The sequence below is a fragment of the Myotis yumanensis genome, unplaced genomic scaffold (genome assembly GCF_028538775.1).
Source record: "Myotis yumanensis isolate MYYU_CA2020_CCGP unplaced genomic scaffold, mMyoYum1.0.hap1 SCAF_19, whole genome shotgun sequence".
NCBI classification, from domain to species: Eukaryota; Metazoa; Chordata; class Mammalia; order Chiroptera; family Vespertilionidae; genus Myotis; species Myotis yumanensis.
In genome coordinates this window covers 4,188,415-4,302,799 of record NW_027223770.1, presented here as the reverse complement: position 1 = coordinate 4,302,799, position 114,385 = coordinate 4,188,415, and the positions used below count along the sequence as shown (strand labels likewise).

General features: G+C 50.1%; 3 protein-coding genes, 2 non-coding genes and 1 pseudogene across 9 annotated transcripts; 2 read left to right on the top strand and 4 right to left on the bottom strand.

The window, feature by feature from the left end:
* Positions 1-7,871: 7,871 nt before the first annotated feature.
* On the bottom strand, positions 7,872-8,012 carry LOC138998200 (U4 spliceosomal RNA). Its single transcript, XR_011469074.1, has one exon. It is a non-coding gene; the product is annotated as a U4 spliceosomal RNA (small nuclear RNA).
* A 554-nt stretch (positions 8,013-8,566) lies between these two features.
* LOC138998242 (U4 spliceosomal RNA) lies at positions 8,567-8,707 on the bottom strand. The gene has a single exon (XR_011469109.1). It is a non-coding gene; the product is annotated as a U4 spliceosomal RNA (small nuclear RNA).
* Positions 8,708-14,502: 5,795 nt separating this feature from the next.
* On the top strand, positions 14,503-25,284 carry SIRT4 (sirtuin 4). Its single transcript, XM_070399875.1, has 5 exons — positions 14,503-14,549; positions 18,980-19,477; positions 22,277-22,571; positions 22,668-22,880; positions 24,797-25,284. The coding sequence occupies exons 2-4, from the start codon at positions 18,981-18,983 to the stop codon at positions 22,818-22,820; spliced, it is 945 nt and encodes a 314-aa protein (XP_070255976.1). The 5' UTR covers positions 14,503-14,549; position 18,980; the 3' UTR covers positions 22,821-22,880; positions 24,797-25,284.
* A 6,344-nt stretch (positions 25,285-31,628) lies between these two features.
* PLA2G1B (phospholipase A2 group IB) lies at positions 31,629-37,104 on the bottom strand. Its single transcript, XM_070399876.1, has 4 exons — positions 36,997-37,104; positions 33,289-33,448; positions 32,683-32,810; positions 31,629-31,839 (listed from the first exon to the last, which is right to left on the bottom strand). Exons 1-4 carry the CDS (start codon positions 37,028-37,030, stop codon positions 31,715-31,717), a joined length of 447 nt encoding a protein of 148 aa, XP_070255977.1. The 5' UTR covers positions 37,031-37,104; the 3' UTR covers positions 31,629-31,714.
* Positions 37,105-45,343: 8,239 nt separating this feature from the next.
* On the bottom strand, positions 45,344-74,572 carry MSI1 (musashi RNA binding protein 1). Of its 5 annotated transcripts, none has more exons than XM_070399868.1 (15): positions 74,557-74,572; positions 67,797-67,837; positions 67,192-67,273; positions 67,028-67,112; positions 64,173-64,214; positions 62,345-62,437; positions 58,701-58,749; positions 57,528-57,610; positions 56,848-56,965; positions 54,092-54,172; positions 52,646-52,702; positions 49,425-49,493; positions 48,527-48,714; positions 48,030-48,093; positions 45,344-46,650 (listed from the first exon to the last, which is right to left on the bottom strand). In XM_070399868.1, exons 2-14 carry the CDS (start codon positions 67,831-67,833, stop codon positions 48,052-48,054), a joined length of 1,026 nt encoding a protein of 341 aa, XP_070255969.1. In that variant the 5' UTR covers positions 67,834-67,837; positions 74,557-74,572; the 3' UTR covers positions 45,344-46,650; positions 48,030-48,051. The 5 variants fall into 5 exon arrangements, with proteins under 5 accessions (XP_070255969.1, XP_070255966.1, XP_070255967.1 ...); XM_070399865.1 differs by lacking the exon at positions 74,557-74,572 and adding an exon at positions 68,006-68,187; XM_070399866.1 differs by lacking the exon at positions 74,557-74,572 and adding an exon at positions 68,006-68,187 and having other exon boundaries at positions 48,527-48,681.
* A 31,013-nt stretch (positions 74,573-105,585) lies between these two features.
* On the top strand, positions 105,586-105,671 carry LOC138998240 (small nucleolar RNA U13; annotated as a pseudogene).
* Positions 105,672-114,385: the final 8,714 nt, after the last annotated feature.

Here is a 114,385-nt window from a genome sequence, read left to right as displayed (position 1 = left end):
CCTGAGCTGCCTGCTGTGGCCCTGAACAAAGAAGCAGCAGCAGCAGCGAAACAATAGAGAACAGCAGAAATTTACCTGACACTAGAGCTGCCTCACTGCTGCTGCCCAGTGAGAAATGAGTGTTTTACAACAAGCAGTACAAGACTTAGGCCTTTGGCTTGCAGGCTACAGCAGTTAAGCCAGAAGCCAGTGACTGGTACTAGCCTTCCTACAGCCCCAGGAATAGAGCAGCAAGCCTGAGATCTATGAAAGCTGCAGATAGAGTTAGTACAAGCTCCCTGCTTGCAAATGTACTGAAAGGGTTTAGTACCTGTTGCTGCTGGAAGAGGAGGGGCTGATATCTCCTTCCAGTACACTCCCTTCAAAGAGGCCTGGTCGCTGCTCTGCCATAAAGGGGACTGGTGGGAAGACAAGGAAAGCAGGGCCCTGTAACTAATAAACAGAGTTAAGAAAAGGGCACTCTCCCTGGACCTGGGAGCCATCAGGACTTTGAAATTCTCCAAGAGAGGAGAAGTCTGACTCAGAGACTAGCCGAAACCTCGTTGGGTTAGGAGGACCAGAGGCTGCATATTGAACTTATAGACTGCAATTTGCTAGGCAGAGGTCCAAGCCCAGTTGTATAGGGATTAAGCTACCTATGTACAGCAAAACAACTTTCTCCTGTGCCAGAATACATTCTAAGGAAATTGGACAAACTGTATTTGTGGCTAGAAAGAACTGGCCTATGTGTAAACTGTCCTGGAAAAAGGCTATGTGGAATGAACCCAAAAAGTAAAGGATGTCTAGCTGCCGAGAGGGCAGTTGCCCAGGTGGGCAAAGAAGAATACCCATTAAATTTTGGTCTCTATTGAGAGACAGTTGACAGTTAGCAACCTGTATACTGTCTTACAGGCCTGTGTGACCATGCCCATGTCAGGGGTGGCACAAAACCTCAACTGTAGGAAACTGGGGAAGGCCTGTCTAGAACAGAGGGGGTTAATAAAGTGGTGAATACTAGCCCTCTGTTACAGGAATTACAGACCCTGTGAGGCCCTGTGACATATAAGACCCTGTAGGGAAATAAAGCTCCTTTAGTCCATTCTGAAAGAACAAATAAAAGACAGATTAAAGGCTGTGTTTCCCTCCAGGCAACCAAACTGGAACCCCTATAGTGACAGGGGAAAGGAGGCTCTCGATCGGTATCACCAGACTCTATTGGGGGCCATCCGAGCTGCTGCTTGGAGACCCACAAACCTCTCTAAGGTGACAGAGACAGTCCAGGGGCCTAACCCTGATGCCCTGGAAAGTCGGAGGGCTGTCAATGTTGCATTTGCTTCCAAGTCGGCCCCAAATATTAGGGAAAAAATGACAGAAGTTAGAAGGCTTTGAGGGGAAATCAATCTCAGTTGGTTGAGGTGGCCCAGAAGGTTTCTGACAATTGGGAGGACCCGACGGCAGGTTTAAACACCCAAATGGTGAAGATCCTCCTGGCCCTAAACGAGGAAAAAGGCCCAAGGGGCCGGAGAGACAACAAGGGCCAAGAAAAGCCTCGCAGGAGAAAAGGAGTCCAACCCAGGCTTGGGAAAAATCAATGTGCATTTTGCAGAAAGGAAGGACATTGGAAAAGGGAGGGCCCTGAACGTGCGGGGGAACCGACTCCCTCCCATGCTGGTGGAGGAGGTGGATTGGGGTTGTTGGGGAGCTTGGCTGGCCCCCAGGAGCCCAGAATAACCCTGACAGTGGGGGGCCAAAAGGTGGACTTCCTTGTGGAACTCATAGCACTCACTCAGGCCCTCTGGTAGGGAAAGAGAAAAAGAGTAAACATTTCAGCTTCCTGAAAACAGCTGCCTTGAACCCTGCCACACTCCTCCCTGACGAGAAGGCAGAGGCCCCTTTGCCTGACTGCGAGGAGACACTGACTACCCTCACTTCCCTCCGTGAGGACCTCGTGGACCAGCCCTGCAGGATCCGGATGAGACTCTCTACACGGACGACGGGAGCAGCTTCGCAGAGGAAGGTACCTGGTAGCGGGGGGCACATGAGGAAGAGCCAGGGGAGATCTAAGAAGCCCTGGTAAGCGCCCCGGCACTGGCCCTGCCAGACCTACCCAGGGACTACAGGGATATATCTCCTCACACTGCCCTTACAGGAGGACACGGGAGCCACCTTAAAGAAGTCTCCTGACCTCAGGAGGAAAGGAAAAAGCTCCTGAGATACTTAACCACCTGGCAGCCATATAGGGGCCAGGGAATTGACTAAAAGACCAGTAGGGCCCCTAGAAGTTCTCGTAGCCCTGCCAGCACGAAGGCTCCCAGAGAAGCCTACTCATCTGCCAGAGAAGCAGAGGCTAGCTGAGAAACTAAGGGCCCAGGAAGGAGAGGCTGGATGGCTAATTCTGCCAGATGGGAGGCCTATAATGCCAGAAACCCTGGGGCGGACCATCGCTTCCCAGACCCACCAGAGCACCCACCTGGGGGAATGAAGCTATCAGAACTACTGGGAAGAGAATTTTACATCCCAGGGCGCCAGAAAATATCTTAAGAGTTGGCTAGAAGGTGCCAAGTGTGTGCCCGGGTGAATCAAGGGCCCCCTGTTGTGGCTGCGCCGGGACAGCGATTCCGAGGTCAGAACCCCGGAGAACACTGGGAAGTGGACTTCACCGAGATACCAGGAGGACAAGGAGGGTATAAATACTTTCTGGTTTTCATTGATACCTTCTCTGGCTGGCCTGAGGCATACCCAACCAAGGCAGAGACAGCACAGGTAGTAGTTAGAAAACTCACTGAAATTGTCCCCCGGTTTAGCCTGCCACTATACATGGGGTCCGACGATGGCCTGGCGTTTATCGCCAAAGTTACAATCCATAGTTAAGGCCCTAAGAGTTACTTGAAAATTGCATTGTGTTTGTAGACCACAGAGTTCTGGACAGGTAGAGAGGATGAATCGGACCTTAAAGGAAACATTAACTAAGTTAAAATTAGAGACTGGCGAAAACTGGGTAAGTCTCCTTCCTTTTGCCCTCCTCAGAGCTAGGTGCACCCCGTATATAAAAGGACTCACCCCTTTTGAAATTATGTTTGGTAGGCCACCACCTCTTCTTCCCTGCCTAAGGGAGGAAGAAATTGCCCGGCTGTCTACCCGAAATTTGCTTAAGTCCTTACAGGCTTTGCAGAGCAGCGCCACGTCAGCACAACGGGTGGTGAGAGCCGCACGGGAGGAGGACGCACCGAGAACCAGTCCAACGCAGCCTGCCTTCTCTCCGGGTGACCTCGTCTGGGTGAAATGTCACGACCCTGGCAGCCTAGAACCTAGATGGGATGGACCCTACCAGGTGGTGCTGAGCACTCCAACCACCATCAAAGTCGCAGGAAAGAGACACTGGAAATTGTAACCCCGTCCTCCTCATGCCTCTCGCCTGGTGGACTAACCAATGGGAAGGAGAAAGACATGGGAACTAAGACTCTATGTCAGTGGCCGAGACCCTGGCCAATTCTTCACCATCAAATGCCGGACTCTTCCCCGGCGGCTTGACCCCTACATTGCCAAATGCCTCCTCAATTTCATATCGTAGAGGAGGGCCCTGAATCAAAGATTTGATTCGGACATAAGACCAGTAGGGAATGTGCTAGGGGGAGGACTGCGGCATGGAAGGGTTACAGAATGTTACAGAATGTCCTAAGGGGAGGAAATCAGACATGAGAAATTGAATGTGCTCGGAGGGAGGGGGATGTAGGAGGAAGAATTGTGTTGCCAGGATATGAAGAAGGATTGTGTACGTGCTGGGAGGAGGGACTGACGTATGGAAGGGGGTTGCAGGGTTAGGAACCATGGAAGAAAAATTGCTAGATTGTCTTAGACCAGTCAGGTGTGACTCTGTTTACCCCCGCTTTTGTGCTTATGAACTTTCTGTGAACTTCTAAGGTAACACTGTTTTGCTATAAAGGATCATACTGCACCCTTGGTCTCTGCCACATGCTGCGAGGCTTCCCAGAGGGGGAAGGTACGGGCTGTGGTCAGCTGGCCAGCTTAATAAAAGGCTTTCAAATTTAAATTCTGAGTCGGTGGTCTATCTCGTTGAGCCAACCCATAACAGGAGGGCATCTGGAGAGTGCTCGCTGTGTACGTTTGGACGTGCTCTGCAGTTTTCACAGGATTCTCCCGCGTACGGGAGGGGGAGGGGGACTCATATCCAGGTCTCACACTTGTTTGTTCTGTCGCTCCTTCCCGGGCAGACAGCAGGGAGAAGGGGCTGGGTGGGGCGCGGTAATCCTGACCCGCTCCCCTTCCTCCATGTCAGGAAATATCCTCAGAAACATCAGCCCCTGATGGAACGGACCCCCACCCAACCCTCCCACCGTTCCCGAGCCAGCCTGGACCATTGGCTCCAGGGGATGGAAAAGGGGGACCCCAAGGACTATTTCACAGGGAAAGGGTCCACCAGCCCCCAAAGAAGCCTCTCAGTGTTCACATGACGGCAGGATGGCCGCAAGCTCACCAGCTTCTCTAGGTTACACAGACCCATGCCCGAGGGCCCTCAGTACCCATCAGAAGAGAGCTGGCTCACAGCTCTCAACCACTGGGAGAATTTCCGGAGGCCCTGGCTGGTGTGCATTGTCCCATGCACTGAAAGCTCACTGGTTCGATTCCCGGTCAGGGCACAAACCCAGGTTTCCAATTCAACCCCTGGTTGGGAGGCAGCTGATCGATGTTACTCTCACATCAGTTTCTTTCTCCCTCTCCCTTCCTCTCTCTCTCAAATCAATAAAAACATTTTTAAAAAATTAACTATGGCCAATTCATTTTTTTCCGCAAAGCTTTGAAGCCAGACTTTCTGGGTTCAAATCCTCTCCACTAACCACTTGCTGTGTGACCCTAGGCCACTTACTCAACTTCTCTGTGCCTTAGTGTCCCTGCTGTAAAAGGATGTCAGGATCACATCTATCTGAGGCCATGGGTCTCCACCCTGGCTGTGCATGAGAATCACCTGGGAAGCTTTTAAAAATTCTGATGCCCAGGCTGCATTCCAGGCCAATTAAATCAGACTTTCTAAAGATTAGTCTTGGGGGCAAAAATATGTATTTTAAAGCTTCATAGGTGATTTCATGTCTCACCAAGGAAAAGCCTCCTTGCCATAGAGAGTGTGTGGGTGCTAAATGAGATAATATAGGGAAAGTGCTCCCAATGGTACCTGACACAAAGTTAAATGCTTTGGTGGGGGTTGTAGGACCAAGTATTCGAGACTGGGAGGTGGTCAGGGAAGGCTTCCTAGAGGAGGGGGTGGCTGAACTGTGAACTGAAGGAACGAGGACAGGATGCATTTCAGCAGGAGCAACAGCACCTGCTGGGGTCTGAAGCCAGGAGGATGTGGCCCTTTGCAGGAACTGAAAGTCATTCCCTGTGACTGGAGCTGAGAAAGGAAAAAGGGAGAGTTGGGGAGAAGGCACATTGTACTGGGTATTCTAATGAGGTCAGAGGTCATGGAAAATCACTGGAAATCAGAAGCAGCAAAGCCTTTTCTTACTTTTTCTTTAAAAATATGTTTTTATTGATTTCGGAGAGGAAGGGAGGTGGAGAGACAGAAACATCGATGATGAAAGAGAATCAATTGTCTGCCTCTTGCATACCCCCTACTAGGAGTCGAGCCCACAACCCGGGTATGGGCCCTGATTGGTAATCAAACTGGCGATCTTTTTGTGCACGGGAGGAAGCTCAACAACTAACTTATTTTTTAAAAAATATATTTTTATTGATTTCAGAGAGGAAGGGAGAGGGAGAGATAGAAACATCAATGATGAGAATCATTGAATGGTTGCCTCCTGCACGCCCCCTACTGGAGATGGAGCCCGTAATCCTGGGCATCTGCCCTGGGAATCAAACCGTGACCTCCTGGTTCCTAGGTCAACATTCAACCACTGAGCCATGCCGGCCAGGCCCAACTAACTTTTTGAGCCATACAAAAGTTGCCATGGGAAGAAGCACCTGTCTTCTATTTTCTCAGGCCTGTTTTGACACCCAGCCTAGCAGCTAGAGTGGAAAGAAAGGGTGGCGTGCGTTATCAGACCACGCCATCAGGATATTTATAGCTCCCTGAAACATCAGACTCTGGGTCAGTGGTTCTCAACCTGTGGGTCGCGACCCCTTTGGCGGTCGAACAACCCTTTCACAGGGGTCGCCTAAGATCATCCTGAATATCAGATATTTATATTACGATTCAAAACAGTAGCAACATTACAGTTCTGAAGTAGCAACGAAAACAATTTTATGGTTGGGTCACAACATGAGGAACTGTATTTAAAGGGCCAGAAGGTTGAGAACCACTGCTCTGGGTGGCATATCCTGGCAACTCTTGCAGGTCCCATAATCAATATGGAGTCTCCAGGATGCCCCTGTGAGCAGTTATCACAGACCCCCTCTGTCCATCACATTTGTTCGGTTCTGACACACTGGCTTGTCAGGGGACACTGGTTCTGAACACTGGCCTGATTCCAGGAAACCTACCCTGGGTTCCCCAGAAGAAGGGATGTTAACTTATCTTACTCAGCGGTGACATCTTGGTGCCTGATCAGGAAGTGGTGCAGGGCAGTGGGTGTGAAAAGAAAAGGGCTTTCAGTATCAAATGGTTGCTGTATTAAGCGTTGTTCATCCACAGGTAACTGATTACATAAGGCAAAATGCACTTTACAGTAAAGTGAGAGAGAGCAGTTACTGCCTTAACCAGGTCTTACATGCAGCATCACTAATAGTGGAAGATACAGTACGAAGTTCACAAAGCCGCCTCTGTAGTGCTCTTTAATCTAGCTTTGAGGTCTAACTTCTACTTGACAGGAAGTACAGCGGACAGAGGGACGTGTTAACGCCACAGGGGACACAATCAGATGAAGCCAGAATGTGGGACATTCTGCAAGATAACTGCTTTGGACTCTTCAAAAACTCAATGTCCTCAAGGAAAGAAAAAAGGCAAGGGGACTTGTTTAGATGATAAACCACCAATTTTCGACTGGTGTGCCACGGCACAGGTATGCCTCAAGAATTTTTAAAAATGCAATACCTGACCATATAGTCAGGGGCACTGACCTCTTTTCTCTTAGATCAGCGGTTCTCAACCTGTGGGTCGCGACCCCTTTGACGGTCGAACGACCCTTTCACAGGGGTCGCCTAAGACCATTGGAAAACACATATATAATTACATACTGTTTTTGTGATAAATCACTATACTTTAGTTATGTTCAATTTGTAACAATGAAAATACATCCTACATATCAGATATTTACATGACGATTCATAACAGTAGCAAAATTACAGTTATGAAATAGCAACGAAAATAATTTTATGGTTGGAGGATATTTTTCCCATTGATTTTTAGGGAGAATGGAATGCAGTGGAAGAGACAGAGAGAAACATGGATGTGAGAGAGACACAGCAATTTGTTGCCTCCCGCAAGCGCCCCAACCCGACCAGGGAACGAGCCCGCAACCAACGTACGCGCCCCAGAATCGAACCCGAGACCCTTCAGGCTATGGACCAACGCTCTAACCACTGAACAACCCAGCTAGGGCAACCTGGGCAACCTTTTTTTCTTAGATCGGCAACACTTTTGGATGCGATACCTTCCAAGTCTGTGACTCTGTGAACCCTGCTGTAAGGGGCTGCCTACCAACCAGTAGGGGTGAGTTTTGGTGTGTAGGTGAGACTGCCACAACCCACCGCACACGCCCAGCTGTGGAAGGTCTCGGGGGTGCAATGCCAGGCTCCTGGAGACCACACCACCCACGGACTCCTAACCCAGGAAGACAAGAAAGACAGAGGGGAACCAGATAGAACAACTTTAAAACTCGAAACGTAGTTAAACATCGGGAAACCGACATACTCTCTTTAAAACACCTCAGATCCAGTCTCCGTAGAGACCGTCAAAAATTGCCAGTGCCGACTATATTTCAAGTCGTCACGGCGGGGTATTGGGAAAAGTTTTCAATTAGCAATAATCGCGCCTCGGATAAACCTCATTGGCTACGATACTGCCACTGCGCAAAGCTGACGGCCATAGGCGTGAGCCACACTCCCGGGCGGATGGGAACGGCTTTACGCTGAGGGTGAGCACCTGCCGGCGAGTTCGTGGATCTGACCCGGTCCCCTCGGAGCAGTTGCATTTCAGGCCCGTCTGCACGGGAGGCTGCTTGTTATGGGACCATCTCGCGTAGAACGTCCAGATTTTGGGAATGAGCGTACATTCGCTGGGGATGCTGGGGGATTTTATGCAAATCAGCAAACGTCGCAGAGGTGACCGTAATGACTTGAATTTGGAGAAAAGGGAGCGGCGGGAAGGCAGCGACAACGAGGGTGAGCCGAAGAGCAACAAGTAGCTGGGGGAGCGGGCGCAGATGCCCGGGGCCGGGGCCAGAGGGAGCATTTCCGGAGCAGCCGCACCTCGGGTGTTGGGAGAGATGCAACGTGGACCAGAGACGGCAGGTCCAGGCCACTCCTCGGAGGTAAAAACTTTAAGGCTAAAGTGATGGCGATTGCGCACCTATTCTAGTAACTACAAAAAAAAAAAAAAAACACTCTTTTTTTTCCAACCGAAAAAGATCAGTCTCCGTAGAGACCGTCAAAAATTGCCAGTGCCGACTATATTTCAAGTCGTCACGGCGGGGTATTGGGAAAAGTTTTCAATTAGCAATAATCGCGCCTCGGATAAACCTCATTGGCTACGATACTGCCACTGCGCAAAGCTGACGAACTCCTCCCCTGCTCATCGTCCCCAGTCAGCAAGGCTCCTAATTCAAAAAGGCGAGTTTGAAGCTCATGGAAGAACTTTCCATTATTGTTTGGTTGGAAATTATACCGCCACATTAGGATCTCTCGAAAACGCATAGGCTGTTTCTGAAGATTCTTTTGCTTTATTTCACTTCACTAGATTTTGGTGGAGAATGAAGCAAAGCATTATGGGAGGGGACATGCTAGTAACCTAATGCAGACGAGGAATTGGGGCGGATGAGAAACCGGCTCAAGGTCGGGGCACTGATCACTTGATTCCCAATTCACAGTGTAACTGTCCTCTCCAAAATAAAACGTTTTTATTATGGTAAAATATACGTAACGAAAGTTGCCACTTTAACCATTTTAAGTGTACAGTTCAGCAGCATTAGTTCATTTTACATGGCTTGCAACCATCACTGCTGTGTATCTCCAGAACTTTCCATCCTCCCAAACTGAAACTCTGTACCCATTAAACACTAACTTCCCATGGTTCCCCCCCACCCCCCACCCCCTGGCAACCTCTATTCTACGCTCTGTCTCGACGAATTTGATTATTCTAAGTACCTCACATTAGCAGAATCATCCAATATTTGACCTTTTGTGTCTGGCTTGTTTCATAATGTTTTTAATGTCCATCCATGCTGTAGTATATTTCAGTTTCATTTTATGACTGATATTTTGTTGTATGGAATTTTGTTACCTATCCATTCTACAATGGGCATGCATTGCTTCTATCTTTTTAAAAATGTAATCCTTTTTTTAATTTATATTTAATTTAATATATATTTAATTTAATATATATATTTAATTTTATTTCAGAGAGGAAGGGAGAGGGAGATAGAAACATCAATGAGAGAGAATCATTGATCGGCTGCCTTCTGCACGCCCCCTACTGGGGATTAAGTCCGTAATCGGGGCTTGTGCTGTTGACTAGAATCAAACCTGGAACCCTTCAATCTGCAGGCCGATGCTTTTTTACACTGAGCCTAGCCAGCTAGGGCTGCTTTGACCTTTTTAAAAAATACATTTTTAGCCCTAACCGGTTTGGCTCAGTGGATAGAGCGTCGGCCTGTGGACTGAGGGGTCCCAGGTTCGATTCCGGTCAAGGGCATGCACCTTGGTTGCGGGCACATCCCCAGTAGGAGGTGTGCAGGAGGCAGCTGATCGATGTTTCTAACTCTCTATTCCTCTCCTCTCTCTTCCTCTCTGTAAGAAATCAATAAAATATATTAAGAAAAAAAATACGTTTTTATTTCAGGGAAGGCGGGGGTGGTAGGCGGGTGGGAAGAGATCAATCAAAGAACTTGTATGCATATATGCATACCCCTGGACACAGACAATAGGTTGGTGAAGGCCTGGGTGGGGGCTAGGGGCGGGCTAGAACGGGTTAATGGGGGGGAAATGGGGGACTTATGTAATACTTTCAACGATAAAGACTTACAAATTTTAAAAAGTGTTTTTGTTGATTTTAGAGAGAGAGGAAGGGAGGGGGAGAGAGAGAATGAAAACTTGATATGTAAGAAGTCGACGGGCTGCCTCCTACATGCCCCCCACTGGAGATCGAGCCCACAACCAGGCATGTGTCCTGACCGGGAATCGATCCAGAGACCTTTCAGTGCGTGGGAGGACACTCAACCAACTCAGCGTCTACCTTCTGGCTCTTGTAAATAGTGCTCCTAGGAACACGGGCATAGAAGTATCAGTTTGAGTCCTTGTTTTCAATTTTTGTGTGTATATTCCTAGAAGTGGAATTTCTGGATCATATACTACTTAAATGTTTAATACAAAAGAGTTTTCTGTGGACATCTTAATTTAGAAGAAAGAGACGGAAAGGAAGAAGCTGTTTCCATAGCAATGTTCACAGCTCACGAAGTTTGAAGTGACGTTCACTCATTGCCCGTGTTCCCTCTGCAAGTGGAAAGCTGTTAGAAACTGCTACCTGGATTTGTTTCCTCCCTGAGCTATATTCTCCAGAATGCTTATGGCTTTTGCTACTCATTAAGATGCAAATAGTAGTCTCTGAGAAAGAAACCTTCTCCTCAACATTTTATTATTAAAAAATTTCAAACACAAAACATTTATTATTTTTTTTAAATGTATTTTATTGATTTTTTACAGAGAGGAAGGGAGAGGGATAGAGAGTTAGAAACATCGATGAGGGAGAAACATCGATCAGCTGCCTCCTGCACATCTCCCACTGGGGATGTGCCCGCAACCAAGGTACATGCCCTTGACCAGAATCGAACCCGGGACCCTTGAGTCCGCAGGCCGATGCTCTATCCACTGAGCCAAACTGGTTAGGGCCAAACACAAAACATTTAAAATACTGTTCAGTGAATATTCATGTAGTTGGCATCTGGATGCAAAAATGAACATCTTTAAAAGGCCTACATGTGCCCTATCTGGTTTGGCTCAGTGGATAGAGCATCGGCCTGCAGACTGAAGGGTCCCAGGTTTGAGTCCAGTCAAGGGCATATGCCTGGGTTGTGGGCTCAATCCCCAGTGGGGGGCGTGTGGGAGGCAGCCAATCAATGATTCTCTCTCATCATTGATGTTTTTATCTTTCTCTCCCTCTCCCTTCCTCTCTGAAATCAATAAAAATGTATTTTTTAAAAAAAAGAAAGCTACTGCCCTGACCGGTTTGGCTCAGTGGATAGAGCGTCGGCCTGTGGACTCAAGGGTCCCAGGTTCGATTCTGGTCAAGGGCATGTACCTTGGTTGCAGGCACATCCCCAGTGGGGAGTGTGCAGGAGGCAGCTGATCGATGTTTCTCTCTCATCGATGTTTCTGGCTCTCTATCCCTCTCCCTTCCTCTCTGTAAAAAAATCAATAAAATATTTTTTTTAAAAAAGAAAGCTACTATCTTAAAAAAAAAAAAAAGGCTTGTATGATGCTGATGTATAGTTAATTTTTTTTCACCCAGCTATAAATGCCAGGATAAGAAAAACCAGCAGAAAAAACAACACTAACAATCTGATTAATTTAGATTAGTTTGCTTTGATACAATCAATGACTTAGTCATTAATTTCTGGTGTGGCGGAGTTGTGAGAAATAAAAGGAGCCCTGGCAGGTGTGGCTCAGTAGGTTGAGCGTTGTCTCGTGCATTGAAAGGTCCAGGTTGCGGGTTCAATCAGGTGCATGCAGGAGGCAGCTGATCTGTTTCTCTCTCTCTCTGCCCTCCCTTCCTCTCTCTAAAACAAATAATAAAAAATAAAATTAATTAATCTTTTAAAAAAAGAGAGAAATATAAAGGACTTAGCCCTTGAGAATGTCGTGATTGGGTGGCTCATTACATCCTGTCAGTAGCTATCAAGGGAAATTGTGTTTCACCAGCTGTCTTGGATGACTTCATCTGCTACAGATAACTTTCCAGCACTAGGAGAAAATGGAAAATTCAGTTAACTTCTCTCCAGAACATTAGATTCTTTGGGGTCTGAAAGCACAATAGTTGTATATTCCTATCCAGTCTCTATCAATAATGCTCATCCCGCTTGGAGAACTGAAAAAGTAACATGGCTTTGAAATATTTCATCATAAAATGTGGCTGGGGTGGGAGGAATGTCACTTTTGGGGCATTTCCATGGTTTTGATCAAACACCCACGTGTGCAGAAAATGTTCTGGATTACAACTGTTTTGACTTGGTAAAAATTTCCAGTCTGAAGGCACAAAAGGCTGTCCACGTCAGGTGATTCTCCAGCCTAGTGACCTAGCCAAGCAGTTGCTGGACGCACTGCTCCCAAACTACTGCCCTCGGTACTTTTCCAATATTTACCTCCGCACATTCAGTGAGAGGACCAGGAGTCAGACTCCATCTCCCATACCCTTCCTCGGGGCTTCAGCTTCCCTTAAACCGGGGGAAGTGGTTCCACAGGTGGTCTTCAAGGTCCCTGCTAACTGCCCTTTAATTATGTCCTGAAACTCTTATAAACTGATTGCTATCTTACTTAGGTGATGCTATAGAGCAGAGGTTCTCCTAGGCCACACATTTGAAACAAATGGGAAGTTTGAAAAGTGAGTTGATGCCCCAAGCGTTTCCCCAGACCAATTCAATCAGCCTCTGGGAGTGAAAACCAGGCTTTGTGTTGGTTAACTTAATAACACACAAGAAAAAAGAAAATTGGAGAAGCCAAGTAGGTAGAGACATTAGTCCCTGTATATTAGAGTTGGCTTTAGTTGTTCATGAATATGTAAAAACATCGCATTTCCAGGTACTTGTGAATGTACTGGACAACCCACAGCAAGGTGGAAACTTGACCCTGTCACAGTGGAAAGGATCATAAACACTGAGGTTGAGGGCGGTCCAAATCTAGAAGTATTATTATTTTTTTCTTATAAGATACATTCTTTTTTTTAAAAATATGTTTTATTGATTTTCTACAGAGAGGAAGGGAGAGGGATAGAGAGTTAGAAACATCGATGTGAGAGAAACATCGATCAGCTGCCTCCTGCACATCTCCCACTGGGGATGTGCCCGCAACCAAGGTACATGCCCTTGACCAGAATCGAACCTGGGACCCCTGAGTCCGCAGGCCGATGCTCTATCCACTGAGCCAAACCGGTTCTGGCCAAATCTAGAAGTATTATTAAGGTTTCTATCTTAAGAGAGAATGAGCCCTAGCTGGTTTGGTTCACTGGTTAGAGCCTCGGCCCTCAGACTGAAGGATCTCGGGTTCAATTCTGGTGAAGGGCACTTGTTTGCAGGCTCAATCTGGAAGCAACTAATTGATGTGTCTCTCACATCAATATTTCTTTCTCTCTGTCTCTCCCCCTCCCTTCCATTCTCTCTAAATATCAATGGAGCCCTAGCTGGCTTGGCTCAGTGAGTGTCAGCCTACAGACTGAAGGGTCCCGGGTTTGATTCCAGTCAAAAGCACATGCTGGGGTTGTGGGCTCAATCCCCAGTGGAGGGCGTGCAGGAGGCAGCCTATTATGATTCTCCCTCTCCCTTCCTCTCTGAAATCAATAAAAATATATTTCAAAATAAATAAAAATAAAGATCAATGGACAAAATATCCTCGGGTGAGGATTAACAAAAACAGAGAATGAATTCCTAAGGGCTGTTTGGATGTATGGTTTTGCACTTTGTTATTTTTATTTTTTTGCCACGTGATAGAATGATTTATTAGAACAAATTCCAGCCGAAACCGGTTTGGCTCAGTGGATAGAGCGTCGGTCTGCGGACTCAAGGGTCCCAGGTTCGATTCCGGTCAAGGGCATGTACCTGGGTTGCCGGCACTTCCCCAGTGGGAGGTGTGCAAGAGGCAGTTGATTGATGTTTCTCTCTCATCGATGTTTCTAACTCTCTATCTCTCTCCCTTCCTCTCTGTAAAAATTCAATAAAATATATTTAAAAAAAAAAAAGATAGAACAAATTCCATGACAAATCATATAAAATAACCATTTTCTGGAAGACACCCACAGACCACCTGAGGACAAACCCAGAGGAGCCTCCGCGAAGCCGGACAAATAAGTTACTGACCCCAAGCGTCTATGAATAAAAAAAGTGTACGGCGATTCCGTGATTTTGCACTTTAAAGACGTTGGTGTGACGCTGTAAATACTTCTCAGGGAGGACAGTGTATGGGATTCCTTAGGTGAGAGCAGCACCTCCACGAGGAAGGCTCAAAACTTCTGACCACGAAGAGCCCCCAGGGGGCGCAACTGGACAACCTGGTTCTATCAACTGGGAAACCCAGAGGATTGTGGGACTTGTAGTGTTTGCGTTATTTAAGCTTCGTAAACTACATTACCCAGAATGCAGATGTGGCCAGGCAGTCCCGCTGTCGGACTTGAAGTGTCCCTTGGGCTGTGAAAGGTAAGTGAGCTCCTTGCGGGCTGCGAGGTTGCTGGAGGCTGCGGGTTTCTTATAAGGGATTACACTCCTCCTCTTTGGGCTTCGGTGGGACCTGGGACAGAGCAGCCGTTCTAATGGGGCGTGTTTGCAGCGGGGCTTCCCGAGCCCCTGGTCTCAGGAATTAGGACCCTGCATTTGTTGAGCTGTTCACACGCTGCTGTGGAGTGTCAAGGAGAAATCGGGGTCCTGAATCCAGACCTGGAAATCCAAATTAAAGTAATGTTTACATATGGGGCGCACGTCACTAGGAAATGTCTGTCCTCCATCAGATTGCCAGCGCCTTGTTCTTACAGCTAGAAGCGGACACGCGGGTATGATGACTGGCCAGGTTTCACTACCCTCTGCTGTATGCAAGTAGCTGTTTGCAATCGAGAGTAAACTAAAATAATATGGGGGAAACGAAACACAAGAGGCGTGCGTGTGCTTAATTATATTAATAAAATAAAAAGTCTGGGCAAACAGCTTTATTAACACCTGGCATACCAGAACTCAAATGTGCTTCCTTAGCATATGAAGAAGTAAGATAGGTCTGGTTGCAGGTTCAGTTCTCAGTCAGGGCACACACCTCAGGTGCGGGTTTGATCCCCTGTCAGGTCTGTATGGAGGCCGCCAATCATTGTTCTCTCTCACATCGATGTTTCTCTCTCTCCCTCTCTCTTGCTCTAACAATTGATGGGGAAAAAATATCCTCAGGTGAGGATTAAAACATAATAATAATAAAGCAATAAGATAATTCTAATTTAGAAGATGGGATGTAGGGTTATGGAACACAAAGTTCCCCAAGGGATGGTATTAACTAAAATATAAATATATTCCTCTGCTAGAGACATCTTTAGATGCAGTCGTAGATGGAATAACAATGAGGTATTAAGGGATTTAAAGGATATTGAGGTAAATCATTAACTTCTTGAAGTTTATAAGGAATTCATGTCTGACCAGCTGGTGTTACTGGGAGATTCACAATAGGGCCTTAGATTATATGCTTTACCAATTTTTACTTTATCCTCCCTCCTTTTTTAAATAGGCTATGTTTTTACAGCCTCCTCTTTAAAAAAAAAAAAAACACGCCAAAATATACAGTTCCCTTAAATTCAGAACGCTTTTTTTAAATTTTAATTTTATTATTTATTATTTATTATTTTTTAATATATTTTATTGATTTTTTACAGAGAGGAAGAGAGAGGGATAGAGAGTTAGAAACATCGATGAGAGAGAACATCGATCAGTTGCTTCCTGCACATCTCCTAACTGGGGATGTGACTGCAACCAAGGTACATGCCCTTGACCGGTATCGAACCTGGGACCTTTCAGTCTGCAGGCTGACGCTCTATCCACTGAGCCAAACCCATCAGGGCCAGAACGCTTTTTTAAGTTAATATTCATCTGATGGCTACAGCATAGTAGAGCTCTGGTTATAGCAGTGATTCCCAAAGTGGGCGCTACCGATCCAGGGGGCGGTGATGGCCACAGGTGCATTTGTTTTAACTTTTTTTGTATTACCTTTCTATTCTGAGTTCAATAAATAGTTTCATAATTTCAAACTTCAATGTTTCTAATTTACACCTTTCTTTACTATATTTTATGAAAAAGGTAGAAACATTAATACATATATTTTTCTGTTTAATTGCTATTAAAATTTAAAAAAAATTAATTTCCAGGGGGGCGCTGAGTAATATTTTTTCTGGAAAGGGGGCGGTAGGCCAAATAAGTTTGGGAACCACTGGGTTATAGGTTTTTAAGAGATAAGGAAGAGCCGAGACCGGTTTGGCTCAGTGGATAGAGCGTCGGCCTGCGGACTGAAGGGTCCCGGGTTCGATTCCGGTCAAGGGCATGTGCCTGGGTTGCGGGCACGTCCCCAGTGGGAGGTGTGCAGGAGGCGGCTGTTCGATGTTTCTCTCCCATCGATGTTTCTAACTATCTCTCTCCCTTCCTCTCTGTAAAAAATCAATAAAATATATTTAAAAAAAAAAAAAAAAAAAAAAAAAAAAGAGAGATAAGGAAGATAAGATTGGCTCGGGCTGTGATGAAATAGTCCCTTGTGGAGACAAGACTTTATTTTGTGGAAGGTATTAGAACTTCTTGACCAAAACAGATGATTAAAAACATAATAAAAAGGTAGACTTGTTGCTTCGGGTTGGACTTCAGGGGACCCAGGAGGCTGTGCTGGAATCAGTTTGCACTTGTGAGGTTCCAGGTGTTAAATATTGAGGAGTTTGTTAGCCAGTAATTAAACCATTGGTAGCATGAAATTGGCCATGACGGGATTATTGTATCTTTAGTTGAGGGGGAAGGGGGGAAAGCCAGTTTATCAGCACAGCCCTAGCAGGGTCAGTTTTCTCTATAAGCCTGGAGCCCCAGTGTTCAATTCATCCTGAGTCATCAGATCCTGAGCTAGCTCACACCCTCCCAAATTTTACAAATGATTGATTTGGGTTTCAAAGTAAGATTATAAATACAGTGGGGCCTTGACTTACGAGTGTCCCGACTAACGAGTTTTTTGAGATACGAGCCGTCTCTTGGCCGATTTTTTGCTTTGAGTTGCGAGCTAAAATTCAGGTTACGAGCCAGCTTCAGATACCCCACCGCCCAGTGAACGCCACAACATCAGCCCAGCATCACGTGTCTCACTCGTTCACTTTAAGATTTGACATACGAGTAATTTGAGTTACGAGCTCTGTCACAGAACAAATTAAACTCGTAAGTCAAGGCCCCACTGTACACTTTAGGGGTGTGTGGAGGGAAGGGGTCCGTACTTTTCTAGTGAAAAATATTTCTAGTGAAATATTATTGTTTATTTGGGGCCATCCTTGCAGGTACTGAAGTCATTAATTAGTTCACTATCAATAGGTTGTTCTGATAAGCATGAAATCTGCCACAGAAAATACTATGGTCTGTGTGGACAGCTTTCTTAGATATGTAATAACCTGTGGTCCTCTCCAATACATTGTTCTAATATCTAGATATTATCTTCCAGAAGACAGTATTATACGCAATGCTAACAGATTCCTGTCCTCCAGCCATTTCTCAGTGTCATGCTCTTGGCTCTCATCACCCATCTCTTAAAATATTTGCATGTGCAAAAGTTTGCTGATAATTAAACCTTTTGGGCCCTGGCCAGATAGTTCAGTTGCTAGAGCATCATCCTGATACACCAAGGTTGTGGGTTCGATCCCAACGTTGATGCATACAAGCATCAACCAATGAATGCATAAGTAAGTGTAACAACAACAATGTTTCTCTCTAAAATCAATAAATAAAAAAATTAAAAATCCTTTGGGTTGGCAATTTCCAGATATAAGTTGGAGAGGTCTTAAAATATCTTCCTTTAAGGTAAAGCATTCCACATTTTAGCTTCTCTTCACACTTCTCCATTCTTTTTTTCTTCGTCTAACTTTTCTGATCGTATCTCTTAAGCTTTTAAAATATTCAAAAGATATAATCATTTTCCTTCATCTCACGGCTTTTGGCATTTCTGCACTACCACTGTCCTGAACATACTAGGACATCTGCAAGCAGACATTCCTCTGAGGAATGACTTTAAAAATGTTTATTGTGGGGATAGAATAATATAATGACCCCCCATCCATGGGCCCATCACCCAGCTTTAATAATTAACAACTCTTGGTTAATCTTGTTTCATTTCTATACTCCTATCTGCTCCACAACCTTCCCCATATTATTTTGAAGCAAATCCTCCTAGATATATAACTTTATCCAAATATTTCAATATATAACTCAGTAGGATGAGGACTTTTTAAAATACTATCTGTCATATGTCAAATAATTAATAGTATTTTCTTAATATCAAACATCCAGTTAATGTTTAATTTTCCAATTATTTTATAAATGTCATGTTTTAAAAGTTTGTTTGGATCAGGACTCAAATAAGGCCCACATACTTTAATCTATATAATCCCCCTTCATATACCTATGTCTATATCTCTGTCTCTTGCAATTTATTTGTTGGGAGAAACTGATTTGTCTATCCTGAAGTTCACAGATACGGAGAACAGATTGGTGGCTGCCAAAGGCTGGGGTGAGGGTGGGAGGAGAAATGGGTAAAGGTGGTCAAAAGGTATAAAACTCCAGTTTTGCAATAAATAAGCCATGGGGATATAATGTACTGCATAGTGACAATAGTTATCAATACTGTATTTCATATTTGAAAGTTGCTGAGTAGATCTTAAAATTCCTCACCACAAGAATAAAATTTTTATACCTATGTGTGGTGACAGATGTAACTAAACTTAATGTGGTGATCATTTCACAATATATCCAAATACCAAGTAATTGTTGTACACCTGAAGCTAACATATATATATATATATATCAATTATACCTAAACCAATCTATCAGTCACTTGGTTTTTCACATGAGGTCTCTCTTTCTAGAATGAAGATGAACGTTGGGTTGACTTTGAGGGCAGCGAAAGGCTGCTGGAGGGTGAACCTCAGCCAACAGTGCGCACATGGGTCCATTGGACTGTTTGTGCCACCGAGTCCTCCTGTGGACCCTGAGAAGGTCAAAGAGCTACAGCGCTTCGTCTCTCTTTCCAAGAGACTCCTGGTGATGACGGGGGCCGGGGTCTCCACTGAGTCAGGGATCCCGGACTACAGGTCTGAAAAGGTGGGACTCTATGCCCGCACCGACCGGAGGCCCATCCAGCATCGGGACTTTGTGCAGAGGGCTCCAGTCCGCCAGCGGTACTGGGCGAGGAACTTCGTGGGCTGGCCTCGGTTCTCCTCTCATCAGCCTAACCCTGCCCACTGGGCTCTGAGCAGCTGGGAGAGACTCGGAAAGCTGTACTGGCTGGTGACCCAGAACGTGGACGCCTTGCACACCAAGGCGGGGAGTCAGCGCCTCACCGAGCTGCACGGGTGCATGCACAGGTGCGGGAACGTCGGGAAGGCTTGGATGCAGGAATGTGTAAGGGCAGGGACCTGGGCTGACGTGATCACTGTTGCCTTCATTCGATTTGAGAAAAGGGTTTGGGAGTCAGTTGTTCAGTTTGGAGTTGATCCCACCAAACTCATTGAGGGAGTGGGGAAGTGAAATGGGAGGGAGGAAAGCCAAAGGGTACGTTAATGAACGGGTTACTGCTCTGGGCTGCTGGGCCCTCTGACTGTCTAGAGCAGTGGTTCTCAACCTTCTGGCCCTTTAAATACAGTTCCTCATGTTGTGACCCAACCATAAAATTATTTTCGTTGCTACTTCAGAACTGTAATGTTGCTACTGTTATGAATCGTAATGTAAATATCTGATATGCAGGATGGTCTTAGGCAACCCCTGTGAAAGGGTCGTTCCACCGCCAAAGGGGTCGCGACTCACAGGTTGAGAACCGCTGGTCTAGAGAGCATGTTTCAGAATTCTCAGGGAAAGTCAGGGCAGCTGGGGTGTTTAGCCAGCATCTCCCATCCCTCCCTGGTCAAAGGTCACGCTTGGGGGAGTCACTCCCTAACCCTGACTCTGCTCCTGCAGAGGAGGCTTGCTCGGCCACAGGAAGTCGTGTGCAGTGCTGTCCTAGGGGCCTATGAGCAGAGCACGACAGCATGTGCTACAAACTGCTGCGTCTCTGGTGCCTAGACACAGAGAACACTACAGCCGGGCATGTAGAAGTCAGAACCCAATAGGTGCTGCTGGCATGAATACATGCAGCCCTGGCAATAACTGGTAGCTAATCGGAGACCATTGCCTTATCTTCAGCCCCAGAGATCCTCCTGCCAATCATAAATATTTATTGGGTGCCTACATGTGGTGTGTACTGTATGCTCCTTGGCGTGGAGGGATCAAAGCCAGCGTATAAAACTTGGTCAGCTTTACATGTGAGAACTACGTAATTGGCTTGGGGGAGACCCAAAAACAACAGGTTTAATGACCAACGACTCCACACAGGACTGTTAAATCGTGGGGTCCTCGACAGGCTTAGTAAAGATGGGAGAAATCGGGGATGCTTTTGTGGGTGGTGGGGCTTGAGGCTGGCTCAGACTTGATTAGGCAAAGGAGGGGAAAGAGCTTTCTAAGTGAAAGGCATGTGCAGAGCCCAGGAGAGACCAGTCTGGCCTCTGGGGAGACTGGTATGAGATCAGGTGTCTGGGAAGGCTAACCCAGCTCACGGTGCATCGGAAAATCACGCAGGGCCGTTTGGGGCTGTTGTGAGACCAAAGGGGCTATTACTGCTTTCTGAGCAAGAGGCAACATGTAAAATAGCATTTGAGGAAGGCCGGACAGGAACAGAAGAGGCTCAGGGTCAGCCTGGAGGACCCGGACTCAGGTGACGGCAGGGGAATGAGAGCTAATGATGTTTGGGTCCTGGGGTGTTTAGCCATCATCTCCCATCCCTCACGGGTCAAAGATCACTCTTAGTGATCTTTGGGGGATTTTTGTCCCCCCAAACTGTCAAACATCTACAAAAGTAAAGAGAATAGTATAATGAACTCCCAGATACCATTATCCAGATTCAAAGATTTTTATCATGCCTACTTTATCCCTTCTCTCCGTGACTCTTTGAAACATTTTAAAACAAATCCAAGATTTCTTATCGTTGCAGACGGGGTCTTTTAAATAAAAAATCCACAACATAATCCGATGGTTGACTAGATCGAGTGAAAGGAGTAAGTTTTTCCCAGGGTTTCAGCCCAAGTAACTAGAGACATGATGGTGGTGGGGAAATGGGGTGGAGGCATGTGGTTGAAGACAGAGGCGAACCTCTCAGGTCAGTCACGCACACTGGGAGTCGGGGGAGAGAGCAGGAGTGAGTCCTACGCAGAGGGAACCATTGCATGGAGACACTGGGGCAGTGCAGAGGCCCCGAGCTGGGGGCGTAGGCAGAAGGCAAGCTGGGGGTTGAGCAGAGGAGGACCCAGCTAAACCACCTCTTGTTCTTTCTTTCACCAGCTATTTCGTGGGCATGTTCTAGGCCACTGGTGGTCCGTGAGGTCCGAAAGGTTGGCGACCGCTGGTTTAAAGTGGGCATAGAGCAGCGGTCATGAGCAGCAGTCCTGCCAAAAGGAGTTCTAGACCTCACAGAGCTCAGGTTCTGGTGATTAGAGAGGTGACAAGAGAACTGGAAGACACCATGTCATCGGCATCAAGGGGAGAAAGTGTTTTAAAGAAAGGATGGTGATGGCCCAGCCGGTGTGGCTCAGTGGTTGAGTGTCGACCCATGAACCAAGAGGTCACAGGATCAATTCCTGGTCAGGGCACATGCCCGGGTTGCAGGCTCGATCCTCAGTAGGGGGTGTGCAGGAGGCAGCCGATCGATGCTTTTCTCTCTCTCTAAAATCAACAAAAACATTAAAAAACAAACAAACACTTTTTTTAAAAAAATGAAAGGATGGTGATGGATAGCAGTAATTACAGTAGATGAGAACAACAGGGAATGGAGGGGAAAACTGGTTTTGGCAGTAAGGAGATCATTTATGTGGTAGAGAATTTGCAGTCGTGCTAAGGATAAAATGAGCTCGTGAAGGGTAAGCAGGGAGGGTTCAGTAAGGAGACGGAGGTACATTACTTGTTCTGGAAGGTCGACAGTGGAAGGAAGGTGGGAAACGGAGGTAGCTAAGGAGTCATGAGAAGATATTCCTAAAACTGGGTGATGGGAAAAGGAAGTGGTGACGGAGGGACTGAAGAGTTGGGGATGCATTTGCCTCCCCAGGACAGGCGTTCATCGGCCTCCTCTTGGCTTTCAGGGTCCTCTGCCTGGCCTGTGGAGAGCAGACCCCGCGTGGGGTGCTGCAGGAGCGCTTCGAAGCCCTGAACCCCACCTGGAGGGCCGAGGCCCACGGCCTGGCTCCTGACGGCGACGTCTTTCTCACGGAGGAGCAGGTGCAGAGCTTTCGGGTCCCCCCCTGTGCTCGCTGCGGGGGCCCCCTGAAACCAGATGTCGTTTTCTTCGGGGACACAGTGAACCCCAACAAGGTCGACTTTGTGCACAGGCGCGTCAAAGAAGCCGACTCTCTCTTGGTGGTGGGATCGTCCTTACAGGTATTTGACGGTCACCCCCTTTGGGAGCCTCTCCGGGGCTCCCCACTAGCGATTTCTTCCTGCATCTCTTACCTGTGCCGCCTCCTGCTCCGCCAGGTGTACTCTGGTTACAGGTTTATCCTCACTGCCCGGGAGAAGAAGTTACCGATTGCGATACTGAACATCGGGCCCACGCGGTCGGACCACTTGGCCTGCCTGAAGCTGGATTCTCGGTGTGGGGAGCTGCTGCCTTTAATAGACCCACAGTGACCACGGCCTGATGTTCCTGAGCCAGAAGCTGGGACTTTTGCGTGTATCCAGCTGCTAAAGGTAAATGCCTTCTCAGATACACAATTCCAGTTCCCATTCACCTGAGAGCACTGACAAAATATAGAAGGTTCTAGGCTTTTTTTTTTGGTCTTTTTTTAAAAAAATATTTTTATTAATTTCAGAGAGTAAGGGAGAGAAAGATAGAAACATCAATGATGAGAGAGAATCATTGATAGTCTGCCTCCTGTACACCCCTACTGGGGATCGAGCCCACAACCCGGGCGTGTCCTTGGCCAGAATTGAACCCGGGACCCTTCAGTCCACAGGCTGATGCTCTATCCACTGAGACAAACTGGCCAGGGCAGTTCTAGGCTTCTTAATGTGTGGCCATTCTGGATTTACTTTTTAATGTACATTAAGCTATATTGTTTGAAAGACTATGATTTTCAAATTGTAGGCACATAACTATTTAAATGTTCAAAAAATCTACCATAACCTTTTCTGTTTTTTTTAAAATAACAGCTTTATTGAGATATAATTCACATACCTTTAAAAGTATACAATTAAGTTGTTTTTACTACATTTATAAAGTTGTACATTAATGACCACTCTCTAATTTAAGAATATTTTCATCAACCCAGGAAGAAATCTTGTACCCATTAGCAGTCACTCCCCATCCTCCAATTCCCCCCCACTCCCCGGCCCCCCAGTTCCTGGCAACAACTAATCTTTCTGTTCCAGCTTAGTTTAGAGCAGTGGATCTCAACCTTCTGGCCCTTTAAATACAGTTCCTCATGTTGTGACCCAACCATAAAATTATTTTCATTGCTACTTCATAACTGTAATGTTGCTACTGTTATAAATTGTAATGTAAATATCTGATATGCAGGATGGTCTTAGGCGACCCCTGTGAAAGGGTCATTTGACCGCCAAAGGGGTCTCGACCCACAGGTTGAGAACCGCCGGGCTAGACATTTCATATATATGTAGCCTTTTGTGTCTGGCTTTTTCACTTAATGTTTTCAACATTCATATGGTAACATGTGCGAGTATATCTATTTTAACCTGTGAGTACAACCACCTTTTTAAACATAGACTTTATTTTTTAGAGCAGTTTTAGGTTCACAGGATTGAGCAGAAAGTGAAGAGTTCCCATATACTACTTGGGTCGAATGATAAAAGTATGTTTCATTCTGTAAGAAACTGCCAAACTGTCTTCCAAGGTGGCTGTACCATTTGCATTGCCAACAGCAATGATGAGAGTTCCACTTCAACAACCATTTTTAAAAAACTGTTCTAATTGAACTGGACACACGGAGAAGTGCACGTATCCTACGTGGGCCGCCTGGTAAAGACCTACAGCCTCTAGGTCAAGGAACAGAACATCACCAGCGCCCAAGAAGTCCCCGTGGCACTTTTTTATTTTAAGTTTTTATTGATTTCAGAGAGAGGTAGGGAGGGAGAGGGAGAGAGGGATAGAAACATCAATGATGAGAGAGAATCACTGATCCGCTGCCTCCTATATGCCCCACACTGGGGATCAAGCCCGAAAGCCAGGCATGTACCCCAACCAGGAATCAAACCATGACCTCCTGGTTCATAGGTCGACACTCAACCACTGAGCCATACCGGCTGGGCCCTGTGACACATTTTAACTAGTTTCTTATTACTAGAATAACACCTATTTATTGTAGAAGTTTAGATGATGCAGATAAAAAGAATATAATGCAAATTACCCATAATCCCACCACGGAGATAACCAAAGTTTAACATTCTGGTATAGCTAAATCTGTTTTTACAAATATTGAATCCTAGTGTTTCATTGCATCCTGTTCTGTAATGGCCACATTGACATGTCCTAAATGCTATAATTTTTTAGTGCTGTAATTCTTTGTATGGTAGCTGATGTTCCCAATCATTCCCCCCCACTCCACTCTTGCCTTATTTTGGCATCAATGTGTTTCATTTCTTTTCAGATCCCTAAGGATTCATCCCTTCTTCCTTTAGTCGAAGCTCCCGAGTGCAGCCTGTAGAGGGCAGCAAACTGGCACCTCTCCGCCAGCCTCTGGAAGTGGGCAGGTTTCCGAGCCAAGGAGTTAAATCTTTAGATTGATGAGATTCGCCCCTGAAGAAAGACTTTTTCAAAGCAGCAGCTTCTCCTGCTAGGAAAACTGCTTTCAGTCCCTTCTTATCTCATCAGGCAGAAGAAATGGCCCAGGAAATATGTAGGTCAGGACGGTCTCTGGAGGACTAGTGCAGGGCTCACTAATGTGTGTGTGTGTGTGTGTGTGTGTGTGTGTGTGTGTGTGTGGAGAGTAATGGGAGAAGGGAACGACTTAATTTATAATTCTAAATGGTTAAATGTCTTTCAGTGAACTATTTTGGTATATTTTTGAAACGATGAACTATGCTATGAATTAATTGTTTATTAACCAAGGAATAAAGGAATCATTTTTAAATAGCACACCAGGTATGTGGGCTGTACGTTTCTATTTTTTAATCAGCTAAAAGCAAATGGGACTGGATGACATGGTTCTCTAAGGATTTCTGCTTCATTTCAGCCCGAATGAGACTCCTGCCTTGAACCTGGTCTGTAGGGAGGAAACAGTGAATTCCCAAGTGGGATCTTAAGTTGATTTGTTTCTGCCGGGGAAAGCAGCAAGACTGGTTTGATGACTGCATTAGCCAGAAAGAATCCTTGTACCGGGTTAAGCTTTCTGCACAATCTCATCACAATGTGAGCGGACGGAAGAATCGCAGCCCATGCTGGGCAGTCCTTTGTCTACAATTAGGGCAGCAATACACGCTCATCCTGCACCTGCCCAGGAAGCAGGTTTCAGTTAACCGGGGTGACCAGGACCTGAAAACAAAGAGTTCTCACCTGCACAACTGTCGGTTTGCCCGTGGCCCTTAATGAACTCTGAAGAGGTGTACGGTCTTGTAAATCTCACTCCAGCTTTTTGCACATGGAGATCCTAAAGTATTTTGAACCAGGTTTGCTCAGTTATCCAAAGTCAGTACCAATAATTGTATTCAATCTGGGTCTTTTGAATCTCAAGCCATTGTCACCACAAATCTCATAATGTTACTGACAGACACTATATTAAGGTGCTGAGGCCAGAAAGGTACAACCTCTTGCCCTCAACTGGCTCACGGAGGGTTGCTACCTCCCCCGCCCTTACTCTACACCTGAAATGATACAGTCATGCGTGGAATGACAGAACGAGGCAATTTAGTCCACCCCCATTCCTTTTTGAGGAAATTAAGATCCAGACTTACCTAAGGCCATAGTACGTAGTTTCAGAGCCAGGACTAGGACCCAAGTAGATTTTCCTCAATTCTTTTTTCTTTTTTTCTGACTTCTAGAGAGAGAGAAGGAGAGGGGGGGGGGAGAGAAACATCAATGTGAGAGTGACTGCCTCCTGCACGCCCCCTACTGGGGATAGAGCCCGCAACCCGGGCATGTGCCCTGACCCGGAATCGAATGGGCAGCAACCTTTGGGTGCATGAAGCCCAACCAAGTAAGCCGCACCCGCTGGGGCCCTCCCGGTTCTTTTCCTTTTACACAACAAGACGCATTTGAAGATGATGGTTAGAAAGAAGTCAGCCTGAAGTAGCAGCAGAAGCCAGCAGTGTGCCCGGCCAGGAAGGCTTCAATGTGGGGAGTGGGGAGTAGGTGAGGCTGCCAGGGGGAGAAGGCAGGCTCTTTCACCCCCAAGGTTGGCAGCTTCACCAAACCCAGTGAGGGCCTTCGGAATGCTCCTTTTGTTCATGTTTCCTCCCGAGACGGAATTCTTTCCAAAACATGACATTTCCTGAAGCTGATGGTTCTCACGTCTCCTCGCTTTACATCTTGAGCTTCCCACCAGCATGGCAGCTCCTCGTCCACTCTAAGTGCCCTCGGTCGGAATAACAAACACCTAGTGACTCTCCAGCTTGTCGCCGCCCTGGTTACATGGTTCCAACTGCTTAAGCACAGCGGTGGGCAGGCCTTTGGCCAGGCTCTCCCTCAGTTGCTTCCGCGTTTCTGCTCTGCTATCACGGCTTTAGTAAGTAGGAGTCACAAAGGCAAAGAGGAACATAACACTGGAAAGTTCTCACTAACTCTTTTTCTTTTATGCTGTCATAAGTTGCACATCCTCTCTCGCCTCTCCCTCAAACAACAGCCTTACTGAGCACACTATCCCCAGCGCCGTGTACAGGAGCTCAGTAAGCATTAACTTCACAGGAGATGCTGGGGTGTAAATAAAGGTCAGTCTTCAGTGAACACAGCTGTTCCTGAGACAGTCAAAGGAAGGACTGATAAGAAATTCAAGACTCCGAGGTCAGGTGACCCACTGTCCCAGACTGCCCCCTACTGAGGGGTTCCCTGGGATGCGGGACTTTCAGTGCTCCGACCTGGGTGAGCTGCCCCCAGAGATTAGTTAGTTCCAGGCATTCTCCTTGCCGAGATTCAAGATGGTGCTCTAAAATCCAGACTTTCCATTTCATTTCCCCCCACAAAACAGATTTCTACTTCATGAGGAAAAATTAAACTCATCCAAGAGAGGAGAGTTTTCCCCTCTCACTTTATTAGGAAAGGGGGACGCAGGGTTGGCAGACTTGGATTGCCATCTGTCTCTTGCTACGTACTTGTGAGGTGAACCTGGGCAAGTTGCTTTATCTGCCTTCAGTCTTCTTATAAGTGGGGATACCAGGAGCCCCTCGTTGGGCTGCTATGAAGCCAAGCAGGGCAATGATGCGTGTGAAGCTCACAGCAGAGCCAGGCACACAGCAGACCGATGTCAGCCACTGTCACTAGAATATGGAGGAGGGTGGGAAGGAAAGCCGTCATACCTGCCAAACCTTTGTGCCCTATTTACTCTAACTAGACTCACGGGAATCTTTCCCAGAGTCACATTTCCCTCTTGTGTTCTTGTGTACCTGCTTGTTTGTTTTTTAGAGTACAAACGTTTTATTATTATTATTTATATATATATATATACATATATATGTATACACACACACACACACACACACACACACACTAGAGGCCCAGTGCACAAAACTCGTGCACTGTGTGTGTGTGTGTGTGTGTGTGCGCGCGTGCGTCCCTCAGCCCAGCCTGTGCCCTCTAGAAGACTGGGACCCCTTGGGGGGTGTAGCAGTGCACCAAGTGGCAGGCGGCCAGGGAAGAGCCCAAATTGGGGCTGGGTGCTGTGCCACCCGCTGTGCCTGCTGCCACTGGCCGCTCCACAGTGCTGCCTCGGAGTCAGGAGAGGCTCCCGCCATGGCAGCTGTGCTTGCCAGCTGTGAGCCGGCTTCTGGCTGAGTGGCACTCCCCCTGTGGGAGTGCACTGACCACCGTGTTAAGCATCTGGCCCCTGGTGGTCAGTGCATGTCATAGCATTTGCATATTAGCCTTTTATTACACAGTGTTATTGATTTTAGAGAGGAAGGGAGAGGGAGAGATAGAAACATCAATGATGAGAGAGAACAGTTGATTGGCTGCTTCCTGCACACCCCACACTGGGGATTGAGCCACAACCAGGGCATGTGCCCTTGACCTGAATCAAACCCGGGACCCTTCAGTCCGCAGGCTGACAAACCAGCTAGGGTTAAAGTACAAAAGTCTTGATGTAATAAAGCCTTTCTAAAGAAAGTGAACATGCTTCCTTCTCCATTCCTTTGGGAAAATCATATTGATTAAACATTTACTACACAAACACTGGAGGACGCATCCTACAACGCATTGATTCACCTAGTTTTTACAACCAACCCTATCTATGATCCTGCGCGCTATTATTTCTTTTGAAAGATGATGATCCTGAGCTTATGTAACTTGCCCAAATGTCACCTGGGTGACCAGCCAGGACGTCCAGTTCCGAGCTCACTCTCCCTCTTTAATGCTGTGGAAACCGCACTCTGGGAGGGAGGACGGAGACGGCGCAAGAAGCTTCCAGAAGTCCCCGAGCCAGGTCCGTTATGAATAAGCATTCACGGGGGGGGGGGGGGGGGGGGGGGGGAGCACCCCAAAGGGAGAGAACAAATACAAAAGCATCTGGAGGTCACACCTGCAAATCCCTTCACCTTTAAAAAGACAAACGCCTGAAGGTGGGGGTGGGTACTGAAGTGCGGACTTGGGACGCCCCAGAGGCCCTTGGCTCCGCCCAAAATTCACTCGCCCCCACCCCCGCCATTCTTCCCGCCCGCCCCCTTAGGTTCCCAGCCCCCCACTTTCCAGCCCCCGTTCGCCTTCTCGGGGAAAAGCAATGAGGGTTACCAGCAGGAAGCTGGCGGGACCGGGGAGGAGGGCGAATGCGCAGCGGGTGAGAGACCCAGGGAGGCCGGACTCCCTGCTCACACTCCGCCCGCCCCTCTGTCCCGCTGGGGCCTCACCTTCCCGGGACGCCGCCTAGAGGACACACGGCCAACCACTGCGCCTGCGCGGGCGCGGGTCCGACACTGAGAGGGGCGGGGCCTGAGCCTGGGAGGTGCGCAGGGAGGCCGGAAGCGGGACCTGGTCACCAATAGGAAAGAGGAACGGGGAGCCACGTGCCCACAAAGTGTCCAATCACATTGAAATCCCTCCAGCCCCGGGGTGTGGCTGGCGGGTTGACAGGGTTGGGCGCGGAGGATCACGTGGGTGGAAAAGGTAAATACCGCCCGTGGTTTCATCTTGGACCGCAGCAAACCATTGCACCACACCGTCTCCTCGTTAACCAGTGAATGAGCGTGTGAGGTGTGCCAAGCGCTGTGGCTGCTCTCTGACACCATGCTACAATCCCGACTTCAGGTTACTCTCAGTGCAGTACATTTATTTATTCGTTTAAATCATCCCCGCCACGGTTCTAGTGTTGCCCAGATTCCGTTTCCAGTAATGAGCTCTTGTTCTCTCTCTCTCTCTATCTATCTCTCTCCCTCCCTCCCTCTCTCTCTTTCTCTCTCTCTCTCTCTTTCTCTGTCCTTGAGATAATGAAAAAATGAAGGTTTCTACGTCAGAGGATATTTTTAGAGTCCAGCTTGAGTGCTCAGGTGACTCTGTTCTCTCTGTTGTTTGTTTTATAATTGTAAAAAAAAAAAGTGGGAATAAGTAAGTCTCCTAATAATCTTACCTTTCTCCCATCCTAAGGGGGGCGGCTTGCAGTGTTTCTATTAGGTTTTACGCCGCCGCAAGGAAAAACTGTGAGTCCAGTCAGAGACCAGATTAAACAGGCTTTATTGGGAGCACACGGGCGGGTTCACCCGCTCGGAGAGGGGAGCTGGAGAAGCCGCGCCAGACTGGAGCAGGGGCAAGTTTTTATGCTGGCAGAGACTGGTGGCAGTGGGGGTTTTCCGGGGTCAGGTGAAACCTGCGGTCTGTCCTGCGGTTTTGGCCATTTCCAGGAGCCATTTGTCCGGCAGGGACTTTCCACCAGGGTAGGGCAGTTTCTGGACGTCAGTGTGGTGAGGTCAGTTTTTCACCGGCCCAAGAGAGGGAGGGGGTCTTTTCGCTCCCGGGGCAGGGTGCCAGCGAATACCGGACAGTTTCCCATTGAATGGATGAATGAAATGAGGGAGAAATTGGGCCAAAAGACAAACCCACACATACTCCTTCTTCAAAAGACAAATACACACACTTCTTTGCTGCCCGCCACACACCCAGCAGTGGCTGCTGTTCTGTCAGCCTCCACTGGTTTAAAATTGCTCCGTGGTGGCTTCTCATAGTGTTCATTGCCCTTTCTCATTTTTGCTTTTTCGAATTCGGTTTCCTTCTTTCCCCTCCCCACTCTACCTGGTGAATTTCGATGCTAATGTGGGCATAAATCCTAGTGGAGAAAGTTGGCTAAGGGGTTAAGAGCCCAGGCATTGCCACCAGGCAGGTCTGGTCAAATCCTGGCTGTGCCAATTGTGTGATCACCGGCCAGTGACTTCTCTGAGTTTATAGCTTCTCATCCATAAAATGGGGCAATAATATCGCCCTCACAGAGCCGGTTTGGATATTTAATGAGACGGGATATGGAGAGCCCTTTGCACAGAGTGATATGCAGTAAATGACCTAGAAGTAGAAGGTGTTATTGTTTATTATGTTTTCTTTAAGTATATTTTTTTTATTTCAGAGAGGAAAGTATAGGGAGAGAGAGACCGTAACATCAATGATGAGATGGAATCATCGACCGGCTGCCTCCCGCACGCCCGCTACTGGGGATCGAGCCTGCAACCCGGGCATGTGCCCTTGACCAGAATGCAACCCGGGACCCTTCAGTCCGCAGTCCGATGCTCTATCCGCTGAGCCAAACCAGCCAGGGCTGTTTAGTATGTTTGATGACCACAATGTAAAAAATCAGCTTGTAGCATGTGGTAAAGTCTTTGTCAGGCTTAGAAAGGAAAGAAGTTGTAGGAAAAATGGTTTTCCATGGTTGAAAATGGAGGCAGAAAAATGAGAGGAGGAGAGACCGGGCTGGGACTGAAACAAGAGCTCCCTGCTCCAGGCAGGGTCGGGGGTGGGGAAGCGTGTGTGTTCTCCTGGACTCACTGGGTTCAAGCCCCATCTTTGCTACTTACTTTGCAGAGCTCTGGGCTAGCGGCCTGACCTCCGGAGCGGCAGCTGAGGGAAGGAGCCTTCACTCACAGTGTCAGCACCTCCCAGGGTGTCCCAGGGAATGTGAGACACACGTCCTGGCACAGAGTAACCAGGGGTGTCGTCCTTACTCAGGTGTCATGGTGCTCACTTCCTGGAAATATCCGAGGGATTCAACTTCCAAGGCTGGAAGAATGACCTCACAAAGGACTAGGCAGAGGCCCAGGTGTGCTCAGCAGATAGAGAATAAAACAATCTCCAAACTCGAGGCCTTTCAACAAAGTGCTTTACTGGGGGGCAGGCACAGTGTAAGGCGACAGCCACAGGGACAGGGCGGTACAGCGGCCGGCGGCGCTCAGTCCTGACAGAACTTCTTGGTGTTCAGGTTCTTGTGCTCCTTGTTGTAAGGGGCCTTGGAAAAGCAGATGGCAGCTTTGCGGTCGCACTCGCAGATGAAGGCCTGGCAGGGTTTGTTTTTGCCTGGAAAAGAGCAAGAGGAGAGGCCTGAGCCCAGGTGGACCCTGCTGTCCACCACCCAGGGGCAGGAAAAAATTACCGGAATAATCCAGTGGTCATTGCGTTGGTGCACATTTAGGGCTGACAGATTAAGCAATTAAAATGCCAGAGTTTCAGATAAACAATGAATGCAAGGTTTGGGACGTAGACTAAAAAATTGTTTGTTGTCTATATCAGAGTCAAATTTAACTGGGCAACCTGCGTTTATCTGGCGATCCTAGGTGTGAGTGCTGCCTTTTGGAAAGTCTTGTCTATTTTGCACCCGTATAGCTACAGACCCCTGACAACATAGGCAAGCCGTTATAAACCATATGGAGAACACTAAAGCATACACTTAAGGCAGCAAAGTATTTTAAATTTAAACTTAGTGAAGTTTAGTAAGCCAGTTTCTCTACTTTAAAGCTCATATTTAAAAAATAATAGACTGCCCTAACTGGTTTGGCTCAGTGGATAGAGCGTCGGCCTGCGGACTGAAGGGTCCCAGGTTTGATTCTGGTCAAGGGCGTGTACCTTGGTTGCAAGCACATCCCCATTAGGGGTTGTGCAGGAGGCAGCTGATCGATGTTTCTCTCTCATCGATGTTTCTAACTATCCCTCTCCCTTCCTCTCTGCTTTTGAGTCATACAGACCTGAGTTCAACAACCAAACACCACTCTTTACCAGCCTTAGTTTCCTCATCTGTAAAACGGGGATCACAATGGTACAGTTCCTGGCACCGAGTCATTGATCAATAAATGGGAGCTATTGCCACTATGACGGTCCCTCCTGCCCGCTGAGGGCCTACAAGCCAACAAGGGGTGAACGTACTGCTGCAGGTGATCTCCGAGCCCGAGCACTTGTACGAGTAGCTTTTGGTGTAGGGGTTGTCCAGGAGGAATTTGCAGGTGTCCAGCTTCTTGGCTTGGTCGTAGCAGCGGTCGTGTGTCTGGCAGCACCTGGGGTGGAGGAGGGGGAAGAGCTGAGGCAGGAGCAGGTGCGGGGCAGCAGGTCCGCCCGCGTCTGCTCTCTCAGGAACAGGGGGGGGGGACGTTTTAGCCGACAGGCTCCGGGAGATTTCAGTTTTGTGGCTTGAAGAAGTTTAAGGTCTTTTCTCATGTGTATTGAATGCGATTTAAAAGTGGTTGCAGGAATACGGTCGGATCATATGTTCTGAAGATGCCCATCGAGTCCTGGCTGTGATGGCGTGTGTGGCAATGACCCGCCACTAGAGGGCAGCCGCACCCGCTACCTCTCGTCCCCGCATTCGCGTCCCATCCCCAACCCCGAGCGTTGCATGTCGAGTCCCCCTGACCGTTTGCTGACATGACAGGAGGTGAACATGTGTTTCCTTAGCAAGTCTGCAAGCCCCTGCCTGTGCTTCCTCGTGGGGGTCCTTGGGTCGTGCCCCCCGCCCCCGGCCGATCAACCACTCACTTGTCCAGCTCATCCACGGGGGTGCCGGATCCGCCCAGGCCGCAGTAGCAGCCGTAGTTGTTGTAATCTCTCAAGGGGTCGCTCTCGGGCATCGTGCACTTGATCATGTTGCGGAACTGCCACACGGCCCGCGGGCTGACGCCGCCCTCGGCGGCACACACTGCAAGACACGGCCGGGTTCAAGCTCGTCCCGCGGGCCCCGCAGCGTCCCGGGGCTCAGGGCCCGCCGCCTGCGCTCAGGCCCCCGCTGCCCCCTCTGACCGCCGGCAGCTGCCTCCTCGGAGCACAGCTGGACACAGAAACCTGGCAAAGTGACTACGGGCTTTTTAATGAAAACTTTAAAAAAACATACATATTTGCAAATTGAGATCAAATTCACATAACAGGCCCTGGCCGGGTAGCTCAGTTGGTTAGGGTGCCGTCCCATAGCCAAGGTTGCGGGTTTGATCTCCGGTCAGGCACATCCAAGAATCAACCAAGGATGCATAAATAAGTGGAACAACTTATCGATCCCTTTCTCTCCTTCCCTCAAATCAAATCAGTTTAAATTAAACAATATTTATATGACATAAAATTCACTATTTTAGCCATTTAAAGTGTACAACTCACAGTTGTGCAAATGTCACACTAACGCCAGACATTTTTACCACCCCCCCCTAAATAACACCCTGTACCAATTAGCAAAAGCTCCCCTCCCTCCTGGCACCCCCATTCTGCTTTCTGCCCTACGGGTTTGCTGCTCTGAACCCTTCATATAAATGGAATCAGGCCCCATGGGACCTTCTGTGCCTGGCTTCTCCCACTCAGCATCACGTGTCTGAGGTCCATTTATGTTATAGCATGTATGTTAGCACTGCTATCCTTTTCATAGCTGAATGAGATTCCACGGTACAGACGGGCCACATTTTATATATTCATCATCCGGTGGACATTTGGGCTGTTCCCACTTTTGCACTGTTCTCAGTAGTGCTGCCATTAACATCTGTGTGCTAGTGTTCGTGAACATATGCTTTCAGTGAGGATGGTTTTAAACCGTCTCCATTATTTATTCTGCAAATGTTTATTGAGCACCTACCAGGGGCTAGGAGCTCGAGATACATCAGGGAACAAGTTAAAGGTCTAGAACAGCCGTGGGCAAACTACGGCCCTCGGGCCGGATCCGGCCCCTTTGAAATGAATAAAACTAAAAAAAAAAAAAGACCGTACCCTTTTATGTAATGATGTTTACTTTGAATTTATATTAGTTCACACAAACACTCCATCCATGCTTTTGTTCCGGCCCTCCGGTCCAGTTTAAGAACCCATTGTGGCCATCGAGTCAAAAAGTTTGCCCATCCCTGGTCTAGAACCTCACTGAGCTTAGATCCTAGTGGGGGAGAAGCCAATAAGCAATAAACGTAATAAAAAAGGAGATCAGGCCCCAGCCGGTGTGGTGCAGTGGACAGAGCGTTGGCCTGTAGACCGAAGGATTCTGGGTTTGATTCCTGTCAAAGGCACATGCCTGGGTTGAGGCTCGATCCCCTCAGTAGGGGGTGTGCAGGAGGCAGCCTATCAGATCAATGATTCTCTCTCATCATTGATGTTTCTATCTCTCTCTCCCTTCCTCTATGAAATCAATAAAAAAAAAATTATTTTTAAAAAGGAGATCAGCTTGCCGAAGTCCGTTTGGCTCAGTGGATGGAGCGTCGGCCTGCGGACTGAGGGGTCCCAGGTTCGATTCCGGTCAAGGGCATGTGCCTGGGTTGCGGGCACATCCCCAGTGGGAGATGTGCAGGAGGCAGCTGGTCGATGTTTCTCTCTCATCAATGTTCCTGGCTCTCTGTCTCTCTCCCTTCCTCTCTATAAAAAATCAATAAAATATATTTTAAAAAAAAGGAGATCAGATAATGTGCTAGAGGGTGAAAAAATTGGAACAGGGTAAGAAGAATCTAAAGTAGGGGGTTAAGTGGGGGATAGTGGGGCTGAGGCGGGGCAGGAGTGCAAAGCATAGTGAGGAGGCCTTTGTGGCCTCCCATCGTCAGCAGGACAGCCTCTTGTTCTGCCTCCATGCCTACACACCCGCCGCTCCCTCTGCTGGCACACTTGTCATCTCACTTTAAAAAGCTGGACGACCTTGGTTTAAAAGCCACCTCCTCAAGAGGCCCGTCCTGGCCACCCAAGCTAAGTGGCTCCTCTGCTATCACTTCTCTTCATGTTCTTTGTTCCTAGTACCTCCCACAATCTGCACTCCATCTATTTAATGCCTCCCTCTCCTGGGACTATACACCCAAGGACAGGCCTCAGGGCTTTTATTCCCCAGGACCTGACATTGGGCCTGACACATAGTAGACACTCAATAAATATATGATGAATTAAATGGATGAAATCATCAACACATGAATTAAAGTTCTTGGCACATAGTAGGTGCTCAGTAAATATCGATTGAAGAAGTGAAAAAAGTCTACCTCTGGCTGAGTGTCTGTCTAAACCAAGCACAAAGCTTGGCCCCCTAGGGAAGCAGGATCCCTTCACCCCATTTGCAGAGCCTGACCCTCTGAGATTTGGCGCCCTAAAGAGAAGACGCATGAAATGATTTTGGGGTCCTGTTTCAATCAGCCACTACTGCTGTCTCTTTGCCCCCTGCCTTGCCCTCTCTTTCCTTGGTCTGTGACGCTGGGCCCACTCCATGTGCTTAGACCCCAGGGCAGAGGAGGGGCGGCAGCCGGTCACCCTCCCCTACAGCAGCCTCCATGCGGCAGCCCAGCCGGCAGAGGCTGTGTCCTGGAGCAGGAGCCTGGAGCCTGCTCAGACCAGAGTAGCCTGGCTGGATGACCCACCTCCAGACCCTCCTCCTGCTTCTCTGTTCTCTCTCTCTGATCCCACCAACTCTGTCTTTGCAGAGGCCAGTCCGCATCAGCTCCTATGTGTGTGTTCCTCCGACAGGGAGCTGGCTCATTCATCCCACTCTTCAGTCTCAACCCACAGCCTGATACCTTGGTGGCTCTGATACCATCAATGTTGAAGGAATGAATGAACGATGGATGAACGAGCTGGGAATGTGTCGGATTCCATTTATTCATTCAATCAACGGTGCAAACAGCACTATCTCTGCTCTCATAGAGCCCATGTAGATGGGTTAAAAAAAACACAACCCAACAAGATACAAATTGCAAGCAAAGATAGGTGCTGGGAAGATGGGACCTTGTACCAAGGCAACATGGTAGGAAGAAAGAAGAGGGGTCTTTGTTCCCCTGGATGCACAGGGTGGGCCTTTTTGAGAGGGGTTATCTGAGTTCACACCTGAAGGTTGAAGGGTGCCAGCTTGAGGGGGGATTTGAGGGAATCCCAATATGGGAGATCTTAAGCCCCTCAGGGAGCTCTGAATAAACACTCCAAGTCTGGCCCAGCCAGTGTGGCTCAGTGGTTGAGTATCGACTTAAGAACCAGAAGGTCACAGTTTGATTCCCAATCAGGGCACATGCGCAGGTTGTGGGCTCAATCCCCATTGAGGGGTGTGCAAGAGGCAGCCGATCAATGAATCTCTCTCATCATTGATGTTCTCTCTCTCTCTCTTCCTCTCTGAAATCAATAAAAATATTTTTAATTAATAAAATAAAATAAAAATAATAAAAGATTCCAGGTCTGGCCAGCCCTGTGACCTGTGACCCCCGTTCCAAAAGAGTGAGATCGTAGCCCTAGAAGTGGGTGGAGCTGCAAAGACTTGCCTACCTGTGAGCAGAGCAGCCAGCACAAGGAGTTTCATCTTGTCGAGAAACTGATGAGCGAGAAAAGACTGACTCCACCGGAGGCCTCCCTTCTTATAGTCACCCCGAGGCACTAAGATAAGGCTGTAGTGTTTGCTTTGCTCCCGGCTGACTTCGGGTTGTCCTTGAGTCTGTCTGCTTTGGGTGACCGCATGCACGTAAGCCCTGCCAGTAAGAGGTGTATGTATTCGTCATCAGCACTTTTTAAGGAAAGGGGTTATTTCTGGAATCACATATCTTGGAATCTTGACCCTCTTACCCACCCCTTGGCACTCAGCCAAGCTTCATCGCTGGGGGTGGTGGTGGTGGTGGTGGCAAAGCCATCAACGCCATCAACCTGGAGAAGGGGGACAGGGAGGAAATGACCGTTGCCTCCATGTCTTCTCGTGTGCCTGAGTCTGAGTTGTGGGTCCTGTTGAATGGTGCCGTCAGTCATGCACTTGGCAGGCGAGGAAGCCGACTCAGAGAGGTAAAGTAACTTGCTCCAGGCCACACAGCCAGCAAATGGCAGGGTAGGGGCTCAAACTTAGGTATGTCTGGTTCTAAGGCACACGTCTTATTTTCTTTTCCCCACTACACCAATACCAGCTCCCTCCCCATTCCCCACTGTGGGTTTGTAAGAAACCCCCAAAGAAAACTCCCCAAAGACTTACAGAATAAAAATGTTTTCAGAACTATTGTATCAAATGTCTATACAACCCAGCTGGTGTGGCTCAGTGGTTGAGTATCAACATATGAATCAAGAGGTCAGGGTTTGATTCCAGGTTGGGGCACATGCCTGGGTTACAGGCTCAACCCCCAGTGTGGAGTGTGCAAGAGGCAGTCGATCAACGATTCTCTCTCATCATTGATGTCTCTCTCTCTCTCTCTCTCCCTTCCTCTCTGAAATCAATAAAAAAATATTTTAAAATGTCTAACATAACATTTTGGGGGTGAATTTCACATAGATAAATTAACCATTTTATTTCTAAAGTGAATGATTCAGTGCATTCAGTACACGCACACACAGGGTGGGACCACCATCACCTTGACCTAGTTCCCGAGCATTTTCACCTTCCCCAGTAGAACCCTGTCCCATAAGCACTCACTCTCCCTCCGCCCCAGGCAGCCACATCTGCTTGCTGTCTCTCTAGTCTACCTTTTCTGGATATTTCACACCATATACGTATCATATTGTGTAATTGTGTTTTCCCATTGAGTTCCCATGTGATCTCTGGAACAAACCCTGTGTTTTAATTTTATTTACATTTCATGAGCATTTTTATCTCAGTACAGTACATTTGTTATGATTAATGAACCAATATTGATGTTATTACTATTCAATGTAGTATTCACAAACTCAAATTCACAGCTCACTTACAGTTCCTTAGTTTTTACCAAATGTTCTTTTTCTTTTCTTTTTTAAAAAAAAAATATTTTTATTTATTTTTTTACAGAGAGGAAGAGAGAGGGACAGAGAGTCAGAAACATTGATAAGAGAGAAACATCCATCAGCTGCCTCTTGCACACCCCAAATTGGGGATGTGCCCGCAACCAAGGTACATGCCCTTGGCCGGAATCGAACCTGGGACCTTTCAGTCCGCAGGCTGACGCTCTATCCACTGAGCCAAACTGGTTAGGACCCAAATGTTCTCTTTCTGTTCCAGAATCCACTCCCAGAGAGCACATCATCGTCAGTTGTCCTGCCTCCGTAGGCCCCGTTCGGCTGGAGGCAGTTTCTCAGACCCCCTTGTCCTTGCTGACCTTGACAGTCTGCGGACTCGTGATTCAGCTGGGGGTTGGTGGGGCGGGGGGTTGAGGGAGGAAGATTCTCGGAGGACAAGTGCCCTTTTCATCGCCTCCATCCTCTGTCGCATCCCCTCTTACCCTGGACGCACCTTGGCCACTTTCCAGAGGAGGACATGGAGACTCGGCTGCGGGAGAGCCGGAAACGGCCACGCCCGGCTGGACCCAGCCCGCCCTTCCCCGGGCCAGCGCCCTCCACCTGCAGGCCAGGTCCTGTGTGTGCGGCGCAGTCAATGGGCCTCACCCGCCCGGCCCTGCTCACCCCCGGGGAATCCGTGTGCTTTCCCTCGCCCAGGCGGCAGGAGCAAGTCATCCACCTGTTTCATCTCAAGTCCCAGGAAAGGTCCTTCAGCTGAGAGGGCACCACACAGCACTGAGCAGGCAGACGGGGAAACTGAGGCCGGAGGCGGGGTGGTTGATTTGCTTAGGCCTGAGTCTGCCCCCTTGGCCTCGGGTTTCCCTGCCACCTGTCCCTCATCTGTTTCTGCATCTGTCCAATATGGTAGCCACCAGCCACCATTCCAATTCATTACGATCAAATACTAGTAAAAACCAGCTTCTCAGTTACACGAGCCGAATTTCGAGTATTTGGCAGCTACATGTCTGTGGCTAGTGGCTGTCATAGTGGGCGGCGCAGACAGAATATTTTCATCATCACAGCAGGTTCGAGGGGACAGCTGGGCAGGATGGCGCAGAGGCGGAGGGGCTGTGAGAGGGAAAGGAGGGTCAGCTGATGAATGGCTTTGCCTCTGCAGCCTCCAGGATGAGTGAAGGCTGCCCAGGGAAAGGGAAGGCGTGGCCCCCAGAACGCTGAGTCCCCCACGTGGGTTCTTTGTGGTCAGAATGGAAGCGGACGAGGCACTGCTCCGGTGTGGGTGTCTGAGAAAGGAGGCTTAGCTGGTGCTACCAAACCCTCTAGGCCAGTGGTTCTCAACCTTCCTGATGCCGAGACCCCTTAATATAGTTCCTCATGTTGTGGTGACCCCCACTTTCATTGTTACAAATTGAACATAATTAAAGCATAGTGATTAATCACAAAGACAATATGTAATTATATATGTGTTTTCCGATGGTCTTAGGCGACCCCTGTGAAAGGGTCGTTTGACCCCCAAAGGGGTCGCGACTCACAGGTTGAGAACCGCTGCTCTAGGCTAATAGGATTAACTACCATTTAACCGAGTGCTAACTCTATTCCAGGTCCCAGGCTAAGAACCTGGCACAGACCTCTGAGGTGGGTCCCATTACAAACTCCATTTTACAGAGAAGATAATGGAGGCTCAGAGAGGTTAAGGAACTGCTCCACTGTCACACAGCAGGACCAAGCGGTGAGTTGGGTCTGGTGCTTACTCCACAATATCATCTCAAGACAGGGAACTGTAGTCTCGGGTGGGAGCGTAGAAAGCCCCTGGAGGCCAGAGGAGGGTTAGTCCTGCCCACTTCCCTCCTTCTCGCCCCTCCCCCAGCCAGCTGGAGGCTTTCCACAAAGGCAGGCTGCGCAAATTCCCACATGCAATCGAACATTCTGTTCCTGGAAAGAGACCTGCTAACTTGACAATGCAAAGCTCTGCAGGGGACACAGAGGTGGAGAGCCTGGTTCAGGCCCCTGCACTCTGTGCCCTGACCTTCTGCTGCCCAGGTTCACACACAGGTGTGTACTGCCCGGCTGCTCCCAGCTGGGAAATCACACGCTCCAGTGGAAAAAACAGCTAAGGATAGCTTCGCGGCTCCTTCAGGTGACGCACACCCACACCCAGCAAGGTCACACCGGCCCGGCCCCTGGAAGACACGGTCCTGCTTCCAGGAAATGCCTGAAAGCAGCTGCCGGTTGGTGAGTGCTTCTGTGTGCCTGGCACTGTGCTACGGGCTCTCTGTACACTGGTTTTCAGCCCTAACCTTCTGGCACAGCTATTCTTGTTTCATCATCTTCCCCTAGTCACAGCTGATAAAACAGGTCCAAAGAGCTTAAGTAACTTGCTTAAAGTTGCACCTTGAGAGGGTGGAGATAGGAATTGAACCTGTGTGTGCCTGCCTCTTTGTCCAGGGTTCTCTTTAATAATAATGACAATAATAATAATAATGGCAACAAGAGCAGCAGCAAATCCTCTGAGCTTTACACAGGTTAGCCTGCTGTCACTGCTATCACAGACGAGCAAACGGAGGCAGGAACCAAAGAACCTACACCTTTTCCACACCCAAAGTCACCATCCTCAGCACCTGGATTTTATGAGTTTCCTAACTTTTCTAGCGGCATCCATTCGCTACCTCTCTTGTCCATCCCCAGAAAGATATGCTGGATATTAACCCCTCCTCAGACAGGTGATTTGCAAATATTTCCCCCCAGTCCTCAGACTGCTTTTCACTTTGTTGTGTCCTTGGATGCACAAAAGTTTTCACGTTTGAAGTAGTCCCAATATGTCTATTTTGCTGCCTCTGCTTTAAAAAAATAAACAAACATATATATATTATTGATTTCAGAGAGGAAGGGATAGGGAGCAAGAGATAGAAACATCAATGATGAGAGAGAATCATTGATCAGTTGCCTCCTGCACGCCCCCTACTGGGGATTGAGCCCACAACACAGTCATGTGCACTGACCAGGAATCAAACCATGACCTCCTGGTCCCTGGGTCGTCACTCAACCACTGAGCCACGCCGGCCAGCTGTTGCCTGTACTTTTTTATGTCGGTTCCAAGAAATTATTGCCAACTCCAGTGCCACGAAGCTTTCCCTATGTTTTCTCCAGGAGTTTTATAGTTTCAGATCTTAAATCTAGGTCTTAAATTCATGTTGAGCTAATTTTTGTAGATGGTACCAGATAAGGGTCCTTATATCAGGTTTTCCTAATATCATTTGTTGGAGACATTCCTTTCCACATTGGCGCCCGTGGCCATATTAGTGAGGGTTTATTTCTGGGTTTTCTCTTCTATCCTCTTGGCTCATCTGTCTCTGTGTCTCTGTGCCAGTACCTCCTTGTTTTGATTACTATAGCTTTTGTAACATATTTTTATTTTTATTGATTTCAGAGAGGAAGGGAGAGGGAGAGAGTTAGAAACATCAATGATGAGAGAGACTCATTGACCGGCTGCCTCCTGCATGCCCCAAATTGGGGATCGAGCCCGCAACTCGGGCATGTGCCCTTGACCAGAATCAAACCCGGGACCTTTCAGTCCACAGGCTGACACTCTATCCACTGAGCCAAACCGGCTCAAGCTGTAACATATTTTGAAATCAGAAAGTGTGAACCACCAACTTTTTCAAAATTGTTTGGACTGTTTGGGGTCTCTTGAGATTCTGTATGAATTTTAGGATAAATTTTTATATTTCTGCTAGAAATGCCATTGGGGTTTTGATAGGTATAGTGATGAATCTGCAGGTTGCTTTGGGTTGTATGGACATCTTAACAGCATTAAGTCTTCCAATCCACGAACATAGGATGTCTTTCCACTTATTTGTGCCTTAATTTCTTCCAGCATTATTTTGCAGTTTTCACTGTACAAGTCTTTCACCTCCTTGCTTAAGTTCATTGTTTTTAAATTTACTTCTCTGATTGTTCATTGTTAATGTGTAGAAACACAATTGATTTTTGTATCCAACAACTTTGATGAATTCTTTTATTAGTTGTGTTTGTGTGTGTAGTCTTTGGAGGTTTTTTTGTTTTTTGTTTTTACATATAAGATCATGTTATCTGCAAACAGATAATTTTACTTATTCCTTTCCAATATGGATGGTATTATTCCTTTTTCTTGCCTAATTGCTCTGGGTAGGACTTCCAATGCTATGTTGAATAGAAGTGGCCAGGCCCAGCTGGTGTAGCTCAGTGGTTGAGCTTCGACCTATGAACCAGGTCATGGTTTGATTCCCGGTCAGGGCACATGGTTGTGGGCTTGATCCCCAGTGTGGGGTGTGCAGGAGGCAGCCAATCAATGATTCTCTCTCATCATTGATGTTTCTATCGCTCTCTCTCAAGATCAATATATATATATTCAGATTCATATATATTTGCCTCTGATATAAGAGAAAAAGCTTTCAAGGAGAAATTTGTAAAAAATATAATTACAATGTCATGGTCACACCTAACAAAAATAAGACCATTTTTAGAGGTTTTTGTCTCAAAATATCTTTTTGATAGTTTTTCCAAATCATATCCAAATAAGCTATGTTTTTGTTTTTGTTTTTTTTAAATCCTCACCTGAGGATATGTTTTATATATGTACATACTAGAGGCCCGGTGCACAAAAATTTGTGCACTCGGGGAGGGGGGTCCCTCAGCCCGGCCTGTGCCCTCTCGCAGTCTGGGACCCCTCAGGAGATAATGACCTGCTGGCTTAGGCCTGCTCGCGGGTGGCAGAGGGCACGCCCAATCCCTAGGTGCAGCCCCTGGTCGGGCTCAGAGCAGGGCCGATTGGGGAGTTGGGGCCCCGCCCCCTGTCACACTCAAGGCAGGGCAGATCGGGAGGTTGCAGCACCACCCCCTGTCACGCACAGAGCAGGGCCAATCAGGGGGTTGGGGCGCTGCCCCCTGTCACCCACAGAGCAGGGCCGATCAGGGGGTTGAGGAGCTCCCCCCTGTAATGCACAGAGTAGGGCCAATAGGGGAGTTGGGGCACCGCCCCCTGTCACACACAGAGCAGGGCGGATCAGGGGGTTGGGGAGCTGCATCTTGTCACACTCAGGGCAGGGCCAATGGGGAGGTTATGGCTCTACCCCGTTACACACAGAGCAAGGCCCGTGGAGGAGGGTTGGGGCGCCACCCTCTATCACCCACAGAGCAGGGCCTATCAGGGGGTTGGGCACCACCACTGTCACACTCAGGGCAGGGCCGATGGAGAGGTTATGGCTCTACCCTGTCACACACAGAGCAGGGCCGATCAGGGGGTTGGGGTGCCGCACCCTGTCACGAACAGAGCAGGGCAGATAGGGAGGTTGTGGCCCCGCCCCCTGTCACACACAGAGCCACAGGGCAATCAAGGTGTTGGGGAGCTCCCCCCTATCAGGCACAGAGCAGGGCTGATCAGGGGGTTGGGGCACCTTCCCCTGTCATGAACAGAGCAGGGCGGATGGGGAGGTTGTGGCCCCGCCCCCTGCCACTCACAGAGCCGCAGGGTGATCTGGGGGTTTGAGCGCTGCCCCCTGTCACGCTGATCCCGGTGCCGGGAGGCCTCACTGTTCCACTGATCCCGGTGCTGGGAGGCATATTACCCTTTTACTATATAGAATAGAGGCCTGGTGAATGGGTGGGGGCTGGCTGGTTTGCCCTGAAGGGTGTCCTGGATCAGGGTGGGGGGTCTCCACTGGGGTGCCTGGCCAGTCTGGCTGAGGGGCTGAGGGCTGTTTTCAGGCTGGTGGGTTGACTGAAGCTCCCAACCGCTCCTTTTTTTCTTTTTATTCTGGGCCAGCTTTAGCTCTGAGGCCTCGGCTGCTGAAAGCCGGTTTCTGGCCTTTGTTTTTCCTTCTGTATTTGATACAATGTTGCGGTCCGGCTGGCTGAAGCCTGGCTGACTAACGCAGGTTTCTGGGGTTTTGTTTAGCTTCTATATTTTCAACATAGTTGCTTAGAGTTGCGCTGAGAGGCTGGCAAGTGAGGCGGGGAACGTTGGAGTCTGCCGTCACTGGAGCAAGCAAGCCTCCCTGTTCGCTTCAGTGCATGGCTGCCGGCCGCCATCTTGGCTGACAGTTAATTTGCGTAAGGATATGCTGATTAGCCAATGGGAAGGGTAGCGGTCGTACGCTAATTACCATGTTTCTCTTTTATTAGTGTAGATTGCTTTCAGAGAGGAAAGGAGAGGGAGAGATAGAAACATCAATGATGAGAGAGAATCAATAATCAATCGGCTGCCTCCTGCACACCCCACACTGGGAATCGAGCCATGACCTCCTGGTTCATAGGTTGACACTCAACCACTGCACCGCTCTGGCCGGGCCTGAAGATATGTTTTTACTGCTTTTTAGAGAGAGTTGGAGAGAAACATCCATGTGAGAGAAGCACTGGTTGGTTGGTTACTTCCCAGGGATCACCAGCAGCCTGGATATGGGACTTGACTGGGAATCGAACTTGAAACCTTTTGGTGTCTGGGACGATGCTCCAACCAGTTGAGCCACCCGGCCAGGGCACGTTTCCGTAGGTGTGAACCAAATATTGTTCCGGGAGGAAAACAAGAGAACGTGAAAACGGTGTCATCGGCAAACGAGACCTGACTGCACACAGAGACACAAAACACTCCCAAGCCCAGCACCGTTTTCAAATAATTTATTAGGAACTTAAAACTGGAAATAAATCCTGGAAAAAGAAGTTACAGATGTGGAGAGAAGAGACACCGGAGGGTGGTAACTTGCTGGCTTCAAAACACCATGTAACATCTTTTTAAAAAATTCCCCAAACAAATCGGAAAACGGAGTTCCAGGGCCCTGAGCCCATGGATGGGCCGAGAGGGGTGGAGGTGGGGCGTCACGGGAAGGGAGGAGGGGAGAGCGAAGTCTCTCATGACTCAGCTCGAATGTGTAGAAAATTAAAAATAAAAAACAATAAATTGCAGCTTCTCTTTTATTAGGAAACATTAAAAAAAAAAAAAACCACGAACAGCCGCGCATCTCAGTAACAAAGATTATTGCTTTGTGTTCTCGGGGCTAATAGGTTAAGCACCTCACACAGACAATTAACTCTCCAAAGGGGTCTAAGGTGGGGACTGAGGAGGAGGGGGCGCAGGTCCCAGCCTCAGGCCTGGGGGGCGGACACAGAGGGGCGAGGGGGCCTCGGCTCGGCCACACCAGCCTGTTCCCCAAGTCAGGCCCTGAGCCTCTTTCCTTTGAAGGGGGCTCTGGGGTGAGGGGCTGACAAGGGGCTCTGGCCACGGGGCCATCCTGGTGAGATACTTCAGTGAGAATGTGGGGGTTCCCTGAGAAGCCCTTGGCTTTCCCCTGGGTCCGCCCCTTCCCAAGTGCTCCCTGATGCCCGCTCACGGGGGCTCAGAGCAGAAACCATGAGGCCCGACCTAGGCAGGGGCAGGGGAGCCTTTGGAGAGCTAATTTCTTTCCAGCAGTGACTCCGGGCGAGCCCTTCCCTTCCCTCGCCCCTCGCCCCCACACTGGGTTTTCGGGGTGAGCAGGCCAAGGCCTTGACCCCTAGGGCCTGAGAGAACGGGCCTGCCTCGGCCAGAGGAGGCCTGCAAGCTTACAGTATCGGTGTCTGAGGAGGGGACAGAGACAGGAGGGATCTCTGCTGGGTGGGCAGGCGCTGCCCTCACCCCAGGGGTCTGGGCTGGGGGCTGCACCCGCAGTATTTACATATGATACAGGACAGGGGTCCAGGGGCTCGGCCTGGCCTAGTCCTCTCCGGCCTGGGGAGGTGGCCAGGGGCCCACCCACCAGACATCTTGTTCTCAGCTGGTGGGGGCGCCTGGCCCTTGGCCCCCTGCGGCCTGGGGCTTCACATTCACAAACCTAGAAATAGTTTAAAAAACAGTTTCTTTAAAAAAAAAGGGGGGGGAGCAGAGCAAAGGAGGGAGCATGAGAATAGAAACCCGGTGGCGGCCCCGGCCCTCGCCCGCTCCACCTGCGCAGACAGAAGCCTCTGCTGGGTCCCGGGGCGCCGCCGAGGGAGGGGGGCGACCGGCTAATCCAAAATAAATAAAAGCGGGAGGCGGGAGGGCCAGGGCGGAGGAGGGGGTTAGTAGGGGAGCCAGGCTGTCTGGGGGCAGCAGGGCAGGGGCCGGGGCCGGGCGGGAGTGGGGGGCAGGCAGTAGCGTCCGAGTCGCGGGGAGGGGGCGGCGGCTGCGGCTGAGGTGTCCCGGCCCCTCGCTGGCTCACTCCTGGTCCTCAGTCAGCTGCAGGGGGGGCGCTGAAACACAGGGAGGCTGTGGGTGCCCCGAGGCGTCCTGCCCCCGTAACCCTTTACCCCCCTCTTCGGGGCCCCCAGAACACAGATCCCCCCCGCCCCAGGCCTCCTTCCCATTTCCCATCCAGGTGAGCTCTGTTCGCACGCCTGGCACTTGGGGTCCCAGTTGTGGCAGCTCCTTCCCTAGATTGTAAGCGGCTGGGTTTATTCCAATGTCACCTTCTCAGAGATGCCTTCCCTGAGCCCCTCACACAATCTAGAATGATCTCACTTGCTTTAAAAAACGATGAACTTGTTTTAGGGTTTCAAGCCACTTTTTTAAACCCTCACCTGAGGGTATGTTTATTGATTTGAGAGAAAGAGGAACAAGGATGCGAGAGAAACATGGATCCCGCTGCGGCCGGATCCGCCCGACTGGGATTGAACCCGAAACCTGGGTGTGTGCCCCCACGGGGAACCAACCCCGCAGCCTCCAGGACGACACCTCAACCAACCAGGCACCGGCCAGGGCTCACTGGTTTTTGTCTGTTACACAGCCCCCGTTCCTGGAATACTGCTCAATAGCTGTTTGAGTGAATGAATAAAACCCGAAAGGTCACTGGCTCACGTGCCCCCGCCCCCTCCCCGGTATACACTGCATGTTGGCTGTGTGCAGTGGGCCCCTGTCAGCAGTGCCTGCTTCAGCTGCTGAGTAATGCCCGTGTATGCACACACCCACAGTTAGCCACTCGCCTCTGGATGGGCAATTCAGTTATTTGCAGTTTTAAAAATAAATGCCTAGAAGTGGAATCGGTGGGTCAAGGGGATGAATGTTTAAAGTCTGGGTAGAGCCCTAGCTGGTTTGGCTCAGTGGGTAGAGTGTCAGCTTGTAGACTGAAGGGTCCCAGGTTCAATTCCAGTCAAGGGCACATGCCCGGGTTGTGGGCTTGATCTCCAGTAGGGGGCGTGCAGGAGGCAGCTGAGATCAATGATTCTCTCTCATTAATGTTTCTCTCTCTCTCTCTCTCTCTCTCTCACCCTCTCCCTCTCCCTCTCCTTCTCCCTCTCCCTTCCTCTCTGAAATCAATAAACATATATTTTAAATAATAATAAAGTCTGGGTAGGCACTGCCAGGCTGCCTTTTGGAAACCCTGAGCCTATCTGCACCGTTTCCCTTACACCCTCATCGGTGCTGGGCATTAGCAATCTTTAACAGGTCTTTGCCTGCTACTGTTTTCAGTTCTATTTTTTATGAAGCAGGTTGAGCAGCTTTTCATGTTCCTCGACCATTGCTGGTATGAAGGTCTGACCCCCACTGGACGAAGGGCTCCATGTCCCAGGCTGGGCTCCCGGGACCAGCCTCCCCAGGTTCATCCCCGCCCAAGGCCCCTGCACCTCCTCACCTCTGGCCACCTGTCTCCTGCTTCAGTGGTACCCATTGGTGAAAGCTGTGGCAATCAAGGGGCCCTGGGAAGACAAGAGTTGACTCCTAGGTTCGGGGGAGCAGAGAAAGCCCAGGCCTCTCCTCCCGCAGGACACGGAGGTGCGGCCCAGCCCTTCCCGGCCCTGCCCGCGTTCCCCCCTCTGCAGAACCACGGAAAGGTCCCCCAGGTGGGCGGGACTGCGTGTAGCCATAGACGCAGTGCCCTTGTTAAAACGAGCCCACCCTCCCTGTGCAGGAATCAGCCTCCGTTGGGGCAGAGATGGGGAGTCTTATTGGCACAATAGCCCCAGTGCCCGCGCACAGCGGCCAACGTTTAACGCCACTGAATGAAGGAGGACTCCTGTCCTCCCTCTTGGCGACACTCTCATTCACTGGCCCTCGCCTCCCTCTGCCCCGCAGACAGACAAGGCCTTTCCCTCCTCCAACTTTGGGGGTCCTCCAGGACCAGCCACTCACCCCAAGACTGTGGCCGAAGCCGGTGCTGGGGGCGGGGCTGGCAGCACTGATGTAACTGCTGACCCCCGAGTCCTGGTTGGCTGCCCCATAGAGCTCAGCCATGGGGCCGGGGCTGGTGGTCCCCAGGAAGCCCCCTGTGCGGCTGGGGGTGGAACCTGGAGGGGGAGCCATCGTCCAGGGGTGAGAGCCTGGCAACCCAGAAAGAAGACAGTGATAGCCCTGGAGCCTTCACACCGGTCACACCCACCCTGACCGTGACCCCTCCCTCTGCCTCATCCCATCAGGGCCTGGGGGTCCACCTCCTGGAGGTCCCCCAAGTCCATCCACCCCACCAGCCCTAGTGCAGGCCCCATCATCTGTCGGACCACTCAGCGGCCTCCTTCCTGAGCCGCTTCACGGCTTTCCCTGCGTAGCCTGTGCGTTTTCTAAAGTCACGTCCCTCCACTGCTTAAACGCTCAGTGTCTTCCCAGGACCTGGCTCCGCCTCCCTCTTTCTCCCACACCCATTCCTGCACTCCGCACACAAAGCTTTGCACATGCTGTTCCCCCTGCCGGGAACTCTGTTCCTCCTCTTTGCCTTCAAATTGAAAGCGAAGTCCTTCCTCCCAGATGCCTTCCTGAGGCCTGGGAGCGCCTCTGTACCCCCCCCCCCCCCCAGAGGAGCAGTATCCCCCTTCAGAATCACCGCCTTCTTAATGCCTGACGCCCCCCAGCTTCAGGCTCTGAGGACAGAGAGCTGCCGGCCTTCCTCCTGGCTGGCTCGCCAGGTGCTCAGCTCACCCTTGATGAATAAATAGTAAACCCCTCTAAAAAGGGGTGGTGGTGGCTGCCTCCCCCCTCTAGACTTCTCTGCCCCTTGCACCCCCTCCCTTGCTTCCTGCACCCCAGAAGGCCTTACCTGTTCCTCGAACCACAGCTGCCGCTGCCGCCGCCGCTGCCATTGGTCCGTAAGCGGTGAGAGGAATGGCTGGAAGGAAAGGGGCGGGCACTTCAGAGTGGCAGGTGAGGGGACAGACCTCACCCCACCGCAGGGGGCAGTGCAGCCCCAGGGTCAAGGCAGAAAGGGCTCCCTGAGGCCGCACTCCGTGCCCTGACCGGCGGAATGGACACAGGTGGGAGAGAGGATGGCGGCCCAGCCCTCGGCTCAGCCTTGTTTCCCCTGGACTCAAGGGACCCACGGGAACCACCCCACCTCAGCCTGAGCTGCTCTGAGCGTTGCCCACAGCTGCCCCTGCTCCGGAGTGTCCTTGGCCCAAAAGGAGCCCCACAGCCCAAAGGAAATGGAAGGTTTTGTCCCTCTTCCCAGCCCAGCCGGCTGGAGCCAGTGACTGACTGACACGGGCCTTTGCCTCAAGGTGCAGGTGACCGAGGTGCAGGCCCAGAGCTCCCTGCGTGACCGGCTGAGCCCCAATGCAGTGGAGGCCACACTTCTGCTTTGCTCCTTCTGCTGCCGGGCCTGTCCCTCTCCCCGCTCCTGAGAGCATGTCCTCCATAAACTGTGCATCCAATGTCCTGCCTCAGGGCCCCCCTGGCCACAGCCAGCCAGAAGCAAGCTCCGCCTCCCCCAAATCCTCTCAGCCCCTCCTCGGACCCCCTCCTCAGACACAGGGATCTTGCGATTCCCTTTGTTTGCTTTCTACCTCCACCTGCACCTCCACAGTGCCTAGCACCCTGCCTGGTACACAGCAGGTGTTTAATAAATGTCCACTGAAGGAGAAGGGACCACAGCGTAAAGAACAGGTTGGCTGCAGCCTGGAGTTCCCTGGGACTGGTGTGAGCGCCCCCTGCTGCTTGGCTTTGTCACTGCAGCCCCAGAGAGGCTGCAACTCTGCCCAGAGCCAGGTCTGCAGAGTTGGCTTTTGCCCTCAGGAACATCAGTCTCCCATCCTAAGATGCGCCCCTTGGGGCTGTTTGAGTCACCCTAACCCTGAACTAGAACTGGGCCTGGGGCTAGGGATCCCTGAAAAGGCCCCTGAAATTCCTGGTGTGGCCAGTGGGCTGGGAATTGAAGTCTGGGACAGAGCAGCTTGCTGAAGAGCTTCACATACTAGTAGTCGGCTTCTTCTCACTCAGCTGTCCGAGAAGCCTTCCCTGACCACTCTCACTACCGCCGCACCACATCTCCGTTTTGTTCTCCTGGGATGTCTCACCCTCTGAAAGTATCTTATTTACTTGTTTGCTTGCTTATTGCTTCTCCTGCCACAGCTCCAGGAGGGAGGACCTTCTCTAACTCACTCACTGCTGTACCTGCACAGCTTGGAACAGCATCTGACATGATGAATGTCTATTAAATGCATAACCGAAACGCCGCGTCTCCTGAAGGCAAGAGAAAAGTTCAGGCCCCAGACTTCTAGGATGGACCCCTCCCCTGCTAAGACACCCAAGGGGGCGTGTCTCCCCTCCGTTCTTGGGGGGCAGGGGCTGGGCTCCGAGGTCTGTTCTCAGGCACCTTCAGGCGTTCCCACAAGGCAATGCGTGTGGCCAGTCCGTGCACATGTTTCTCACCACTGAGCTCACTTGTCTACCAAGCATTTGTCTCCTCTCTAGACGGCAAGTTCTGTGACCGCAGGCCCGGCAGTGTCCCACACAGTGGGTCCTCAACACAGCAATGTCCCACACAGTGGGTCCTCAACACAGCAGTGTCCCACACAGTGGGTCCTCAACACAGCGCTCCTCAATGAGTAGAAAAGACCCCTTTCTGTCTCCCCCATTGCTGGTCAAACCCCCACTCTACTCAGGGAAGAGCCTCTATCACCCCCACCTTCAGGATTCTCTACTCCCTCCCCTTTCTACACCCCATGTTTCCCTTCCCCCTTCTCCACTTGGGGGGAGCCCTGAGCACCCCTTGGAAGGAAGGTCTCGTCGAAAGCAGCATCCATCCTCCACGCATGGCAGGTTGGGGGAGTCTGGGGTGCGGGGGGGAGAAGCAGGTTGAGCAGAGAAACCCCTTGCAGCCCATCTCATCTGTAAGCGCCTTCCCCTCCCCTCGGCCTGGCCCCCAGCTCGGAGCTAAGCTGATGGGTCCACATGAAAGCTGCAGCCGGAGAAATGGCTAGTGGCCACTTGCCCCGAGTCCCCAGTGGGCACCCAGAGGCCTGGGTTTGCCCTGAATAGGTCTCCTTTGGCCCGCAGTGGTTCCAAAGTTTAGAATTTGTTGCCAACATTTGAAAATACAGTGGAACCTTGTTTCTCAAACATCTCGCTTCCTAACCTGACAACCCTTTCGTGCTGATACCTGTGTGATCAGCCACACATCTCTCAAGTGACGAGCAAAGGAGAGAATGTTCGAACGAGTCAGTTTACCACCGTTAACACTCAGGACGTTGTGCTGTAAATATTTTCGTGTGTTTTTTTTTTTTTTTTTGCTTTTGTTGCTGCTTATAATTATTGTGAAATTTTCATTTTTTACTATATACTTCCTTCCCTTTTTGTTAAATTTTCATTTCCATTTCACGTTCTTTTTGTTTTTAAAGTGTTCATTTATAGATTAGATATTCTAACAGACATGTACTGTATAGAAAAAAGGTTAAAACAGGGAATCCTTTGGGGGTCTGGAACGGATTAATTCAATTACATGATTGCTAAAAATGATTTGGTTTTTCAACAGCCTTCGGAACGAATGAAGTTCGAGAAACGAGGTTCCACTGTAATTGGAAAATCCATTCGAAAGCAAAGGCCGGGTTTCTGGCTTCTCTTGGAAAATGAGATCCAAGTGGACTGGGTGTGCATCCCCTCCCCGCAGGGGTCAGCCGGGGCGTGGCGTGCAGGCGAGCCACCCGTTTGCCCAAGTCCCCACCTGGCCCGTTCTGCTCTGAGTCTGAGACCCTGGCTTCTTCACCACTGGGTCTCGGAGCCTGCATGGTGGGTGACATGGGAGGCGTAGAGAAATATTTGCCAAATGGATGAATGAGTGACTTTGCCTCCATCTGCTGGGCTTGGCCCTATGCTCCACCCTAAGGGCCGTGCAGCCACAGACTGGCCAGTGCCCAGGCACCCCCACAGCGGGAGGGCTGGCAGGCAGGAGAAAAGGGCCCCCCATCCCTCCCCCGGGGAAGGTTCCTGAGGCCTTCTCTCCCCCCCCACGTGGCCTGCGAGGCGTACGAAATCCGAGCAACTAACCTGTGAGCTCGGGGAGGACTGGGGCGCTCGGGAGAGGGGTCCGCTCTACACGGAATTCTAAAATGAAACGTAAAACAGCTTAGGAAGGTGCAGGGGAGGCCCCTCGGGCATGGGCCGGGGGGACAAATGCACCCACAGGGACACTGGGTGGGGGGACAGGCCATGCACAGGACCCAAGAGCTGGGGATGGGGAGAGCACGGTCCTAGCAGGCCAGGGTCGGGGAGGAGACACAGACACAGAGAGAGACAGACAGACACAGAAAGGGTGAGGAGAGTTGCCACCTATACCCTGGGCACGGGCAAAGTTGGGCTGCCATTCCCGGTGTTTCTTTTTTTATATATATTTTTATTGACTTCAGAGAGGAAGGGAGAGGGAGAGACACAGAAACATCAATGATGAGAGAGAATCACTGATTGGCTGCCTCCTGCACACCCCCTACTGGGGATGGAGCGGGCAACCCAGGCATGTGCCCTGACCAGGAATCGAACCATAATCTCCTGGTTCATGAGTCAAGGCTCAACCACTGAGCCACACCGGCCGGGCTGATGTTTCTTAAAAGGCTTGAGATTGCACCTTAACATCCCCCAGAATCCTCCTCGACTCCTAGTTTTGCGGGGGAAGGAGGAGCTGGGGGAGCAGCATTGGTAAAGCCATGACCTAGAGCAGGTCAGGCTCAGGTGGGCTGCCCGCTCCAGAACTCTCTAGTCGAGTCACCTGAGCAAGCCGCCTCTCCCCTCTGAGCCCGCTTCCTCACCTACACACGGGAGCGTCGGCCTGCCCCCCGAGAGCGCTGTCAGGGTCAGACAGCGGAACGTGCACACCGGCCGCCCGAGGCCAGTGAGGCACGTGCTTCGGGACCCTCTAAAAATAAGGCCAAGAAAGCAAGAGCCTTGTAAAAATGTGATATTTCAAAGAAAACAACGCTGAATAGTCATCGTGGGAGAGGTCCAAACTTGGCTGGGCTTCCTGCCACCATGTGAAGGCAGAGGGTTGTTTTCACTTTGAATCACAAATGGGGGTGGTGGTCACCATGCTTTCAAGTTGCTTTTCAGCATCTGGGGTCTCACATGGTCCCGCTGGCCTTGGAAGGCTCAGCGGAGCACGTGGCCTATCCGTGTGTCCACAGACACAGCCCCCGTGCCCTCTCTGGTGGAAGTGGCAACCCTGAGTTGGGGGGGGGGGGGCAGGGGGGGAGAGACAGGAGGCCGGCCTGGGAGGGAACTTGCCATGCAGGGCCACGCTGGTGCTCCCACCCCCAGCTTCTAAGGAGGGGGAGGAAGGGGTGGGTGGGGAGAGGTGCTCCTTCCTCAGACATGCCCTTCCTTCCAAACATCCAGCAGGCAGCCCCCCCGCCCCAGCCATGCACCCCCAAACACCACCCTGAGGAGTCCGACTGCCTGGGAACCGGGGACGTGCTGGCAGCAGAGACACCGAACAGGACTCACCGGGGAACTGGTAGGTGTAGCCGGGAGCGAGGCCGGTGTAACTCCTGCTGGCGTAGGTTGTGGCTTGGAAACCGGGGTAACCTGGTGGGGCCAGGGGACGACAGTCAGAGCCTCACCCTGGTCAGCGGGAACTCGGAGCCACTCATTTCCCTCCCAGCTCATCTCCCAGGTGACAGCCAGTCACATGTACCGGACACCTTCCGCAGGCCAAGCCCTGGCCAAGCCCACTGCACGATCTTTCTCCTTCAACCGCATAAGAACCCTAAGCAATCGTTACCATTGGGAACTCTATTGCATAGATCGAAAACGGAGGCTCAAAAGAGCTGACACTTCCTGGCTAAGAATAAATCAAACCCTTGCCAGGCCCTCATGCTCTGGCTCCTGCCTTCCTCCCATCCTCATCTGCACTCTGTCCCCGGTCACTCTGCTCCAGCCACACTGACCTCCCTACTGTTTCTCAAGTTCCACAAGCTCCTTTCCACCTCAGGGCCTTTGCACATGCTGTTCCCTCCGCCGGGAACACTCACGTGCCACCCCCTGCCCCCACCCGGCTTTCACATGACTGGGTCCTTTTCATTGTGCAAACCTGAGCTCGATGTCACCTCCTCAGAGAGGTCGTCCCACAAGAGTTACAATATTTATCTATCACCCTGGCTTCTCCCTTTCATAGCCCTGGAGACCATTCTCTGAATCTATTTCAGAATTTAAGTGCTGACTTTCTGTCTCCCCCATCGTCTCCTTCTGAATCTCCAGCACCAGCACGGTGCTTGCGTCTAACAAGTACTCGGAGCTGTGAACCGAAAGTCATATCGGAATAATAACGGTGTAAATGGGATTCAGGTTCCCATTGACAGGCTCCAAGGCACTCAGCCACCATTCTCACCGGCTGTCAGAGGACTCCCCTTTCTGCTTTCAATCTTTAAATCGGGTGGAAAACAAATCGCCTTGAAAAGAAAACTTTCTCCATGTTCCAGACCAAAGGAGGCTAAAGAGACAGGACAACTAACTGCAAGGCGTGACTCTAGCCCTGGGCTCGTCCGTGGAGGCAAAAATATGCTCTAGAGGATATTTATGCTCTATTACTGGGCCAGCTAGTAAAGTCAGAAATAGATAGGTTAGATTAAAATACCATATTAATATAAACGTATAACGTTGGCAATTATTATGTAGTCTCATGAAAGAATATCCCTAATCTTAGGAAATACACAGTGAAGTATTTAAGGGTAAAAGGCCATAATGCATGCAATTTACTCAAATAATTCAGGGAAAAGTCACAAGTGTATTATGTGTGTGTGTAGACATATGTATGAAGAGAGAGAGAGAAAGAGGGGGGGAGAGAGCCAGAGAGGGAGAGGGAGAGAGAGAGAGAGAGAGAGAGAGAGAATGACAAAGTAAGTGGGTATAATGTTAATAGCAGATGAATCTGGTAAAGGGTATATGGATGTTCTGTGTGCTACTTCATGTTTTCAACTCTTCTGAAAGTTTGCAACTACTTCCATATAAAAAGTAAAGAGCCCTGACTGGTTTGGCTCAGTGGATAGAGTGTCGGCCTGCGGACTGAAAGGTCCCAGGTTGGATTCCGGTCAGGGGCATGTACCTGGGTTGCGGGCACATCCCCAGTAGGGAGTGTGCAGGAGGCAGCTGATCAATGTTTCTCTCTCATCGATGTTTCTAACTCTCTATCCCTCTCCCTTCCTCTCTGTAAAAAATCAATAAAATATATTAAAAAAAAAAAAAGTAAAGAGAAAAAACCACCCAAAACTTCGAGAAGACCATGCACCAGCTGGAGGGTGCTGTCCTCACGCACCCCATCTGTGACCCCAAACCTGGCCTTCCAGCCACATTATATCCCCCTCCTTGGAATTCCCAGCGCACCCCCCGCCCTCCCCAGCATAAAGACCTTTCTGTGTGTGCACATCCTGTCTCTCCAGGGAACCTGTGAGCTTCCTGGGGGCCCAGCTCGGATTTTCTACCCTCAATCGCGGGCCCCAAGTGTTGCTGATCCTGCTCAACTTCTGAGGCTCATGGCAGCCCTCACCTCCTCCAGGGGGCCTCCCCGGCACCCAGGTGGGTTTAGGCTTCTCTTTGGGCTCCCACTGCTTCCAGTCCCTCTGTGGTGACATTGCCAATTCACTCCTGTCTCCCACTTGATGGGAAACCCCATGAGGGCAGGTGCTGCCTCTCAGAAGCTGCTCAATCAATATTAGTTGAATGAACAAGCAGCAGCCTTCTTTCCCTTCCCAAAGGCCTGTGTTTTTTGTAAGTGCTGTTCCCTCTGCCTGGAACACTTTTCCCTTCCCTTTCCCCCAGCTCCTACTTAATCTGCAGACTCAGCTGAAATGTATCTTCTTTTCTGGCTTCTTCAAGTCTTCGTTAAGTGCCCTATGACACATGCTCCCTTGGCACCCTACACTTCTCCATCCTGAAGCCATGTATTTATGTTATTACTGGTTTGCTTTCCATTTAAACATAAAGGTCCAAGGATAGGCACTGTTGTGCTTCTTGGCACAGTGCCTGGCGTTTATAGTTGCTCAATACCTATTTATGGATGGACGGACAAGACCCAGTGAAGAGCAGCTGGACCATTCTTTTGGCCACCACCAGAGGGCAGTGCCCCACAACAAACTACCCCACCTTTGGCAGGCCTGCCAGACCTGAGGTCCCGGGTCCCCACTCCCGCCCAACGACTCAAGAGAGAAGGGCAGACCACAGAGGCGATACCACACTCAAGCAGCCCTGGGAGCCCTGGCACATACCCAGCATGCCGATGCCCAGCATGAAGGCGTCCATTCCATAGGGCATGACTCGAGACCTCCCCCGGGCCGAGCCGGTCGGCGACATCACCTCTTTTGGCTGCGCTTTCTTACACTCCACCTGCAATGAGACCTGGCGGTCAGTTCCTCCTACAGTCCTCGGGCCACCCGCCCGCCGGTTCCCTGGCGGTCAGTTCCTCCTACAGTCCTCGGGCCACCAGCCCGCCGGTTCCCTGGCGGCCTCTTTATCGTTAATGTCAGTTACCATGTACAGAGCGCTCACTCTGTGCTAGGCACTGTGAAAACAGCTTGCAGGCAATAGTTCATGAATGCTTACTTACACCAACACAATCATGAAGGAACTGTTGTCACTCCCATTTTACAGATGAGGAAATTGAGGCTCAGAGAGCGAAAATCATCTGCCCAATGACTAGACTAGCAAGTAGTGGAGTGAGGATTTCAATCCCTGCTTTTTTATTTTTTGCTTCCCCCCACCCAAACCAGGCTTTTTAACCACCACAGGACACTGCCTTGCTATCCAGATTTTCAGGGTGTGGGGGACTGATTCAACCCCACTGACTGAGCCCCTCTGCCTGCCTCCAGAGCCTCTGAGCGCCCCTGGCTGGCTCAGCTAGGAGCCAAAGTCTCTCTCTACACCCCCACCCTGTCCAACCCCAGCTCACCATTTTGTTGTTGATTTCATGGAAATGAATTTCACACACTTTCTCCACAATGTCTTCACTCTCAAACGTGACAAATCCGAACCCTAGAGGGCAAACACGGGGTCAGAACCGGGCTCAAGGTCAAAACCCAGCCCCAAGTCATACCAACACCACCTCCTCTCTTGCAGGGGAGTGTCTGAGCGTTAACAAGAGGCTGTGTCCTCAGCCCAGGAGCCTCTCAACACCTGCCGAGACAGGGTTCCTCGTTCCAAATCACAGATGTGAACACCAAGGCTCAGGGAAGGGAAGTGCTTTCCCTCACACAGCAAGGGAAAGCGGCAGAGCTCTGACGAAATTTCACTCCACGGCCCTTTCTCTTCCCCAGATGCTTTCCAAAGAGGAAGGGAAGAACACGCACAGACAGACCCTCATGTAAACTCACACAGAAGTGTGCACACCCAACATATGTTTGTACAGCCACACTCACAGGTAGACACACACACGTACTCCCAAACACATAAAGACCCCTGTGTGCACGTACACAGTCGCCCTGATACAACAGACACACACATTCAGACACTGACACCTTCCCATGCAGATGTCCACAGACAATGCACACACCCTACTCCCACAACAGGGTGAAAGGCCCAAAGTCCTGAAGCAACTGGAGACACAGCCCTGCCTCCTCCCCGTGTGCCCCAGGGACTGGAATGGGAGCCTCAGGAGGCAAGGCCTTTGGGAGAAAAACAACCAGGCTGTGCAAACACTGTGGCCTAGATGCTCCCAGGTTCAGGGGCAAGGGGACTGGGGGCTGGGCTCCGCCGGAGGGGGGTGGGGGGTGAAGGGCTTTGAGTCAGCAAGTCAGGCTGACCCTGGGGCAGCCTGGCCTGCGCTCTGGTTACCAGGGACGAGGTAAGCCCCAGTATAGACACTGGCTGGGCAGACAGCAGGCCGAGTGGGGGGGAGGGCTCAGCTGGGGGAGAGTCTGCTCCTCTCGGGTGTCTGCAATTCTGCAAGTTTCTAGCACAGGAAACGGCGGGACAAAAGCCTTCTGTAAGGCCAGGCCCTAGAGAGGATGCAGATCCTCAGGGATAGGATGTCAGGAGGAGAGATGAAAGGGCAGCTGTGACCTGCAGCCCCTGGCTGACCACAGGCCCCCAGCCCGGCCTGGAAAGGGGGAGGGGCCACGCTCACCTCGGTGCCGGTTGGTGGTTTTGTCAAACATCAGCATAGCATCATCCACCTGAAACAGAGCATTTTGTTGTTGGAGGACCCACCCGATACCAGGGCCCACCACAACCCAGGAGCAGGCCCACCACACCTGTCCATTCCCCTGTTCCCCAGCCCAGGCTTTATCTTAAACCTGCTCCCCACGCTCAACTGGATGCCACAGCAACCCCTTTCAACCACCAGATTCCCAATGGACCAGCCAGCAAATATTAAGCGCCAAGTATGTGCCTGGCACTTTGTCCCATAATCCTCTCCACATTCCCTGCACGTTGAGATCCTCATTTTGTACATAAGGAAATGGGATCAGAGAGGTGAAGTCACCTGCCCAAGGTCACACAGCAAATCTTAGATCAAGTCTGAGAGGAAGAGGCACTGAGTGGGCACTAGAGGAGGAAATACAAGCTCAAGACCTGAGATGGGGAAGCAAAAGCCTCTTCCCTTTTTGCAAAAGGCCAGGAGGACAGCAGCCTCTACAGCCAGTCTCAACTCCCCTCTCCCGGTACAGAGCTTTTCCTCTAATTGAGGTTTCCTTTGGCTAGAGGCTGTAATTAAACCAAGTAGAGTTCAGTGCCTGGGCTGCTTGCCTCCCACTGACTGGGGGAGGGGAAGGGGCTGAGGAAAGGGGAGGGGCTACACTATCCTCCCTCCCTTGGACCCCAGGCTTTTCTCTTCTGGCTACTCCCTCAAGGCTCCCCTTGGATACTTGGTCAGCCAGAGGTCTGAGCTTCCCTAATATAGTCCCACCTCCTTCCCTTTGCCTACAGCTGGTGCATCCTCCTGGCCCCTTAATTCTTCAGCCAATGTCAGCTAACCCATGGGGTTACGCTAAGGTCTGGTTCATCCTTGGTGGAAATCAAGGGTTGCCTCTGATATCCCTCCATTGCATTCCAGCCGCTGACACCCCCTTCACACACACACACACACACACACACACACACACACACACAAATGGTCACACACCCAAGGGCTGAAGGAAAACTTCCTGAAGCGTGGGGCACAGCTCCTCCCCCAGGGGCACAGCTTCTCCCCCACGCTCCTTCGCTCCTTTGCTCCCTTTCCAGGCCTGCCATGCGCCTCCTTGAAGGAAAGGGCAATCCCTGAACAGGGTGGCCCTCCAGCTCTCACAGGCGCCAAGTGGAACAGGGCCTCTGACTCCCCCCCCCCCCCGGGAGCCAGGACCCCACTGAGCCCGGAGGTAGCTGGGTCCTGGAGACTCTGAGAAGGAAATGACATCCTCCTAGCCCGGTGCCCTTCTGGGGAGTGTCACCCTCACGCTCATCCTTAAGGACCCTCTCTGAATCCCCATCCCAAATCTGCTCAACTCTGCAAACCAGACAGACACTGCAGGCTCAGCACGTCTTCCCCACCCCCAACCGCGGAAGAGCCCAGCAAGGAGGATTGTAGAAAAGCACAGGCTTTGAATTCAGATTCGAGGTCCTGCACTTGCTGGTGGGTAATCCTGGACAAGTGCCTCTGTGTGTCCATGACTCAGGCTACTCATCTGTGAAACTGGTGTAAGCGTCTTGTAGGGAGGGTTCAATGAGACAGCATGCAACACTCAACTCATAGTTCCCGGCCACAGTAAGTGCTTAATAAATAATGACTGTCATTATCACCTTATCATGGAGGGGCTGGCCCAGTCACAGGGAGAGGGCAAAGCTGGAGAGAGCAGCCCCACACCACTGCCTTCGAAGGTTTCATGCGAACAGTGCCTGTGTCAGCTATTACCATAACCAACGGACTGAGCATCTTGACTTGGGATCAAAAATTATTTTTTGAATGAATGAAAGAACTAAGAACCAGCCCTCTAATACTATCACTTGGAGTTCCTGCCTGATTCACAAACTGATTTCAGCCCAAATCCACAGCCCTTTTTGCCTTCCTCTACCCAATCTTCCAGCCCCCCATCCCTGACCCCCCAGACCCTTCCACCTGAGTTCTGGCTGGACAGACCCTAGCGGGGCATTGGGGTGAGGCCAGGGCAGGGACCAGGACAGTGGCTGGGGGGCCAGAGGACCCCCACCGGTGTCCCCTCCTGGGGCCAGCTCAGGGGAGAGAGGCTCCCAGCGCGGTGTCCTTAATAGGCTTTGGTCTCCATGGGAACCCGAGGGCAGGGGGGCTTGGGCAGGGGGAGGGGAGGCGGCCGGGGCCTGCTGACCAGTGGGAGCCGCCAAGTTCGGCGGCCTCTAAGCCTGAGTGGCAGCCATGGCGGCTGACCATTGTTCCCCCCTCGGCGGCGGCCCCTCGATCCGGGCGGGGGGGCCCCCCCGCCGCCGGGCCCTTGGCATTCCCGGCTGTCCCCCTCGCTCCCTGGCAGCCTATTCTCCGGCTCCCCCTGGCCTCCCCGGGCCGGTTTCACATGCCAACGCCGATTTAGGCCCGAACAAAAGACGCGGCCGCTGACGGCTTCTCCTGGGGCCCGGTTGCCATGGCGACGCCGGCCCCGGGGGCAGGCGGCCTCCAATCACAGCTGCTGGATCAGATTAGTGCGAGCTCTAATGCTCGGCGCTCAGACACAAAGACACCCCGCCGGAGCGAGCGGGGCTGCTGCTTCCCAGGAGCGTCCTTCCCTCTGGGGCCCAGGCCGCCGACCTGCCCTCCGTCCTGGACCCAGGTCCCCACGGAGGCGCCTGAGCCTCGGCCTCTGGCCCCCACGCCGCCAGCATCCGCTGGCCCCGGGACCTCCCACCTTCTGGCCTTCTCCCCTGGAGACAGGGAGCTGGAAACTCACCTCGTCGCCAACTCACATCCTCTTTCCCCAGCCACCTTCTCTGCCCTTTGCCTAAAAGGGAACTGCAGATGCCTTGATAGGAAAGCAGAGACCCAGCCTGTAGCCTGCCTCACGCAGGAGCCGATCAGGGACCCAGTACTAAGCACACAGTCCTGCTTCATCCTCAGATTAAAACTTGGTCCCCTCCTGGCCATCTCTCCATGGAACCTTGACTCTGACATCGCTCAACTTTCTAGGGACAGCCTATGGTCTGCTGTCACTACATCTCATACTTCACAAACAGCCCAGAAATGAAAGCTGGATGCATCTCCGAGCAGAGAGCCAAACCTCTTGGCCTGATCTCCAGCACCCGCCCCCCCCCCACACACACACTCTAATAAATAGGTAGAGGATCAGCCCCCCTCCCCACCCTAGCTCCTGCCCCAAACTCCCACCTGTGCCAGCGGAGTGTTGGTGCAATTGGGAGTCCTATTTATTGCCCCCTTATCATCCTCACCAGGAAGGAGTGGGGGAAGGTGCAACCGCCCATGGCCTGGACAGGTGCAAGCTCCCAGGAGGCCAAGGGGGTGACTGGGTTGAACTGGCTACAGGAGAGCGGCCTCCCTCGGGAGAATGGAGATAAGGAAGAGAAAAACACAGGGGAAGGGCAACAACAGAGAGAGCTACTGTGTGGCTTCTGTCCCTGGGGATGTGTCCAGAGTGTGAGGCCCATAGGCAGGCCAGGAGCCGGAACAGTGGGTTGGCCTTGCCTCACCCTCAGAAGGACCCACCCCTCTTTCACCTTGTGCAGCAACTGGAGTGACCTGGCTGGACTCTGCTCGCTACTGACCAACTCCAGGCGTTTCACATCCCCAGCGAGCCCCCAGATCGGACCCACCTTCCCGAACTGCTCAAAATACTGCTTCACATCCTCCACCGTCGTGTTCACTGACAGCCCCCCTACAAAGATCTTCTTCGTCCGAGTCACCATCTGTTAGGGGGAGAGAATGAGAAAGTGGGCATCTGAGTCCTGTGGCCTACTGCCACCAGCAGGGGCTCGAGCCCTCCTGCCAGGGCGCCAGCTGACAAGCTCTCTGTGGCCCCAGCTACTCAGAAGGCCCCCCCTGAGCTCCCCCTCGGACCCCCGCTTTTAGGCCTGTCACAGGCAGCTGTGCACCCCACACCCTGGCTGGCTCCAATGTGCCTCCCTCCTGCCTCCCTCCCTGGGGTCTTATGGGGAGAATGCCTTCCCTAAAGACCACCACAGAGAAGGCGGTGGGTTAGTGACCCAGACCTACATACAGCCCAACTTAAAGACCCGCCAGCTCCCCCTGGGAGAGGCCAAGGCCCATCACAGGGTCCCCCTAAACTCCATGCCGACATTTTCCTCATCAATCTCCTCCCAATCCAACCTCTGGCAGCCCTGTGGCCCCAGTCCTGTTTTAGGAAGAACACATGGTCCTAATTACCCCAGGAGCGCATGGCTAATCCACAGCAATTCCCAGCCCCATCCTAACACTAAAGCACCTTCTGTCACCAAACTGCTTAATGGAATTAACCCAGTTCCGACCATGTGCTCCCCGGCGTGGCTGCCTTCGAATACCTGCTCCCTAATTGCTTTCAGGCCCTGCCAGAGACGCCCCTTTCCTGCCTCGTACAAGTTGCCCCTCTCCCTTCGCTGTGGCAGGAGCTGGGCACCATGGCTCAGAACCCTCGAGCATCTCAGTGCCCACACCCGTCTTGCGAAGGAGAAAGGAAGATCTCCTGGAGCGGGACCCAGTCCTAGGACACTTGATAAGCCAGAGACACCGGGTCCCTGTTCTGTAACCAGCCTTCCTGTCTGTCTCCTACATTCAACTGCTTAAAAATTAAGATCCGGCTAGTTGCCCTGGGGCCTGGAATAGAATCTTAGGCCTCTGCCCTGGACCAAAAGTTTTGAGTGCTATATAGCTCAACTGCTCAGAAATCCATTTTCCGCACACCCAGAAAAACTTGCCACAGCACCAGGGAAAGAGAGACTTTCAGGAGGGCAGCCACTGTCACCCAAGTTGAAAGACAGCAGGTGATGGACTCCACGGTCCCTTCCCCCTCCTCAAGCCCAACACAATCAAGAGGGAGCAGGGTGGCCGGGGTCAGAAGCAGCTCCCTGGCCCTACTCTTCTAGCTCAGCCTCAGGGGGTAGGTCTGTCCTGGATTTGACCCCCAGGGCACTGGGAACAGAGGCTGTGATCTCCGAGGTGAGAATTCCACTCAGGGTCCAAACCAAACTGGCTTCAAATACAGGACAATGAGTCCCCTTAGATGCAGTGGTTCTCAACCTTCCTAATGCCGCGACCCTTTAATACAGCTCCTCATGTCGTGGTGACCCCCAACCATAAAATTATTTTCGTTGCTACTTCATAACTGTAATTTTTCTACTGTTATGAATCGTGATGTAAATACCTGATATGCAGGATGTATTTTCAGGGGTCGCGACCCACAGGTTGAGAACCGCTGCTTAGAGGTTCCCCTTATTCCAACACATGCAGCCCCTTTCCCAGTCCACCCCAGAGCACAGATGGAAAGATGATACATGGTGTCTTCAATCTACAGAGCAAGGATATCGAGAATCCTCCCTCCCCCCATCCCAGTCCATACAGAGGTTCCAGAAGCATCTTTCACAGAAAGGAATGCTGGGAACATCTCTGCCCTCCGTAATAGAGCTCCTCCCAGACAGACACACGTACCTTAGGCTGTGCTCTCCGGGGAAAGGCCACCTTGGGATCAATCTGAAAGAGAAGGGGCCTAGGTTATCACACATAGATGGGTGGCCACACAACTTGCAGCCCTGAAGACCTTTCTCATCCCAGGACACAGAGGTGACAGAAACCAGCCTCTAGCAGGAAAGTGCAGTGATTAAGCATTTAGGCCCTAGAGCCAGGCTGCTGGGTTCAAATCCCACTTAAGTTGCTTCCCAGCTGTAAAGACTTTAGGCAAATTACTTAAACTCTCTGAGCCTCAGGGTCAAGCTCACCTGCAAAATGGACAAAGAGTGACATCCACCTCCTAGGGACATCTGCAGGCTCTATGAGATAATGCTTGCAAAGCACTTGGCAGGGTGTCTGCCTTACAGCAAGAGCCCCCCAAAGCAAGCAAAGTCTTACTCCTTTAAGCACCAGGTATTTCGAGGACCTTCCCAGCTGAACTGACTTCACACAGACGGACACCTGTCTAGGCGAGGCGTGCAATTCAGACTTTGAAGGCTTGGGAATGGAAAGCCTTTGCTTCAAGATAAGAGTCCATAAACCACCAGGAATGCACTTCGTTCTGTTTCCCTGATGTCACCCACACCTAACAGCTCTCCCCGAGGCTGCACACAGCTTCCTGAGAGCGCGCTAGGCTCGGTGACGTGCGCGGCCAGAGGACTTGGACAAAGAAGTTCTGGGCCCCTGGCCGGGCCTGTGCTCTTGGGAACTTGCCTGGCCCCTCTGAGCCTCAGTTCCCTCATCTGCAAAGTGGGGACAATCACATCCACTTTTCGCAGGGGCGGCTGGGGGAAATCAAATGAGATAACGAGGGTGAAAGCGGTCCTTTGTGAACTGCCCTTCATTGCACAAGCAAAGGCGCTATTACCCAGGGGCCACCTTTGCCCTGGGCTATGAACAACCAACCAGAAGGGAACAGCAACATGCATGTGGTTATGCCAGGGTGCTCTACCTGTACTTAGAAACAGCAACAGGCAGGGCGTGAGACACTGTGATCAATGCAGGACCTATGAGGCCCGGTCATTTCAGAGTCTCTTGGCACCCATATGGGTGGACACCATTCAGAAGTTCGCCAGCCAATCGCAGGCAAAAGCTATCTTTTCCCAAAGTTCCTTCTGTTCAAAACTCAGCCTTGTTCTAGGCCACCGGCTCTCTGCCTGAATGGCACAAACCAAGGGCCAGCTTCCTCTAGGCTCCCCCACTGGGATTCGCCCACAGACAAGGAACCTTCCAAATCCATGCGAGGGCAGTGCCTCCTCTCTCCCAGAGTCCCACTCGGCTCCAGGGAAAATCCCCGCTGACCATTTCCCCGTCTGAAGGTGTGATTTTGTACATGTTTTCCTCCTCCCGTTTCTCCTGGAAGTGGCCTCCCCAGCCACCGGAGCACCCCTCAGTCGGTCCCCCGCGCAGACCCGCCCCATGGGGAGATGAGATGGTACCCAAGCTCCATCCAGCAGACCCACACACACCCTACCCGGGTACGCCCACCTCCACTGACTCACAGCCGGCAACATAAATAAAACCCAACAAGTAAATAAAAGGTGAAAGTCAGAACCCAAAATAGACTCCCCACAATAAACCTCCCTCCCACTACCCCTAACTCAGGCCGGAGAATGCCAAACACGAGGCCTCTGCCCCTGAGTTCTAAATCTCAGAAGGAGGCCATCTCGCCCTCCTTCCTCCCCTCTCTTCTGGCCCTTATCAACCTTCCATTCCCCCAGCCCCAGCCCCAGCCTCTCAGGACACAGAGGTGCAGAAGCCACCGTGCATTCTGAGGACAGGGGATGGTAGGAGAACAGGCAGCTTGATGGCAGATAATCACCAAAAACAATAGGCCACTGTCTCTCCATCCCCAGCCTGGGTCACTCGGGCTGAGCCAAGAAGATCCTTTCAGAGCTGCGAAGTTGAGGCCTGGCCTCATCTGCTCCTCACTGGAGCAGGAGTGGGAGCCCTGGCGGAGATAACAGGAGCGGGGACAGGCGGTAACTTAACAAATTCTTGGGCACAACCAGCTATTGTTGCAGGTAAACAGGAGCCAGCACCGGCCCCAAGCAGGGAGGCCCAGGGCTGGCGGAGAGTCGGGGAGTGTGGAGAGAGAGCACACTGTCCCGGCCCCTGGGCAGATGGTCTCCCCAGTCACAGGTCACCCCCTCACAGAGTAACCCCTATCACTTTCTCCGTTTCCCTCTCCCCTTGAGCCAGGGCCTGGGCCAGCGCCCCCTGCAGGGCCCAAGACACCCGGGAGCTGTGGGACAACAGCAAAACTGTTCCAGCAGTTTGAATCCCAACCAGGCCGCTAAGAGCCAGCCTCAGAGGGCTCTTTCCAGGCAGGCCGGCTCCCCCTCAGGAACCCTTCCTGGTACAGCACGTCACAGAGCAAGGAGTTCACTGCCCAAAAGTCAGGGGGGGCGGGAGGGGGTGTTCAGGGGTGCGCTGCCATTGGTCTGGAATGAGGGGGTGGCAGCGCCAAATACTAGTTGCAGTTCACAGAAGCCACGGGGTGGGTCCCTGCAGCCCTCGCCCCACCCCAGCCTCCTCCCGGAGGCATGAAGATGAGCACTTATGGGGGCCGGGGGTGCGGGGGGGGGGGGGGCAGCTGAGCCTTCCCTCACCTACACTGGAGGGGTCGGGAGATGGAGCACCTCAGGGCAGGCCTGGGTGGTTTCTCTTCTCTCTGCCTTCAACTCTAGTGACAAAGTTTCCGAGCCTGGCAGCCCTTCTACTCGGAAAACTCCCCCCTTCCGTCAGGACCCCGTCCGACTGCCCCTGGGCAGAGCCCCGATCTCTCCTCCGCGGCCTCCCGCTCCCAGGACCCCCGGAGCCGCGAGGCCACTCACTGTTTTGGAGTCGAGCTCGTGCCGTGACTGCGCCAGCACCTTATCCACCCCCGCCTGGTCCACGAAGGTGACGAAGCCGAAGCCCCTGCGCGGGGAGGAGAGGCAGATGGTGACCCGGCGGAGAGCGGGCGGGGGCGCGCGCAGGAGGGCGGCGAGGGGCTCACCTGGATCGCTTGGTCAGGGGGTCCCGCATCACCAGGCACTCCTTCACCTCCCCGAACTGGCCGAAGTACTCGCGCAGCCCTTCTGCAACACACACCCGCCTCGCACCGGCCCGCCCGGCCTCCCTCCCCTCCCCCGTCCTCTGCCCCCGGTGACCCGCGCGGCCCCGCCGCCCCCGCGCCCGGCGGCCGGAGCGCTCGTACCCCCCCCCCCCGCCCTCCCCGGACTCCGGTGCCGGCTCCGGGCGCCCGCAGGGGCCCCAGGAAGCCGAGGGCCGCGCGGGGCTGGAGGGGGGACGACTCCGGCCGGTTCCCGCCGCGTCGGGAGCCGCCTCACAAAAGTTTGAGCCGCAGGTGCGAGCGGAGTTGGCGCTGCCGCCGGCGGGTCCCGGGGGCCCAGCCCACCCCCCGGTGCCCCCCGAGCCCCTCGCCGCCTCCCCTCCACCCGCGGGGCCGTGCGCGCTCGCCGATCGCCCCGCGCTCTCGGGGTCCCGGGCGGGGCGCGGAGGAGAGCGCCGGGCGCCGGGGTCAGCGGGCGCGGGCCGGGCTGGGGGTCCGCTCGGCGCCGGGTCCGGGTGCCCTGCGGCCGGCGGCTCCGGCGCGCTCACCCTGCGTCGTCTGCCAGCTGAGTCCCCCGATGAACATCTTGCTGCGGGAGCAGGAGAGACACAAAGGGCCCGCGTGAGCGCCGGGAGCCGGGGCGCGGGGGGCGCGGGCCCGGGCGCCGGGGAGGCCCGGCCCGACCCGGATCGGCCATGTTGGCGGGGCCGGGGCGGGCGCGGGCCGGGCAGGCCGGGCGGGCCGGGCCGGGCCGTACCAGGGGTCGTGCGGCGAGTCCGGGGAGGCGAGGCCGGGCTGGGGCGCGTCAGTCTCCATCGGGAGCCGCGGGCGGCGCGGGCAGCGGAGCGGCGGCGGCGGCGGCAGCGATCGGCGCGGGGCAGATGAGGTGCGCGGCGAAGGGGGCCGGACGGACAGGCCATGCTGCCCCCTCCCCCGACCCCGCTCGGGCGGGCGGGCGGGGACGGCCGAGGGGAGGGCCGCCGGGGGCCGACCTGCCGGCTCCTCCCCCCGCCGCCCGGCGCGCATAAAGCCCCGCGCTCGCCCGCGCGTCCCGGCGCCCGCGGAGGCGGCGGCGCCCGGACCCCGCTCCGCCGGGTGCCCGGGTCCCCGAGGGCGAGAGAGACCCCGAATCCCGAGGTGGGCCGGGCCCGGGGCGCGGCCGCACCCCCCCTCCCCTGCGCGGGGCCGGGCCGCGGGAACGCCCTCCCGGAGCGAAGCGCTTCCCGGTGCCTCCAGGTAGCTCGGTTCCGGACCGGGGACCCTCCCTCTCAGGCCCGCCGCCGGCACTAGGAGATCCCCGATCTCCCTGGTCGGGGAGACAGCCCAGGCCCCCCAGTCCCGCCGCGGCTCCAGCGGGTGAGGATCCCCCCAGACCCCCGTCGGGGCGAGAGCCGCCTCCGAGCCCCCAGTGGCCTCTGAACCGAATTTAGGGGTCGCCCTCGGCGGCCCGCAGCCCTCTCCGTGTCCCATACCCCCACGTCTAACTTGGGGAGCCCCCCGGGGCCTCGCCTCCGAGTGGGGCGCGCCATCAGCACCCCAGTGGAAACCGTATCGCTTGCTTCCGAATGAGACCCCTCAGCTCCCCCAAACCCCTCCGTCCAGAGCCCCGCAGCCCGTCCCGGGTCCCCAGTTTGCCACCACCGCACCCCCAGGTGAGCACCCCTGCCCCCCTCACCCCCCGCTCCTGTCAGCCCCACTTAGACTTTTGTCTGGATTCGGTAAAGCGGTCCCAGCTGCTCCCCGCACAGCCTGGGGGGGGGGGGTCAGTGCCTACTAGGGACCCCCCTTCCCCGTCCAGGAGCCCGAGGCCCCGCTGCGCACCTCCCCTCTGGGTGACCCCTCGAAGCCCCTCCCTCGGGTGGAAGCCCTCACCGCCTGCCCTGCGTCTGGAGTTACTCGGTCGGCTCAGTGGGAGATGCTGCCCAGAAGGCAGACATCGTCACTCCCCGCGCCCCTCCCCACACCCCACCTGTGGGTCCCTGAGGGGCCCCCGGTCAGTCAGGCTCCTGGGGGCCTTCGCCCCGCGCAGCTCCCTCCGTCCAGCAGGGAACCCTGAGGGCCAGGCTGGACGCCCTGGAGCCGCGGCGCCCTCCCCACCCATATTCCCGCCGTCATTTTCCACCAGAACGGGTCAGGCCAGGGGGCCCCCGCCCCCCCAAATGCCCACCTGCTGGGGTCTCAGTGCACAAAGCCCCTCCCTCCCTCCCACTCCCCTCCGCGCCGCCCCGCCTCTACCTGAGCCCTGCACCCGGCGACAGCCCCTCTTCTCCCGGGACACCCACTCTCCAGGCAGCTGGCCACCTTTTACTACCGCGTGCAGCAGCCCTGGGCACCCCAACCCCGACCTCGGGAGGGGTGCCCTCCCCCTCCTCCTCGTCCACCCCGCCTCCCCCAACCACCACACTTAGAAGAACGTGAGAGACTGGAGCTAATGGTTTCCTCCACCTTCTGGGGACACTCAGCAGGTATATCCTGCCGCCCGTGTGTGCGAAGGGAGAAACCAGCTTGTTTTTTCCTGTTATCCTCCTACTGGCCCCACAGTTTCTCAGACGCCCCTGAACTCAGGTTGAGGGGCGCCCCCACACAGCACTTCTGCCATCTCAGTACAAACTGGAGCACCGGGGTGTCCTGGGGAGAGGAAGGCCAGCAGGGAGCACAGTGTTAGGGCGCTGACTGCTCCTGGGTCCACACCTCGAGCCCCTTGTGTGTCACGTGGGGCCGGCGGAGAGGTACGGGGAGTGGGGGACCCCGGGACCCATGAGCAGTGAGTGTGTGCTGGTGCTGTGGGCAGGTGGCTTGCGGTGAGGGAATGGTGAGGGTCAGAGCCAGCCACGCCGACCTGAGAAGCAGATTGAGAAGATCCATTTATTAGCTCCTCGTTCGGGACCTCGGAGGAGGAAGCGTACACTTTCACGGCCTGGTTCCAAGCACAGAAATGTGTGGGGTGGGCTTATAGAGGTCGCCTCCATCTCAGGGTCATCTCAGCCTGGCTGCTTCGGCCCAGTTATTCACACCAGGGGCAAGGCGTCAGCCTAGGGGTAGCCTCCCAGGACAATGCAGCTGTACACGCAAGATCCTCATCGTAAATTGAGGATCTCAGCGGTATTAAGGGAAAATGATCTCCAGAGCAACTGGCCCCGACTCCAGAATTAGGAGATTAGAGGATGTGGCTCCAGCTCTTTCTCTCTAGTGCTACACACACTGAGCATCACTCAGAGAACTAGAGAATAACTTGCTTTATAGTTTAAAAAATCCTTTCAAGAAAGACAGGGCAAATGGCATAATGCCCACACACTAAGAGGCGACATGGCACACGCATTCTCTCCACAGTGTTTATTGAACACCTGCTACCCAGCAGACACTGTCTGAAGCGCTGTATTCCAAGCACCTACATTTGTGAAGTTTGCTTTCTAAAGACAGGACCAGATAATAAATAGATAGATAGATGATAGATAGACAGATGATAGATAGTTAAATATATTGATGATTGATTGATTGATTGATATGTCAGTTAGATGTTGTTTAGTGCTGTGGAGAAGGGAAGGGATAAGGAAGGTGGGAGGCGTTGGGCAGAGAGTGACATGAAATTTGAAATCAGGAAAGTTCTCATAGGAAGGGGTGGTGTTTTACCAAAGTCTTGAAGGAAATGAGGTGCATGAATCTACTGTATTATCCAGAACGCTCGCTTAAGCAGAATGCCTGCATCTCTTGAGGGCAATGCTCGTTGGTATCCACAATTTGGCTTTCACTGCTCTAAAACAATGGTTCCCAAACCTTATTGGGCTTAAAATATCACCCAGTGACTTTCAGCAGATGAAGGGTGGATGGGGGCTCTGGGTTTCCTTGGACCACTCTTAAAGAAATATTGCTCTAAAATAAACCAAAAAGTCCTCTAGAATGACAACAATAACAGAATGAAAGATTAAATTATAGTCCCTGTGGTTTTAGTGTTGAGAGTATGTCACTGTGTTCTCATTCTTTGAAAATGCAATACTCAAGCAAAACCCTGGATTACCCAGAACATCCATTTCTTGTCCAAGCAGGAGAAGGGAAAATTTATCATAAGCTGGTGAGGAGCCAAACATTTATAATCAGTCTGTTTTCACCCTCCCTCCTTTTTGCTGCCCTAATTTTTAAAATATTTTTTCCTTTCCCCAAATTTCTGGACTCGACCAGCAGGTGAACCGCTGGGGTAATGAGAGCACTTGACCAAGAGTCAAAGGATGCACAGGTGGGTCCTGGAACCACCGCAGCTTCTGGTTGAGTCCAGGGACGCGCCACTCAGCCATCTGAGCGTCCGTTCGCTCTGAGTCCTGCAGGACTCGAGTGAGGTCACGTGCACGAACGCACCTGGGAACCTCTGAGGCACCGTGGAAAGGGAAGGCGGCTCTGACTGCACCCGCAGAGCCAGTTAATTGGTCCAGTTCAAGTTGAAGACAGTGTGGTACTGGCATAAAGACACAACATAGATATTAGAATAGAATAGAAGTGAGAGTCCAAAAATAATCCAGCCTCTTCAACAAACGGCGCTGGGATAACTGGATTCCATACGCAAAAGAACGAAATTGTGCCTCCACCTCACAGCACATACAGGCACCAGCTCAAAATGGGTCAAAGGTCTCAGTGTAAGAGCTAAAACTATACAAAGAAAGGGAGGTCAATGGGACATCATTAAAATTAAAAACTTCGGTGCTTCGAAGGGCACTATGAAGAAACATAAAAAACAACCCACAGAACAGAAGGAACATTTTGCCAAGCATATATTTGATAAGGGACTTGTATCTAGAAGATATAAAGAAGTTGTAAAACTCAATAATAAAAAAGATAAATTATCCGATTGAAAATGGGCAAAGGAGCTCAAAAGACAGTTTTCCAAAGAAGATACATAAATGGCCAAGAAGCGCATGAAAAAATGCTCAGCGTTATTAACCATAAGGAGTGCCATCAAAACACAGAGACGTCCCAGTCTCCACCCACTAAGATGACTGTGTTATAATAAAAAAGACAGATAATTACAAATGCTGGTAAGGGTGTGGGGAAACTGGAACCTTCCCACATGGCTGGTGGGATGGGAACCAGCCTGGAACAGAGGTCCTCGAAAGGGTCAACAGAATCACCACAAGCCCGGCAACTCCACTCCTCGTCTCTACTCCAGAGAAATGGAAACATATGTCCACGCGAAAACTTGTACTTGAAGGTTCACAGCAGCATTATTCATAACAGCCAAAATGTGGAAACACCCACATGTACATCAGTTCTATACAACTGAGTTTTATTTGCTCCTAAAAAGGAATGCATGACTGAGCTATGCTCCAACACAGGTGAGTCTTGAAAACATTATGCTGAGTGAAAGCAGCCAGACACAGGAGGTCACACATCGTACGATTCCATTTACATGAGATGCTCACAGTAGGCAAATCCACAGAAACAGGAAGTACACTGGTGGGTGCCTAGGGCTGAGGGATGGGGAGTCGGGGAGAGCTGGAGAGAACTGTGTACAGTTTTCTATTTGGAGTGGTGAAAATCTGCTAAAGTTAATTATGATGATGTTTGCAGAATTCTGTGAATATACTAAAAACTACTGAATTATACACTTTAAATGAATTAATTGTATGGTATATAAATTGCATCTCAATCAAGTTGTTACCCAGAAAAATCATCTATTATAAACCTTTCTCTGATCCCAGTGCCTATGCAGCAAATGAATTTACTCTCTTTTCTCCCATGGCACCTTATTTTTAACTTCATCATCATCATCATCATCATCATCATCATCTAGAAATTAGGTTCTTTCCACATACTAGACATGGTGCTAAGCACTTTTCAGGAATTTTCCCATTTCATTCTCCCAGTAATTCTTCAAGGTAGAAACTATTGTATTTTATTTTACTGACCAGGAAAACAAGTCTTAGGAAAGATAAGTAATTTGTCTGAAGTGACATAGTAAATGGGGAAAGTAATAGCTAATATTTATTGAACCGTTACTGTGTTCCAGGCCCTGTATTAAGCACTGCTTCCGGAAACTCATTCAATTCTTACAACTCTATGAGGTGGGTCCCTATTTTCCAGATCTGGAAATAGACGTGTTGAGTGATAAACTTGCTAATACAGATCAGAATGGTAGGTAGTGGGGGAGCTGAGATTTGAACTTAAGTCTGATGCCAGAACCTCTCCGATGGACCACTACATTACTTTCTCTTCCTATTCGATGCATAACAATCCATTTGTTATTATAGACGGTCTGGGCTGACACGCTGGAATGAGACCTATTTAAGGGTCAGGTGCCTGACTCAGCCTCGTCGCCATCTCCATCAGCATCCCTGTCCTCAGCACCATGCCTTAACCGCGGTCCTGCCGAGTTGCTTATCAGGTACTGTGCCTGGAACCAGTCCCTGTGCTGGGTAGGACGGGAGGATGCGACCGTGAATGAGACAGACGGCTCTCCTATTCTCACGGAGCTTACAGTCTGGCGACAAATACAAGAATTTTATATACATCTTTTCCACCAAGTCATCTTAATCACCTCAGTAATCCAATGTAGTAGGTTTATTAAGACACTTGTTTACAGATGAAGAAACTAGACTCAGACACCTGAAATGACACGTCCAAGATCACACAGCCAGTGAGTGTGTGAAGCAAGTCTAAGAAGCCTGCTCCACCTGATTCTGACATTATCAGAATTGTCTCCATCCCCCCCTACCTGCCTTTACCCCCCGCCCCCCGCCCCCAGTCCTGGCAGGGAGGGAATTAAATAAACTATTCTGCTTGCCCAGCTGAGGACACCCACAGTCTGGTCAGACCTGCTGACTCCCCCACTTTCTCACTGTCACTTCCAGTGACAGCCAGAGCTGGTGTGACGCGTTGCTGAAAAGGAGTTTATGGTTTCGGCATCTGAATCGCCCGTCTGCTGTAATTATTTGATGTAGTCTGCTCAGTTAATAACCCCACCATTCTCGGGCTGAAGACAAAGATGCTAAGAGCATGCCTCCTTTATTTTTTTAAATGTTTATTTTGGGAAACTGAAACTGCAGACCTGGAGAGCAGAAACCACAGGTCTGTCAGTAGTGGCTGTGGGGGAGGGGCTGCCAGGCTGTTGGCAGGGGCTTCTGGCTACACTCAGGCAGGGCATGAGCTGAGGGGCTGGCGAGAGGGGGGCCCATCTCTGAGCCCTGTCCGAGGAGCAAAACACCCTCTTCCCAGAGGCCAGGCTTCCAGGGATCCCAGGGAAATCATTTTTTTTGGAATCAGTGAATGTAACAGAAAAAAACATTAGACAGGGAGTCGGGAGCCTGAGGCTCCATCTCTGACCTTGAAGCATGCTCTTCCCCTCCCTGAGCCCTAGTTTATTCATCAGCAGAATGGAAGGTGGCCAGCCGATTTCAGAGCTGGGAAATTGGTTTCAGTTTTTCTATCGATTAGTAGTGACTAGGGCTGGGCAAGGATAGAAAGCTGTGATTGATTAGCAATGTCTGCCATGGATACAGGTAATCAGGGAATCGTGCAAGGAGCCCCATAATATTTGCCCTCCCTGGACCATCCCTGCATCCTTCCCAGTTTTGGTCTCCTAGAGACTTTAGAACAGGAAGGGCAAGGATCAATATGCAGCCATCTCCTGGGCTCAGCAGCCAAGGGAGGAGCCACCAAAGGGATAGATTTATTAATAGTGATAATACATGATTCAGTATATGCAGAAAAGGTCTGGAAGGACTAAATCATAAAGCATTAACATTAAACCACTAACATGGGTGTATATTGTGTGTTAGTATGGGTGTAGATTTTTTCTGTGAGGATGAATTCATCTTAGCATTAAAAAAAAACATAGTAAAAATAATTTGAACAAGACGACTTAAAGACTTTTTTCAAGAACAGTCATAGCAGCATTATTCATAATAGAAATTGGAAATAATCCAAATGTTCATCAGGGGGAAATAAATAAACTATGATATACAATGGAATACTATGCAAAAATAAAAAGGAACATATGACTGATACACAAATGAATTAAAAAAAAACCACACATATTATATTGAGCAAAAGAGGCCAGATACCAAAAAATACATATTGTATTATTCCAGTTATATGAAGTTCTGGATTGGCAAAATCAATCTATGGGGACAGAAGTCAGAATAATGTTTATCTTTGGGGAAAAGGGAGCAGATATTGACTGGAAAGCAAGCGAGAATTTTCTGGAGGATAAAAATGTTCTATACCACCCGGCTGGCATGGCTCAGTGGTTGAGTGTCAACCTATGAACCAGGAGGTCACGGTTTGATTCTCGGTCAGGGCACATGCCTGGGTTACAGGCTCGATCCCCAGTGTGGGGCATGCAGGAGGCAGCCAATCAATGTTTCCCTCTCATTGTTGATGTTTCTATCTCTCTCCCCTTCTCCCTTCCTCTCTGAAATTAATTTTAAAAAATACATATATATCTATACTAATAAAAGGGTAATATGTTTTTTTTTTAATCTTTATTGTTCAGATTATTACATTTGTTCCTCTTTTTTCCCCCCATAACTCCCCTCCTTTCCAGCTCCCACCCCACCCTCCACCCTCACGCCCCACCCACTGAGTTCATCCATAGGTGCATGATTTTTGTCCAGTCTCTTCCTGAATCTCCCATTCCCCTTTCCCCCCCAAGAATAGTCAGTCCATTCCCTTTCTATGTCCCTGATTCATTATAGTCACCAGTTCATTCTGTACATCAGGTTATTTATTCACTTGATTCTTAGATTCATTTGTTGATAGATGCATATTTGTTGTTCATAATTTGTATCTTTACCTTTTTCTTCTTCTTCCTCTTCTTAAAGGATACCTTTCAGCATTTCATATAATACTGGTTTGGCGGTGATGAACTCCTTTAGCTTTTCCTTATCTGTGAAGCTCTTTATCTGACCTTCAATTCTGAATGATAGCTTTGCTGGATAAAGTAATCTTGGTTGTAGGTTCTTGGTATTCAGCACTTTGAATATTTCTTGCCATTCCCTTCTGGCCTGCAAAGTTTCTGTTGAGAAATCAGCTGACAGTCGTATGGGTATTCCCTTGTAGGTAATTGAGCCTCTTTCTCTTGCTGCTTTTAAGATTTTCTCTTTGTCTTTTGCTCTTGGCATTTTAATGATGATGTGTCTTGGTGTGGTCCTCTTTGGATTCCTTTTGTTTGGGGTTCTCTGCGCTTCTTGGACCTGTAAGTCCATTTCTTTCTCCAGGTGGGGGAAGTTTTCTGCCATTATTTCTTGAAATAGGTTTTCAATATCTTGCTGTCTCTCATCTTCTGGCACTCCAATGACTCTGATATTAGTCCGCTTAAAGCTGTCCCAGAGGCTCCTTACACTATCTTCACACTTTCGGATTCTTTTTTCATTATGCTTTTCCAATTGGGTGTTTTTTGTCGAATCTTTGGTTTGATTCTTGTGCTCCTCTGGTCTGCTATTGGGTATACTATTCTTTATTTCAGTCCGTGTATGCTTACTTTCTAATTTCTTTATCGTAGCATCGAGGGTCTCATTAGTTTTCGTGAGGCTCTGCACAAATTTATGGCAAGCCCTCAAAATTGCGCTTTTTAGCTCCATATCCTCCATTTCTGTCATGTTTTTTTGTCTCCGCATCTTTTATGCTTTCTTGGTGCACCCCCTTGTGGTCTCTGTGCGCAGTCTTGTTCTAGCCAAGCCTTAATTGTTGTCGGTAATATGTTAATTAGACCAGGAGACCTTCCAGACATCCTTCCGGACAAAGCCATGGTGGCAGGCCAGGAGGGGAGGGCAGTTGGAGGTAATCAGGCTGGCAGGCGGGGGGTGGTTGGGGTCAATCAGGCCGGCAGGGAAGGCAACTGGGGGTGAGCAGGCTGGCAGACAGAGTGGTTAGGGGCAATCAGGCAGGCAGGCTAGTGAGTGGTTAGGAGCCAGCCGTCCTGGATTGCGAGAGTGACATCCCCTGAGGGGTCCCAGATTGGAGAGGGTTCAGGACGGGCTGAGGGACACCCTCCCCTCCGCATGCATAAATTTCGTGCACTGGGAAATATATATATATATATATATATATATATATATATATATATATATATATAGTGTGCTATACCAGTGCTGCCCAATAGAAGTAAGATGCAATCCACAGCTGCAAGTCACATATGTAATTTAAAATTTTCTAGTAGCCACATTTACAAAAAAGGAAACAGGTAAAATGTATGTTAGCAAAATATTCAAAACATTAGACTTCAACATGTAATCATTATTAAATTAGTAATGATATCTTTTACATTCATCAATATCCAATGTATATTTTGTGCTTCTGGTACTCCTTAGGTTGGCCTGGCCACATTTTAAGTGTGCAACTAGCCACACATGGTGAGTGGTCACTGTAATAGACAAAGTCTGAATCTTTTTTTTTTATATATATATATGTTTTATTGATTTTTTACAGAGAGGAAGGGAGAGAGATAGAGAGTTAGAAACATCGATGAGAGAGAAACATCAATCAGCTGCCTCCTGCACATCTCCTACTGGGGATGTGCCCGCAACCCAGGTACATGCCCTTGACCGGAATCGAACCTGGGACCCTTCAGTCTGCAGGCCGACGCTCTATCCACTGAGCCAAACCGGTTTCGGCCAAAGTCTGAATCTTACTTAATCTGAGTTGTTGTTATATATAAAAACTCATCTAGCTGTACACTTAAAATGTGTGCATTTTACTTTATGTAAATTGTAGCTTAATAAAAAAGAATAGTTCTTTACTGAAAAAGCAAAATAAAATTTAAGAGGGGGATAGAATGAGAGACGGGCTGAACAGGCAAAGAAAAAAAAAAGAAGCTCTATTCATAAATCTATGGACCATCTTAGCAGGGAAATCTGTCTGCACTCAGGACCCCCAAGACTAGGCCAGAAAACCACAAAAGGTCAACTTTGGTGGAAGCTGATCTAGCTTAGTTTCCAGTTTTCAGCATTCTACCCCAATGTTCTAGTGTGTCGCATGTGACATGTCGCTAATAATAGTAAAAGCAGATATTGACAACTTCACGGAATCCTTGCCGCCTGCTCGGTCGGTACTGAGAACTTTCCCGCATGCTCTCCTTGAACCCTCTCCCAGCCCTCCGAGGCTGCTTCTTTTATGATCCTCCCACTTTGCAGACCTGGAAACTGAGGTGCAGTAACTCCACTGGGGAGAGGTAAAGAAGCGATTTCAGCAAAGGTCTCCTTGGCTTCGGCCTGATATTTGAACACAGGCAAATTCTAACCACTGCCTCTACTAAAGCTTGAAATGCTTTACTTGCTTTAAAAATAAACAAATGAAGAGAAAGAAAGAAGGAGGAGGAGAAGTAGGAGGAGAAAGGAGGAAGAGAAGGAGGGGAAAGATGGAGGAGGAGGACGAGGAGGAGGATGAGGAGGAGGAGGAGGAGGAGGAGGAGGAAGGAGAGAAATAAACAAGTGAAAAAGAGTAGATTCAAGGTTATGTCTATAAATAACACCACTTGCTCCCTGGCCTTCTGACATGCTCTCCTGAGGAGACAGGAGAGCTGGGGTTATATAGAGCTTCGGGCTATCTTATCTGAATGCCCAGGAAGCTCGCGTCACATGGGGATGTCATTCCATCAGGAGTGTCCCAATTCCGAAAAGGCTGAGAACGGCTGCATGGAGAGCCTCTGATGTCCCCTTCTTGCTTTACAGATGGAGAAACAAGAGATCCAGGGAGAGAGGTGTCTTGCCCAAGGTCACACAGCTAGTACTTGGTGACTCCATCTTTGCCTCTTCACTTTCTTTGAATGAATCAAATATGCCTTCTCTACCGTGTCAGGTACTTGGGCGGTGTCTAAACCTGAGTAAGACTTGCTGCCAGTTCTTGAGGTGTCTACGCTCCAGTAAAGGGACAAAATATATCACGCCAAGTATGTGGACCTTTAGAGACCTTTGGAGGCTCAAGGGAGTGGGAGAGTACAGCAGTTTGGAGAGGAAAGGGGAGACTGGCATTTCAGCTGGATTGGAAAGCAGAAATGGAGGAGTGGGAGAGCCAGTGGGCACCTGTGTCAGCTGAATCGTGTATTTCCCATCTGCCCAGCTACGGCCCGATCTCTACTGTCTGGCATGGTGCTGGGTCTACATTAAGGCTCAACCATTGTTGGGTTGACTGATGAAGGATGAAACCCATTCATCAAAAATGGAAAGAGAAAGGTGCATTAATTCATTCAACAAATATTTACTAAATGTCTATTATGTTCCATGCATAGCACTAAATGGTTGGCCTGGGACTTGAGTCAACTATATTAATTGTCACCAGGTCCACCTCTCTCTACCTGACATAATAGAACAATCATAGTAGGAGCAGGAGCTCTAATTACCAGTTATTGCATGTTTACAATATGCCGGGTGCTTTGCTAAGCAATTTGCATTAATTGACTCATGTAGTCTTCTCTCCCAAACTGAGGTGGCTAACATTTATTATCTCCACTTGAAGGAAGAGGAAGGTCAGACGGAGAGGACAGGTAACATCCTAAGGTCACACAGCAAAGAACTAGAAAGGTGGGATTTGAACACAGGCAAGTGCAAACCATTCTGGAATCCGATCACTTATTTCCACATTTTTGTACAGGTGCCACCTCTTCAGCAAGATGTAACAGCAAACCTGATTTTCCGGCAGCTGCTGTTGCCCTCTGCCCCGGATAATAACCAGGCAATGACTTCCCTGCCCGGATAGCACAAAACCCGAGCCCTTACAGCGGCCGACAGAGCCCTGCATGACCTGGCCCCTGCTTCTCCAGCCTCATCACCCCCTCTTCCCTCTGATCAACTGGCCCTTCCAGACTGGAGAGCACCAGGCTCCCTTCAACTAGGGGCTTCCTTTAGTCTGGAAAGACCATCCTGAGCTCGGAGCACCCTTAGCCTAGCCTGCAGCACCCTTTGCTTATGGAGGGCACCTTCATCTTAGTCTGGGCACCTCCCCAGCCTGATCATGCTTCCCTGACTGTACATCCCGCTGTCCCTTCTGCGCCTGGTCACTTCCTTATCGTTCAGTTTTCAGCATAAATGTCACTTCCCCATGAGACCTTCCCTGATTACTTCTCTGATTCTTCTTTTTTAAAATATATTTTTATTGATTTCAGAGAGGAAGGGAGAGGGAGAGAGAGATAGAAACATCAATGATGAGAGAGAATCATTGATCACCTGCTTCCTGCACACCCCACACTAGGGATCAAGCCTGCAACCTGCGCATGTGCCCTTGACCAGAATGAAACCCAGCACCCTTCAGTCCACAGGTCGATGCTCTATCCACTGAGTCAAGCCAGCTAGGGAACTTCTCTGACTCTTCATTCCTTTGCCTTTTCCTCGTTTCTTTCTCAGCTGTAGCACTTGTCACCATGTGTATTTGTGTGTGTGTGTTAAGAATCTTGAAAGTAAGACTGTTTTCTTCTTGTTCCCTGTTGTATGGCTGGCACATAGTAGGCACTTTATAAATCTTGATGGAATGAACAATCAGGTAAATAATGTGGTTTATTGAATTGTTATTGCAGAGCAAGCACTTCTGTGCCATTCCATTTACTCATTAGAGAACTGGATGATGCAGGTATAATGATCATTATCTCCATTTCACAGATGAGGACTCTGAGGTGCAGAGAAGTGTTACCACTTGGCCAAGGTCATATGGCCGATTAGGTAAGATTAGGGCCTCAACCCAGGCCTCCCTCTGCTCTCCAGGATGTCTCACCCATCAGGCCACGCACTGCCTCTCAGAGCAGGCCCAGCTCCTTCTCCCTGCTTCCCCCTCCTGTCCCTTCCCTTCCTCCAGTGAGGGGTCCTGCGAATCCTTAGCGAACAGAGGGAATCAGAGGTCTGTCGGGACCTGGCTCCTTCATATAGTAATTGAGATCCTTGTCATTGTGGACTGAGAGATTACCAGGTGCCAGGCAGGCACTGGCTCACAGCGCCCTCTCCGCCCCCCATGCAGTAAGGGCTACAATCTGAGGCTCAGAAAGGCAGAGCCCCTGGCCTGAGGGGACTCAACTGGGAATTAGGTAGAGCCAGGGCCCAAACCCGTCCTCGGACCTCAGACTCTGTGACTCAGAGGAGGAAGTTAGATCTCATCTAGAGAGCCACCCCATGCACACGGCAGTGGCCGCCGGCCCCTCCGAAGGACTGCTGGCCTTGCTTTGCACTCAGGGCCAGCAGGTCCCAGGGGGTCCAGAGCCCTGGACACTCAAGCTGACCCACTACTTTTTCTATTTCATCCTCTAAAAATTTTGCATGTGATGTTTTATAACAAAGATGTTATAACAGTATAATTGCATATATATGATGCATCAGTAAATCTACATATATTGGAGATATGAGGTCCAAGCTTGTTTCCTCTTACTGTATGATCACAAAAATTTGGAGCTCATTGGTTAAGACAGTTTATCCATTCATCACTTGACGGACATGTGGGTTGTTCCCATCTTTTTTAAAAAAAATATTTTTATTGAGTTCAGAGAGGAAGGAAGAGGGAGAGATAGAAACATCAATGATGAGAGAGAATCATTGGTCGGCTTCGGCCTGCCTGCCCCACACTGGGGATCAAGCCCAAAACCCGGCTGCAACCTGGGCATGTGCCCTGACCGGGAATCAAACTGTGACCTGCTGGTTCATAGGTCGATGCTCAACCACTGAGCCACACCAGCTGGCCTGTTCCCATCTTTTAGCAACTGTGAATAGTACTGCTATGATCGTTCATGTACAAGTTTTTGTTTGAATACCTGTATTCAATCATTTGAGGTATATACATAGGCGCTGGGTCATATGGTAATTCCATGTTTAACTTTTTTAAAAATTTAAATTCTTTATTGTTTAAAGTATTACATGTCTCCCTTTTCCCCCACTGACCTCTCCCCGGCAGCTCCCACCCCTCAGCGCATGCCCTCACCCCCCTACTGTCTGTATCCATTGGTTATGCTTATATGCATGCATACATGTCCTTTGGTTAATCTCTTACACCCCTCCACCCCCCCCCCCCCCGAACCGTTTAACTTTTTTGAGGAGCCACCAAAGTGTTTCTCACAGCACTGCACCATTTTATATACCCACCAGCAATGAACAGACGATTCCAATTTTTCTACATTCTTGCCAACACTTGTAATTCTCTTTAAAAATGTTTTTTCTATTATAGCCATCATGGTGGGTGTGAAGTAATATTTCATTGGATGAAACTGCAAAACATGAATGAACTTCAAAAACATGCTAAGTGAAAGCAGCCAGACACAAAAGGTCACACGTTTTATTATTCCATTTATATGAAATATTCAGAATAGGCAGATTCATAGAGACAGGAAGCAGGCGAGAGGTTGCTAGGGGCCAGGGGACAAAGGGATGGGAAGTAACTGCTTAGAGTATGGGGTTTGTCTTTGGGGTGATGAATATGTTTTGGAACTAAATAGAAGTGATGGTTGCACAACATTGGGAATGTACTAAATGCAACTGAATTGTACACTTTATTTATTTATTTTTTTTACAGAGAGGAAGGGAGAGGGATAGAGAGTCAGAAACATCGATGAGAGAGAAACATCGATCAGCTGCCTCCTGCACACTCCCCACTGGGAATGTGCCCGCAAGCAAGGTACATGCCCTTGACCGGAATCGAACCTGGGACCCTTGAGTCCGCAGGTTGACACTCTGTCCACTGAGCCAAACCGGTCAGGGCTGAATTGTACACTTTAAAATGGTTGTTAATTGCAATAAAACAAAATTAATTATTATAAAAGAAATAGATGAACATGGAACGAAAATATTTTTTAAACAACACAGTCTCGTACTAAGTGATCTCTTCCCCATATCCACTCCCCAAAGGAAATAAACAGATACTACATTTTATTACGTATTCCTCTTCAAATGTTTTCTGTACATAGAGAAGTGTGTAAGACATGTATGTGTGTGTGTGCTGATATCTCCTTTTTCTTTTACACAAATGGGATTATGTCACACCCAGCATATTGCCTTTTTCTCTTGGCAATATATCAATGACCATTTCATATCAGTACATTCTTCTTACCGGCTCCACTATATGAATGTCCATACTCTCCCATCTCTCCGTCCTCACTCGTATTCTGTACAGACTTGCCTGTGACCGACTCCCACTGTTTCCTCACGTGGCATTGTGAGGAGCCTCTCACACCCAGCAGGTGCCTGGCCCCCGGCTTTGTGAAGAGGGCACCCAGCAGGTGCCTGCCCTGCTCTAGGACCCGCTGAGGGTAGGAGAATAGTGCTCCAGAGTCTAGCCTCCTGCTCTTACTGGCTGTGTGACCTCGGGCAGGTTCCCTACCCCCTCTGAGCCTCACTTCCCTCCGATGCCTTGAGGACAGCGACAGCCCCATAGGACGAAGCACTGAGACAGGCCCAGTTCAGAGCCAGCTGGCAGCACAGGGTCTTTCGGGAAGAAGAGGTGGCCTGGCCCTGGGTCTGTGGCCACCTGCTTTCGGGCAGGGCTCTGACGTGGGTGCTGAGGCGGGAAGGTGAGGCCGAGCTGGGCGGCCCTGGGAACCGGGCAGGAGGCGAGGCTGGAGTGGAAACGATTAGAATGGGAACAAACGGGCTCCTGAATAGAAGCTTTTATTCCTGTCGGAGAGGCCTTTGTTCCCCGAGCACGTGACACACAAAAGCCTCTACTTGAATTCAGGAACCCTAATTGGTTCTCAGGTGGGGGAGGAGAGGGTGTCCGGATTTAGGGATTCCTTAAAGGGACAACACTATGGAGAGCTGGGCTCAGGGTTCGGCTTATTGTCAGGGGGAGGGGCTGGGGAGGGCTGGAGGGGGAAGAGTGGACCAGTGGGGGTGGGGCAGCTGTTCAGAAAGGAGGGGGAGGGGAGAGGAGGGGACATGGGAAGATGCGAAGAGAGGGAGAGGCAGGGTGAAACTCACAGGCCCTCAGCCCCTGGCCCAGTGCCTGGAAAATAGTAGGCATGGAGGGAAGGGAGGGAGAGAGGAGGAAGGGGGAGAGAGGGAGGGAGGAGGGAGGGAAGGAAGGAAGGAAGGAAGGAAGGAAGGAAGGAAGGAAGGAAGGAAAAGGAGGGAGAGAGGGAGGGAAATCCTCATTTCTTACCAGATGCCAAAAAAGCCCTGCCTGGTTAGGGCCCTCCCTCCCCTCTTCCCACCCTCTTCCTCAGGGCTCCAGCTGCCCTGGCCGCGTTTCTATCCTCAGAGATGCCCAGTGGATCCTGCCCCAGGGCCTTTGCACTCGCTCTTCCTTTTACCTGGATGCTCTCCTGCCCCATCCTATCTTCTCAAGGATCAGGTCCTCAAGAGAAGACTTCCTGGACCCAGGACTCTAGTCCATCACCTGCTTCACTGTCTTTCAGGCACTTCCCACTCACAGGAGTCACTTGATGGTTGTCAGGCTCCTGCTCCAGGAGAGCAGAATAACAGAGGATCCTGTGCTCAGTGATACCCCCGCGCTCAGCATCAGCTTGACACAGGAGATGATCAAAAGGCCGAGGCTGGCGGCTGGCGGCTGGGAAAGGGGTAGTGATCACAGTAACGCCGGTCACTTCCGGGCACCTGGCGCCATTGTTTTTAGGGTCAGGCGGGCTCATTCTAGCTAATGGCCCTGCACATGGTACTTTGTCTCTCAGACTTCACTGTCTTCTTCTTCAAAAAGTACTGAACGCACCGCAGGGGTGTTATAAGGATTGAAGAGAGAATGGGCACTTGATAACCAGCAGGCAGGTCAGCAGTAATGCAGCAGGTGTTTCTAAAGAGGGCAGGAAAGGGACTCCCATTCTCTGAGGCCCAGCTGTGTGACAGACACTCCCATTTTAGCAAATGCTTATAAGTACAAGAATGTTCGAAGCAGATTTCAATTGTCCCCATTTCACAGATGAGAAAACTGAGCCCCAGCCTGGTGCAGAGACTTGCCCGTGTGTCTTTTGACTTCAGGTGCTAGGAGGCTGGAGGGGCAAGGAGGGGCTCAGGACCCCGAGGGTGGGAATGGGCAGAAGGAGGACCCTTAGGGACCTGCAAAGGTGAGGCTGCCTCAGTGCTCTCCATTAGCACCGAGCCTCGGCCCTATTATATCTATAGAGACAGTCTTATTTCTTTTCTTTTCTTTTTTAAAATATATTTTATTGATTTTTTACAGAGAGGAAGGGAGGGGGATAGAGAGTTAGAAACATCGATGAGAGAGAAACATTGATCAGCTGTCTCCTGCACACTCCCTACTGGGGATGTGCCCGCAACCAAGGTACATGCCCTTGACCGGAATGGAACCCGGGACCCTTGGGTCCGCAGGCTGATGCTCTATCCGCTGAGCCAAACCGGTCAGGGCAAGACAGTCTTATTCCTGAAGGCACAGGCTCTGTGCTTCAGTGAGTTATTTGAGCACCTACTCTGTGCCAAGCCCCGGGACATCGCGAGGAGCAGGACATACCACAGTGCACCGAGGCCCGAGGGCCGAGGCGGATAGTGTTCGGTGGCCCGGGGCAGTGGCGTTCACACTCTGTTGGAGCTGAAGGTATTGCCAGGGCCCTTTCCTGCTCCCAGCCCCAGCCTGGGCCCTGGGTGCAGGGGCCCTTTAAGAAAATCCTGTCCCCCCTTCTACCCCCATAATTAGCCTGCTAAAGAAAGAGCTGGCTGAAAATGGGATTGTGCAGACCCAGCTTTGGGCCCCGAGGATGCTGCATGGGGATTGTTATGCTAATCGCCTGAGATCAGCAGTTCCCTGCCCTTCAGATGGCAGGTAGCGATGCCGATGCCGGGCTGGGCCAGCGGCTGGGGCTGCAGGGCTGCAGGAGGCCAGGCTTTTCCTCCTGCTTCCTGCCCCCCCCCCCCCCCCCCCCCCCACTCCATCAGACTCACCCAGCTGTCCTCACCTGCCCCTTGGCTGGGAGGTTTGGCCTCTCCTAGAAATGTTCAGTCCCACTCCTTCCACTCTCCAAAGAGAAGCCAGGTCCTGGTCCCGGGTCCGAGCCAGCTGCCTGCCTTCGGGTTGGGTGCTACTGGGGGACACGGGCAGAAAGGAGGAGGCACCAGCTCCTCCTATGGCCCGTTCTCATTGCCAGGCACAAGCCGCCTCCTTCCTGGGTCCCTCCTGGCCCCCAGCCCTGGAACCCACACCGGAGGGTAGCTTTGCCACTTACTAGCTATGCCATCAAGAGCAAGTGACTTACCCAGCTTCCTCACCAGTAAAACAGGTTGACACTAACAGGGCCTACCTCAGAGGACTGAAGTGGGGACGGAATGAGGGCCGGCGTGGAAAGGGCCCAGTGCTTGCTCGGAGCTCTCACGTGGAGCGGCCACTACACGCCGGCAGGTGCCGAACCTTCCATGCAACATGGTCCAGTTTGCCTTTCAGCCATCCTGTGGGGGATTGGCATCGTCACCCCATTTCACAGATGAGGAGACCGGGACTCAGGGGCTAACCCGCTTGCCCAGGGCCCCCCCGAGCTGGCCTGTTCTCTTCACTTCCACAGTTTGGCACTGACCGTGCAGAAGGTGAGCTCGGTCGATACCAGATGCTCACATAAACATGTGCAATAGTTATGTATTTAATGTGCAGGGGGAACAAAACTAGCATTTCAAATCTGCAAGTCCACAAACGGTATTGCTTAGGTTAAATAGGTTGAAATCCAAACAATGACTAGCACAAGCCTGACCCTCGCAGCTTTGTTCATAGGAGCCAAAAACTGAAAATGGCGGAGACAGCCCTCACTGAGCGATGGATGCTCAGACTGTGGTACAGCCATAGAGAACGCTCCTCCGCTGGCCGGGAAAGGGAACACGCTACTGATCCAAGCCACACCTGGACGCAGCTCACAGATGTAACATTGAGTGAGAGAAGCCAGGCTCCTGGGGCTGGGGCGGCTCAGTGGTTGAGCATCCACCTATGAACCAGGAGGTCACGGTTCAATTCCCAGTCAGGGCACATGCCCGCATTGCAGGCTTGATCCCCAGTGGGGGGCGTGCTGGAGGCAGCTGATCAATGGTTCTCTCTCATCATTGATGTTTCTATCTTCCTCTCCCTCTCCCTTCCTCTCTGAAATCGATATATATATAAAAGAAGCCAGGCTCAAGAGAGTACATAGGAGGAAGCCATCCAGGGGAACCTTATGGGGAGATGGTCTATTCTAGACCTTGACCTGGCTGCAGTCACGTGAATGTCACACAGAAAAATGCAGCCAGGGTACACTTAATATGTGCTCAAGCGGATGTACGGAATGTATGCATCAGTAAATCACTTTTAATAACTTAAGTTACAAAAATAAATTCACTTCAAGAAAAAATAGTATCTAAATAGCAGTTCAGGGGAGACGCAGATATGCCTAAAACGCAAAAGCAAAACATACCGCGGGGATTGAAGCCGGGAGAGGGGGCGGGTTGAGGGCGGGAGAGAAGAGTACCGCTCTCCTCCTCCCCGGTGCTGGTAAAGCACAGGACTCCCACTGAAGGTGAATTTCGGGTAGAAGAACACGAATACTCTCAGTGTGAGTACGTCCCATGCGATATTCGGGACATGCTTACACTAAAACGGGGGGGGCCTTTTATTCGTGGTTTGTCAGCAATTCCGCCTACATCGGGCGCCTACATGTCTATTTGCTAACCTGGCAGCCCGACCCGCTCTGCCCTCTCGGGACGCGCCGTCTGGCAGCGCGGTGCCCGCCGGCGGGAGCGCCCCGGCGGCCAGTCCCCGGGCGCAGCCTGGCAACGCGGCCACAAAGGGCGGCCGGGAGGCGGAATCTTTCCACATGCCTGATCAATGGCCGAGCCGGCGCAAACAGGCCCGAGACGGCGCACAAAGAGAGGCCTCCGCCGCCCCCGCCTGCCATTGAGCCCGGGCCTTTGTGGCTGGGACAACGGGGGCGCCCGAGGCGCCTCGCAGGGACTTGGCCCATTCTCCTTAGGGGGTGAAGGTCCCGGGGAACCCCCTCCCGCTGGCCTGCCCCGCTGTTCCCTCTCCTGGGGGCGGCAGGTCTCAGGTCTGGGGGTGCCCAGATCCCTTCCGGGGAACAGGGTGGGGTAGGACCAGGCCAGGGAGAGGCTGATTCCAGAGAGGTGTGGAGTCTGCCCCTGGGGCCAGCCCCCCAGGTCCGGCCTCCCAGGAGCCCCCCCGCCCCCAGTCTGCCCTGCAGGCCTTTTCTGTCCCCCTGGTTACAGGCAGGCCTCGCACAGTCTTTATGTTTTTATTGAGCAAATATTTATGGAGCATTTGCCTCAGCTGTTCCACTCTCTCCTGCCCCTCGGCCATTAGACTGGCCAACGGCTCCTCCGGCACCAGCTCTGGGAAAGGGCCCCCCGCCGGCTCCCACCGCAGGCTGGGAAGAAGTCCCCTCGGTGTGTGTCCCCAGCTCCCAATCCTCGGCCTTGACAGAAACAGCTAACAATTCCTGAGCGCTCGCTATGCACTGTCCACGCTGTGCTAGGGTGGGGCAGCCGGTCTTCTTTCATTCCCACCACAGCCCTCTAGGTTGGAGCTGGTACGGTTTCCATTTTCCAGCTGGAAACTGAAGCTCCGTTGGTTTAGGGGCTCACCCAAGATCATGCCCCTAACAAGTGGCTGCGTGGGGATGTGAGTACCGGGACCCTCCCACCTCAAGTTCCAGCCTCTTTGCAGGACTCAGCGCTGTGTCCCTGCAGCTGCGCACGCGATGCCTCACTTAGCCATGTGCCGCGCTGTGTTATTGTGTCTATTTGCCCATTTTCCTATGTTTTTCCTACCAGACCGATTGCTCTGCGACTCAGCGCCCAGCACAAAGAGGGGCCCCAGGTGTTTGTCTGCTCTGAACGACTGGGCTTGAGAACATTTTGCTCGGCGCTGGGGTTGGGAAGTGGGGGGAGGACCTGAAGATGAATCTGGTACCCTTTCTGCCCACTAATGTGCTAATCAGACACTCGAATAACATAAGGGTCGCAGGGCTCTGGAGTCCGGCTCGCAGGTTCCCCACCTCTTTTTTTTTTTTTTGAAGTCATTTTCTTTTATTCCCCACCTCTTTTTAAAAGTCGACTTCACTGAGATATAATTTCCATGCAATAAAATGCACCCATTTGAAGTGTTCAGTTCAATGAGCATTGACAAATGAACACACCCATGTAACTAGCATCACTGTCAGATATAAAACATTCCATCTCCCCAAAAAGTTCCCCAGCGCCCCTTTGCAGTCAGTGCCGGCCCTCCCTCTCGGTTCCCAGGCAACCACCCATCTGCTTTCTGTCACTATAGGTTAGTTTGCATTTTTCTAGAGTTTCATATAAATGAAATCATACAATGTGCACTTTTTTGTGTCTGGCTTTTTCTGCTCAACATTCAAGTTTGGAGATTCATTCATGCTGCTGACCAATCCCTTTGTCTCAAATCCCTTCTCTACTCCTGACTTTGACCTTCACCCTCTTTATCTATAAAATGGGGGTGAAGGCTATGAGGTTTGGTGGAGAGAATGTGTACAGAGGACACAGGACCTGCACACAACAGGCACACAATACATGTTCTGCATTAGTATAGCTTTTCAGGTAGACTGCAAGCGCCATGATGTGCACACAGTAGGCATTCAATGAGTGCTCTTGATTAGCATGACCTCGCTACTGGACTGTAAGCCCCATGGGGACAGAGACCTGATTCGTTTTGCTCACCACGCTCGGCTAATGGCAGTGGCTACCATTTATTACAGGCGGTGAACCCGGAGGCTCAGAGAGGTACAGCCACTTGCCCAAGATCACACAGTTAGTGAGAGGCAGAGTTGGGATTGAACCCCCACAGCCTAGTCCTTATTTTTTTAAAATGACTATTATGACAAAATATGTGGGTCGCTGCTCTTAACCACTATGCTGAACTCCCTCACATGTCATTTTCTCCTTTCCCACACTCTCCCTGGACCTTCTCTTTTGTCACCCTCATCCTTCACTGAGCTCCCCATGGAGGCAGCTTAATGTAAAAAATAATTATGCTATTTCTAATGTGTATTTAAAAGAATTATTTTAAAAATATTTTTAAAAATATATTTTATTGATATTTTACAGAGGGGAAGGGAGCAGGATAGAGAGTTAGAACATCGATGAGAGAGAAACATCGATCAGCTGCCTCTTGTACACCCCAAACTGGGGATGTGCCTGCAACCAAGGTACATGCCCCTGACCGGAATCGAACCTGGGACCTTTCAGTCCGCAGGCCGACACTCCATCCACTGAGCCAAACCGGTTAGGGTTAAAAGTATTTTTATTGATTTCAGAGAGGAAGGGAGAGGGAGAGAGAGATAGAGACATCAATGATGAGAATCATTGGTTGGCCGCCTGGTGCACACCCCACACTGGGGATTGAGCCTGCTGCCCAGGCATGAGCCCTGACCAGGAATCAAACTCTGACCTCCTGGCTCAACCACTGAGCCACGCTGGCTGGGCCCAATATGTTGGTGTTTTTCTTGTTTTTGTTTTTCAGTTTCGCGCTGGGCAGCATTCTAAGCACTTCACAGTATTAATCCATGTCATTCCCCAGTCATGCGGGAAGGTAGGTGCTGTGCTCCTCCCATTACCAGGTGAGGGAGCTGGAGGCGGCCGAGGGGCTGTGGTTTGGGAATCAGGACGCCCTCCTTCGGGAGGCCAGTTTGCCACTCTCCATGGGCTTCAGGAGGGGTGCTCCCCACGCGGACCTGCCATTTCTCTGGACACTTCTCCGACCCCTGGCAGAGTCTTCTCTTCCTGCTCTTTCTAAGTTGCTCCCCCAGCCCCTCCCCAGGCCCTGGCAGGCCCAGGCTACAATTTCCAAAGGACCCGAGTTCCTTCTGCAAAGGGGCTGGGACCAGCCCCTCCCCTCCTGACTCTGCGCATAAATACCCCCTGTGTGCAGCGCCCAGGGCCCGGGAGCCAGGCTGCCGACCTGTAATTAGAAACTTTTTTCCCTGCCCCGGGCCTGCCGGGAGGAGGGAGCCCGAGTCTGAGCCAGCCATTTTGTTTGTCATGAGTTATTCAGGAGAAGGGAAGGGAAGGTGAGAGGACTCCGCTGCTGACCAGCCAGCTCGGGCCCTGCCGCAAGCGGCCCAACCCGCCCAGCTCTGTCCCCTTCACCCGCTCAGACCCAGAGACTCAGCACCCCCTGCCCCAAGCGGCCCAGCCCACTCAGTTCGTCCCCTTCACCTGCTCAGACCCAGAGACTCAGCAAGTGGGCCAGGCACGTTCACAGGGGGCTTCCACCAGCCCGGAGGCGAGGTGGCTGTCCCGCTGAGGTCTCACCCCTTACTCTCTGTGCAAACTTGGGCCAGTGTCTTAAATACTCTAAGCATCAGTTTGCGCACTGATGAAGTTAGATGAGGAGTACATAAGATAATGCATATAAAGCATTTAGCATATAATGCCTGGCTCATCGTGAGTGCTCAATAAGAGTTAGCTATTATCATTGTTATTTATTATTGTCATTATTATTGTTATTCCTGATGACAGCCTCTCCTTAAGCTTGGTTAAGAGAGGCATGAACTACCAGATGGTGAACCTGTGTCTTTTTCTGGAAACAGAACCCCAGTTTCCCTGGGGAACTTTCCCTCCATCGATGTCAGTACTCTACCTTGGATGGCGCTTCCTCCAGCCCTGTGATCTAGCCTGGCCACGGGATTGGTTGAAATATGGGCATGTGACCCAATGAGAGCCAATGAGAGCCAATCAGAGGGAACTCTGAGATTTTTTAGCTGGATAGAGACAATCTCTTTTCCACTCTGAGAAGAAAGCCAGATTGGAGCTTCTAAGGACATCTTGTCAGCCTGACAGGGAGTGTGTCTGCCTGAGAAGGAAGCCACAAAAGAAGCAGAGCCAGACATGGCAGGACGCAGATGGAAATCTTCGAATGCCTGGATCCAGTTGTGAGCCACTAAGTAATAATTTTTTTTTCTTTTCTTTTTTTATTGCTTAAAGTATTACAAAGAGTAGTACATATGTCTCCTTCCCCCCCCCCCCCCCGACCTTCCCCCGGCCTCCCCTACCCCCAGTGTCTTGTGTCCATTGGTTATGCTTATATGCATGCATACAAGTCCTTCAGTTAATCTCTTACCCCCAACCCCCAACCCCCAACCCTCCCCAGCCTTCCCGCTGTAGTTTGACAGTCTGTTCCATGCTGCTCTGCCTCTGTATCTATTTTTGTTCATCAGTTTATAATGGTCTTTATTATCCATAAATGAGCAAGATCATGTGGTATTTTTCTTTCATTGACTGGCTTATGTCACTTAACATAATGCTCTCCAGTTCCATCCATGCTGTGGCAAATGGTAAGAGTTCCTTCTTTTTTACAGCAGCATAGTATTCCATCGGGTAGATGTACCACAGTTTTCTAATCCATTCATCTACTGATGGGCACGTAGGCTGTTTCCAAATCTTAGCTATGGTGAATTGTGCTGCTACGAACATAGGGGCGCATATATCCTTTCTGATTGGTGTTTCTGTTTTCTTGGGATATATTCCTAGAAGTGGGATCACTGGGTCAAATGGCAGTTCCATTTAACTTTTTGAGGAAACTCCATACTGTCTTCCATAGTGGCTGCACCAGTCTGCATTCCCACCAGCAGTGCACAAGTGTTCCTTTTTCTCCGCATCCTCTCCAGCACTTGTCATTTGTTGATTTGTTGATGATAGCCATTCTGACAGGTGTGAGATGGTACCTCATTGTTGTTTTGATTTGCATCTCTCGGATGATTAGTGACTTTGAGCATGTTTTCATATGTCTCGCGGCTTTCTGAGTGTCCTCTTTTGAAAAGTGTCTATTTAGGTCCTTTGCCCAGTTTTTGATTGGATTGTTTATCTTCCTTTTGTTAAGTTGTATGAGTTCCCTGTAAATAGTAATAATTATTATTAACTATTAACTTTTTTTGTTTGCATCTGTTTGAGTTGAGTTTTCTGTTGCTAATAGCCAGTAGTTCTAACAAAATATGCCAATGATATTCTCTCTGTCTCTCTTTCTGTGCCTATATATCTTTGATTAAAATGACAGTGTACATTGAAGACTCACTTCTAATGATTACTTTTGCTTTACAAACTTAGGTCAAGAGAGAATGTCCAGTAAGACTTTAAGATTCACAACACGTAGGTACAAATTATGGCCTTTAACGCACTAAACTTATACTGTCATGGAGTCGCAGACTTAGAGTCATGGCTTGGCTTTAACCGTGGTTTTCCTTTCTGCTTTCAGGAAAACATTTAATTTCCACCCTGGGCGTGGTCTACCCCAGCTTCCTTGTGGTGCGCTGTTTCTGTCTGCCTTTTGTCTGTGTGCTGGTGGTGTCAGAGCCGGTAACTATCTGTTTACAGTTTCAGAGAGAAGCATTAATTGCCGTTTGAACCTCCCATTTCCCTCTCAGAGCTCCCTGCTCCACTGTCTCAACTGTCTCACTTGTGTTTCTTTTTCAGTTTGTGTTTCTTTCTGCACAAAGAAAATGTCTTTTTTTAAAAAAAGAAGTCTGACCACCTGCAAATCTCTACATACTCTCTTTGTGGTGGGCAGCATAAGAGGGAAACGTGTGGGCAGCAAAGTGTCTGCGTTGAACGGAGTTTACAGGACAAGTTGTCACAACCCAGAAGTTTCCAGGCCAAACAAGGAGGCAGCTGTGAGGCGGTAGTAAGAGCACTGGAGTTAGCAGCACTGGAAATCGGGGTTTGTCACTCACTTGCTGTGTGACAGGGGGTAAGTAAGTTACGTTATCTTGCTGAGCCTCAGTTTCCTCATCTATAAAATGGGCGTGTTAGTACCTGCTTCACAAGGATGGATAACATAGCTACTGGACAAAAGCACTTTCCCCTAGAAAAGCACTTTCTGGGCCCTTTACTTGCCTAGCGTGTGTTCGAAGTAATAATAAAAGTAGTATTTAGTGAGGCCTTACCACAGGCTCAGAGTTACCTCACGTGGTATTTAGCCTTAAAACACAGCCTGTGAAGGAGTTACTATTATTAGACTCCCACTTTACAGGGGAGAATGGAGAGGATCAGAGAGGGTAAGTAAGTTATCAAAAGCACACAGCTAAGAGGCAAAGCTGGAATTCGAACCCAATGGTTTCACTCCACAGCCTTCTCCTCCCCATAACTGCCTGGCCCCCAGTGAGGTAGTAGATGTAGCCACCCTCCCTGGAGGCCAGGCCGGGCCAAAAGCTGGGACTGCTGCCTATGATGCAAAACCACATCATCCTCTGACTTCCCTGCCCGGTTTACCAACCCTAGTCCACAGAGAGCTGGGATGTCCCAACAGTTCGGACCTTACCTACTGTGGGAGGCATGGGGGATAGGAAACGGCAATGTCGGCTTCGGAATCCAAATCCTGCCCTCTGCCCTGGCCCATGCACATACTCACGCTTCCTGTGCGTGAAGGGGAAAGAGGAGAAACCGGGTGATGGGTCCGGTGGGAACCTGAGCATGGTCCCCATGTGCACATACATCCCCATGAGCCTTGCTTGATCACCCTATGCCAGCCGAGCACACGCTTACACGGACATGCACTCCCGCATTCACACTCATAGTGACAACACAGGTACGTATGTGCACATGTGTGGCCCCACATGCACCTCCCCACTCACATACTCTCACCTCCCAGACCCCTCACCTCCATGGGGAGTTCCTGGCTGATTCTGAACCTCATGAGGCAGGTGGGTCATGGTCACCTACACATTCTCTGGCTCCTGACTGTTGGGCTTGAGTCCTGGTTCTGTCACACACCAGATGTGTGACTATGAGGACATCCTCTCACCTTTCATGCCTCAACTTCCCCATCTGCAAATGGGAGTAATAAATAGTAGCTACTCTCTGAGAGTTCTGTCGGGAATTAAGAGGTGTATCTTTCATCCAACAAGTCAGGCTCCGTTACTCAGCAAAAAAAAGAATGAAATCGCCCTAGCTCGTTGGGCTCAGTGGATAGAGCGTCGGCCTGTGGACTGAAGAGTCCCGGGTTCAATTCCGGTCAAGGGCACATGCCCAGGTTGCGGGCTTGGTCCCCAGTAGTGGGAGGCAGCTAATCAATGATTCTCTCTCACCATTGATTGTTTCTAGTTCTCTTTCCCTCTCCCTTCCTCTCTGAAATCAATAAAAAATACTTAAAAGAATGAAATCTTGGCCATTTGTGGCAATATGGGTGGACAGACGGGTACTATGCTAAGTGAAATAAGTTAGACAGAGGAAGATAAATATGGTATGATCTCACTTACATGAGGAATCTAAAAACAAAGGAACAAACAAAACAAAAGAGAAACAGACTCACAGATACAGAAAACAAACTGATGGCTGCCAGAGGGGATGGGTGAGAAAAGTGAAAGGGGATAAGACTTCTGAACTTCCAGCTATAAAATAAATCAGTCACCAGACATAGCATACAGCACAGAGAAGAGTCAATAACATTGTAACCACTCGGTGCCATGACGGAAGGTTACTAGACTTACAGGTGATCGTATCATAAAGTGTATAATTGCCTAATTTATATTGTACACCTGAAACTAATATAATATTGAATGCCAGCTATATTTAAGTAAAATGAAACGAAACCAAAATAAGTCAGGTTCTCTAGGAGGCGGACACAGGAGTGGAGCATGGCATGCGAACCTTTTTTAGGAGGTGCGCCTGGGGTCGACGCCTGTGGGAAGGAAGCAGGAATGGGTAGAGGGGAGCGTTGGGCTGTGACGCAGCCTCAGTTGCCTCAGCCAACCGCACTGAGAGCTCTGAAGCTGAGCTGACCCATCAGCGTTGCCCTGAGCTGCCATGAGGGGGCTGAGTATTTATCTGTGTGGACCAGTTGAAGGATATGAGCTGCGCTGAGAAGAGGGCATGGCCTTGGTGCCATGGTTCCCTTCCACTGTGGGAAAGCCACAGACAGGGTCTCAGCTGTGAGCTGTCAGCCGTCAACACCTCCGACAGCTGGGCAGTGCATTCTCAGTCCTGAAGGGGCATCAGTGCCGCAGGACATTTGCTACACAGCCCAGACCACGTCCAGGGGTGCATTCTCCCCTTCTCTCATCTCCGCACCCCAGACAAGGACCCCAGAAACAGTGACTCAAGGAACAGGAACCTCTCTTTCCCTGACTCGGGCTGCAGACCAAGCTGTTCACTTTTGCTTCTATTTCACAGCCATTTCAAGCCCCAGGACCCCGTTTAGTGGCTCCTTAAATAAGCAGTGATACTAACACTAACAAACTTGCTCAATAGATATGAACCAGTTCTAAGTACTTTAAATGGATTAACTCATTTAACACAGCAACCCTGCGAGGTGGATATGATACTGTTATGTGCACTTCATAGAGGAGGAAACTAAGACACAGAGGCTGGGTAATGTGCCCACCGTCAAACAGTGTACACGGTGGAACCAGCATTCCAATTCGGGAGTCTGGTTCCAGACTCAGTCTTAACCAGCATGCCCCTGTAGTTAGTGGTTAGTCTTAATGTGAATGATGGATATTCATGTATGGACAGAAGGCTGGTGGATGGGTGGATGGAGAGAAATACTGGCAAATGAATGGATAAATCGATGGTTATATGAATAGGTGAATGAATGGATGAATAGATGGATAAATGGATGAATGGATGGATGGATATATGGATGGATGGATGGATGGATGGATGGATATATGGATGGATGGATGGATATATGGATGGATGGATGGATGGATGGATGGATGGATATATGGATGGATGGATATATGGATGGATGGATGGATGGATGGATGGATGGATGGATGGATGGATATGTGGATGGATGGTTGGATGGATGGATGGATGAATGGATGGATGGATGGATGGATGGATATATGGATGGATGGATGGATGGATGGATGGATGGATATATGGATGGATGGATGGATATATGGATGGATGGATGGATGGATGGATGGATGGATGGATGGATATATGGATGGATGGATGGATGGATGGATGGATGGATATATGGATGGATGGATGGATATATGGATGGATGGATGGATGGATGGATGGATGGATGGATGGATATATGGATGGATGGTTGGATGGATGGATGGATGAATGGATGGATGGATGGATGGATGGATGGATGGATGGATATATGGATGGATGGATGGATATATGGATGGATGGATGGATATATGGATGGATGGATGGATGGATGGATGGATGGATGGATGGATGGATATATGGATGGATGGATGGATATATGGATGGATGGATGGATGGATGGATGGATGGATGGATATATGGATGGATGGTTGGATGGATGGATGGATGAATGGATGGATGGATGGATGGATGGATGGATGGATGGATGGATATATGGATGGATGGATGGATATATGGATGGATGGATGGATATATGGATGGATGGATGGATGGATGGATGGATGGATGGATGGATGGTTGGATGGATGGATATATGGATGGATGGATGGATGGATGGATGGATGGATGGATGGATATATGGATGGATGGATATATGGATGGATGGATGGATGGATGGATGGATGGATGGATGGATATATGGATGGATATATGGATGGATGGATGGATGGATGGATGGATGGATGGATGGATATATGGATGGATGGATGATGGATATATGGATGGATGGATGGATGGATGGTTGGATGGATGGATATATGGATGGATGGATGGATGGATGGATGGATGGATGGATATATGGATGGATGGATGGATGGATAGATGGATGGATGGATGGATGGATGGATAGATGGACGGACTGGTGAATGGGTAGATGAATACTTGGATGAATACCTGGTGTCCTATCCTTCCTGAACTTTTCCATCCTACTAGTAGCCGCCCATCCTTGACATCAGAGCATTAGGGTCCACATGAACAGGGAACATGGCCCAGTGCCAAGCAAGAAAGACAGATCTAGATTTTCACCTCCTGGGTCTTTGACCTTCAGCCAAGAGATATGGGAAAATGCAACGAAGGAGACCTCTGCAGCAATGGCAGAATCCCAGGCTTCCTCTCTCTCTCCTGCAGAGGCCTCACCTGTAAAACGCAGTGGCTGGAACTTGTAGGCCAGACACCCATGCAGTTCTTTGAAGGGGAGCTCAGGCGGGCATTTCATTCTCTTTCCCCTCCAGGGACCAGCCCATTCCCAAGTCACTCCTTCCAGGCACCATCTCGGTCTCCACTGCCTGTTTGTGCAGCTCCCCCCCAGAATGCGATCATTCTCCGGGCATTTTCCTTCCCTTCTCTCGCTGCTTTTCTGTTCATCTGAATACTTCATGCTCCTAAGCATGGGGTGGCAGTGGCTGAGCATGCACTAGGGCTGCCCGCCTTCCTCCCTGTCTGGGCTTGCGGGTGCTTACCTGCTATTTCCGCTTGTTTAATAATGGACAGGCAGCACCCAGCCCTGGAGGGGAGGCGCACAGCTGGAGCTGTGGTTCTGAGAGACAGGAAGGCTTTTTTTCTTTCTTTTTTATTTTTAATCCTCACCTGAGAATATTTTTCCATTGATTTTTAGAGAGTGGAAGAGAGGGAGAGACAGAGAGAAATATCAATGTGAGAGAAACACATTGATTGGTTGCCTCCTGCACACGCCCCGACCAGGACCTGGCCCAGAGAAGAGCCTGCAATCTAAGTACGTGCCCTGGACCGGAATCGAACCTGGCACCCTTTGGTTTGCAGTCCGATGCTCTATCCACTGAGCCAAACCGGCTTGGGCAGGAAGGCTTTCTAAGGCAAAGAATGTTGGAGCTCCTACAGGCCCAACCCCCTGGGTTAACGCCCTACAACCAGACAGTGGGGCATAGTGGGAATTCCAGCAATCTGGGCTAGGCTTTCCCTGCCTTTAAGTAACTCGCCTCTTTTCTATCTGGAAAATGAGAGCTTGACCTGTCTATACATTCATGCAAAGGGAATCAGATGGCCTGGTTCATATCCCAGCCGCACCACTTACCAGCTATGTGACTTTAGGGGAGACACTCACTTTCCCTTTTGTTAAATAGATTTTTATTATTTCAGAGAGAGGAAGGGAGAGGGAGAGAGAAATAGAAACATCAATGAGAGAGAGAATCATTGATCAGCCACCTTCTACATGCGGCCTATTGGGGATCCAGCTTGCAACCCAGGCATGTGCCCTGACCGAGATAGAACCCTGACCTCCTGGTTCATGGATTGGCGCTCAACCACTGAGCCACACCGGCTGGGAGACACTTTTTTCTAAGACTCAATTTTCTCATCTGTAAAATGGGGATGATAAAACCCGCCACTTCATAGGGTTCTTTTGGGATATAAATGAGACAATGTCGGAGAATGCAAAGCACAAAGTACAGGCTCAGTAGTTGTTGGTGTTACTGCAGTGTCAGAAAAGAGAAAGAGGGGAGAGCTGGCAGCAGACAGGAAGAGATTATATTCACATTTCCAGGCTCTCCCACCCAATCTGCCAAGCTGAACCCTCCCTTCCCATCTTTCTCCTCCTCCAGAATGCCTGTGCCCATCACACGTCCTCAAGTGGACAGGATGGATGGCTTGTAGACTGTGGATGGGGATGCCACGAGGAGTTACACTTGAGAAATTACTTGAAAAATGCTTTTTAAGGGCCTGAAAAATAGTCATATCCTTTAGCCCAATCATGCCACTGCTGAGCTAGGAGGACATTATTTGATACAGAGAAAAAGATGTAAATATAAAGTGTTCATCTGAGTCCTTTGTAATCACAAAAGCTTAGCAACGGCTTAGCAGTCATTTAGGAGGAGAATGTTCGAGTGAAGGCTTTGTTGTTTGTTTGCAAATGGTTTATAATAACATGGAAGGGCACAGGAAAATAAGTGAATGAATAAAAGGAAAACACAAATTTACATACATGAGAAAGAACGGTGTAAAAAAACCCCAAAAAACCATTCCCTAAAGAAAACACTGCAGAGAAGTGTTCAAAGTTTATATGCTAAAATGTAAACAGTGGTTATTTCTGAGTGGTATTTATTTTCTAACTTTTCTACAAATGTATCATTTGTGTATATTTTGTTAGAATATTTTTAAGTTAAAAATATATTTAGAGCCGAAACCGGTTTGGCTCAGTGGATGGAGCGTCGGCCTGCGGACTGGAGGGTCCCAGGTTCGATTCCGGTCAGGGGCATGTGCCTGGGTTGCGGGCACATCCCCAGTGGGAGATGTGCAGGAGGCAGCTGATCGATGTCTCTCTCGTCGATGTTTCTAGCTCTCTGTCTCTCTCCCTTCCTCTCTGTAAAAAATCAATGAAATATATAAAATATATATATATATATAGAAAGAAAACTAGAAGGAAGTAAGCCAAAATGTTAAGAGTGCTTGTCTGTGGATGGTATAGGGATTATATTTTCAACTCTGTATTTCTTTAATGGATTTTGTGTTTAGGAACATTGTATTTTCTTTCATGAACATATATTAATTAGAATTATATATGGCTAAATGACATTATAATTAGCTAGTTTTTAAAAAATTATCAATATAGCATATGCTCACATTAAAAGAGAAATTCAGTCAGTATACAAAGGTCTAAGGTGAAAAGAAAAGCTCCTGGCCCCTCAGGCCCCTTCCCCAAGTAACTGTTACCAGTTGCACGTCTCTTTTTCTAGAATTTTCTGTGCATCTCCACTTAGATCTGATTATCCATATATTCTACGGATATACATGCATATATGGAGAGAGGGGATAGAGAGATTGAGATTCACACAATATAAATGATTCTGAAATTTTTGTTTTGTTATGCACTGATTTTGGGGTATCTTTGCATGTATGATATTCTCTTGCAGTTACTATATACCACGTTTCCTCTGTAATGTTACATGATGATTTATTTAATTCATCCCCTACTGATGACCATCAGGGTTGGTGATGAAGGTAAGGTTTTTTCTAACGTTTGCTTTTATAAGCATGGCTGCAGTGAACATACTTGTTCATACTAATGCCCCTTTTCCCATTCACGTGAGTGCATCGTGGAGTAGAATGTTAGATGTGGAGTTGCAGGAGCCCGAGGGTTTGTGTATTTTAAGTTTCAAGATACTGCTCTCCAGTCACACAAATATGTCTGTATGTAAACACACATGCAGAGAAAGACAAATGAAAGAAAACCTCAGTAGTTAAGTTGTGCCAAAAGGATTCGTGCAGTACAAGTATGCAACAAACAAACAAACAACACACACACACACACACACACCACACACACACACACCACACACACACACACACCACACACACTCAGTGAAAAACTTTGTATAGAATAAACCCCCGAAGGGTGTGGGCCTAAATATTACCGGCGCTTTCTTTGGCTCCTGGTGGTTTTAGACGTTATTTTCTCCGTGTTTTACACTGAATATGAATTTACTTTCTACTCAGAAAACAATATCACAGATATTCTTAAAAACATCTTTTTTTAACGACAAAAGGCAATACACAGTCCTTGTAATTAGCCAAAAATAAATATGTTACACAAAAATGTTAATCATGTCCCTCTCCCCCAAATTCAATCCTGTAGGTAAACAACGCTCAAGGTTGGCAAGACTGCTCCCTGGTTCTTTCTGGAGCATGTTCTTACCCAGAAGAGAGAGAATGAGTAAAAGGCCGTTTTAAGGAAAGTTTCTCGCCGTGGAGGTTAATTTAAAGCCCGCGGGCCGGCCCTTTGGAGGCCATGCTTCCCCGCCTCCCGCTCCGCCGAGCCGGGCGCCCTCCTTCCCCGTCCAAACGCCTGGCCCGCCAGGCAGCCCCCGTGGGCCGCTCCCGGAGGCACCTGCGCCTGGGCCTTGGCCCCGGTTCAGCAGAATCAAGGCCGAGCCCAGGAGCCCCAGCCCGGCCCGGGGGAGCCAGCCCCAGCCCCAGCCCCAGCCCCAGCCCGGCCCGGGGGAGCCAGCCCCAGCCCCAGCCCCAGCCCGGCCCGGGGGAGCCAGCCCCAGCCCCAGCCCCAGCCCGGCCGGCCCGGGGAGCCAGCGCGCCCGGCGGGGGAGCCAGGGGCTCCCAGCGAGGCCGCCTCCCGCGGGGGCCTGGCCGCTCCCTCCCGCCGCCTTTCTCTCGGAGTAATTAAGAGTGAAATCCTCCTCCCGGTGACCTCGGCGCTCCGGCCCGGGCTGATTTACACATGAAAGGGCCACGGAGGCCTGGGCTTTCTCCTTTCACATTCACAATGAGGAGCGGCCTATAAATAAAGCCCCTCCGAGAAACAAGAGGCCTCCAAAGTGTGTGTGTGTGTGTGTGTGTGTGTGTGTGTGTGTGAGAGAGAGAGAGAGAGAGAGAGAGAGAGAGAGGGAGGGAGGGAGGGAGCCGGGAAGAAGGAGGGTGAACCAGGGATAGCCGAAAGCAGCTGGTTTATTGAGCGCCTACTGTGTGCCAGGCACCAACCCCGAGAGAGACACTGATTTTATAGACGAAGAAACTGGGTTCAGGGAGGGGAAGACCTGCCCTGGTCCCACAGTGAATTAGGGGGAAAGCACGGACCCAGGAAATGGATGAGCAGAGGATGCACGCGTTCTCGGTCCCATGATTGTTCACTGGGCTGTAGGGCTGTAATCTAAAAAGGGAGAAAGTTACTCTATGCCAGGGGTCCTCAAACTTTGTAAACAGGGGGCCGTTCACCGTCCCTCAGACCGTTGGAGGGCCGGACTATAGTTTTAAAAAAAACTATGAACAAATTCCTATGCACACTGCACATATCTTATTTTGAAGTAAAAAAACAAAACAGGAACAAATACAATATTTGTATTTGCATGTGGCCCGCGGGCCGTAGTTTGAGGGCCCCTGCTCTATGCGAAGCATCTTGCAATCACCTTGGCTTTAAAAAGGTAAAATAGTATAAAATACATACCAAACAACAAACACCAAAAAGCCTGACACTCATGGGCCATGCATGGGTGAGGCCCCTGGGCCTTGGGGCCTCTTTGCGTTCTTTCCTTTAGCAAAGGCTGTCTCCTGATTCACCTCTATGCTCAGGCTTGGGGCTGATTCTGAAGAAATGTTTACTTGCTCAAATGAATGAATGAACTAGATAATTCTCTCTAGACCTATTTCTCCATCTAAACATGAGAAATTGATGAAACACCAAGGGGACTGTCTCCCAGTCAGCTCAGAAGTCACCTCCTCCAGGAAGCCTTCCAGGTTCCCTCCCTCTTCCAGATTAGGTCAGAGCCTCTTCTGGGCTCTCAGAGCCAAGTTGTATTCCCATCCCTGCTCTGATCATCTGTATAGTATTTGTCTGGTTCTGCACGTCCTTCATATGAATATTCAAGTTCTCCGCAGTAGGACCTGCGTCTGTTTTGCTCATCTCTGTACTACTAGTGCCTGAATAATAAATTAGTGCATTTATTAGTTCTGGTCTGAGGTTCAAAATTGAATCATGCTGGTGTTGGCTGGAGCTAAGCGAGGGTCTGAAGCAGCAGAAAGGGGCAGAACCAGAACATCCCTCTGCAGCAGAGATGAGTTGAAAGGCCTGACTTCTAGAGCATGAAGAAAACAATCCTGCTGTGACGGCTGCAGGAAATCCTAGCGCCCTCCTGCATGGGGCAGACCTCCTACCCCCCGCCCCCTGCCCATGTCCCAGGAGAACAGCCAGACTCTTGAGGGCAGATGGTTTGGGGTGGTGGTGTGGGCAGCACGGGGAACTGGCAATCTGCCTGCATCTGTTTGAAGCTGGGGTGGGCTGAGACACGTGGGGTACATGGATGTGGTCAGGTCCCCAGCTCTTCTACTTCTTAGCTGTCATCCAGCCTCACCACGCCTCAGTCTCCACATCTGTGAAGTGGGTAGGGAGTCTATACCTACTTCAGCACGTTTATTAGGAAGGCAAAGGGACATATGAGGTCAAAGTGCCTGCTATTGTGTGGCTGCTCAGAAAGAGTTTAATCCACCTGACATCTCTTCCCTTTTTTCCTAAATGTTTTTCACTCTAATTAGAGCGACCGCTCTTGAGCTCCTAATAGTAATATTAACTCTTCCTAATGTTTCCTGGGGGCCTGCTCTGTGTCAGGCACTGTCCTGTGCACTTTCCATGCCTTATCACGCTTAGTCTTCACAACCACCTTGTAAGGCAGGGTTGTTATGATTATCATTTTCCAGAGAGGAAACAGGTTCAGAGAGACACAGTGACTTCTCTGAGATCACACAGCCTCTAAGTGGCAAACCTGGGATGTGAAGCATCTGTTGACTTTCGGGAGCCCCATGATCCCCTTGAGGGCTGTTCAAAGGCAGACTGCTGGGCCCCACCCCCAAGTTTCCGATGCAGTGAGTCTGGGGTGGAGCCTGAGAACTTGCATTTCTAACCAGTTCCCAGGTGCTGCTGCTGCTGCGGGCCCTGGAGCACACTTGGAGAGCCGCGGCCTACTACCAAGCTTTCCCCACTGCCATTATCCCAATTAGGCATGTTATGTCACGCCCAGCCTATTACAATAGGCTCGATTCAAAGAACTTGAAGTCTAGAACAGTTCACTTAGCGCTTGGCACATCCACTTTCATCCATTTTAAAGGTGCAAAAAATAACTAGAAGCTATAAAGGAGCAGAAAGAAGGACAGAATTAGCTCTGTTCTAACCCATTACTTAGAGAGATGGCTTTTTGTTAGACATGATTGTATAATAGAAGCTTTCTGGATTAACTAACTCCCTGGATTAAGACGTTACTGGAGCCCTAGCGGGTGTGGCTCCGTTACTTGGGCATTGTCCTATGCACAGAGAGGTTGCTGGTTCATTCCCCATCGCTGGCTTGATTCCCATCTGGGCTGGAGGCTGGGTCCCCGGTAAGGGGCAGCCGACCAGTGTTTCTCTCTTTCTCTCCCTCTGCCTCTCTAAAATCAATAAAAATATATTTTAAAAAATGAATAAAAGTAAAGTCAATTAAAAAGAAAGAAAGAGCCCAGCTGGTGTGGGTCAGTGGTTGAGCATTGATTTACGAACCAGGAGGTCAGGGTTCGATTCCCAGTCAGGGCAAAGCCCGGGTTGTGGGTTCGATCCCCCTTGTGGGGTGTGCAGGAGGCAGCCGATCAATGATTCTCTCTCATCATTGATGTTTCCATTTCTCTCTCCCTTTCCCTTTCTCTCTGAAATCAATAAAAATATCTTTTAAAAAAAGAAAGAAAGGAGGGAAGGAAGGAAGGAAGGAAGGAAGGAAGGAAGGAAGGAAGGAAGGAAGGAAGAAAGAAAGAAAGGAAGGAAGGAAGGGAGGAAGGAAGGGAGGGAGGAAGGAAGGAAGAAGGAGCAAAGCCCCATTGGGGGTGGGAGGAGTTAATGGCCTAGACAACTAAAGACTATTGGGTAGGGATGAAGATGAAATTCTAATGATCTGGACAATGAGGACCTTCAGATCTACATCAACTTTCAAGAAGCCCAAACTAGAATTCAGGGGAGTGTTTCCTGCAGGAAAGATGTGGGGGAACACCAACCAGCTGACTCAGATCAGACTCAGAGAAAAGGCTTGGCCTTACATCAAAAGATTGGCAAGTTAATATACAGCAACGGGTTTTTAAGTTACAATAGAATATTTAGATCCTTTTGTAGCTCATGAGGGTGACTCTTATGTGAGATGTGCCCCCCTCAAACCTTGTTAGGAAATGCACATTACCTCTCTAATATATTAAAAAATTATATATTTATTTACTTATTTATTTTTTAAAATATATTTTATTGATTTTTTACAGAGAGGAAGGGAGAGAGATAGAGAGTTAGAAACATCGATGAGAGAGAAACATCGATCAGCTGCCTCCTGCACATCTCCCACTGGGAATATGCCCGCAACCAAGGTACATGCCCTTGACCGGAATCGAACCTGGGACCTTTCAGTCCGCAGGCTGACGCTCTATCCACTGAGCCAAACCGGTTTCGGCTATATATTTATATTTAAAAATATATATTTCTATTGATTTCAGAGAGGAAGGGAGAGGGAGAGAGAGGCAGAAACATCAGTGATGAGAGAGAATCATGGATCGGCTGCCTCCTGCACGCCCCACACTGGGGATGGAGCCGGCACCCCCGGCATGTGCCACAACAGAGAATGGAACCGTGACCTCCTGGTTCGTAGGTGGATGCTCAATCACCGAGCCACGCCGGTCGGGCAGTTTCCCATTTTTAAGTAGTTCAAAGCTAACATTCTCCTCCTTAGGCAAATGGACAGATGTTCATAATCCTATGCCCTATTTCTGGATGCGCATAGACTATACTTTTGAGCGCCCACTATGGATTCCTCAGCAGAGGGCGACCCGTGCAGCCCTGAGTGGGGAATCCCCTGCATTCGAGGATCTGGGGTCTCTTCCTGCTCCCATGTTAAAATTGTAATGCGAACAACAGCAACAACAGTAATAATGGGACCCAGAAGCTTTTGGACGCTGACTCTGGACCAGGCACTACGCTAAGAGCTTTACCTCATTTCATCTTGTCACCGCCCCATGGCGCAGCCATTATTGTTATCCTCTCTGTTTTGCAGATGAAGAAAATGAGGCTGATAGGGACTAAACTTGCTCAGGTCACACAGCCAGAAAGTAGGGTCGTTGGTTTCCCATTGAGCCCTGTAGACACCAAAGCTCCCACACTCTCCCACCTCCATTCCAGGGAAGTGTAATCATATGACCTTCATGTGGCTCTTTCAAGGCCAAACTCAAGTGGCTGCATTTGAAGAACGTATTACAATGCTGGCAACCGTCATTCACTCATTCATTCATTCAACAATCATGTTTGAACACCTCCTGTGTGCCAGGCACAGACTGGCTGATGGGGTGTCATAGTGATCATGATCCTTGCCTTCAAGGAGCCCCAATTTATTTATTTATTTATTTATTATTTTTATTGATTTCAATCTGTTTGAGGCAGCTCTGCCTCTGTATCTATTATTGTTCAAAAGTTTATAATGGTCTCTATTATCCATGAATGAGTGAGATCATGTGGTATTTTTCCTTCATTGACTGGCTTATTTCACTTAGCATAATGCTCTCCAGTTCCATCCATGCTGTGGCAAATGGTAAGAATTCCTTCTTTTTTACAGCAGCATAGTATTCCATCGTGTAGATGTACCACAGTTTTCTAATCCGTTCATCTACTGATGGGCACGTAGGCTGTTTCCAGATCTTAGCTATGGTGAATTGTGCTGCTATGAACATATGGGTGCATATATCCTTTCTGATTGGTGTTTCTGGTTTCTTGGGATATATTCCTAGAAGTGGGATCACGGGGTCAAATGGGAGTTCCATTTTTAGTTTTTTGAGGAAACTCCATACTGTCTTCCATAGTGGCTGCACCAGTCTGCATTCCCACCAGCAGTGCACAAGTGTTCCTTTTTCTTCACATCCTCGCCAGCACTTGTCGTTTGTGGATTTGTTGATGATGGCCATTCTGACAAGTGTGAGATGGTACCTCATTGTTGTTTTGATTTGCATCTCTCGGATGATTAGTGACTTTGAGCATGTTTTCATATGTCTCTTGGCTTTCTGAATGTCCTCTTTTGAAAGGTGTCTATTTAGGTCCTTTGCCCATTTTTTGATTGGATTGTTTATCTTCCTTTTGTTAAGTTGTAGGAGTTCCCTATAAATTTTGGAGATTAGGCCCTTATCAGATATGACATTGGCAAATATGTTTTCCCACGCAGTGGGTTTTCTTGTTGTTTTGTTGATGGTTTCTTTTGCTGTGCAGAAGCTTTTTATTTTGATGTAGTCCCATTTGTTCATTTTCTCTTTAGTTTCAAGTGCCCTAGGAGCTGTATCGGTGAAGAAATTGCTTCGGCATATGTCTGAGATTTTGTTGCCTTTGGATTCTTCTAGAATTTTTATGGTTTCCTGTCGTACATTTAAGTCCTTTATCCATTTTGAGTTTATTTTTGTGTATGGTGTAAGTTGGTGGTCTAGTTTCATTTTCTTGCATATATCTGTCCAATTTTCCCAACACCACTTATTGAAGAGACAATCTTGGCTCCATTGAATGTTTTTTCCTCCTTTGTCAAATATTAATTGAGCATATTGGTTCGGGCCGATTTCTGGGCTCTCTATTCTATTCCATTGATCTATATGCCTGTTCTTGTGCCAGTACCGGGCAGTTTTGAGAACAGTGGCTTTGTAATACAGCATGATATCTGGTATTGAGATCCCACCTACTTTCTTCTTTCTCAGGATTGCTGCAGCTATTCGGGGTCTTTTTTTATTCCAGATGAATTTTTGGAGAGTTCGTTCTAGATCTGTGAAGTATGCCGTTGGTATTTTAATGGGAAGTGCGTTGAATTTATAGATTGCTTTGGGTAGTATGGACATTTTAATGATGTTGATTCTACCAATCCATGAACACGGTATGTTCTTCCATCTGTTTATGTCTTCCTCTATCTCTTTTTTCAACGTTCTGTAGTTTTCTGAGTAGAGGTCTTTTACCTCTTTAGTTAAGTTTATTCCTAGGTAGCTTAATTTTTTTGGTGCAATGGTAAATGGAATTGTTTTTATAATCTGTCTTTCTGAAAGTTCATTATTGGTGTATAGAAATGCCTCAGATTTCTTGGGGTTAATTTTGTATCCTGCTACATTGCCAAATTCATTTATTAAGTCTGGTAGCTTTTTGATGGAGTCTCTAGGGTTTTGTATGTATAATATGTCGTCTGCAAATAAGGACAGTTTTACTTCCTCTTTTCCAATTTGGATGCCTTTTATTTCTTCTTCTTGCCTAATTGCAATGGCTAATACTTCCAGGACTATGTTGAACAGGAGTGGTGAGAGTGGGCATCCCTGTCTTGTTCCTGTTCTTAGGGGAAATGGTGTATTTTTATTGATTTCAGAGAGGAAGGGAGAAGGAAAGATAGAAACATCAACAATGAGAGAGAATCATCGATCAGCTGTTTCCTGCATGCCCCACACTGGGGATTGAGCCCACAACCTGGGCATGAGCCCCATTTATTGTATCGTTCCTCTGATGCCTCTCACACCAGATTCATGGTGTGAGCTGTTACAATGCAGATTCTCAGGCCCTACTAAAAACTCTGAATCAGATTCTCTGAGGTTGGAGCCTGGGAACCTGCCTCTTACAACTCCCCAGATGACTTACAGACACTGAGGTGTGGGAACCCCTGGATGAAGGGCAAGGCGACCTAGACAAGCAAACAAGCAATCATTACATAGAGAAAAGTGCTCTATACAGATTATGGGAGTTGCCAGGGAAGGCTTCTTGGAGGAGGTGACCTTTAAGATGAGACCTGAGGGGTGAGTAAGAGTGAAAAGACCAGTAAGAAGGGGAAGAGACACAGCCGGGACGAAGCCAGTCTCTGCCCTTAGGGAGTTCACAGGAGGGGGTGGAGGGCAAGGGGCAGGAGAGGACGGAGCAGCAAAGCAAAGTGATGGGCCCAGGGGGCTGTGGGAACTCGGAAATGGGCCCTGATGCAGCCTGAGGAGTCAGGGGGACTCGGGTGTTCCAGCGCTTTCTCGGATACAAGCGTCCGCGTCATCCCTGTGGGATGGAGAGCACGGGTGTGGAAGGGAATCGGGGCTGGCCGGGGAGGAGGTGTGGTCTCCCAGGACGTCAGCCGCCTCTTATCAGCCGACTAATGGTGGGCGGAAGCCCAATCCTCCCTCCTCTAATCTGGATGTTGTTTTCACCTCCATTGTCAATGCTAAGCCTTTGTTTGTTTGAACTAAGTCCTTCTATCTAGAGTCCTCAGAGCCAGCAGTCAATGGTGACATTTGAATAAGCGGAGAATTCCTTTGTAATGGGACCCGGAGAACACCTGCTTCCTAGGCCCACCCTTTCACAAAGGAATCGCAGGAGCTCTTCCTTCTTGGAATAGCCTTCACGCCACGCCCCACACTGCGACTCATCCTCAGGGGGAGGAGGATCTGGCCCTGGCCAGCGTGGATTCAGGTCCCCTCACAGCCACTGTCTGTCCCCTTCCACTGCCTCAACTTCCTCCTCTGACAAAAGAGGCTATAGGAGTACCTACTACATATGTCCGCAGAGCTGTTTTAAGAATGGAACGAATTTTCCTATGAAATGCTTAGAAGAGTGCCTGGCACTCAGTAGGACTTCAGAAAACATTGGGTATGGCCGCCTGACTAACCTCCACAGGCTGGGCTGGGTGAGTGTCTCTTTGAAAAGCTCACCCTCAAGGCCTTTGAGGGGCCCCTCTGACCGCCCCCCCCTCCCCCGCCCCCCGGGCCCCGTGTCTGGTCTTTGCCTGAGCCTCTCCCTGAAACCACTTTGGCATCTTCTAACCTGGAGCCCGTGGACCAAATGGAAACAATAAAGCTTTTTGTAGGGAAAAGAAAAAGAAAGAAAAAAGAAAAGAAAATGTTGAGTATTATTCAGGCCCCAGGAAGAGTGCAAAGTGTTGAAGATACAACAACAAAAGAGAAGTTAAATGTTCTTATGTAACAAAGTAAATTAGAAAGAAACAACAACACCATTACGATTTGTGCTATTAAAAAATATGAGCCCTAACTGGTTTGGCTCAGTGGATAGAGCGTCGGCCTGCAGACTGAAGGGTCCCAGTTCGATTCCGGTCAAGGGCATGTACCTGGGTTGCGGGCACATCCCCAGTAGGAGATGTGCAGGAGGCAGCTGATGGATGTTTCTCTCTCATCGATGTTTCTAACTCTCTATCTCTCTCCCTTCCTCTCTGTAAAAAATCAATAAAATATATTTTTTTTTAAAAGTAAAAAATATGGTACTTGCTATAAAGAAAGAAGGGCTGATATTTAAGGGGGACAAGCAGGGGTAAGAGGTTCCAGGGAGAAGGCACAGCAGTTGCAAAGGCCGGGGTGGGGTGAGGCTGCGACCCTCTCCTGACTGTCACCATTTTACAGGTGAAGAGAGGAGGCCCTGAGAAAGCAAAGGACTCGCCCAAAGGGCACACGGGAACCCTTGGAGGCAAGATTTGGACCTGGATTTAGTCTGATCAGAAATTTGATCAAATGTTTTAATTTCACATCAGGGTTCAAGTCCATTCAATGTTCACGATTTAAGCATGAGAGCAGCCTCCATCACTGGCGAGGTCTTAATAGGCCGCCTCTCCACTAGAGTCATGTGAGCTGCCCTGGCCGGTAGCTCAATTGGTTAGATCATCGTCCCGATAGCCAAGGTTCCGGGTTTGATCCTTCATCAGAACACACCCAAGAAGCAACCAGTGAATGCATAAATAAGTGGAACCACAAATCGATGTTTCTCTCTCTTTCCCTTCCTCTCTCTAATATCAATTTTTTAATATATATTTTATTGATTTTTTACAGAGAGGAAGGGAGAGGGATAGAGAGTTAGAAACATCGATGAGAGAGAAACATCGATCAGCTGCCTCCTGCACACTCCCCACTGGGGATGTGCCCGCAACCAAGGTACATGCCCTTGACCGGAATTGAACCCGGGACCCTTGAGTCCAAAGGCCGATGCTCTATCCACGGTGCCAAACCAGTTAGGGCTAATATCAATTTTTAAAGTTGTTTGTTTGTTTGTTTACTTTCCTCCTTTCATTTTTTTAAAGGTGCAATTTCCTTCTTTTTTATTTATTTATTTTAAATACATTTTTATTGATTTCAGAGAGGAAGGAGAGGGAGATAAAGATAGAAACATCAATGATGAGAGAGAATCATTGATTGGCTGCCTCCTGCATACCCCCTACCGGGGATCAACCCCGAAACTCAAGCATGTGCCCTTGACCAGAATCAAACCTGGGACCCTTTAGTCCACAGGCCGATGCTCTAACCACTGAGCAAACCGGCTAGGGCTAATATCAATTTTTTTCTTTAAAGTTAGTGAAATGAGGAGTGGGAAGAGCACTCCGGAGGGCACAGCATGAGCAAAGACCCCGAGGTTGAAAAGGGCTTAACATATTTCAGAGATAGAAGGCTAGCTCGCGGATGCATGAGGCATCCTTAGAAAACATAGTTGAGGTAGGCAGTGACTGTACCTTCTGGGACGTTGGAGGCCAGAGTAAGATGTTTGGGTTTATCCTCAGGGAACAGGCAGCTGTTGATGGCTTGCAGAGAGGAGTGGTGGTATGGGCAGATCTGCACTTTAGAAGGATCAGCCAGGCCACTGTGGGGGGAATAGATTGGAGATGGTGAAGCTGCAAGGAGAGAGCCCAGCCTGGAGGCTACTGCAGTCGTCCAGGGGAGAGAGAAAAGTGGCCATGACTGAGCAGGGATGGAGAGGATTAGAGAGAAGGTAAAATCCTCCCTGCCACAAAAAACATCCTCTATTTATCAAGGTCCTCATCCTGCCTGCCGCATCCCTAAGAGCTCCCAGTATAGTGTTGGTTTTAAAGCCCCATTTGCACAGGTTTTCAGTGATCAGAATGCTCTTGAGAAAAATAAAATAATAAAATAAACGTAAAATCCACTTGGTGCTTGATTGAATGTGAGACTGAAAGAGGAGACAATAAGAAAAACTGACTCCTGGTTTGTTAGCTTGTGGACTTGGTGGATGGTGGCGCCATTTTAACGCTACCTACCCAATGACAAGAGTCGCCTGAAATTAATAGTCCAGTAGGAGGGCCAGGCATGAGAACAACCATCCATCTCACAGGGTACAATGAAAAGTGCTAAAACAGAGATGCTGGCAGGGCCTCCGGGGGCAGGGAGGCAGGAGGGGTAGATTCTGGTTGGGGAGCCTCAAAGGGTAAAGAGATCACAATAGATGGGGCAGCTGGAGAGAAGCAGGAGCCAGCAGACCGGGAAGATGACGACATGACGTGGATCGTGGAGAAGGCCTAGATGGTTGGCACACAAAGTGGGTGGAGGTGCCCCTGGAGGCCCTACCCGCCAATCGGAGGAGTCTGCCTCTCTGAGCGAGGGCACTGCCTCTCTGAGCCACAGCGGCCCTGCTGTGTAAGAGGGGGTGCTAACACCTCTCCCTCCCCAAGTCAAAGAGCTACTGGGTGGGGGCATTAGTCGCCTGGCCAGTCCCTTGCCCTGGGAGGTATGTTATGAAGATAACTATTGTCAGGACAGCCTCTCTCTCTGTCTCCTGGCCCAGGGGACCTCTCAGTCTCCCCTCTCTGCCCCCCACTGGGGGTGGGGGGTAAGGTAGAGTTGGAGGGGCATTAGGAAGAGAAGTTTTCTCCTCTTGTTCTAATCTAGGGAAGACTCAGGAGAAGGCTCAGGGGCAAGGCCTTAACAAGGAGTCTGGCCTGGCTCTCTTTACCCCTCTCCAGCTTCCACCGCCCTCTCCCTTCAAGGATCCCGAGACCAGATAGCCACGTTGAAGGTCGCAGGCAGGGCGCACATGTGGAGCCTGCCACCCACAGGTAGCGAGCGGGACTGCAGGCGCGGGCGCGAGAACCCCGCCCAGTCACCGTCCTGCCGGGGCGCTCAGGGCCTTGTCCACGCCGGGCTGAAGGGGTCCCTGCCGCCCTGGTTGGGCTTACAGTCTAATGCGGCGAATACCAGCAACACAAGTGCTGGTAGCCACTTCGTAATCTGCTTTTTGGTGAATGTCTTTGTTCTTTTTAAAATTTTAAATATATATATATATGTATATATATAATTTTATTGATTTCAGGGAGGGAAGGGAGGAGAAATATCAATGATGAGAGAATCATCGATGAGCTGCCTCCTGCACGCCCCACACTGAGGATCGAGCCTACAACCCCCGCATGTGCCCTGACTGGGACTCCAACTGTGACCTGGTTCATAGGTCCACGTTCAGCCACTGAGCCATTCCGGCCGGCTGGGCTGAATACCTTTGTTCTCGACACAAGTAATATATATTCATTGTAAAAAAAATGAAAAAGAAAATTAAAAGCCAGACATAACTTTCGTTAACATGTGAGAATAACCCTTACAGCATTTTTCTATGCATTTTACAAAAATGAAAACATACATGTCATAATATTTTGTAGCCTGCTTTGTTGGGTTTAACAGCTTTATTGAGATACATTTCTCATACTACACAGCCAATTAAAAAATGTTTAGTGATTGATTTTATATAGAGAGGAAGGTGAGAGAGAGAGAGACATTGATTTGTTGTTCCACCATTTATGCATTCACTGGTTGCTTCTTGTATGTGCCTTGACTAGGGATGGAACCTGTGACCTTGGTGTATGAGGAGAATGCTCTAACCAACTGAGCTACCCGGGCCAGGGCCCACCCAATTTGTTTTTAACTTAATGTAACAGTAGATGATGGATAATAATATATATGAATTGCTATTTGTTAAGCAAGGGACTAAGTGTTTTTACACACATCATCAATATTCAGTCCTCTCAGCATCCTCAGAAGGTAGGTGCTATGATTTCCCTATTGTCTGACAGTGAGGCAAAGGTGTGAAAGCATCTTCATACTGAAAAACAATGCAGGCAACTCTACAGGATGTGACAATTTATTATAGGGCTATTGAC

Coding starts and splice junctions, on each gene's coding strand:
- MSI1 (XM_070399865.1), bottom strand. CDS start 68,064: ATGGAGACTGACGCGCCCCAGCCCGGCCTCGCCTCCCCGGACTCGCCG. Junction 62,438..64,172: donor CCCGGAGAGCACAGCCTAAG/GTACGTGTGTCT, acceptor TCCCCCTAACAG/ATGGTGACTCGGACGAAGAA. Junction 49,494..52,645: donor AGTCCTCCCCGAGCTCACAG/GTTAGTTGCTCG, acceptor CTTTCCTTCCAG/CCATTCCTCTCACCGCTTAC.
- SIRT4 (XM_070399875.1), top strand. CDS start 18,981: ATGAAGATGAACGTTGGGTTGACTTTGAGGGCAGCGAAAGGCTGCTGG. Junction 19,478..22,276: donor CTGCACGGGTGCATGCACAG/GTGCGGGAACGT, acceptor CTTGGCTTTCAG/GGTCCTCTGCCTGGCCTGTG. Junction 22,572..22,667: donor TGGTGGGATCGTCCTTACAG/GTATTTGACGGT, acceptor CTGCTCCGCCAG/GTGTACTCTGGTTACAGGTT.
- PLA2G1B (XM_070399876.1), bottom strand. CDS start 37,030: ATGAAACTCCTTGTGCTGGCTGCTCTGCTCACAG. Junction 33,449..36,996: donor GCTGGCTGCTCTGCTCACAG/GTAGGCAAGTCT, acceptor CGTGTCTTGCAG/TGTGTGCCGCCGAGGGCGGC. Junction 31,840..32,682: donor CTCGGAGATCACCTGCAGCA/GTACGTTCACCC, acceptor GCTCTTTTCCAG/GCAAAAACAAACCCTGCCAG.